The sequence below is a fragment of the Chiloscyllium punctatum genome, chromosome 22, assembly GCF_047496795.1.
Source record: "Chiloscyllium punctatum isolate Juve2018m chromosome 22, sChiPun1.3, whole genome shotgun sequence".
Classification (NCBI taxonomy): domain Eukaryota; kingdom Metazoa; phylum Chordata; class Chondrichthyes; order Orectolobiformes; family Hemiscylliidae; genus Chiloscyllium; species Chiloscyllium punctatum.
This window is the reverse complement of record NC_092760.1, coordinates 36272255-36416433: the sequence shown is the minus strand read 5'-3', so window position 1 is coordinate 36416433 and position 144179 is coordinate 36272255. Positions and strand designations below refer to the sequence as shown.

Below are 144179 nucleotides of genomic sequence, written 5' to 3'. Positions count from 1 at the left end.
ATCTAGAAGAATGAGGGGGCATCTCATAGAAACATACAAAATCCTGATGGCACTGTACAGGGTAGATGTGGAAAGAATGTTCCCAATGTTGGGGAAGTCCAGAATCTGGGTCATAGTGTTAGAATAAGGGGTAAACCATTCAAGACTGAGCTGAAGAAGAATTTCTTGACTCAGAGAGTTTTGAACCTGTGGAATTCTCTCCTACAGGAAACTGTTGGGGCCAGTTCATTAGATATATTCAAGAGGGAGCTGGACATGGCCCTTGTTGGTAAAGGAATCAAGGGATATGGAGAAAGGGTGGGAATGGGATACTGAGATTGCATGATCAGCCATGATCATATTGAATGGTGGGGTAGGCTCAAAGGGCTGAATGGCCTAATTCTGCACCTATTTTCTATGTTTCTATGAAAGGCCACCCAGTTTGTACTCCTCAGTAGCAGCAATGTGTACTGCCTACAATATGCACTGCCAAAAATTCACCAAAGGTCCTTATACAGCATTTCCCAAGTACAATAACTTGCATATGGAAGGACAAAGGCAGTAGGTAAATGGGAACACGGCCACTTGCAAGTTCCCCTCCAAGCCACTCAAAATACCGACTTGGAAATATATCATCATTCGTTCATGGTCACACACACACCCACACACCCGCACTCACAGCCACACATACTCACACACAGACACCCCCACTCTTTGTCTCACACTCACATGTATTCACACACAGTCACACACACCCACTCACACTCACACAATCACACACACTCTCACACGTGCACACTCTCACACTCACATATTCACTCTCACACAGTCACACACACATACATACTTTCACATACGCTTTCAAACACGCACTCTTACATACACTCTCTCAAACTGTCAGACGTCCATATACTGTTTTATGTATTCACATAAATAAATAATAAGCCTTGTAAATGTTACAAAGTGATAACATTTCATCCATTTCTCCAATGTACAAATATACTTCTATGTAAGCGTTCTCAAGCTTTCTGGGAATCCAAGATGCTTTATCCAAGAAGGCAATATTCCTTGATCTGGCCAAGTGGTATTTTGGGCTGGAACCATTGAGACTGATATTTATATCTAGCCCATTGGAAAGTAGATATTTCCCATACATTATAGTTCTCTGCACAAGAAATGGTCTGTACTTTCCACAGACTCTATTTTCTTCAATCATTTTATCAACTTGCTTTTTTATTAAAATAAAGCATGAAGAAGTTTCACACAAATAATATTGATTAACTACAGTGGAAATTAACCTTTTAAGATTGTTAAGGAAACTTATTATTTGAGAAGTGGTGACAAACTAAGGGAGAGAGAAGTCAGACAATACAGACAAATTGCATAACATAATGTCCTGCACAAGGGTCAAATGCTGGGCTATGACTTTTTGACCACATTAGGCATTGTGCAATTCTTCGATCCTCAAAAACTTTAAAAAAATCCTACGTTTGCTACTGAAAAGTATCACATCAAAACGAAAGCCGTGTCCTCTCTGGATAATTATCTGTGATAAATCTTTTTATAGATGGTCCAAACTGACAAATCAATAAAGATAAACATATTAGTCCTTGCCTCAATTTTGTACTGGCTGTTTGGGCAATAAATTGGGCAGCGCTGAGATGAATGCATTTTTAAAACTATCACAACCTGGTGTCAAAATGTCAACTTTAATAGGTTTAGTTCATAGACCTAGTGCAATATATTAAAAATAGACAATAGGACCCACTAAAAATAATTCAAATTTGTCAGATAAAGGGCCACAGTTCAAGTAGACAGACCACTTGCAAAACTCCTGTGACGTTTGCAGCTACACAATATTTCATCTGGTGGCATGCAAAACCTTTTCATTCTGTCTGAGTTAATGTGATCTCAATAATAGAGATTCCGTTTAAATATTAGCTTGATAATGAAACAGAATGCGTCAATGAGGCCATTAAAAGGGCAGCTTCCTTCCTATCTTCTGCTGTCAATTATCTAAAGAAAACATCAAGCTTTGAAATTACATCCTTTATGTTAATAACTGTTTGCACTGCACAAGTGCTCTTGTCTGATAGTGCCATGTTTAGCATTAGAACATTTTGCAAACTCTGCTTTTATGAGCTTTTATATCCACTTTGTGCAGAGACCTGTGTTATCGATGAAAAGTTTGTCCACATTGTTTTCTTATTAAGAATGTACATCACATTACAGAAAACGATTCAGTATGAAGAGATGGCACATTGATACAAAAACACAAAAGAGCCCAAAATAGCAACAGCAATGTTTTATGTGTATCCTGCTCATCATTATTGTTTTCTCTTTGTCACTGAAGATAGTCCTTACTTGCCTGTTGTGTATTCTGCCATGACGGTGGAGCCTAATTACACCACTGCATGGCATTCAACAATGTGGGCAAGGATGAATTGTCAAATTATTTTTGGGACTGTCTAGTCCTTCTACCTTGTCTGTAAATCTCTTTTGCTGCTTTTCTTTGTTGCTATTTCAAGGAAACAACCCCATCAGTGATTGCTACCCTTGTGTTTTTCTCCCAATCTGTAGTGGATACACCACATTTTCTAATGTTCTCGAATCTTAATTGTCATGCTAGTGTCTAAGCTGGAGTAAATTGTGCTAAGGATTTTGTCATCAGCCATATGCATTACAAGTCACTGCATCTGACTTAGTTCCTGATAATGGGTGATTCAATCCCAGATTTTTTTTTCCTCTTTGGAGGAGAGATATCAACTTTCCTTACTGTTATTGAGGATCTTTACTCAGTTCTGAGGAAGTGTCACTGGACCTGCGACATAAACTCTGATTTTACTGCACAGATGCTGCCAGACCTGCTGAGCTTTTCCAGCAACTTCTGTTTTTGTTTCTGATTTATAGCATCTGCAATCCTTTCATATTTTTAAACTGAGAACCCTTACATTTGATTAAAAGAAAGCTCCACGTGTAAAACATCTGAAAGACCAGAAAATACCCAACAGGTCTGGCATCAAGTGTGGAGAGAGAGAAAGAGAGAGTTAACCTTTTGAGTTATGTATGGTTCTTCCTCAGTACTGAAGAAAAGTAGAGATGTAATGGGTTTTATGCCAGTGAAAAGGAGGGAAGAACATAAAGGAAGATCTGGGCTGGAGTAGAAGGTAGGAAAGCTTAAGTGACAAAGATATTATGGAAGCATAGGTTCCACATGAAATACTGTTGCACGTTTCTGTTCCTGTAATTGCTTTGACAACATTGAAGCTGACAACTGTTTGTTGTAACAATGTGCCTATAATGTAAGACATGATACAGTAGACATATGACTGACCCAATGAGCATTCTGAACAGGCCATGGTTCGATATTGTTTGTCAGCTAAGACAGTGTAGTCCGCGAGTTGTTGAGAGTTCACAGATGCATTCACGGGGTATCTAGAACTACTACAACAATTTAGACTGTTGGAGAAGATTTTTTTTTAAATGAAAGGATCATTTTTGTACCAAAATACAGAAACAATGTGGACTTTGAGCATTGGCAGAATAGTAAAAGAACACTGCGGCTTATGGTAATTGAGGTGCTGATGTGAAAGGCATCATAAATGAATACCATGATATCAAATATTCATGGCTTGTGGTTGGGAATATAGTGTTGTCCCCAGTCCACCCTGCAATGCTGAGTCTGAGAGCCTAACTAATTAGCAGGGGTGGAGAGCAAACCACAATTGAACCTTAATGAAATGAGTAACTTTTCTCAATGACAAGATGTAGGCGATTGTATGAAAGCAACAGGCACAAGTTACAGTGAGTAGTTTGGCATAATTACAGAGAATAACAGGATCTTGTGCTCAATTCCCCCTTCTCCACCAAAAGATGGTGCAACATCCTCAGATTGGGTTTTGCTTAATACAGCTTCAACATTAACTATTTCAGATCTATTACCTTAAATAGCAAGGTTTATTGTCCACATGCACCCATCTTCCACAGGATTGTGGTCCAGAGGAGGAGGAGACAATGGGAGACTGCACTGTATGGGAAACATAGTTTTTCAGAAGCAAGTCACAGCAAAAACAGGAAGATGTTTCCAGAATTAATGACATCAGTTTAAAAGGCTTGTCATCTTTGTTCTATGCCAAATAGATGGACTCTAGCAATGATCTGTGAAAACTGCTATCGTTTTCTTTTACATTTCAGTGAGGAGAAAGGTAAAAGATAAATGCTCAGTAATAATTAGTGAAGCTTTAACAAGATGACACATGTAGGTTTGTTTTAAAACTTAAATCATGTATCTTCAAAGGACTTGGGAGCAGGGATACAGATTTGACTACAGGGTAAGAAATTAAAGAATAGTGATTAATATTTTTTGGGGCTATTGTAATGCAAACAGTATTGACCTCCAGAAATAAGCATTGGAACCATTTTCTCTCTCTCTCTTTCTCTCCACCACATCCCCTCTTTCTTTCTCTCTGTCATAGATATATTCCAAGACTCAAACTCTGGTCTAAAGATTCTTGCCTCTATACTTTGGATATCAATGGCTCACATCAAATTGGACACTGTTCTAGGAAATGTGGTACTCTTTGTTAAACAACATCACAATAATAGACTTACAATGACACTGGTTGCTTGGAGATCCTGCAAGTTAGGGTTCATCTCAATGCATCAATACATCTTCAAGTGGATCTTTAGAATTGTTTTTATTTATTCAAAGAAATGTGGGGGTCACTGTTTGATGAAGAGTGGAGGGAATGTATACAGAAGGTGGTGGATTTGGTGACAATCAAGGAGTACAGTCAGAGCTGCACTCATCCAGATTTCCGCCTTGCTACAGAATTCCTAGCCTCTGACCTGGTGTTTTGGACAGTGTGTGTGCATGTTTGGTCTGACTGGTATCTTTGATTTTGGGAACCTCAGGAGGAGAACAAAATCACTCATCCATTCAGCATTTCTGGCTGAAGATAGGTGCAACTACTTGAGCCGTATAATTTGCAATGAGGCCCTTTGCTTCCCCATTGATGAGGATGGGCAAATTTGTGGAGTCTTCACCTCCTGCTGGTTATCTAATTGCACCCCCCTCCACCATTCACAACTGGACATGACTGTACTGCAGAGGTTAAATCTGATCTGTTGGTTGTGGGACCGCTTAGTCCTGACTATTGGGCTGAGCTATCTTACAAGCAGCTTTGTAATGTGTCTCCATCAACAGCAGCAAAGCAAAGGAGCTGGTCATTGATTCCTGTCTGCACCAATGGTGCTGAGGTGGAGATGGTCGAAAGCATCAAGTACCTGGACCAACAATCTGTCCTGTTCCATCCAAGTTGATGCAGTAGTCAGGAAAACACAATGATTTCTCTACTTCCTCAGGAGGCTAGGACATTTGGTGTGCTCACAAGAACTCTTATCAGGTTTTAGAGATGCTCCATAGAAAGCATCCTGTCTGGATGCATCACATGATGTTTTTGGCAATTACTCTCCAAAGACCGCAAGAAATTACAGAGATTTGTGAACACAGCCCAATCCATCATGCAAACCTGCCTACCATTCACTGACTATCTACACTTCCTGCTGCCTCTGGAAAGCAACCTTCATAATCAAATACCTCTCCCAACCTGATTATACTCTTTTCCACCCTCTTCTGCCAGAAATAAAAGATTGAATACACGTACGAACAGGATCAAGAACAGCTTCTTTCCCACCGTTATCAGACTTTGGAACTGACCTCACAGAGTTAATCAACAGTGCAAGCTTTAACTGCAGAGATTGAAATCCACTGTTTCTCTTGTTAAACAATATTGAACTTTATCAGCCTTCAAATTTTATTCCACTCAATAAAAAAATTACTTTTTTAAATAGATTAATACATAATAAGCTATAGCCCATAGACTGAGCAAAACACCTTTAAATGAGAAAATATAAAAACTAAGCGAAAATTGAACTAAATTGTAATAAAGAAAAACCCACATGCCAGAATACTAAATCTACAGAAGTATGAAATCTAACAACCTAAGAGGGAGTGAATAATTTGTAGTGATGACTCAAATCGTAGTTCTGTTTAATATAGCAGCTATTGGAAAATTTACTATACAAGTAATATTTACATTTGAAAAAGTTTCTTCACTAGCTTTTACCACTATACCATATCAACTCTTGGTGAAGGTGGTGAATGGAAAGAGTTTCTGCATTTGGTACCAGTGTAACTGATGTTAACCATTAAAAATGGGTAATCAGTCTTTCAATTCTCTGGGAAAAGATTTGTCTTATGCCTGCTCAATAAAAACTCAATTCACCATTAAGGAAAACTCTGACAATTGGCATTCTAACAATTGTATCATATCAACGTGGATCTCTTTACATCTTCTGTGCATTTGTAACGTATGTTTACACTCTATTCTCCCGCCCTCATGCACTTTGGCCAGTATAGTACACAAAACAACACTTTTCACTGTGTCTCAGTACAAGTGACAAAAATAAAACATTCAATTAGGTTGGCAGGAGTGCATTTGCTGTTGTCATTCGCAATGCTTGGGTTGATGCCATGCAGTCCTTTGGGTTTCACCTACTTGTTAAAACTTTAAGCAGCTTGATACAACTGGATAGTTTGCTAGATCATTTCAGAAGATTAAGAGCAAACCACATTTCTATGGGTCTGGAGTCATGTGGAGGTCAGACAGGGTAAGTATGGCAGCTTTCCTTACCTAAAGGACGTTAGTGAACTATTTGGATTTTTATGATAATCAATAATAGTTATGTGGTTGGTATTAGGCTAGTTTTTAATTCTAGTTATTGAATTCTAATTTCATCATCAGCTTTGGTGGAATTCATGCCTATGCCCCCAGGACATTAGCCTGTGGGTCTGGATTACTGATCCAGTGACAGTACCACAACCTCCTACTGCATTGAATCGTAGAATCCCTACAGTGTGGAAGCAGGCCATTCTGAAGAGTATCTGACCTCCCAACCCCATTCCTGTAACCCTGCATTCCCATGGCTTAGCATGTTTTGAGAAGATTTGTAGCTCAGGTTGAGGTTCTGAATGTAGATTTGCTCACTGAGCTGGAAGGTTCATTGCCAGATATTTCGTCACCCTACTAGGTAACATCTTCAGTGGGCCTCCAGGCGAAGCACTTGCTTTCTATGTATATGTTTGGGTTTCTTTGGGTTGGTGATGTCATTTCCTGTGGTGATGTCATTTCCTGTTCTTTTTCTCAGGGGTTGATAGATGGAGTCTAACTTGATGTGTTTGTTGATAGAGTTCCATTAGAAATGCCATGTTACCTAGTAGGATAACGTCTGGAAATTCACCTTCCAGCTCAGCGAGCAAACCTACATCCATTCCCATGGCTCATCCACCCAGTCTACACATCCCTGGATACTATGGGGCAATTTAGTACGGCCAGTCCATCAAACCTGCGCATCTTTGGAGTGTGAGAGAAACCCACATACTCATGGGGAGAATGTGCAAAGTCCACACAGTCGCCCTATGGTGGAATCAAACCTGGGTCCCTGGCACTGTGAGTCAGCAGTGCTAACCACTGAGTCACCGTGCCCCCAACCCCCACCCCCTGGGCTTGCAACTACAAGTCCTTCACCAAGTCTTTCTTCATACCTCTTCCTTACTATTGCTGTGTCATATTTACTTTTGGTTTATTCAATTGCTATTTTTAATTATGTTTCCATCCTGACCAAATCTCCTCCCATCCCAAGGCCATGTTTGAACAAACTCTGGCACTTGTCTCAGGCTGTTATCCATAACTCTAATGCTAGAACAGAAGAGATATATTTATGGTCAAAGTAAAAGGCTCCTTTCCTCTGGCGCAGTGTTAAATCAATCTGCAGACTTGCTCATCCTAGCATGTCTGTGTCTTGAACTAATTTCCCATCCTGCCTCAAACCAGCAATGCAAATCTTCAGTCATCTCTTCTTCAATGTTCCAGTCTATCATCTTGATTTAAACTCTACACAGCAGACTTTAATACCACTAGTTTTTGTTCATTCTTATGAAAGAAATAAAAGAACAGTTAGATGATCAATCATCACTGGTACAATACAAAAGCAAATGATGCATTAGCTTATAATATATTATTTCCTTATAAAAAAGCAGACAATTAGTTACTGAGAATTGGGTCAGTTGGCATAATATTAAACTGTACAAAAAATAGAGTAAGTTTAAAAAATTCTATGAGCCTTGAAAAGTGTTTGACTGTTAGAAGAAATTTAATATAAAATGACACATTTAGTGTTGGAGAGGTGAATAATGGAAGGTTACAGGTTTGCAAGATGCTGATAATGTAGTTGGAGCAGTGAATCTTATAGATATTATAGATCATCATCAGCTGCCTGTAGACATTTCCAAAAGTAATTCTCATCTAATACAGACCAATACCTGCTTGCACACAACTTAATGAATGGATGAGTTGAGAAAAGATCTGGGACGGGCACTCACTGCTGACATCACATCTTTCTCCATCTCCTTTGCCCTCCAAAAAAGATTCAGCAAGAAAGAAGCACTGAAGAAATCTTTGTGCAATTTTAGTTTTAGCGATCAAAATTCAGACAATCACACTGGGGTTGGCCCTGAACACTTTTTAACTGGCTGAATATGTACCATGCAAAAAAAAGTCAGAAAACAGACAGCTCACTGTTGTTAAATTAATTATAGGAATAACTTTTCCAGTGAAAAGCATGTCAGAAGTAAGTAACAAATTGCACTTGTCCAGAGGGGAGGTGGTGAAATTAAATTTGTGCTTTTTGTCAATCTCCATAGTAATGTAACCAAATACACTATCAAAATATCTGCTCTACACTTCCCGAAAACACAACATAATTAATGCCCTCAAACAGCTGATCACGAGCAGCGTATTGCATTTCTGGTTTGTATTTCTTTATTTTGCATTTTTCTTGATGACCTGGATCAGAACAGTTTTGCCATAGAGCCAGCAGTTCCTTCTTACATCAGTGCAGAGTGTTTCAGTTCTTAAAGCAAATGGACAGAGGGTTAACAGCCATAAATTTTCTCTCTTTGCTTCTTCTTTTCATGTGCACAGATTTTCTTTCCACTTCTTACACTCTTCATTTACAGTGACAGCATCAGGAGACAAACTCAATTCCTGCAATTGCTTTTTAATATTTAACTGTTTGTCTTGCACCACTCTCAATCATGCAGTGCAGAACTGGAACCATTTAACCAGGTGTCAGCACGCAAAATCCATGGAGACATGTACTGCTGCAAGTGTGGGACAAAGTGAGTGCAGTTACAGTGCTTCCTGTGAACTCAATTTTTCAGTGACATTTATAAATTTAGCAGGTGATCTTCATCACCCAATTTAAGACTTGGTTACATTAATAAGCATTGATATTGCAGTCAAAACTCTCAAACATCAGGGAAGAGTTTCATTACTACGACGCATGTCCTTAACTACTCAAATAAGCACTCAGAATTGTTGACAGAAGATGTATAAAAAGCGTGGAAAATAGCAAGAGAATCACCAGTAAATTTCATTCTGTTACAATTCAGTGAGGAGGGTAAATCAGCTCCCTCTTTTCAACCTTTTCGATTGGCCTTATTATGTCCTTATAGCATAGGATAATATTACTCTGTGATAAGAAGTTACCCTCTTGTTTATTGCATCAACAAGGAACTAATTACAAGAATTGCAAGGTTTTCCTGAGTGAATGACAGTACTGTCTGAGAGCCATAAGAAAAAGTCAGAACAGCAAGCTCACAGAGAATTGCAAAGAATGATATAGGCCAATACAAAAAGAAAATAAAAATAATTTATAGTTTATAGCCCTTATAGACACTAAGGTTTCAATACAAGAGAACATCGGTTTAACTGATGTCTTGGAGCCCTCAGCACCATTGAGTATACCTGATCTCCTTGAGTTCTCAGGGTCTGGATGTTTCTCCCTAGATTGTGTTTACAATGTGTGTTTTGGCCTTTGAGAAACTGAGGGAGACAAAGCTTGTGCCAGTTTGTTCCATTCACAAAACCATCTCTCAGCTTCAGACAAGTATTAAAGGTGTAAGGTTAGAGTCTATCTGTATCCCAATCTTGAGTCAGACTGGTTCTATTTCCAAAGTAGGAATCTATAAAATGTTATATGGATTGACTGCCTGCAGGTTGTGTGCGTTTTGAGCAAAAATAAAATATATTTGCAAATACAATTCTGCCAATGCAAATTAACCCCATAGCCTTATATGTGTATGTGTGTATGCATCTAAGGGTGGGGGGAGCGGAAGAGCGAGAGAGAGAGAGAGAGAGAGAGAATAATAGTGTGTGCATGTGAGTGTGTGTGCGCATGAGAGACTGTGTGTTTGCATGTGTGCGTGCTTGGTAGAGTGTGTGTGTGAGTGCGACAGAGTATAAGCCTATGAGAGGGTGTGTGCGTGGGTGTGAATGTGAGGGATGTATGTGTGTGAGAGAGAGGGTCTGCAGCAACTCCCCAGCTTTCAGGACAACTCGGCTGCAACACCATACAACACTATCACGGCAACGACTGCAAGATGTGTCAGTGTCGACATGGATACCACCATTACGTGTGGGAACACTTCCCACCATATACACGGCAGGTACTCATTTGACTTGGCCAATGTTGTCTATCTCATACACTGCAGGCAAGAATGCCCTGGGGCATGGTATATTGGCGAGACCAATATACGCTACGCTACCAATATAAGCAGACACTACGGCAACGGACAAATGGACACCATGCAACAATCGACAGACACACTACAGGTGACCCCACTACACTATACACACACACACACACACACACAAACTCTTGCATACTCACACACTCACGCAGAATCTCTCTCATACACACTGTGGTGTTTTGCTATAAATTCTGTCTTATGATCCCGCCTCATTGATGAAGTGCTCTGAAAGCTAGTACTTCCAAATAAACCTGTTGGGCTATAAACTGGTGTTGTGTGATTTTTAACTTTGTCCACCTCAGTCCAACACCAGCACATTTACATCATTCACAAAGCTTGATTAACCTGTGTAGTCAGCTGATTCATACAACCACTTTAAGTCAGAGTTTATTTCCTTTTTCAAATTATTTTCATCCACAAGGGCTCCTGGTCTTAAAATCAGTGACAGAATTTGAAAATCAATTGTCCATTTTTAATACAGTTGTGACAGTTCCTATTCTAACCCTTTCCTCTATAGTTGTGCTAAACATAAAGGCCTAGAATATACCAGGTAGTCTGCAGGGCTTTTCCTAGCCATGTTTTCCACTACATCTATACATCTGTAATACCTATACATCTATAATAGCTGTACATCTGTAATACTTGCACATCTGTAATACCTATACATCTGTAATAGCTGTGCATCTGTAATACCTGCACATCTGTAATAGTTGTACATCTGTAATACCTGTACGTCTGTAACAGCTGTTTGTCTGCAATACCTGTACATCTGTAATACCTGTACATCTGTAATGCCTGTACATCTCCCTGACCACATTAGTCCTGGCCTCACCTTATTGCTCCAGAGTCAATGGACTGATTGTCCCCAGACAGCGGAGGTATAGACGTCCTGACCAAATAGATCCCAACTGGGTGCCTAATCCACTGTCAATTCCTTTGACCTTTCTCTCTGTGCCAGGACCCAGTGATTAATGAGTGCCTCCAAGGATGTCAATGAGGAGTACTCCCCTAAGACTTTGAAACATGGTAGCCTGCTTGGTGTACATGCAGTGCAGTGGCCACTAGAGCTGGTGTCACGTGGTCTAAAGGTGAGATTGGCTTAGCACATTGCCATTTCATAAGATGTGTGGCGCTTACTCTTGGGACTGCTGACCAGTGAGGTAGGCTGCCTGTTTTTGTTATTGTGCTAATTGACAATGCAAGGAAGAACAGGGATGGTGCAAACATGCAGGCAGGTACGAAGTGAACAAGTGTTTTGGAAACACATGAACATCCCTGAGATGCAGCTTGGTCCAATATCCAAGATGGATGCCTGCCTGTGTGCAAAATGTCCCTACTGCAGCCTTTCAATGCCAGTTACTTGTGTGCGTTGGGTTGCAAGTCCAAGCATCAAAAATGTCATGCTGGCAGGCCATTTAACAAGTGTGAGTCCCCATGAATTGGCATCTCATCACTAACTAGCAAGAGTTTTACCACACCGCTTCTGAAAAGCATATAGAATGGAACGAGATTATCTCAAAGTCGAGATGAACCTCACCAGACTTTGCATCCACGTCTGTTGCACATTTCACCACAATCCACATCGCTCAAACCCCTATAATATTTTACCCAAGGAATCCAAACAGCATATCACATTTTTCACATTGACTGCACTGTATTACAAAGCCTCTCAAATATTGCTCATGTTATGTCATGCCCCTCTTACTGCAGTACCTTTGTTTTTCCAGAGTTTTAAATGAAAGTTTATATTCAGAGACACCTTGAAAAAATATCAAAGGTTCACAATCAAGGAACATTATACTTTTTAATCAAAAATAAGCCCTAAATTAATCTTATTTTCCCTGTTGGGACTTATCGCTGTGTTCTGCAGAAACAGCAGAGTACATGTTGGATAGATTCATTAAAAGACAGAAGATTTTACAAAATGCAAATAAGAAACAAATACAACTCAGCGCAGTACAAATAATAGGATATTAATATGTGACATGCCTACACACTTGCAGACAATCGAAAAGAGTCAAAAATATTGACGGACAGCACAACACTTCAGTATTTTTTGTTGTTTGACATACAGATCCAAGACTGTAAAGAGATTCTTTATTGATTTTCTCCTGCAAGGAATTTGCTGCATTGCTTATTAGGCAATTAGCAGAGTTAAAGTAGAGGAATGAATCACTGAAGTTGTTTGAACTGATCATTTCTTTATCAATATAAAGCCCTTTTACATTCGTCTGAGCAAGTACAAGCTGAAACTTTCTTTTCTGTCTTTAAGCAAACTGAATTCTTTACACACTGAGGCCTTTAATGTCTTGGAAATTACATCCAGCTATTTTCTTGACTGAATTTTTTTTTACTCAGTGTACAGAGCAGTAAAGAGTGTTTAAGGGCTTCTACACAAAACAGCAGCTTCCGGACTTCAGTATGCTGGTGGCCATTTCCTTTGAATAAAGCATGACTGGCAGAATGAATAGAGGTCACACAGAGCAAGATAAGCTGCTGGATGAGGGAGAAGGAGGTGTAGGGATTTCAGCAGGATATCAAATTAGCCCAGGGCAATCAGGAAGCAAGTCTCTAATTGGAGACCCAGTGAAGACAGTTACATTAGAATTCTGTGCTTTGGCAATAACATCGTCAAAGATATTTTCATGGGCTGTATTAATCCCTAATTGCCCAGAGGGCAGTTAAGAATCAACCACATTACAGTGGATCAGGAGTCACATGTCAGCCAAACTAGGTAAAAATGGCAGTTATCATCTCTTATCCAGATGGTTTCTTACAACAAATGACAATGGGTACATGGTTGCGATCTTGTTCTGGATTTTTATTGAATTCAAATTTCATCATCTGGCATCATGGGATTCAATGCTATTAACCTGGGCCTCTGGATTACTAGTCCAGTGTCATTACAACTACATCACTGCCTCAGGGCAAGGGAAGAAGTCCTTTAGCCATAGTTGTTAAGGTGACCTCTATGAATTTGCATATGCCAGGAATTTTCTCGGCTGGAGCTAGAAAATAGTTGCGACATCTCACAAGTTGTTGTCAACTGTTAATTGAGAGTGGTGACTGAAACTCTGTATTGCAGAGGCAGTGAGCACACAACTTCACTAGGATTACAGTCTTCCCCATTGTGTAAGGTCTCATTGACTGAAACATTAGCTACTTTGTGGCTGTTGCAAGTCAACTCTGTCCAATACAGAAACATAGAAACTAGGAGCAGAAGTAAGTGCTCTGCCGTTCAATATGATCATGGCCGATCCTCTATCTCCACTCCATATTCCTGTTTTCTCTCCATACCCCTTGGTGCCTTTAATATATAATAAATCTATCATTCTCTTTCTTAAACATACTCAGCGAACTGGCCTCCACTTCTTTCTGAGATAGAGAGTTCCACAGGTTGACCATCCTCTGAGTGAAGAAATATTTCCTCATCTCAGTCCTAAGTGGATTAGTCCATATCTTGAGACTGTGATTCTGTAGGTCTAGACTCTCCACCCAAGGGGAACACCCTTGTTTCAATCAGACCTCCTTTCATTCTTCTGAACTCTCATAAATACAGGCCCGGTCAAACCTACATCTCCTTTTATCACTATCCTGCCATCTCCAGTCTAGTGAACCTTTGCAACTAAAAAGGACTCTGCTTCCTTCATTTCCAGTTTGTGTGTGACAGTAGGATGCAAATCATACAAATCAATGTCTGGTATTCAAGCAGTCAGCCTGATGCCTCAGCTCTGAAGAGGGGGTCACTGGGCCAGAAATATTGACTCTGCTTTCTCTCCACAGAAGTTGCCAGTCCTGCTGAGTTTTTCCAGCAATTTCTGTCTTTGCTGGCATGATGCCTCATTCTGTACCAGTCTACTTTGGCCACTGCCACCATGGCATCCAAAAAGTGCTACTGGGCACAATATCTATCTGCTGACAATAGAGTTGATGAAGCCAGTTTGCACTTAGCCCTCGAGTTGATAACATAGCTTTCATTGTATGCATGCTATCATGTGGAATGTGGTAGAGGAGAACATTTTGCACTGATGCTTCCACTGCCCAGACAGCTGGACTGCTCTGGAAGAACTGGTAGTGGAGGTGCCATGGTGGTCTGCTAAATGCCTCATGAGGGGCTAGCCCATGCAATTAGTCATACGGCAAGTAGCTGAAGAGCAGAAACATGTTGTGGTGGAAGTGGGGGTGAAAAAGGGAGGAAACCCCTTTCTGTTTGGACTGCTCAAGAAGAAATCATTTGACCACAGAACTGCAACACTCCTCCCTATTCATCAAGAGGCCTACTCCCGATCTTCCGCGGATCACTGGGCATACTGTGCTCACATGGGAACAGTGCAAAATATCAAACCACATTTACCATTGGAATCATTCCAAACTGCTATCAAATGTGAGCTAGCCACCTTTTACACTCTCTTAGTGACCAACTTCCCAACACAAATAAGTTGTAAGTCTCTTCTGAAGCATTCGTAAACATTAAATTGCCTCACATCTACACCGCTGGTTTGCTCCTGGTGCTGCTGTACCAAATGCTGTTGGAAAGTCAATGATTTTGTTCAGGGGAGGAGATTGCGGTTAGTCCTGGAAGACAATCGCAAACATGTCTGGACCCAGTTTCGGCTGCAATACCACAAACAAAAATAGACCCAGTACTGATCCCTGTGGAACACTGCTGGTCGCAGGCCTCCTAATGGAGAAAATAGTCTCCACCAACCACCTTCTGTCTGATATCTGTAGTCTCTTCAGTGATGTCTCCTCCAAGTTGCTTGGCAGCTCAACGGCTCGGAGATTCCACACGCGCTAATCAAATGCCGCCACAGTCACTTCCACTTTTCTCAGCTGCTGCCACTCACAGACCTTGGTGGTGATGGGGGTGGGGTTGGGGCTGTAGTGATGGGAGTGTCAGTGCAAGGCAGTGGCTGGAGAAATTAAAGGGAACATAGCTGCTCAGCAGCATTCCCTGTAATTTCTCACGAGGGTTGTGTGTGAATGTGACTCCGGGAATCAGAGGTCAACGGTCCGATGGGCATGCCAATGCCAATTACCATGCACAGAACATTAGAGATGGCTCTGCACTGCCACACTGCTTAGAGGGAACGCTGCCGCTGTTCAGGTGGGCAGGCAGTGGCAAATGGAATTCAACCCAGAAACATGTGAGGTTATCCACTTGGAAAGGGTTAACAAACTAAGGGATTACACAATGAATAACAGGATCCTGGGAAGTAGTGAAGATCAGAGGGACCTTGATGTACACATCTGAAGAAGCTAGGTAGGTAGGTAAGATGTTTAAAAAGCCATGTGGGATACTTGCCTCTATTAGCTGAAGCATAGAATTCAAGGGTGTTAGGCTGGAACTGTGTAAAATGTTGGTAAGGCCACAGCTAGAGTATTGCGTACAGTTCTGGTGCCCACATAGTAGGAAGGATGTGACTGCAATAGAGACGAGGCTGAAGAGAATAATCAACGTGCAGCCTGGGATTAATGTTCTGAGCTACAATCCAAGATGAGAAAGGCTGGAGTTGTTTTCTCTGGAGAAGCAAAGGTTGAGAGGGGACCTGATAAAGATGTATAAGATTATGAGAGACGTCGGTAGGGTAAATAGGAAGGCACCAACTTCCCAACACAAATAAGTTGTAAGTCTCTTCTGAAGCATTCGTAAACATTAAATTGCCTCACATCTACGCTGCTGGTTTGCTGGGTCCATTTTTGTTTGTGGTATTGCAGCCAAAACTGGGTCCAGAGAGGTTTGCGATTGTCTTCCAGGACCAACCGCAATCTCCTCTCCTGAACAAAATCATTGGCTTTCCAACAGCATTTGGTATAGCAGCACCCCATTAGTAGAGGGGTCAATAACCAGGGCCATAGCATTAGGTAAGAGGTAAAAGGTCAAGAGGGGACTTAAGGAGAATTATTTCATTTCAAAAATGGTGGGAGTCTAGAACTCACTACCTGAAAGGTTGGTTGAGTCAGAAGCTTAGGTAACATTTAAGCAGTATTTAGATATTCACTTGCAGGGGCTGCAGTCTCTTGGAATATGGGCCAAAAGCTGGAAAATGGGATTAACCCAGATCTTTTTGACCAACACAGCCACAATGGAACAAATGTTGTAAACATATATGAGTCAGTGTTAGTACCTGAGAGCTTGTGGCTACAAGATGTGAATGTTGAGATGTTTGCTTCTGTTGAACACTTGGACCCAGAGAACGTCCACAGCTGGGCAGAAATATGCTTCCCGATCACCTCCCATGACCTCCTCAGGCACCGACTATTGATGTGTACTCGGGACAAATGCCCTAAATGTACTTATAGATTAATCACAGGCATAGGACCCCATGGTAGGAAGTGATGTCAAGCAGATGCTCTTTGCAAAGGCATTTTTCTTCACTGTTTCCACTCAGGGGTAGTGCATAGTGACAGATCACCACTAAAATGTTCATCAACAAGAAATCCTCACCATCACTGGCCTGAGGTTGGCCCAGGGAAAATGTGGCCATTTGCCTCACAAGTAGAACATGGGAGGAACAACCCAATTTTGAATATAAACCTCTCAACTATGAGGTGTCTAAAGGCAGAGCTGGCCAAAGTGGAGTAGGAAGCCAGATTAAAATGTAGGTGATTAGAATTGCAGTGGCTGACATTTAAGGAGATCCTTTATAATGTAGCAAAGATACATCCAGTAAGAAAGAAAGGATCTTTGAGAAGCTTGCATCATCTGTGGCTATGTAAGAAATTTAAGGATGAGTTAAATTTACAGAAACACTGCACAGTTCTGCAAAGATTAGTGGTAGCTCAGGGGATTAGATGGATTTTAAGAACCAGCAAAGAATGACTAAAAAGGTAATGAAGAGGCAGAAAGCAGTGTAAGGGAAAGCTAGCTGGTAATATAGTTTTATAATTGTTGACTCCATCCTTTCTTGAATACAATAGGAAGAGGTGGTAAGAGTTTCTACATGTATTTGAATAGGAAAAGAGTAATAAAGCTAATGTTGGCCCTCTAGAGAATATGTCTGGGGAATTGATACTGGATAACAAAGAATGGCAGAGGATTTGAACAAATATTTTGGGTCTGACTTCATAGTAGAAGAATTAGAATGCTTCCAAAGATATTTGAGAATAAAAAGTAAAATGGAGAGATGAATCTAAAACAATCACCATCAGCATGGAAAAGTTGCAAGAAAAACTAATGAACCTAAGAGCTGACAAGTCTCCAGGACCAAATGATATGTATCCTAGGGTCTTAAAAGAAGTGACAATACAGATAGTAGATGTAAAAATAATGACTGCATATGCTGGAAACCAGATTCTGGATTAGTGGTGCTGGAAGAGCACAGCAGTTCAGGCAGCATCCAAGGAGCTTTGAAATCGACGTTTTGGGCAAAAGCCTGATGAAGGGCTTTTGCCCAAAACATCGATTTCGAAGCTCCTTGGATGCTGCCTGAACTGCTGTGCTCTTCCAGCACCATTAATCCAGAAGATAGTAGATGTGTTGGTTACAATCATAGAGAAGTCCTACGAATCTCCTTCCTTGGAAAGGTTACAGCAGTTTAGAAATTAGCAATGTAACTATTTTATTCAAGAAAGGATGGAGACAACAATTATAAAACTACAGTATAAGTCAGGTAGCCTAACATCTGTTGCGGGGAAGTATTAGGATGCGTTATAAAGGAGGTCTTAGCAGAATTCTTAGAAAATCACAAGTGATCAGGCATTGCTAATATAGCTTTGTAAAATTATAATTAACCTAACATCTTTTATTAATATATTTGCTTTCTTTAAAATGTTTTTATGTAATGTGAGCTAGTAGCATATTAACATGTGTAACAATGGGTAACTTAATGGTTAAACCAAAGGAAGCAAGTTAAAGGAGCTAAGAGGCTTGATTTAGTTAGCCTGATAGAGGTCTCACCCATTCATTAGAGTGCCAGCAGAGAGCATCCACCCAATCTATTCTGTGGTGATGGCCCGATAGGTATGCAATTCCTGTCAGGCACTTGAATGGTCATTGTTGGGCAGTTCTCAGAATTGAAGAGTCTGCTTATGCAAGTCCCACCTGCCAGTCAACACATCTCCATTGCTCCACCACTGCCACCAAAAACAATGGCAGCTGCTAGCAATGCAGTTGCCAAAGGCTCAGGATCACCTAGAGATCCCAAAACAATGGTAAGTGCAAGAGAGTGGGATGGGAGTGAGAATGGAGAGGGTGCTGCAGGAGAAGGGAGCAGAGGAGTGTTGGAGTTCAGGAGAGGGCTGTCATTCAGCAATACCACTCCTCCAAATGCTGGGGCCCTTGACTGAACACCAAGTGACTGATAGTGGGAGCTTCCCTTTGGAGGTTGCTGACAACCTAACAGGGTGACTTCCTGAATACTCCAGAAAGATATACAGCTTCCACTTAATCCCTGAGCCACCAGGACTTGCAGGAGGCTCAGGGATAGTAGATGTAAATTGGCTCATTAATAAGCCTTATTAACATTCCAGCACTATCGACTGGGAATTCTTCATTAGTCCTTTCCATCCTCTAACTTGACTGGGGCTGCATTGCTCCAATAGAGTTAAATAGGGCCTCTTCCAGGGTTAAGTAGCCCCAACACTATGGTACATCATGTTGCATAAAATTGCACCCAAAACATTACAGGATTCAATGTGATGTTCTACAATGTGGCTGTGGTGAGCTTTGTGATGGAACTAATGCACCCACATGCTATTCAGACTTATTTTAATGAGTTCTCTGCATTTCAGGACATTTTTAATGGCATGTTCTTGTAATGATGTTTAACTTTGTTATGGAACAATCATTGTTCTCATTCATTTCTGGTATCTGTCTCGTAACCATCCCTTGAAAAGCCTTCAACACATTCATATCCTTCCTTGCATAAGGAGACTAAAACTGGATATAGCATTTGAATAAAGCCCAATATAACTGAAGCATAATATCCTTACTTTTATGTTCAATTTCTTTCATAATAAAGGATAGTATCCAGTAGGTTCCATGATTACTTGCTGTACTCCCTAGAAACCTTTCATGCATCTGAATATCTAAATGTTCTGCACCATAGAATTCTACACTCGTTCTGTGTTTAAGTAATACTCTGCTTTTTAATTCTTCCTCAAAGTGAAAAACTCCATGCTTTCCATCTTATATTACATCTGTCTTTTTTTGCCTACTATATCAATCTGCAACTTCAATAGAAACTGAAGTTTGAATTTTCCACAAAGTTCAAATACCTAGAAATGACCTTTAAGACCAAATTTAAAAAGTTGTTTTGTGTGTTAACAGATGAGTAAATAAAGTGGTAATTTGCATTATTTTTTTAAAAATTGTTCCAGCAATTATCTTTAAAAGTCCATCACTATCAACAGGTTGTGTGTTCCTGGCACCGTCCACAGTCGTTGCAAGTACCAACATGTTCTCTTCAACAAGATGATGTTAGCTTTTGTCCTGTGCTGTTTACTCATGAGGAAAAGATAAAACTCGTAAACTTGAGGCTGCAAAACAAAAGGAAAGTTACTCGAAGTGACTGACTCATGAAGCACAGTACAATTGTTAAAGTTAAACTGCTTAACTGGGAAACAATTGTCATCTTTACTTGTCAATACTGGGAAGTGGAAATATTTGACAGCTGGCACATTTATGACTCATGCTAAGAAAAAGATTAGGTAGACAGCTTTGATATGTAGAAAATAAGCCACAGGCAAGAATATCGAATGTATTTAAAAACACACTCACTGTCAGGCTTCTCAACTGTGTAGGTTATTATATGTTAATATAAGAATTGATACCTTCATTCCTTCTTGACTGAAATGACTCTCGTGTTGATTACTACATTGATATGGGTGATGCCTTCCAGACCCACTTCAACCTCACAAGCAATCTGAGGATGTCTCTCCATTCATTCTAGCTCCCCAGGCTAACCAGAATGATATTAGGACAGGTCAGGATTTCAGCAATCGCTGAGCCACTTGTGACGGATTCTGATATACCATTTTTTTGCTGCAAAAGCCATCTGAGACACCTGCTGCTGATATTGATCTGTCAACAAAATTTTCTAGATATGCTAGCTCATGCTTTACCCGGAACAATGCGGCATCTTGTTTTGCTTGCTCCTGTAATAAGACAGTGAAACTTTATACAGAGCCTGCCATATTCCATCTTCATAGTGCAAGTGAAAGAATGTAGCTGTTGTGAACACATGCTATCTAGCGCCAGTTGGTATGACAACATGTCGTTGATATGCACCAGTGACAGGCAAGGCAACTTGACAAACTATACACTTCCACAGTTGGGCACAATATTATTTTTAATTGGAGGATCTACTTGAGGATTTTTTACTTTTAGGGGTTGCTATTAAGGGCTCATTTTCATTCTCATTAACTCTTTTTAGTTGATGCATAAATGTAATAACATTACCTTCTGCATTTGTATTGACTTAAGGATGTTTAGATTCACATAGAAGCAGAATTAGGGGTATTCATCAACATCCTCAAAAATTATCAAGTCTTTTGAACTTAAAGTCACAATACATGAGGAAAGCATTCATTTTCTATTAAAGTTGGCATAGGGCAACAGACCATAAGTTTGCAAATTATTTTTCAAAATAAATAGCATAAATTTCTGCACATAAAAAGCCATCACCTTGAACATACAATTTTCAGACTGGTAACATGGCAAACATGTTATCATTGCATATTTATAATATTTTAACTAGGCAGGTATTACCCTTTTTACCATACCTCAGACACATTGTTGTCATAATAGAATTCACTAAATTTGCCCCATAGAGTAGTTCCTGAACAAGTGCAACCTTAAACTAAAATATCACATTCATTTACAAGTAATTCATTAAATCGGTGAGTTTAATATTTCCTGACTCACAGTTATGCCTGTATTTCCTTCTCAGTTTTCTCATCCTCGTCCAACCCCAATTTGCCTTCCTCATTATTCCACCCCATTGATTATCCTTATGGCCTCCCTGTCACCATCCCTTGTGGTCTCCCTCTCTCCTCCCAGCAGCCTTCTGACCTTACTAGTAAGCCTGATAAGACAATTGGAGGAACAACTCCTCAGCCTTTCCTTCTGTTCTATTTGCAGGGGTCAGTTTTCTTTGATTGGCCACCCCATTGAATAGATTTTCCTTGGCGATATGAAGCAGATTTGCCAACCACTCCTGTGTATATTGTGTTGCTCCTCAGATTCATAACACCTAATGGAGAACTCAATGTAACAAAAATATGGAACTTTTTCTCCCAGGAGGGCTGAGTGGCTCAGTGTTTAGAACTACTGTCTCACAGTGCTAAGGACCTGGGTTTGACTCCATCCTCGGGCGACTGTCTGTGTGGAGTATGTACATTTTCCCAATGTTGCATGGATTTCCTCCAGTTTCCTCCCACAGTCCAAAGGTGTGCAGGTTGGTGGCTTGGCTATGCTAAATTGCTCATAATATCCTGGGATGTGCAGGCTGGGAGGATTAGCCACAGGAAATGCAGGGTTACAGGGATAGGGCAGGGTGGTGGGTCTGGATGGGTTGCTCTTCAGAGAGGTAGTGTGGACTTGATGGGTCAAATGGCTTGCTTCCACACTGTCGGGACTCTTTACCCTTGAAGTAGAGCCAGTTAAAAATCTCAAAATAGAGAGTGAAAGACTTTTGTTGGTTATGTTTCTTAAAGATTATAAGCCAAGACAGGTAGTTGGAATTAAGATAACAATCAACCAAGATTGCATAACAGACCTGAAGGACTGAAGGGACTATTTCTGTTGCTATACAATTTGTATTGAAAACAAAGTACACGTGTTGCCCAAGCTCTTGCAAGTTGTATATTTTATGTAAGAGGTCTCCTTGTGACAATATATGTTCTACATCATGTGAATACATAGTAATTGTACACAGTAGCCATGTAGTGCATGTGACATGTTGTATATACAGTGTACATTGTGGAAGCTGTGTGTTTTAAGAGTCACGTGTACACAGTCGAGCTAATGTACACACTTGGGGCCCTCTGTATACAGACACACATTGTGAGGCCTACTTTTGCAAAGGGGATCATGGACTGTGATGTCTGTAGTTACTGTAAATGTGAATGCAGATGAAAACAGTTTGATGTTTTTCAACTGTACCTTAGTGTTCTAGCCCCATCCTTGGAGGAGTCTTTACTACATAATTGAAATTATTTGCATTTCCAATCCAAGCGATAGATATGAATGAAATCCCTGATTTATCAACACACAAACTTCCAAAGGAAGTTGTGCATGTGGGTACAATTACAATGTTTAAAAGCCATTTGGATAGGTACATGAATAGGAAGGGTTTGGAGGGACATCGGCTACAAGCAAGAAGGTGGGACTAGTTTTGGGATTATATTCGGCATGGACTCGTTGGACCGAAGGGTCTATTGCCATGTTGTATAACTCGATGACTGTGCAGTCTTGTCCTACTTGCCGCTTGCTCACCAGTAGACGATGCTTGAACTAAATTCATGTCGGACAAAGGAAACATATCGGCTGGCCAAGGCTGAAATTGTGGTTCCAGGGAAGTGACTTTATTGAAAAAAGATTTAAATTCAAATAATTGTTTAATAAAAGTGAACTCGGGGTATGACCACATTAAACTTTCATTTAAAAGCAATAAAATCAAAGGGAAAGCAGTTCTTCAAGTGAAGCCAAGCAAATATTCAGGAATTAAAAACTATAGGAGAACAAAACAGCTAATTAGACAATTTAAATAAATCTCAGTTCAACAGGGACAATAGATCTTTGAATGTGATTGTAGGGCAATAATCTCATAAAGGAGCTGTGATCATCTTGTCAACTGAGCATGGTTTATAACTGTCATCTAAACCCTGAAATAAGAATGAGCCTGGATACTAGTGCCACACATCTGTTTATTTTCCTGATATCTGGAGTCTATGGGACAGTTTCATTCAATTATTTAATAAATTGGCTCTGAACCCATCCCACCAAGTCAAAAGCAGTGGTTATGAACCTTATTTCAGTCTGGAGTGGAGTCTGCCAGTCAATACTGTGCTGAGGGGATGCTGTCAGAGGGGGAAAAGATGCTAAACTGAAGTTCCTACCTGTTTGTTCAAATGGATGGTAAGACCTCATTAAACTATTCCAAGAGATATGGTGACTTTTTTTTTCTCTGGTGTCTGGCCAATAATTGACACTCAAAAAAAGATAGCCTATCATCTTTTGTCTCAACGTTGTGTGTAAATTCTTGATTATGGGTGAATTGGCTGCTGTTCCTGTATTTGTTTACATTACATTGAAAACTGGACTGCAGAAGCAATCCACCAGATACAAAATACTTTGGGCAATACTAAAACTGGTGATAAGGTTGCTACATGAATGCAAGCTCTTTCTGATATATTGGCAAAAAACATTTTCCTACCTTTAAATGGGAATTTGGAACACTTATGACTCCATTCCATGTGCAAATGCGCCATCTTGGAAAGATGAGAATTAGCTTCATAAGCATATTTAATTCAGCTGCAAGCCATTGCATTGGAAATGAATGAGCTGCCCGCAGAAGTTGTTAACAATAACAACATTTCGAAGGCCATTTGGATAAATACATAGATAAGAAATGTTTAGAAGGATTTGGGCCAAGTGCAGAGAAATGGGGTTAGTGTAGATGGACATTTTGGTCAGCATTGACCAGTTTGGGCCAAAGGGCCTGTTTCTGCGCTGTAGGACTTTATGACTAGGCCTAATTTAAACTTACCTCTGCCGAATAGGTTTCCCAGGAATAAGGGAACCTGGCATGAAAATTCCTCGATTTACTTGCCTTTAAGTTGACACAAAGTATGGACCAGAATTCTGTACTTAACAAGAATTACTATTCATTGCGAATTAATAGATTTTAGATGCAGTTAAATAACTATGGATTGCTGATATACAACAACTTGTTAAAACTCTAAACCCCTTCTAAAACATTGCCTAACACCCACATTCAGACACAAAACAAAACATATGGGTTTTATGGGTGGGAGGAAAGACTAGAAAGGTGGTTCAATGATCACTGTTCACAAGATTCACTGAAATGATACTTCTTGGTTTTTCAGGACTGCTTCTCTTTAACCTTTCTTCCCCAAATACTTACATATTTTTCCAAAGTCGAGAGTTTCAGGCATAAGCCCTTCACCAGGAATCTAAGAGCTTGAGGGCAGAGGAGATGACCTGCAGTGTGAGAGAGAGACTCACTGGAGGTTAAAGAGCTTATGTCCAAAACTTCGAGTCTTCTGCTCCTTGGATGCTGCATGACCTGCTGTGCTTTTCCAGCACCACACAACTCTGATCGCCAGCAGCTGCAGTCCTCACTTCCTCCATATTTTTCAAGAGGCATGATGCAATTAGTTCAAATTGATAAACACTGACTTATTACTTAGAAATCACAGCTTACAGAACTGATGAGGGAAAAGAAAGTGCTCGAGTTCTTTTCACTGCAGTAGAAAGTCAACTCCTTCTTTTTCAGAGGTCCGATGGCTTCGGATTAAACATTCCTAACCACAAGCTGCAAATCAATCACAAAAGTTGGCAGGTAGAAGGCCTTTGTTATTGATGACTAGTCATCACTCCACAGACCAACTAGCTACTTGTTGCCAGCTGAATCTACCTTCTAATGTCTCCTAACTCAAGCTTGTCTGTTGGAAACTCCCCTACAGCTTGAACAGCAGTGTAAGACTGCACTTTCAATGAATGACGGGTAACTTGCTTTTAAAAAGCAAAGTAATTCCTTTCATGATCCTTGGATTTTAAAACAGTCCTTCTTGCATTTCAGCCCACAATCAAAAATACAGAAAAATAAAAAGGATATAGCCTTTACCATTTCTAAAACAATTCATGGAATGTGATTTGCAAAAGGCAAGATTTGCATGTGCAAATGAAAGTTTTTTAAAATTATTTTGATATCCAGATGTATACACTTTATCTCAGTGATGTATGGATTGATACTTACAATAATTTATGGGATGTGCATGTTATTATCAATCCTGAGTGGCCTTGAGAACGTGCTGAGGAGCTGCCTCTTTGAAACACCCCACTCTGTGTTGTTGAGGTACATCTCCAGTGCTGTCATTAAGTCGTAGTCAGCAATAGATGGGCTTAGATTCAAAATGAGAATGTGGTGGAGGCTGATACAATTACATCATTGAAGTGGCATCTGAATGGGTAGATGAGTAGGAAGGGTTGAGAGGGATATGGGCCAAATGCTGGCAAATGGGACCAGAATAATTTTGGATACCTGGTCAGCAAGGATGAGTTGGGCCAAAGGATCAGTTTCCGTGCTGTACATCTCTATGATTCTATGACACTGATTACTATTTTTAAGCTCTTTCCTGGTCAATTTTGCTTACAATGGATTTTTGAAGCAGGAGGTCCACCTTTCATTGTTTTTGCTTGGAGACTTTTACTTTTGCAGTCTGCTTTGTTTAATCAGTAAATGCATTACATCGTCCTGACTCATGCTGTGACATGAGCCCTGGCAAATCACATAACCATAGCTTTGAACTAAATAATGGGGAATTGATTGAGTGGTATGGAAAGCTATTGAAAAGGTTAAAGAGGGGGAAGGTCAGCAGAGGTATTAAAATTTCCAGAACAAGAAACAGGACAGAGAGTATGGAAAGGATCAGGAATCTAACTCCAGGCACAGTGGATAATGAGACAACTATGAAAAGGGGAACACTCATCTGAGGGTGTTGGACTTAAATGCATACAGTCTATGAAACAAGGTAAATCAGCCTGTTGCACAGATTGAAATTGGCAGGTATGATGTTTTGGGTATATCAGAGACATGGCTGCAAGGGGATCCAAGTGGGGAAATCAAATATTCAGGGATACCTGGCCCATTGAAAGGACAGGTGGGGGATGGGTTGCCTTGCAGTAAGAAATGACATTAAATCAATAGCAAGTAGTGATACAGCATGGAAGGCATAGAATCTGTTTGGATAGAGATGAGGAACCACAAAGGGGAAAAGGCAAAAGTTGTGTACAGGCCTCCTAGCAGTAGTCAGGATGTGGGGAAGAAAATATATCAGGAGATGGAAAAGACATTTCGGATAGGAATTATTACAATAAGCATGGGGGTCTTCAACATGCAGGTGGACTGGGAAAATCAGTTTGGTAGCGGATCTCAGGGAGGCTGAGAGGTGACCTGATAGATGTTTATAAAATCATGAGGGACATGCAGAGGGTAGACAGACAAGGTCTTTTCCCCCGGGGTGGGGGAGTCCAGAACTAGAGGGTTAGTGTGAGGGGGGAAAGATTTAAAAGGAACCTATGGGTCAGCTTTTTCACGCAGAAGTTGGTGCGTGTATGGAATGAGCTGCCAGAGGAAGTGGTGGAGGCTGGTACAATTACAATAGTTAAAAGACATATGAATATAAGGGTGTACAGGGATCTGAGCCAACTGCTGGCAACTGGGACGAGATTAATTTAGGATATCTGTTCAGCATGGATGCGGTGGACGGAGTTGTACATATCTATCACTATGACTCTAAAAGGAATGTCTACACGATGTTTTGTTTTGGAGCAGCTTGTGGTAGAGCACACTAGGAAACAAGCAATTCTGGATTTGGTGATGTCTAACAAGGGAAGCTTCATTAGGGGGCTTAATGTGAAGGAATTCCCAGGGGACAGTAACCCATAACATTATACTATTCACCCTGCAGTTTCAGAAGGAAATGCTGGATATTACAGGAAAGATTCCTGAAGAAGGGCTGATACCCAAAATGTCGATTCTCCTGTTCCTTGAATGCTGCCTGACCTGCTGCGCTTTTCCAGCAACACATTTTCAGCTCTGATCTCCAGCATCTGCAATCCTCACTTTCTCCTCGAACAGGAAGACAGGATTGGGAAGCCATTAAAAACCAGAGGACACTTAAAATATCAATAAGGAGGGAGAAAATGCAATATAAGAGTAAGCTAGCTAGTAATATAAAAGAAGATTGGAAGAGTTTTTTTAGATATCTAAAAGTTAAGATAGGGGCGAGTGGACCACTGGAAAGAGTGGACATCAGACCACTGGAAAAGGAGGTTCACAAAGAAACCATGGGGAACAAAAGAAATGGCGGAGGATCTGAATTGGTATTTTGCATCAGTTTTCACAATGGAAGACTCCAGCAGCATACCAGAGAGTCAGGGGGTAGTGGTAGTGTAGTGGCCATCACTAGGGAAAAGGTGCTATTGAAGGTGAAAGGTCTGAAGGTAGATAAATAACCTGGATTAGATTAATTCATCACAGAGTTCTGAAGGAGATAGTTGAAGAGATTGTGGAGGCATTGGTGGTGATCTTTCAGGAATCACTGGAGTCAGGAAAGGTCCCAGAAGTCTGGAAAATGGCTAATGTAACACTCCTGTTTCATAACGGGGAAGCTTTGATTGTTACATCCTCAATGAAATTTGTCAAACAGGGCAGATAAAGGAGATCGAGTGTATATAATTTAATAAGGTAAGAGCTGATGGTATTGGGAATAGTATATTAGCATGGATAGAGGATTGGCTAAGTAATAGAATTTAGAGGATTAAGATAAAGGGAGCATTTCAGGATTGCAACCTTTATCTAATGGAGTAACACAGGGATCAGTGCTGGGATTACAATTATTTACAATGTATGTTAATGATTTGGATGATGGAAGTGAATGTACTACCAGCATATATGGATTACAAGAAATGAAAGTATCCAAGTTCAGGTATTTGGGAAGGAAAATAGGTTGATGGCTTTTGTTTCAAAGAGAATGGAAGATAGAGAAGTTTTGTTAAAACCATATAAGGCAGTAGTTAGACAACACCTAGAATAGTTTTGGTCCCCTCTTCCAAGAACAGATAAATTAACATTGGTGGCAGTCCACAGAAGGTTCCCTATATTGATCTCAGCTCTTATCGAAGCTCCTTGGATGCTGCCTGAACTGCTGTGCTCTTCCAGCACCACTAATCCAGAATCTGGTTTCCAGCATCTGCAGTCATTGTTTTTACCTCTTTCTAAAATATGTCCACCATCTACAAGGCACAGGTCAGGAGTGAGATGAGATGATTCCCTGGATGGCTGTAGCTGCAACAACAGTCAAGAAGCTCAACACCATCCAAGTCAAAGCAGCCAACAACCCTCAACATTCACTCGCTTCACTACAGGTGCACAATACAGTATGCATTGAGTAGGAGATGCAATGCAACAACTCACCTCGGTCCTGTCAACTGCAGCTTCAGCACTTTATTATGATCTGCTTCAGTATTTTGTACACTGTAAATTACTTTTACATTTCCGATATGTATAAGTATGTATTTCAGTCTGACTTACTTAATATTTTGTGGGTTTAGTGAGTCATAATTAACTTTACCTGTAATTGTTAGTAAGTTGAGTGGTCAAGAATGGCATCTCAAATCAAGTTGCATGCTTCTTTAAAATGGTGCTAATTCTGAAGATGTATGATCATGCTGATGATTCACTATGCTTTGAATTCCTGTCCTCTGGTACAGCTTGTTAAAGTGGCAAAAGCCAGTAGGAGGTTAGTTGTTTCTTCATAAGACTGGTCTGTCATGCAAGACTTACAAAGCTGTGTTGTTAGAGGCACAGGAGTGGGTTGGCTACCTGCTGGCTCGATGGTGCATAGCATGAAAGAAGTGCAGTTAAATCTATAAAAGGAAAGGCACAAAAATATAATGTCAAGTTAATTAGAAATAACCTTCAGGCAGATACACGTGACCATGCAGTGCTCTGCTCTCAAATGGCTGTGTTTCCTGAGGATGGTTTGGCTGTGCATTGCAATCAACAAATGGCCCAGGAAGGTCTTGTTTTCATCTCACAGCCTGTGCAATAGGTTTTCAGCCCCTTATTAATTTAACAAGTGTTTCCATTGGTCTGTGCAGTGAGGACATTAAATAAGGATATGATTAAACTTGGACTCTAATAGCGTGCTGAAGCTCACCTCAAATTCACACAGGAAGTATGACCAATTGGCAGAGATTTTGTGGAGGGGGCTGTGCAAAAGAAGTGGAAGATTGAAGTATATAGCACTTTTCGCAACATCAGGATTCACAGAGCACTTTACCGCTAATGAAGTACTTTCAAAGTTATGATCCTAATGGAGACCAAAAATTTACTCAAATAACAGCAAGAAAAAAAACAGGCTAAATTTCACTTTTATAACTGTTACTTTAACAATCAAACCAAAATCAATGTAAATTAAACCCCTGAATTAAAGGCAAATTGGATTCAATATAAACAATGTACCAAACATAAAACAGCAGGTAACAAAGATAGATTGCTCTGACTTACTGGACATTTCACTCATTTCAGCCACAAGGTCCCTCCAAACTTTGCACTTTGGCAGCTTTAATTCCAGCCCCTTATCTTTCAGGATTTAGTCACTAATTCTCCATCTTTCCATAGACACGATCTTGATTGAAGTGGGTATTTCTTCAGAATCTCCTCACTTCTGCACAAAACAGTCTTGAGGGATGTAGATCTACCAGAAACACCTTGATTCAAACCTTCAATCATAGCCTATTGTGCAGCCAGTTTTGGATAAATAACTGAAACAGCAGCAGTAACATTTTTTCTACATCCCCACTCCCAAATTCAGCCGTGGTGTCCCACTTTTTTTTTGATTAAACTACGTCACTACTTCACTTAAACCGCGTGATGTGGGTCAGCTTTTGTGCATGACCTGGTCTGTGTGAACTCAGCTCATACTACACTTTGGTTACAGGATTGCTTTAAGCTCCATTGCCTCACTGCTGGATCTGAACACTCAATCCCTCAAGTATGCAGGCCTTGATGGGAAATTATTCCCAACTACTGCCCAGGAAGTTTCCCTCAATCCCTGGAATAGGGACTGGAACATGTGGCCATTGTTTCTGCCCCTGGTGGAATTCCAGTCTTCTTCACTGCCTGTAAAAATACCTACTCTACACACACACAATGGCACTGGACATGACCACACTTACTCACATGAAAAAAGATGGTTTACTATTGCGAAATATTCTTTATAATATTTTTGAAATGCTGTAAGCTCTTAATGTAAACATTTTAACAAATAGCTTATTATGTACTGTACAGATAATATTTCATTCTCTTCCACAATTATAAATATCATATTTACAAAATCATATGGACTTAACCAAGAACAAAACCAAATGTATATTACAATGATAATTGAGGTGCTAACTTTGAAAGAGTTCTTGGAGTTTCAACTTTCCTGTAACCCAGAATTTGTTTTACTGCTGGGACACATTCAGTTTTCTTATGTCATCTTCTGGTTCAAATTGCAAGAACTGTAGAATTCTTTTTGCAACTGCTTTGCAATTTTCCTCAAGCCTGGTCACACGGGTTTGTTCTCATATCACACCCATGGGTCACATGGCCCTGCTTTTGCACAACACCCTGGAGCAGAGGATAGCTCCTGGCCTGTGCAATGATGTCACACTATTGGAGTCTGATTTTGTGATCTTGCCCACCTCCGACTCCCAAAATACATTGGAAGCCAAATGAGAAGTGGTGCCTGGCAAGTCCCTGCCAGAACTGGGCGCTAAATCACCATTGTTGCTCTCACCAAGCCCTAATTCCTTTCTCCTCCCTTCCCCACCAATGAGCCCTTGCCACCTTCTAGCCAATCAACTGACCCTGATTCCACACACAGTGGTGCCAGATGCTGTCACAAAAGCTTACAGTTTTGATTTGGGAAACATGGCAGCCAATTTATGCCCACTTATGCCTCTCACAAACAACCGTGTGATAAGGACCAAGCAGATAACGGCTGAGTGATTACATTCCGAGACACAGGGTGAGGGGGAATCTTCCTTGTTCTACTTCAAAGGAGCAACCTGGCATCTGTTAAAATGAGGGGTACAAATAAGGTGAATAGCAGGTGTCTTTTCCCTCGGATGGTGGATCTCAAGGCTAGGGAGCATATTTTTAAGGCGAGAGGAGAGAGAGATTTAAGAAGAACATGACAGGAAAGGTTTTTTTTATACAGAGAGTGGTTCTGTGTGGAATGAACTTCCAGAGGATGTGGTGGTTGCAGGTACAGTTACAATATTTAACAGTAAGTACATGAATGAGAAATGTATGGAAGGACATGGGCCGAGTGCCAGCAGGTGGGACTAGTTTAGTTCGGGATTATGGTCGGCATGGACTGGTAAGAGTGAAGGGTTTGTTTCCGTGCTGCGTGACTCTGACTTTATGAGAGGAAAGATGAGACCTCAGTTTAATGTCTCATTTGAGAGTTGACATCTCTGACAAATAGCACTTAGACTCGTCAGCCATAACTTTTTGTGCTCAAGCCTCCGTAAAATGAGCTTCAAGTCCACATTACGACCAGAGAAGAACCAGTTTCTGTGGCTCCATGCCCCAATAGGGTACAACAATTCCAACAAAGCCAGCGACAAAACTGGAAAAGAAGAGCAGAGGCCAAGTCAGACACTTGCACACATCTCATTACATACAGCAGATCCCTTGTCCATCATTTATAGGCAGATAATCAGATAAGTTCTGCCATCCCTTCTCAGAAACAAAGATAAATAAAATTGGTTGTCTGCAGAGCCAGTGAGCTCTTTAAAGTGAAAATGTCAGAGTTTCATTCTGATGTTCATCACTGATTGGACTGTAATTATCACAAGCACTTCCACTTGCCCTGAAGGCAAACCACATAGACAACAGCAGATGCAGCACATGGTGCTGTAATGACTGATTAATCGAATAACAGGCAAACCAATTTAAAGGCCTTAAATCTCACGACTAAGACCAATGCATTTAGCTGAAGCAGCTTAGAATATGTATCTTTTGATTATACTCTGATCTTGTTCAGGAGGAACTACATTGGGAGAAGAAAGTTCAAGAATAATGTGAATTGCTTTTTCTTATCTCCGAACCTTTTTGCTATTATATTGGTTAAAGAGCGAAACAAGTACTAAGTGGGTAATATGACATGCCTGTTTTCATCCATGAATTTTCCAGGGTTTGGGCTAATCGATGATTATCATGGCTCGAACGTGATTGCAGGCACGAAAACCATAACCTCAGGTCACGATACAACCTAAGTTAGTTGTTTGTTTGTGTGTGCATTTAAACTGTGCAATGAGTCGCACTTGGGCAATGATCAGATGCGATTTACGTGGAGTTGTACATGGAGTCTGCGCTCACCCTACTTCCAACGGAATTGTGAAAAGTCAATACAGAAAACATCTCAGGGACATAGCAGGGAGAGGGGGGCTCAGGTTATGGAAAGGCAGTAGAGATTTTTGTAGGGAGGAGGGTGGTATCGTTTACCGGCATGGTAAAATAGGGGCAGCTAACGCAATTCAAGAGGAAATTGCCTGGACACGACACACCGCTCCAGAAATTTAATAATGTGGTATGAATGATTCTAAATTCATTTATATGCCACTTATGCAGCATCCATACTGTAGACTCATTGCACGGTTTATATGCACACACAAACAAACAACTAACTTCGGTTGTATCGTGACTCCTGTTTCTTTACAGATACACAATGTTCTTAATCCTTAAACTCCAAGATCTATCCCATTCCCATTGATGCAAATGTTAAGGACAGATTGAAAGTATTTGGCTGAAGAAATGAGGGTGATATGAGTAAAAATAGTTTCATGCAGTGATTGGTCAGGAGCTGGAATGAGTGGCCTGAGAGTAGGGCAGAGTGCATTCAATTCAAGCATTCAAGAGGAAATGGGATTGCTCTCTGAAGGGACAGTAAGTGAAAGGCTACATGGCAAAGGCTTGGCATGGCAGGGGGTGAATAGCTCCCCAAAACAGACACATCAGACTAAGTAGCTGCCTCCTGTGCTCTAACCATTGTGTGATTCAGTGATAAGTTATATAACTAGTCTTAGTGGAAATAAAATGATTTATTTCACACTGTTTCTTCATCATTGGCTACACTCTTCACAAATACTATGACATTTGACTTCTCTCTTTTTCTTTGAAAATGCAACATCTATTCTGAAGCACTTTGCAACAGCCTGCACTACTATAGCGAGGAAAATGTTCCATATTTCTATGCTACATGATTAGTCATAATACATTAAATCTAGAGAGAAATGGCAGTGAGCAGCTATTGCAAGAATTTCTCTTTTGTGCTCAGAATTATCATGTAATTTGTTTAAAATATTGTAGTTGCCCAAAGCATGTTCACTCCAGTAGTTGGAGAACTGCAGCATAACAGAATCAAAGAGATTACTGTTCCTGCTAGAGCAGAATAACTTTGTAGAGGTACATGACAACACAGTGTAATTGCTGCAAACCTATGATTTTGTTTCCAGAATTCACTTAGAACAATTCTCCAACAAAGCTACCTACTACCCATTAATGTTTGCATGTGGCTCATTCTGTTTATCAAAATTGTACATTTCTAGTGAAATTTACTGCTTTCTTCCTGTCAACAACAAATTAACCATTGTTAAGAGTCTAAATAGCATTCTTTGTAGTACTTACTTTTGAAATGTTAGTTACAGATTATTTAGCAAATAACAAGTGGAGGATGGGCTTTTTAAATCTTAGCAACATATGATTGGCCATTTTAAGTGTCTTTCTTGCATTCAGTGGAATTGATTAAACCAAAATAAAATATAAATTGTCTATTATTTTAATCAGAAAATGTTGATAATTGGACCAGTCCAAAAGTGAATTGAACCTACCTCTACTAATTTCCTCTTGAATTCAACATACCTCTGCCATACTCTCAGGCAGCTAATTCCAGCTCCCAACCACTTGCTGCACTAAACACTGCTGTCTCACAGCGCCAGAGACATGGGTTCAATTCCCACCTTGGGCGACTGTCTGTGTGGAGTTTGCACATTCTCCCCGTGTCTGCGTGGGTTTCCTCCGAGTGCTCTGGTTTCCTCCCACGTTAGGTGAGTTGGCTATGCTAAATTTCCCATAGTGTTAGGTGAAGGGGAATGGGTCTGGGTGGGTTGCTCTGCGGAGGGTCGGTGTGGACTTGTTGGGCCAAAGAGCCTGTTTCCACACTGTAAGTAATCTAATCTAATCTATATCCATATAAACCATTTTGTTCATGTCACAGTTATTTCTTTAGCCAATTACTTTAGCTCTGTCGATAACCTTTCAACCAATGGGAACAGGGTAGTTTTTTGGGCATTAAGGATCAAGATCATTTGTGCATCTGTAAAGAACTGGGAATGGATATACAAATTATATGGAAAATAATAGGAAAGAAGATTCATCAATCAAAAGACTAGTATTTGTAAGTCTGCATGCTTGAGGATCAAACTGAAACAGATAAGTACATTGTTTTGAGGCTTTGAGAAAGAATGAATTAGAGTAACAACTTTAAGCAGAGAGCACAACACAGAAGAGGCTGGTCCTGGTTTAATGTGTTAGAAATTTTGTTGATTCACAATTGTCAATGTTAGATGGACACGTTTTTAGGAAGTGTCTTCAATTTAAATTACTTCAGCTCACAATTTGAACCTTGAATATAGTTTGGTGGTAATTAACATACCTGGGCTCTCGAGATGTTTCTAGACAGAATTTGAAATGGTTGTCATCCCACTGAGATACAACTAGGGAGCAGAGTGGTGACTAGTTGAGGAAAGTAAGGAAAGGTAGAATGTCCAAAGTAATCTAACATCAGCAGTAAGATTGAAGAACTTACTTTCTTTGAAGTGTATGAAGTTTTGGGAATGAACATCAAAAGGATTACACAGACATCAGAATACAGGAGATATTCTTAAAGGGGTAAGGATAAGTCTGCAAATCAGTTTGACAGAATCGGGGAAAGTATCGGGAGGCTGGGGACATGTGGAAAATTATTGATAAAATACAGAAGTCGGGAATTAATTTGATCCTCACTGCACAAAGGAAAAAAAGACTGATAAGTAACGAATCCAGCTCATCAGCTGAAGTTTGATTCTAATTACTTCTCTTTGTATGGAGTTGTACTTGGTACAATCAGTTGAATCAGAAATGTTTACAAGGCCACATAGTCAGGGTGGGAGCATTTGGATTTATAGGGTTTGAATTTGCCAATATAATGAGCATTGAACTAGAGCATGCTTGTGTTCCTAATCATCAAATTATTATTTTTTCAAGAGTATTTTTAAGTACATATTTTGCATGTATTGTGTGTTTCATTCATCTGTGTTCACTCGATCTCTTTATATCATAAAATTTATTGATTTTTAGGAACAGAATATGTAACCATAAGTAAAATTTATCCGTCTACCTGGGTTAAGTACCATTTGCAGAAGTTTGGTCTATTCCCTTAGAGACTTCCCATTCATTTGCAGAGACTTGAGTTTTTCTGCTTCTGTGGCACACTGAGTTCTTGGCCCATGTAAAGGCTGCTGGGACACTGTCAATCCTTCTCTATCTCCACAAACTACCTGTCATACAGCTCATCTGAACTTAACTGCTTTAATGGAGCAAATGGGATTCTATTCTTTAGTGTACAGCATTTGACTACAGTTAATTTAGAGGCTTATTTATCTGACCCCTTGGATGTAAGTGGTCAGCACTGGCAAAACTGAAGTGGCAGCAGTAAAACTGTCCAATTGACAACGTGTACTGTAATACTGGGTAATACATGCACAATATCTTATAAATGTGCCTCTCTGCTCTCCTTTCTGCTGCAGCTCTTCTTTGATAATTACAGCAGTACCTTATTTGTCTGTCTTCCCTGTGCCCGGTCATATGTCTCCCTTATATTACATTCCTCCCTATTGAAATTGCCTCCAGGTCAAGGGTCACCAGATCGTATGAACCAGTATTTCTTCTTACTCAAGAAGGTTGCAATTGATTCTTTTACAATTGATACAAACTCTTGTCAGTCAATTTTAAACATTTTAAATTATTACAGATTTCAATTTTAATGAAATTATAAACGTTCTTTATTGCTTTGGTTCTGGGTCAAATGTCATCACAATCCTGTAATTATTTTTCCATATGACAACTCACAGAATAAAGAAATGTTCTCAAATATCCACCTTTGGGCTTTTTCTAGACTACTGAAGCAATTCTGTATCACATGAATTATCTCTTCCCTATATTCCAATTTAACTCACTCACTGAAGGATTTGTGATTTTAAATTTTCTTGGAGGAATGATATATTTCTGCATTGTTGTATTTAACTGTTGTTGTTTCTTTTATTTAAATTATTTACTTAAAGCTTTCACAGGATTATTTGTATTATTTTGTAGATGTAGCTGATTTCTTTGATCGGTGTTTTAAATTGTGCAATCACTTCAATTGTGTTAAATATTGTGTTCTTCAGCATGTTATTTTAAATGTTGCAATTATTTTCTTTAATTACTGGATACTGAATTAGAAATAATGCTTTATTATTAATAAGCTTTGCTAAGCAAGAATATTTAACTTCTATCTTCATACTTGCCTTTTCAATGATTTTCTTTAATACTATAAATTAATGCTTCAGTGTTTCAGAACAATCTCCTATTTTTGTAGAAATAAATATTTCAAACATTTAAAGATCGTTGAAATGCTTTAAAATTGCTGCATTTTTATTTTCTTCCAAGCTTTTCTCCTGAAAAATATTAGCATCACATTATTGATTAGTTTTGCCTCACTAAGTTTCCTTTTCACTCATCCATCGAGTAGAGACTTGATACCAAGAATTCCTAACAAGAAAGTCAGGGCAGTTGCCCAATGGCTCCTGTCCATTATTTGCTCCTCCAAGCCTCTATCTTGAAACCCCAGTGCCAACATCTTAGGATGAGCGCCATGGACAGTGACACCAGTCATCAAATGGAACCAAGTTGTTGACCAAGAGGCCACAGTCAGTCCTAAGAGTGAGCAGAATGGAGGTCAAGGTTGTTATCAGAGGACACTGCTGTATAGGGAAGTGGGGGCATTCAGTGCTGTATATTGGAGACAGCAACCTGAGATGCAGTGGAGACAAAGATGGTGAAGGGGAAAATTTGACATTTGAATTGAAGGGAAGACGATAGGACCTGGCAGGATATTGGATACTATAGGAGCAAGCGTGCATCGTGATGATGGACAGGCCAAAACTGTAAGGACAGGCTAAGGAGATAAGAATATGAGTTGCAGTTGCAATTCAAAATGGTGTATGGGGAACATGTGGAGGATCAGTTGTGATGTGCTGTCCATGGAGTGACCGATAGAAGGAAAGATGGGGCTTACGGTTAGCCTTGATGACCAGGCTGGGCCAGTGGCTCATTGTACCAAGTGGAACTTCTGTTTCCTGCTATGCTCACACAATTCCTCAATGCAAACTGCAAATTGCAAATGGCAAATGGCTTGTGCTTAGAAGAATAAGTGATGAATGGGAGTCCCTGAGCAACTGGTCTGACTTTCATGTTAGAAATTCTTGGTTTCTAGTCTCTATCTCTATCCAGTGGATGGGCAGAATCAGTTTCTTTTCTGTCCCAACGCTACAGGTTCTACTTCTGAGTGATGGGAGACTCTTCAAGGGGCAATTGCATCAATAATACATTTGCATAGTATAGATTAATGTCATTTGCATTTATAGCATTATGCATGTGAAATACAAGCAGTGTCCAATTGCATGGGCTGCAAATCCTGGCCATGAGCAATCTTGGTCATATTATTGGTCTTTAGGCCTTCATCACAATCTTCTCTGTAAAGAGGTAACCACAGATGATATTGAAAGTGGCACTTGAGGATCACAATTCACAAAGATAATGCAAATTTTCTTAGGCTGAACAGGACCACGGAATTGACTTCTATCACAGTGAACTATAAGTGTTCTACAACATGCTGTTATTTGCATCAATGTTTTTCTTGGGTAATTTGAGGCTGGAAGACCAAAATCTCAGGACTCATGAAGACTTCCAATTGCCTGCTGTCTCTTTGTCACATAACTTGGCATTGCCTTCATTCATCAGAATAATGTCCAACCTCATGTATTGGCATACCACAGCTCTGCTGCTGGAGGGCTCACGAGATGGAGGAAAATGTTAACCCATCATTTTTGAGTGAACTGAATGCTGACTGCTCACAATAAAAAAGGACATACTCAGCTTATTCTGCTCCCACCCAGGTTCAGTGCAAGCATGGCTGATAGATCCTGAAAAAGGGTGGGTTATGGAAGTATTATTGTGACACAACAAAAGCACAGAGAAATGGTGGAGGAACAGATGTACCGGCAAGCCGAGGAATATTAGCAACATCCAGCAGTTGCTGAGCCACCTGTTAATGATCCTTACAGAAAGTGTGAGATATACAGGAAGACTAGAGTCTTTCATCTTTACTCCAGAAAGCACAGTGCCAGCACAAGCTAAAGACATGCTGGGACACTGTCACAGTACCAGGTCAACTGCTGGACTGGAACCTGCGACATGATGGAGTGACTGTTAAGGTGACAGCTACGTTAAACTTTCAGGCAATTCGAGAGCTGTGTGGGATCTACCCACAAATGTATCAAGGCCGTTACTGATGCTATTTGTGCCCGATCACGCCATTTTATCTCATTTCCCCCTGAGGTCAGTGCTGCAATCTGGGCAGTGGGTTTTAGCAACAGAGCTGTCTTCCCCAGATGCAGGGCAGGTTTGGATTTTACACAGGATGTGCTGAAAATATCCTATTATAATGCAGCAGAGTTCATTGACAGGAAGGGATCCAGTCCAACAGTGTGAAGGTCACAGATGATCATCAGTAACACACCTCAGAAGGTACCTGGGAGTTGCCTAAATCATTGAAAATGCTCATCTTCCTACTGCAATTGAGGAGACAGATGTCTCACATGGGTGGTTCTTGGGAGACATTAACTCAGCAAAAGCAGCTGATGATGCCATTGCATAACCACCACATGAGGCCAAACGAGAAATAAATGCAACCATGCTTCGGCCAGCACCATGTTGGATCAGAGGGTAGGCCTGAAGATGAGTGCCTGAAGCTTGGTTCAGCCTTGGAGTTGGCCGGGGTGGGGGTGGGGGTGGGTGAGGGGTTTACAGTACAGACTGTATGGCAGAAATTGCCATACAATTCTTGTATTCTGTGCCCTGAACAACTGGAGGAGACAAAGAGGGGAATATGTGGTGGAGGCAGGTAAAATCACAAAATTTAAAAGGCACTTGGATGGTAATATGCATAGGAAGGGTTTACAGGGATCTGGGCCTACTGATGGCAAATGGGACTAAGTCAGATTGAGATGTCTGATCAAGGTGGGTGAGCCGGACCAAAAGGTCTGTTTCAGTGCTGTACGACTCTATGATGGAGGCTGATGATTTGGGAGAGCAGGAGCAGTCTCCTGAGGAGGGAGATGAAGACATCAAGCAGGAGAAACGTCATCTTCTGCAGGAATAGTATGCATACCAAATGCCCTCTTCACTATCCTATCTATCTGAGACTTCCAAGGAACAATGAACCGGTGCTGCGAAGTTTCTTTGTTCAGCAACACTCCCCAGGACCTTACTATTAAGTGTATAAGTCCTGTCCTGATTTGCCTTTCCAAAATGCAGTAACTCACATTTATCTAAATTAAACTCCATCTACCACTCCTCAGTCCATTGGCCCATTTCATCAAGGTCCCATTGTACTCTGGGGTAACCTCCTTCATTGTCCACTACACTTTCAATTTTAGTATCATCTGCAAACTTACTAACCATATCTCCCATATCTCCCAAGAGTAGGTCAAGTTTTGCTCCTTCTCTAGTAGATATATCCACAAACTGAATCAGAAAATTTTCTTATACACACTTAACGAATTATTTTCCAACCAAGCCCTTAACAACATGACAGTCCCAGTCTATGTTTGCAAAGTCAACATCCCCTACCATTACCACCCCATTACTCTTACACATAATTGAGATCTCCTTACAAATTTGTTTCTCAATTTCCCACTGATTATTGGGGAGGTCAATAGTATAATCCTAATCAGGTAATCATCTCTTTGTTATTTCTCAGTTCCACCCAAATAACTTCCCTGGACATATTCCCAGGAATATCCTCCCTAAGTACAGCCATCAGGTTATCCCGAATCAAAAACACCTCTCCCATCCTCTCTTGCTCCCCTTTCAATCCTTCTATAGCATCTAGTGGGAACATTAAGCTGCCCGATCTGTCCATCCCTGAGTCACTTCTCTGTAATTGCGCTGATCTCCCAGTCCCATGCTCCCAACCATGCCCTGAGTTCATCTGCCTTACCTGTTAGGCCTCTTGCACTGAAATGAATGCAGTTTAATTTATCAGTCCTACCTTGTATAAGAGGAACAAGAGAGAAGAGAGAAACTAGCTGCAAATATAAGAGGGAATCCATGCTAATCTTCTCTGTGTCATTCAAATTTTAGTTTATGTGCTGTCGAAGTGAGCACATACACTAAACTTGGAACAATAAAGAACAGAACAGCATGGTCCCTGTGCAAAGATGACAGGCAAGTTTTTGAAACATTCCTTTTTTATATCACTTCTCGATCTTTTGGCTCACAACATGGTAGTTGTCAGTTTAATATCGGATATGTCCCTTATCTGGGTTCCATATATTAAATTCACTTTTGGGGCAGGAAGATGGACCACTCTATGCATTGACCTGGTATTGCAGTGTCTCAGGGAACAGTGTATTCAATGTTCGCAAAGTTAAAAACAGCTATAAAAGGAAACTAAAAGTCTTCTATAGACATATAAATAGTGAAAAGGTGATTAAGTGAGGGGTGGGGCTTATTAGGGACCAAAAGAGTGATGTACTCATAGAGTTAAGGGGTAAGACTGAGGTATTAAATATATATTTTATATCTGCATTTACCAAGGGAAACAAATAAACTATCTGCTATGTGTCTGTTAATTCCACCAACCTATCCATATTCCGATGCTTCCTATGTTGTGGTGAAAGAGAAGATAGTTCAACATTTATAGAATTGTAGAATTTTACAGTACAGAAGGAGGCCATAGCAGCTAACCTGGTAGTCCCATTCTCCAGCCCTTTCCAGCTTTGTCTTGAAGCCTTCTGTGCAATCCACCTTCACCATTCTCCCTGGCATGCATTCCAAATCCAAACAGCTCTCTGAGTAAAGAAGTTTCTCCTCAGCTCACTCTAGCTCTTGGAGTTTAAAACAGATAAGGAGGAGGTTTGGAATAGGCTGTTTTTACTTAAAGTTGATACAGCACCAAAATCAGAAGGCTTGTATCCAAGAATACTGAAGCAAGTGAGATTAGAAAATGTGGAGACGACGGTCATAATTCTCTAATCTTCGGTACACTTGAATGGCGGCAAAGAAATGGGGAATTGAAAATGTTACACTTCTGTTCAAAACGAAAATGTAAAGAGAAGCCCAGCAACACAGGTCAGTCAGTTTAAGCTCAGTGGTAGGGTAGCATCCCGAAATGATAATTTGAAACAAAATTGTCACTTGGACAAGTATGGGTTAATTAAGGAAGGTTAGCACAAAATTGTTAATGGCAAATTATGTTTAACTGACTCACTTTAGTTATTTTAATGCATTAACAGATATAATGTATTTATTTTCTCTGAAAGTTTTGAGCATCCTTGGAACTTTGTTACTGAAAAGGTGGAGGAAGCAGAGATATTGAATATTTTAATGTAGAAGTGAACAGATTCTTGATAAGCATGGTGACAAAAGGTCTTCAAGGATAGGTAGAAATGTGAATTTGAAATTAACATTAAATCATCTCAAATATCAGAGCAGTTCAAGTGTTTGAATGGTCTACTCCAGCTCCTTTTATGTATGTTCATATGTTAACAGAATAATGAGTTTAACATGATATACATGGATTCCTAGAATGCATTTGATACAGTACACACTTGCACACAAAACATGGAATAAAAGAGACAGTAGCAAACTTAAGATGAAACTGGCTGAGTGACATGAAACTGAGAGCAATGGTTTCTGGTTGTTTTCAGACTGGATGAAAGTTTGTAATTGCATGGGTGGCACAATCCTCAGGCATTGGTGAGGGACCGTTGGCCTTTCTGATATGTATTGATGACTTAGACGTTGGTGTACCAGATATAACCCCAAAACTTTTGGATGAAGTGAAACTTGGAAATGGTGTGCAGTAAGTAGTGTAGAACTTCAAAAGAACATACTCGAGTTGGTGACGTTGCAAGTAATTGCACTGGAGCAGATAGTGAGGAGCTGCTGCTTGAACTGTTGAGTTCATAAGGTGTGAACATACTCATAGTGCTGCTAGGAAGCAGGTTCAAGAGTGAAGCAAACATCTCGTTCCAAGCAAGGACAATCTGTCACTTGAAGGGTAACTTCCAGATGGTGGTGTTCATAAGCATCTGCTGCTCTTCTCCTTCTAGATGGTCACAGGTTTAGAACGTACTGTTGGAGGGGGAATTACTGCAATGTATCTTGTACATTTTACTGCAGCAGCTGCTGCGTGTTAATGGTGAAGAAAGTAAATATTAAATCTAATGGATAGGGTGTCAAATAAGTGAGCTAGTTTGTTCCAGATGGATTTAAGCTTCATGAATATTGTTGGAGTTGCTCTCATCTGGACAAGGTGGACAGCATTCCATCATATTCCTGAACTGCATTTTGGAAGGCACTGGGGAGTCAGAATACAAGATATGCAACACAGGATTCCGAGCCTATGACCTGCTGTCTTTGCTCTAGTATTTATGCGATTGTTCCACTCCATTGCTGCTTAATGGTAAACCTTAGGATGTTGATAGTGGGAGGTTCAGCGATGTTAATGACATTGAACCTCAAGGAGCGATGGTTAGATTCTCTCTTGGTAGAGATGGTCTTTGTCTGACAATGTGTGGCATAAAGTATACTTTGCTGCATTAAAAGCTAAAGTCTGGAGATCATTCAGGATATCATTACAGCATTCGAACAGGGGCTACTTCTGTACCTGTAGCGCTGAACTTTATGCAACATTCATTGAACAGCCCAACTTTTGACGTTCCGATGTTGGGAATAACATTCATGATGCAGCTGAAAATGGTTAGTTTGAGGACATTACCCTGAGGACCTCCTGTGGAAATTACCTGGAGTTGAGATGGCTGACCTCCAACAGGCATAATCATGTTCTTTTGTAGCAGAAACGACACTAACCAGTGAAGAGTTTTTCCCCTGATTCCTGTTCATTCCAGATTTACTCAGGCTCCTTGATACTCCACTAAATACAGTTTTTATGTCAAAGACATCACCTCACTTACCGTGTACAGTTCTTTTGTAAATATTTGGATAATGTGGCCCTGAGAGAACCTGATGAGATACCAACTCAGCATCAGTCAGAAGGTTATTCCTTGGCAAGTATAGCACTAACAATGACCTCATCCACCACCATACTGACTATTGAGAATGCACTGAGAAAGTGGTAATTGACCCAGGTTGAATTTGTCTTGCCCAGGACATGTTGTTCACACTGTCAGGTAGATGTCAGCCTCATAGTGGATCTGAACAGCTGTCTGAGGACATGGCTAGTTTTGGAGCACAAATCTTCAGACTTCTTGCCAAAATGTCATAAGGTCCATCGACTTTGTGGAATCCTGTGCCTGTAAGTATTTCTTGCTGTCACTGAGTGAATCAATGTGGTTGAAAACTGGCATCTGAAATGCTGGGGACCACAGGAGGAGGCCAAAATGGATTATCCAAGCATTTCAGCCTTATGGTTTGTACTAATATGCTAGCTGTCTCATCATCGAGGCTGGTGACATCTGTGGAGCCTTCTTTTCTGTTAGTTGTTTAACTGTTCAGCACCGTTCATGACTGGATGTGGCAGAAGTTTTATTTATTCTTTCACTATTATGAGTATCACTGCATGGGCCAGCATTTATTGCTTGTCTCAGATTGCCTGCAAGAAGATGCTGCACTCCAATTGGTATAGGTTTTGATCTGATTTGTTAGTTGTTGGATTATCCCAGGATTGAGAAATTTCAGTTACCTTGATAAGTTGTTGATGTTGGAGCAGGTTTCTTCATAGAAGAGGAAATTTGAGAAATTTGAAAGAGTTTTTTAACATCATGAGAGATCCAGACAAAGTAGAAAGAGAAAAAAATCATCCCACTGGTGAAATGATCAAGTACATAAAGTACAGATTTAAGGTAATTAAGAAAACAAACTGTGGCAACATGAGGAAAAATCTATTTACACAGTCAGTAGGTAGGATTGGAATGTATACCTGAAAGTACAATGGCATTATGTTCAATCAAGACAGTCCAGAGTGAATTGGGTTGTAATCTGAAAAGAAAGAATATGCAGGGTTACAGATAGAGATCAGGGGAATGACACAGCTTGAATTGTCCTTATTGGTGATAGTGCAAACATTACAGACTGAATGGCCTCCATCAGTGCTGTAATCATTTTATGATCTTGAGGTCATGGGGGTACTTGAATATGACAACTAGAATTTGAACCCACAGTTGGAAATGGGAAGCCACTGTGGATCATTGAGAACACAGGTGATGAGTGAATGGGTGAGTAAGGATACAGAGCTTTGGACGATCTCAGATTCATGAGAGATAGAAGGTGGAGTTCATTTAACCAATCAGGTTAAGAGATAACAAAGTCATAAGTGAGGGTTTCAGGAGCAAATGAACTGAAACATGGGTGGTGATGTTGCAGAGGTTGCAATAGGTTGCCTTCAGTGAACAGGAAAAAAAATCTGGCAGATGGCATTTAATATGAGGAAATATGAAATTGTTCACTTTAGCAGAAAAGGCAGAGACTTGGTTAAATGGTGAATGACTGCAGAATTCCAAGGTGCACGTGATCTAGGTATCCCTATGATATGCCTATTCTTACGTATAAAGGTACATTGAATAATTAAGAAGGCTGATTGCATTCAATCCTTTATTACAAAAGGAATTGATCACAAAAATAAGAATGTTCTGTTTCCTTTATACAGAACATTAGTGAGAGCATATCTTAAATATGTAGTTTTGGGCTCCTTATTTAAGGATGGAGGTAAATTAATTAGAGACAGTTATTAGATTTGTACCTGGAATGAAGAAATTACTTCTGAGGCTGGACAGGCTGGAGCTGTTCCTTCTGGTGTTAGAATGACTGAAGAACCCTAAAGTAATTGTAGACATCTTTCATTTTTAATCCCTAAGTATGTTTTTTTTTAATATAAATAGGGACAGCTACAGAGAGGAAAAAAATTACGGCGAATGTAATATTGCACCTGTGAAGTATCAGGGAAACTTAAGGGTGAGACTTAAGAACAAGGTTAATGAGAGATTTGACTACCTCATTCTCAGCAGAAAGCAACCACTTGCAAACAGCAGTTGTGCCTTATGACATCGTCAAATGATATCCAAAGAATTCCAAGATTGGGATGCAGATTCAGTGTGGCTTTGAAAACAAAGTGCAGGTGTGATTGGGGGATGGGCAATAACAGTTAAATCCGCATTTAACCTGTAGCTAGATTCAACATGCAATCACTATTGCAGCTCAAAGCGTTGAAACAATTAAAGTGGGCAGTTTCCAAACCTTGACATTGTGCCCTGCACATTTACATCTAAGTCATCAAGACACATAGTTCCAACACCACATCAGCTAATACTCTCCAGGTCTTGCAAAGAGATCTGTCCGAAGACAGACTATAAACTGATTTTCATGTGTAACCTGAAGAAACGTCATTTTCCTCCAACAACGTACTTTTCTGTTACTAAAACCCAGGTCTTGTTAAAGTACAAATAAGGAATCAATTTGAAATCTTGCTCATCAAGAGAAACTAGAGGGTTTCCTGCCCATCGCGAACTAAAATCACAATCTGCTGCCTTTTGCAGTGGAGCAAAAAAAGTGTCTTTGTATAATTTACACTAAAACAATAAGCTCTGCTGTTAAATGCTGCTAAAGCTAACCAACTTGCATTGGTCACAATTGGGGCTTGCATGTCAATAACAATTGCCTAGTTGGCTGGACAGCTGGATTACAATGCAGAATGGTGCCAACTGCGTGGGTTCTAATCTTGAACTGGCTGGCATTACTACTCTCCTCAACCTCTCCACTAGCCTAAGACCCTCAGGTTAAACCACCATCAGTCGTCTCTCTCTCTCTCTCGTCAGAGAGCAGCCTCCACGGTCCCGAAGGACGGTTCTGTAAAGCTTAATGGTTCTCGATAAAAGACGGATTTGTCTCTTCTCGGGTATTATGCCCAATTCTAGGAACACAGAATATGCAGCTCTCTCTCTCTCTCTCTCCAAGAAGGAGGTGAAGTTGAAAGTTGGTTCAGGAGGAATTCAACGTTGACAATCTTTCAAGTGGAAAAGGGGTGATGTGTAGCCTGATTGCCTACGTTTTACTTCGTCTATTTCACCAAATTGGCTATAAATATAGAAGCCCCATTAGTGTGTGTGTGTGCGAGAGAAAGCACATCATTGCGTTTCTATCGAGATTTTGATGTACAATTACGACCATCGCTAGAAGGTCTGTCAAAATACAGCTGTTGCCTCTTTGATCTGAAGCTCAGAGTGAATGAGTAATCGCTCCAAATCGTACCTTATTGCTGTACTATACATGTAATTTGTCAAAACTGACAAATTGCTGAGGGTGCTTAGGGGCGATCTGTGTGCAAATACTTGTTATCTTTTTGTGCATGGACACTCTGACTCATGCAGGGTGGTCGGTTCCTCCACAGTCTGAACGCCCTTTTGTCTCCCATTTTCCTTCATTAATAGTGCTGTTAAACACTACTGTTTCAAAACGGTTCTTTATGGAGAGAAAATTACACTTAAGTAGGGCTGAATCGATGCGGACAGGAAGAGTTCCTGCCGGCTTTGTTCGCTGTCTGTAGGTCGGCGCTGACACAGCCTGGTGTGTGTGCTGCTCCCGGTATATTGGGGCTCATTGATTGGAATGTTCTTAACTGTTCTCTGTAAACAGGCAATTCTTGCTGCGAGGAGTTTGTATTGAGACTTCACGTTCCTCACTCCACTATTCAAAGCCTGTTGTTTCAGTAAACTTCGGTAAAGGAACTCTATGTCTTAACAGTTTGACCAAATGTTCAAGGTTGCTGATAAAACGGACAATACATTACACACCAGTACATTATCGTTTAACAGTTGGCTTAATCAAACTTCTAAATGTAGAAAGCGATATAAGCGAGTGGGTAATATTTTCTACACATTATGTTAAAGAAACGTGAAACGATTAGTGAAGTGATTCTGTTAAAACAATCTATAATTACGACATTTATCCCTACTGACATCAGTATGAAATATGTGTAGAAGTCTTGGACTTGACACTGAAATATTACCGTCACAGTCAATGCAATAGATCGGCGAGGGTATTTGATATTGAACAGTTAGAAAGTTAACCTCTTATTTATGGCTTAGCTGTCAATGCTTTTTCCCCCCTGTTTTGATCGTAATTTCACGGCCCCGAATTGGCCCGGTTTGTGGTCACGTTAGTGTGTGAGTGAGTGAGAGAGAGAGAGACATCAAAAGTAAAGGGTTGAGAGTCTATCTCGGGTGCTCCCGTCAGAACTGAAAGTGCTGTTCGCCTCGGGAGCCAGAGGTAAAAACAATGACTGCAGATGCTGGAAACCAGATTCTGGATTAGTGGTGCTGGAAGAGCACAGCAGTTCAGGCAGCATCCGAGGAGCTTCCAAATCGACGGTTCGGGCAAAAGCCCTTCATCAGAATGAGACTTTCTCGGAGCTGTCGTCGTTCGGCTAGCTCCAGTAGACCACCCCGTCAGAAAACGTTTCCAAAACCAGGAGAGGCAGAACGGACCACGTGTAACCTGAGAGTTCTGTGCGTACAATAAAGATGGAGAGACCAGGTGGAGCCCAGTCTTAGAGACACTGATTGCAAGTCGCTGTTTCTGATGAGGAATACGAAATCTTACAAAACCATTGAAGAAGAATTAGAAACAAAATTGCTGGAAAAGCTCAACAGGTCTGGCAGCGTTCCGTGGAGAGAAATCAGAGCGACCTGCTGAGTTTTTCCAGCAATTTCTGACTTGCAGCATCTTGCGGTTTGTATGGAGAATAATTCGCCACTGTTGAATTGTAGCGAGGAGCACTTCGAACTCAGCAAGGTCCCACAGAGAGCCAGCAGGAGAATTCGTTGAGGGAGAAATATTGAGCAGGACCCCGGGTGAAATCACACCTTCTCATGAGGAGACCTCGGTTTAACCTCTCATCTGAAAGATGGCACTCGACTTTCTGACAGTGCTGCACCCCACCGGCACTGCACTGCGGTGTCCCCACTCAAATCGCTGGAGTGGGATTTGAACCCGGCCGGACCCGGCTCTCTCAAAAGCGACATCAGGGAACCGCAGCTCCAAAGAGCGTGCCAAGCCCTGTCAGGGAACCAGCATTTCAGTTATTTACGAAAACAGAAAGTGCTGGAGAAACTCAGCAGGTCTGTCAGCTAGACCCCTTGTCTCCTTATTTCAGATCGGTAGCGTCCCCGCTCTTGGGGGCGGGGGGGGGGGGGGGGAGTGTGGGGGGTAGAGTGGTCTCTTGCATGTTTGTGGTACAGCTGAGTGGTTCAGCTGATCAGGGGAGAAGGTGAGGACTGCAGATGCTGGAGATCAGAGTCAAAAAGTGTGGCGCAGGAAAAGCGCAGCAAGTCAGGCAGCATCCCAGGAGCAAGAAAATCGACGTTTCGAGCAAAATCTCTTGCTGTATATTTGATTTGGCTGATCAGAAGAACCCAGGGAGCGCCAGTGTCTGCTGTGAGTGGGGGATGGAGAGCAGCAGTTTAATTCATTGAGGTATAATTGCCTGTTATTAAAACGTGTCTCTGGCTCTTTGTGATGCAGTCTTTTTTAAGGGGCGGCAAGTATACAGTAACAGAGCAAACTCGGCTTGTCTGCAGACTGTGACACTGTAATTATTAACGCTGAAATCAAGCAATTACATTCGTTGTTTCGGAATCAGAGGGAAAATTAGGTACAGCACTACTTTTTCTGCTCAAACCTTCAACGAGGGCCAGCAGTTTATCGTCCGCCAATTTCTGTCACTGTATGTAATGTGTTATAAACCCGAGGTAAAGATTCATATGTGGCCGAGGAGTACACGCGAGTAACAGTCATAGTTCAACTTCGAGAGGTTTATGTAACGCATCATTGGCAGACCGGCTTCAATTACTACAGATTACATTGTCGATTTATCAATGGAGCAATCACTTAACGGTAATAACTCTGGTTCCTTCCTGTATATTTGGTTCACAGATTAATTTTCCAAGCGCTCACGTTGGGATCCATAGTTTGTTTAGCACACTGCAAGTTGTGTACACAGCAAAGGTTTCCGGACGCCTCATCGCTTTTAACCTGCCTCTGTGCTTTCTAAACTTTAATGAAACTGAACCCATGTAAAAAAAAAGCTTGCATTCGATTGGCATCTTTCATGGCATCGAGGCATCTAAAGTTCTTCAGAAGAGAGTTAAAAATCACACAACACCAAGTTATAGTCCAACAGGTTTATAGGGAGATACAAGCTTCCAGAGCGAGCTAGCTACCTGATGAAGGAGCGGCGCTCGGAAAGCTAGTGCTTCTAAGTAAACCTCAATGCAACACCAGCACCTCCACTTCAGAATAGAGATAGAGTGCTTGTGGCTGGTGTAAAGAAAACAATTTCTCTCTCAATGTCAGAAGAATGAAAGAGCTGGTCAGTGGTTTCTGGAAGTAAGGTGGAGGGCACAGTCTTATCGACATCAATGGTGCTGAGGTGGAGGTGGTCAACTGAGTCAAGTTCCCAGGAATAATCATCAGCAACAATCTGCCATGGTTCACTCACGTTGATGTGACAGTCAAGAAACAATGCCTCTACTTCCTCAGCCGAAGGAAATTCGGCATGGCCGTAAAGACTCTTTTATAGATGCACCAGAGAAACCTTTCAATCTTGATGCACCATGGCTTGGTATGGCAACTACTCTGGCAAGACCGTAAGAAACTACAGAGAGTTGTGAACGCAGTCCAGTCCATCAGGCCAGCCAACCTTCTATCCATTGACATCAACAACGACAACAACAAAATCAGCAATTGCTGAAAAAGCTCAGCAGGTCTGGCAGCATCTGTGGAGAGAGATCAGAGTTAACATTTTGGGTTGGTGATCCTTCCTCAGAACTTCCATCCATTGACTCTGTCTATACATCCCGTTGCCTTGGGAAAGCAGCCAACATAATCAAAGACCTCTCCCACCCCCGCTTCCAACCTCTTCCATCCGGCACAAGATACAAAAGCTTAAACACACATACCAACAGATTCAAGAACAGCTTCTTCCCAGCTGTTATTAGACTTCTGAATGGACCTATCAAATTTCAAATTTAATGTTGACCTCACTGTCTGTGCACCTTCTTTGCAGCCGTAACATTATAATCCTCATTCTGTTCTATTATTCTTTTGCACTTTGTATGGTATGATCTGCCTGTACTGCACACAAAACAAAATTTTTCACTATACCTAGGTACATGTGACAATAATAAATCAAATCACATCACAATCAATGAATTATTTGTGAAGTGTATCCACTACTATAAAGTAGGTAATGCATGCAGCCCCATAGCATTGAGAGAATGACCAATTGGTCTTTGCTGTTGCTGATTGCAGAATAAATATTGGCTGAACCCTCAAAGAGCTCACTCATTGAAATAATATTGTGAAGTGTTTGGGTGATCAGCAATGATAATTATGAGTCTATTTTAATGTCGTATCAGAAAGATGGCATATGCAACATTGCAGCAGTCCCTCAGCACATGCTGTCAGAAAGGATCAAATTCTGGAAACTCCAGATTGGTACTGAAATCACAATCTTCTGACTCAGAGAGCAATGTCCTACCAGACAACTGAGAACTGACATCTTGAACAAGTCTGTATTTTGAGGCACAGTTTAACTTCTTATGTTAAAAAAATCTAAATACCACTCATGTAGCACAGTAGAATTTTAAAATTCACCATTTATTATGCATCATTTTATAATTAAACTGCTGACATTTGTGACATTAATAATCTTGGTGTGCTCTTTCTTTATTTGCCTCATTTCTTTAAACCACACTGTAATTTATGTGCCATTTACATTCTCACAGAATTTTGTTTTTGGACAGGTGGATTTTGTGGACAAATGTTTTCCTCCTCCATGGTTTTCTTAGCAATTTTTATAGATGCAACATAGAAAGCATCCAATCCAGATGCATCAGAGCTTAGTGTGTTCAACCCAAGATTGCAAGAAATAACAGAGTTGTGAATACAGCCCAGTCCGAGACACAAATCAGCTTTCCATCCATTGACTCTGTCTAGACGCCCCACCACCTCATGAAAGCAGCCAACATAATCAAAGACACCTCCCATCCCGTTATACTCTTTTCCACCCTCTGCCAGTGGGCAGAAGGGACAAAATTTTGAAACCACCGACCAACTCATTCAAGAATAGCTTCTTTCAACTGTTACCAAAACTTTGAACAGACCTCTCTTACATTAAAGTTGATCTTTCTCTGCACCTTCTCTGTAACTGTAACACTACATTCCACATTTTGTTTTGTTATCCTGATGTACTTATGTATGGTATGATTTGCCTGGCTCGTATGCAAAACAATACTTTTTACTGTATCGCAATACATACGACAATAATAAATCTAATCAAATCACAAATTACCGAAGTTTTACAATGCACACAATGTTCTTTTAAACCCAATTACCCATTAACGCAGTGCAGCAAGTTAAGGCTAGTACTTTAGAGTTTAAGGATCTTTTGAGTGATGAAATTTATGTCTGCACACAGTTAATTAATCCCTCCTTCCCAGAAAGGAACCTAGTAAAACTGCAGAATCTCATTTCTGCATGTAGCATTTTGCTCTTACAGACTTTTAAAATTAATACTTTGCATCTTTTTCTTGCTCTTTTTCCATTTCTTAATCCAATTTCCCCTCCCTCTGTTTTCTTTATCTTGGTTTGTCTCAAATTAACCCTATTCCCTTTTGTTATTCCTCTATTTCTCAACCTTTAAATCAAATTGGTTAAAGACATAGACTCTTAATACTCTGATAGGCCAAGATCCCTTCCGTGCTGTTTCTCTTGGTGTTTCATTACTAGTTTTTAATTACAGCAATCTACAGGTCGGGATATTTCAAACCGAAGGGTTCCAGGAAAGTTATAAATCATAAGGCATGCTACTGCAAACTCTACACAAATAGTATAATGATACGACATGGCTATGATATCTTTGAGATCTGAGTGAAGCTGACTGCCAAGATATGGGAATATGACTGAGGTTATAGAACAATTTATCAGTGCGCATTAAATTAACTACCAAGTAAATGGCCAAATGGCCTGTTTCCACGCTGTAGGGATTCTGTCATCTAATCAATTGGGCAGAAGAACCTAATTAGAATTTGTAAGTACAATCATTTACTAGTTTTGGGCTGAAATTACCTCACAGGTTCTTTAGGGTCTGATCAAAATTAATACAAGAAGACACATGCACATTCGTATGAAGCAAATTTATTAGCTTAATCTACTTAATATGTATTAGAGACATATGCAAACTAATGAGCGAGTCTATTAGCTTAAACTACACTGTAACCTTCACAACAGGCTGAGAAACAAGTCCAGGTGGGCCCATGTGACAACACAACCTGACAGTTCTCACTTACAATTCAGTTTCATGTGGTTACCTCACAGTCAAAACAGACTGCTTTTGCATTTGGCCCTTTTTTCATTCACTTTTCCACTTTATTCCAATTGTTCATTGTCATGGCATGGTTTGAAGATATCACTTTAAGTCCAACACTATAAACCACCTTCAAAGCAGATGATCAAAACATTATGCAAGCCCATACATGTTGTTCAATAGCTACAATTGGTTATACATGTAATACAGTTTACAGGCCATCACACAGAAGAAACAGGAATTAATAATAACACAACAAATGGAGGCCATAAGAGCAAGGGTACTGTAGAAGCTTTAGGTCACCACCCTTTATATTTGTCCTACCAATCATGCACAGTAAGAGTTCCTAAATTGTCTGCTATGTAGATCAGAGTGTGGTGCTGGAAAAGCACTGCTGGTCAAGCAGCATCTGAGGACCTTATGCTCAAAACGTCAATTCTCCTGCTCCTTGGATGCTGCCTGACCGGCTGTGCTTTTCCAGCACTACACTTTTTGACTCTGATCTCCAGCATCTGCAGTCCTCACTTTCATCTGCTACATAGATCAACTGGTCACGGTTGTTCTGTTGCAAATGAGATAACTGTGCAAGAAAGGCCCACAATTTCTTAAATGTCACATGTGGAAGAACCCTACTCAATCAATTGCTTTTGCAAGATGTGATTGTTGCCTCTATTCTTTAATCAGATAGTGTTTATGTCTAACTGCATCATAGAAAACAATAATCTTGTCCCTTCATAAGTTGATGGGTGGTTCCTCTCTCTTGTCATTAAGATAGACAGTATGAGTGCAGGTCATACACACGTGGTCACGGCCAATTTCATGAATGATTATATCATTGAGTGGTAACCTCTTCCTTACGCAAGTACCCCTATTGTGCTGCAGTGTACATGGTTCAAAGATAGGGTTATGGAAGGGGCATACTAGGCCTTCTGGCCATTGTTCACAATCATCTTCCTGGTGGATTTGGTTGTTATCATCCAGTATTTGCCATAAAACATAGGTGTCCAGATAACATTAAAGCGGTTACTTCATGCCATTCTATCAAACCATATACCTCTAACAAAGTACAATGTGTTTGAATAACTTTGGCACAATGAATCATCTGGGTGTAATACATTTTCTCGATAGTGCTTTTAGCAAATTTCCAAACCATGCTGGTCAGGAACCAATTTGCTAAATCGCTATGTGTTAATGCTTTGGTCCAAACAGTAGATAATTTAATAGCTTCCCTAATTTAGTTGCTCAGTCTTAACAATCACATTTTATAGTGTCTTAATATCCATAAAATTTAATGCACCTTTTCCTGTTTTCAATAAGGCAGTAAACATTTCAATTTGTGTACCTCCTGCTTACGCTTCTCATCTTTTCCCACAGAGATCCCTCACTCCACTGTCCAACACCATCTGAGTCTTAGTTTGGCCTTCTTTCACATACACTAACTGTTCTAACACATTCCAATTTCACCTATAAGTTTGAGTCCATGCACCACACAACTGCTGGAGATAGGGTAACTCTGTATCATCTGAAGGACTCATCCACTCATTCCACCATAACTCCCTCCAGACTCCAATTCCCCTTGTCTCCGTAACGTTTTGACATGATAGCCAATCACCTTTCCAATTTTAATTTTACTTCCTTTTCAATCATACCACTTTCATTGTTTTCAAGTCAGTTTCTCTATGATTATGTGTCAGTGCCTTATAATTTAAACTACCTTTTTTGTGCTTTCCAAGGCACATAACAATTTTGCTAAATAGGTGTGCATGCCTGGGACCTGTTCTTCCATGCATTTTCACCATGTGTTATTTTCCTCAAGTTTGTTACTTCAGATGTAACAATTGCTTTTGCACAGTAACAGCGGTATCCCAAGATCACACTATGCATTCTTGACTATCAGCCGATCTTTCGAAAGATCAAAACTTGATGGAGGGTGCCTGCCTATCCTTCTTGCCTGGCCCTAATGTTCCATGCAGTGGTCAAATCAGCTACTCCAGCTCCCTTTACAAAAAAACTCACAGGTGAGGGCACACAAATCCGCAAGAGAAAACTATTAATTATCTAATTCTATCTGTAATTTGATTTCATTGGACATATTCCATTTAACTACACCCCAGTGAGTCTTCCCTATTTCCATCTGTTGCTATGTCCCTTTTTCCCTGTCACTATTCTTTTATTCTAAGTGTGACCCCCAGTAATTTACCATTAAAACTGATTCAGGAGAAAACCTTGCTGTCCAGAGCAAACAACAAAAAGAAGCATGTTTTTGGAATAGCTTGAAAAGAGACAAACAATTTTTTTTTATTGTGTTGTTTCAAGCATTGCCATATTTAGCTTGTTTGGTCATTCTTACCAAGCAGAGTTAAAAATCACACAACACCAGGGTATAGTCCAACAGGATTTCAACCAGGTGTTGTGTGATTTTTAACTTTAGAGTGGTGCTGGAAAAGCACAGCAGGTCAGGCAGCATCCGAGGAGCATGAAAATTGACATATCGGGTAAAAGCCCTTGGTCAGGATGAAGGGCTTTTGCCTGAAATGTCAATTCTCTGCTCCTCAGATGCTGCCTGACCTGCTGTGCTTTCCCAGCATCACTCTAACCTTGACTTTGATCTCCAGCATCTGCAGTACTCACTTTCACCTATTGATTTCTAACTTTGTCCACCACAGTCCAGCATGGCACCTCTGCATCATGCTTCCCAAACAGTGCATACAATATTCTCAAATGTAACTCAAAGGATTATACTGGTCTTTCCTTCCTTCAAGATTATTTCAAATTCAACAACAAACACAAGTTTCTTCTGTGGACAGCCTCAGCAATGTTTGTTGGCTGATAGCTTTCATCAGTGGTCAGTTAGTGTCTACTCAAACAATATTCTGATTTTGTTTTCACAAATTAAAACCACCTAGACTGTTTCCATTGGCTCTTGTTTTAAATTTTAAATTGAAGATTTAAACTTATTTACCCTTCAAATTCCATTGAATTTCCCAATGTGAGTTTAAACTAGCAATTTATATCAAATATAATTGTATCAATTCCAATTTGAGAAACAATTACATCCAGGCATTTTTTTTAAACAGTGCTGATTTTTTGGAGATTCCAGAGATTGTAGTGAGTTCAGGTTCCTCTGATTTCTAAGACTTTGTCTTCACAAGACTTACAGCTCCCTTGCTGTTTTCTTGAAACCTGTTCAAAAAACAAATGAACAAAATGTATTGTGGGTCTGAAAGAAGCCTAGTGGGTTAATAATATCCACACAACCCAACTCACCACATAGAAGTTGTGTGAGATTTAAAGTTGTCAGCAGAAGCATTAACTCTGATAAGGGAAAGAGCCCAAATCACCAGGTGACATCACATACATAGTTAAAAAATGTCAAGACAAAAATCTTTTGAGAATTTCAAACTGGCATTTTAAATTTCCATTGTTTCAAAGAAAACATTATCTAAATCTTTCTTTTAAGACCAGCTTCAAAAACAAACAATATAAGTATGCAGAAAAAAATTATTATTCCAAGTTCTGAGTTCAAATTGGTGTCTTCCAAAAAGGTTTATCTAGTTAAACTACTCTTGACTAGTTAAACCACATTTTTTACAAGACCTTTTCTATTGCACATTGAAAGAGAACATTTTTATACTTTTCAATGAAATGAAACTTGAAAGTTTGAATCTATAATGTTCTCAGATTACTTCTTGTTTTAACACTCATTTCACTTGAATGTCAAGAATGTTTCTATTGTATGGGAATTCATAGAGCTGTACAGCATGGAAACAGATCCTTCGGTCCAGCTTGTCCATGCTGACCATATAACTTAAATTAATCTTGTCCCATTTGCTAGCTTGTGGTCCATGTCCCTATAAATCCTTCCTTTTCATGTATCCATCCAGATGCCTTTTATATGTTGTAATTATACCCATGCCCATTGGTTTCTCTGGTATCTCATTCCATAGATGCACCACCCTCTGCTTGAAGAAGATGCACTTTAGGTCCCTTTTAAATCTTTCCTCCTCACCTTGAAACCTATGCTCTCTAGTGTTGCACTTCCCTACCCTGGGAAAAAGTCCATCTGCATGCTGCGCTTGATTGTGTGAACCTCTATAAGGTCACCCTTCAGCCTTCGATGTTCCAGGGAAAATAATCCCAGCCTATTCAGCCTCTCCAACCCCAGCATTATTTTTGTAAATATTTCCTGCACTCTCTGTAAATTCAAGTCAATTTTCACAGAGGACTTCTTTAACTTCACTGAGAGAGAAGGGATTATTTGATCTTTTCCTTAACTGTGCTGAAGAGTCTTACTCCTTTGCTCATCCTTTCCAGATTGTGGGTTTCATACTTATCACTTTTGCCTACTTCTCAGAGCTGGAACAGTTGGGGAAAGCCAATTTCCTCCATTCTCAAGCTTAGCTTTCTTGTCTTACAAGATAACAGCCCCAGCTGCTGTCTGTTCTTGACGCGTTTTGTTATGTCAAGGGAGAAGTCCATCTCGTCATCAGCATCAAGCCTGTAGAGCAGCAATTCTAGAAATGTGCAGACAAATTCAGAAATTTGAAGCTGTTGGGATAAAACCCTTCTGTATCTGCCATTATCTGAAAAAAAAAACAAAGCAGCATCTATCCATCCTACTTGAAGCAGCGTAGGTTAACTAGTCCAAAGTTCTCTGTTTGAAAAATGATATATATTGAATATATAAATTCTCTGAGCTGATGCAGAAAGTTCACGGCTAATCCAAAAATATAAGGCGAAGGCTCATGGATGTAATTACATCGACACTCCCTCTCTTCCAACTAGTCAGAGAGAAGGACTATATTATATTCCCTTTCTGAACAAAGGAAAAATCTATCTTGTTTATTAGATTTTATCATCATCAAACTCTTTGACATTGTTTTTCTCAGATTTCAGCAGAGGGAATTACCTTTCCAAAATTACTATTCTTCCCTTTTTTTTCAGACCACTAATTCACACCAACAAACATTTAAGATGAGCAAATCTTATAATCTGGAATTAAAGTTTCGCTCATATATTAAAATAATATTAGGAAGTTCATTCTGGCCAGAAAATGAAATTCCAAACACAATAGTTCAATCATAAAGGTTTTGTAATTCACTAGTTACCCAGCACTCTTTCCTTAAACTAAGTGCAACAGAAATAGTGCATTATTTTAAGGAAAGAGAAAATAGGTTATGCCATTTTCTTTTATTCAATTGGTTTCATAAGACTACAAGAGGTGAATTTTTAACAAGTCCTTAAGAAACTAATTCCACACTAACACTCCTTAGAAGATCATGTTTAATCAAACACTGATAGTTCTTCAAAGGGTCATCAACTTAAAGCCTCCCCATATCTTGAGCTCCAGGGAGGAAAACACACAAATGACACAAGGCAGCATTTGGCAGCTCACAAATAAAAACACAAATGGACCAGATCACAAAGGATTAACCGTTAGTTCAGACACTGTTGGCAATCAAGGAAATCAAGGAAAAGATGTATTACCTCAATCTATCACAAAGCTGGTCTCTCTCTCTTTCTCTCTCTCTCCTACAACTTGTAAGCATTTTCTTCCTTTACTCATAGTGAAATATATAAGTAGTTTTACGTCCAATGATTTATTTTCCAGAATCAGCAGATTTAATACACCATCATGCCATTGTTTTGGTTGTTTTGTTGTCTTTATGATTACTTCAGTTCAACTATCAGTCACATAAGCTTAGGTTTGTGGTCAAATCTGCCCATAGGTGGCCACTCCCAGAGGTCCACCTCTCAGGACTTGTAGCTGCTGCACTGAGCTAATTTTCAACCATCCAAGAGGTGATGTCTACATTCTATAGATTCACACAACTAAATCACAATCTAATACCCTTCAAACAGCATGAACCAGTGGAATGACTAAATGAAATCACTCAACACCAGATTCTAATTGTAGTATCAAAGGGTTCATTGTAGATACCCCTGTCTCTCTCAATCAGCTGAAGCTAAAAAAGGAGCACACCTTTATCAGGTTCACCTTCCAAATTTTGCACAGTCATTGGGCCGGTTGGTGGTCAACTTGAGCTCTAGCTGCCAGCACAAACTTCTATTGTTCTTCTTCAGTACAGCAGTCAATTCATCTCCTTTAATTATTGCCATTCCTGAGACAAATGACAGAGCCTGGTCAGCAGAATCTACCCTGCGAGTGACACCCTTGGTTTGTTTGGAAATCCTACTTCCTCCAGACCTCCACTTGGCATTAAATAGCCCCTTGGAATTTTGCGACAAATCCTCCCAAAACCCAGTATGGCCAGGCAGTTGGCCATTGCATCCGACCCCATCATTAGAGGATCATTCTGCAACATGGAATGCTTCCCCAGCCACAGTATCCTTTGTCTTTAATAATTTGCTCAAATCCAGCTTGCAGTGCCAAATGCATTGCGAGGCTAAATGTACAAAATGGATTCTTTAAGTTCTGATCAAAACCAATACAAGAAGATACATGCACTTTGATATGAAGCAAATTTATTGGCTTAACCTACTTAATATATATTAGAGACATATGCAAACTAATGAGTGAGTCTATTAGCTTTAGCTACACAAAGTAAACATATGAACAAATGAGCCTCACAATACCTTCTATCCATTAGGAATATTGGTGATGGTGGCACTTGGAATTCTATCTCAGATTCCATGGCACAGGACTCATGAACCCCAGCCCGAAGGTGAAAAGTCCCATGAGTGGGACAAATATTAATACAGTTGTGAATTGAAGATTATGTGCTGAATCTCCAATTCTGAAATGATTTTCCAACCTTCAAAACAGACTGAGAAACAAATCCAGGTAGCCATATATCAGCACAACAAGGTAGTTATCACAGGAGAATTCAGTGTCACCTGGCTGTCTCCCAGTCAAAACAGGTTGTTCTCGCATTTGGCCTGTTCTCATATAATTTTCCACTTAATTTCAATTGCTCATTGTCTTGTCCAATTAAAGATTAATCATTGACGGTCTGGTTTGAACCCAACACAACACCTAATGAATAACTTCCACACAGGAAGGAGTGAGAAACACCCATCATTAGGAATGCAAGGAAAGTAAGGTAATTGTTATTCTCTGAACTTTACAGCAGTAGACTCTCAGTTGGACAGTAGCAATGTTTTAGAAATGTCCTCAAATTATCCTTGAAGTCATGAAGGGGAAGTCAAAGTTTTGGAGAATTCGCACAAATCCCCAATACCCCATCAGTTCATATCTTCAAACAACACCGATGCCATATCTGGAGATGATGTATTTCATACATCACACATCTCAAGAATCATCTTTGATCATGAGGGAGTGCCTAAAAGAAAAAGACCACTACCATCCAAAGGATTGTCTTCTGCAAAGTTTCCCTCCAATCCTGACTTGGAAATATTTTGCTGTTCCTTTAGTGTTGCTGGATCAAAACTCTGAAATTCTCTCTCTAACTGCATTGTGAATCTACCTACATCAGTTACACTGCATTAGTTCAAGAAAGCATCTCAGCAAGACCTTCTCAAGGGTGACTAAGGATAGGCAATAAATGCTGGCCTCATCCATTAATGCCTGTGTCCCATGAATGAATAGAAAAAATTCTAATGGGGAGAGAATGTTAGAGCCTAATTATTCCCAAATTCTGCCTTGCATACCCAATGCTATTGTAAGGATTGTTGCAATTGTTCGCAATAAATGGAAGACATGGCATAGGAATGGCAAGTATGCAACATCCAATATACAATTGCACACATTGTAGGAACAACAGAGGCAATTTGAATCAAATTTCCCCATCGTGGAAACTGTTTGATTTCAAACCTCATTGACTCTCTTGACTAATCTCAATCTCACCTATCCACACAACCTGAAATAATTAATTCACATCCACCTATCCTGTTATGTACAATGGCTGGGTTAAAAAGAATATTTGCCAACCAACTCAATCTCAAACTCACTTTCACCTTTTTTCTTTACTCATTGTGGTCGATCCCAATTTGTGCATCAACTATATACCAGTGATCCTAAAACCCAAACTCTGTCATCTATACTAACTGATCTCACACCCACTCTTCTACATGGATTGACATAAAATCGGAACTACCTTCATTATGTTTACAGATTGATCCACCTATACTTTTGATCACAAATTTTGCCTCTCCTTATTGTTTAATAACTGAACTTAAAACTTGTTACCTAATGCCTGTGCCAAATCAAACTTCTTCCATTGCTTATGCTGATTGTTTTCAACCCCATATTTCCCTATTCTCACACTAATTAATCTCATCTTTACTTCTTCACCTACTGTACTGATTAATCTGAAATCCATCTTTGTCCATAGCTGTGCTGTGATGTATCTTATACCCATTGCTCTCACAGCTTGATCTCAAATCCACCTTTCCCCACCATTATACTGATTGATTTCAAATCTCCTTTCTATATCATCTACATAGTTTAATGGCAAACCCTAACTATCCTCAATTTTTTCTGTTGACTGATCTCAAATCTCACCTTCCACAAACTGCATCACTTTACATTTTCACCAACCCATTTTCCTGCCTTGTTTTCCTGGCCTTTGAATCATTCCTTTCTTTATCATCAGTACCTGTTTCCAATGATTTACATCATAGCTGTCACCCTTCATATGATATTCTGGCTGGATTTTCTGCACTGAAATTTTAGAGTCCCTCAAGGACTATATGTAACATTTAAGGTTAATATTTAGAATTAAGAAATTAATATAGCTGCATGGGAACCACTTATTGCAATTCACAAATTCATGACTCTTGATATTTGTATAATTTTACTTGCATTTGTTTGAAAAACTGAAAACAAATTGTTGAAAATAATTAGAAACTGATATAACACTGAGTACTGCTATTTTCATCTTAATTTTCCTTATTTAAAAAAAAATCTTTCTTCAATGATTAATCCTCGTGGAGGTTTGAGTCTAGCACATGGATTAAGTGTAAGCTTTTATATCTTTCCCATCTCTGACCCAGAAATGGTGATTTTTGGTGATTCTTGAAAGACTAACCTAAGACCAGAGGAAATAGGAACAGGATCAGGCCATTCAGCCCCTTCAGGCAATGGCATCTTTCAATAGGACTGATGAAGGGCTTTTGCCCGAAACGTCGATTTTGCTGCTCGTTGGATGCTGCCTGAACTGCTGTGCTCTTCCAGCACCACTAATCCAGTATTTGCTTTCCAGCATCTGCAGTTATTGTTTTTACCATCTTTCAATAGGATCATAGCTGATCCAACATTCTTCATGCTCCACTTTTTTCCTTATCCCTGCCAAGCCTGATTCGCCTATATACACTCAAACTCTCTCTACTAAGGAGTTCCAAAGACTCACAACCTTCTGAGAAGAAATCCCTCTTTATCTCAGCTTTAATTTGGGGCCCCATTATTCTGAGACTATGCCCTCTGATTTTAGACTCTCCCACCAGAGGGAAAAAAAATCCTCTCAGCCTTTACCCTGATAAGGCCCTTAACAATCCCATAAAGTTTCAATGAGATCAACTCTCCTCCTGCTAAATTCCAGTGAGTTGAGACCCCAGGCTGTTCAACCTTTGCTCATAAGTCGACACCTTTTTGCTGGTGACAATCCTTCTCTGAACTGCCTCCAATGAAATAAATGTAGGGACCAAAACCTCTCACAGTACTCCAGCACCAGCACCTTCTTCAGTTGGAGTAAGATTTCACTATTCTTATACCCGAACCCTCTTGACCTTCCTGACTACCTGTACGCTAGCTTTCTGTGCTTCATGTCCAAATACATCCAAGTCCCTTTGTCTTGCAGTTTTCTCTGTATTTCAATAATACAGATGTGGCACATGTTACTGATCAATGTATGTCGGTTTTTGCCAGCATTCGGATCCCCTTCAGGATAACAGTTGGTGTAATGCGGTCGAAAGTCCAAAATTCCTCGCATTTAATAAAACTTCCCTTTTGATAATCCGAATAACTTCAGTTAGCAGCCGATGCGCTCGATCGACTTGATGGAAGTGATCCACTCAAGGTGGAAACGGGAATAATTTGATCACTTTTTTGATTGTTGCGATTTATGAAGAGAGTGAGTCTGGGTGGGGGGGAAGCAACGACTTAATCCAATTTGCCAATCTGTTTTGTGTTACTGCTCCAAAAAAGGCGTTAAATGACATGTAAAAATGAAGTAGTTAACATAGAACATTACAGCGCAGTACAGGCCCTTCGGCCCTCGATGTTGTGCCGACCTGTGAGACCAATCTGAAGCCCATCTAATCTACACGATTCTATTATCATCCATATATTTATCCAATGACCATTTAAAAAGACATTAATCTTACTTTAACTGGAGTGTTATTAAACAGTAAATCATTCTGTTGGCCATTAATTACCTCATTACCAGTTGGAGTGTTCGGTAACCCTTCTCACGCCATATAGGAGAATTCTTTGAAAGGTTCTATTGAGCTTATTTCGCTTCAACTTAGTTCCTGAGTCGGCTGAGGGTGTAGATTTCCCCGTGTTGCAAATTTCTGTGATACTCACTTCTATAGTGGTATTATCAACCCCCTGGTGTAGTCTGTGAACAAAAAGGCAGCTTCAGGGGTTAGAAACAAAAACAGAAATCGCTGAAAATGCTCAGCAGGTCTGGCAGCATTACTATGGAGAGAAATCAGAGTTAACGTTGAGGGTCCAGCAGCCCTTCCTCAGGCTTTTTTGAAACTCAGGGGTTAGAAGCGGATTTTCCTGGGCCTGTTAGTAATGGAACCTGCTGTCGGATGCCGAGTAATTGGGGGGGGGGGGGGGGGGGGGGGAAGTGTCATCCGAAGAATCATCCTTTTGTTCCTCTCCTCCGCACTCACTCGGTTAAGGATCGTGACTTTGTTTTGTTTCCTGAATTGGAAGGTTACTTGTGTTCAGCAGATGTTCTCCAGAAAATCCTTGGGAGTTGTTGGGTGGCCGCTCAGGTTGAAGTGCAACGTTCCTTGGCCGTGATTCCACCACCCTCCCCCGCCCCCCCGCCTCCCTCCGTGTGAGGAACGGGTGATGTCCAGGAGCGAAACTGTATGAGAGAGAGCAGCGTTTCAACGCTCCCATCATTGCCGGGCGGCTCGCATTTCAAGCTTCAACTCCATCGCTTCGGTCTGCTCCCCTTTTCCAAGATCGGGGGGACCTGTCTGTCTGCCGGGAAAGGCTCAATTCCAAAGTGCTGCTCCGGTTTGCTCCCTCATTTGGGACCCCCACCATCATATACGGGACTGGGCAGTCTGTAGGAGTCTCCTCAAAACATAGCCCGCTTGCCATAACTGCGATAACATTCAGACAGAATGTTGGCAAAAAAAAGAGAGGAAAAAAACAAATGCCAGCAATCAGTAAAACAATTCTGGCCGCTGGGGGTTATGAGATAACTGCTGGAGCATCTCAGCAAGTCTGGGGAGAGAGAAACCAAGTTAGCGCTTTTGAGTCTGCATGCACTGAACAGTTAACTCTGCTGCTCACTCTCTCTCCCTCCGCAGAGCTGCCGAGTTTCTCCAGCCCCTTTATCAGAATCACGAATTGTCACAGCGATGAATGAGGCAATTCAGTATCTAGGTGGTGGAAAGCGTCGGCAAGGGAATGGGGTGTGTTGATCTGGACCGCACTGATGAAAGCAGACCGGGCAATACATATGTTGCAGAGGACTATATTAAAGGATGGATGGGGTCAGTATAGAGTGGGTATTCGCTGTAAGGGAAGGGGGAATGTCCCACCAAAGGAACCAACATAAGCAATAGTAGAAAGTGCTGAGGACACTCAGCAGCATTTGTGGGGGAAAGTTTGTAGCCCATGTTCAGAACTCCAGCGCTGATTTATCTGGGTAATGTGAAGATTTTCAAGGCTGGAGGGGTTTAAGGATGTGCTGACAGAAGGGGAGAGCGGACGGTCCTGAGCAGCAGCGTTTTAAGAGCTCACTGACTGACTTGGACTCTCCCTGGGCTGGGAGAATTCACGTGGACGGCATTAGTGTTAACACAACTCGTAACTGGCTTTCTGCTGGGAGGGGGGCGGACGAAGTGTTTGCCCAACATTCAGGATAATCCAGGGACCGGAGGCGGGAGGGGAGTCAGATCAGGAAATGCAGGCGCTTGACGTAAAGAGGGTGGGTCCAGCTCCCTGTGATAAATAGCGGGCGGTGGGTAGGATTGGTGAGCTAACAGCTAGCGTTCCCAGCAATGAGTTCCTCTTCGGCCAAGGGGTTCCGCAGGGCTGTATCCGAGCTGGATTCCAAACAGGCTGAGACGGTGACGGTGAGACTCCCCTCTTCAATTTTGCCTTTTTGTTGGTACGAATCTTGGATGCACTCCCTTCTCCTCTTGAGCTAAGCCCGGGTCTCCAAGTTAAAGATATTCTCTGTCAAGTCTCGCTGTGCCCAACTCAAACCCAACCAGCCCCTTTCCCCAGAATTCGGCATCTTACTGATGCCTTTCTAAAGTAAGGATCATTAGTTTCTTTTTCTTTTTTTTTAAAAAAAGGGTTGTCCACGAGTATTTGTAGAGGTGCAATTGGAATGAAAGGGCATCTCTGCACAGTCTTACCTTGAGCGATTGAGGCAATGCTTCCCGTTTGTAATGGGGATAGTATGTCGACCGGGTAAAAGTCATCACCCCACAGTCAGGGGCTAGAGATTTTTGGTTTTGTTTTCAGCACGGTTTGCTGTCGAAAACAGCAGCGCTCTCCTCAGGATCGACCAGGGTGCGGGAGCAACCCCTCAGAGGCGTTAGTTTCTGTGTCAGCTTGTACAGCCTGACGATAATAGAGACACTCTTTCTGACCTATTCTGGACAGCTCCACGGGAGAAGGTAACATTTGGAGGGAAACTGGCCAGATGTCGGAATGACTAAACTCACCTAATCTAAAATCATCGACCCGAGGCATAAACGTTGACTCTTCTCTCTCTCTCCACAGAGGCAGCCCGACCTGTTGAGTACTTCCACCGTTTTCCAAGTAGTCGTTTGGTGATGCAGAAGTTCTCGCTCACTGACCAAAAAAAAAGATGCACGCTTCAGGACCATTCCATTGTGACTTCCTCTCATTTTGCGAATTGTCCTGATCACTGCAAGACAAAAGTGTCTCACTTGCAAAAGATATTCATTTTCTGCTTTATTAGTTGACAGGCATAATGACTGTCTCGCAGTAATGCTGAGCTGACGGTGAAAATTAGACCTTATAGAATCGAACTGTAAAGAAAAGTTGGGGGTGGGGAGGGGGGTGTGGAGAGAGTTTGTTTTAACTTGCAAGTATAAGGAGGCAATGATATTTATGTTGGCGGCGGAACGCTAGTGATTAGACCAGTGATCTGGACTAGTAGGTACCCGACCTCTGCTTCTTCATAAGAAATGGAATTGTCTATGCTGTAGAACGAGTCTGTACTTCTCCCCTCCTCCCCACCCACCGCAATAAAAGCTAGAGCGACAGGGTTGGATAGGATATCATTTCATGTTGCCTCAGTCATTGGCTGGGGAGAACTCCCGCTGCCGAGTGACCGAAAGGTCCCCTTGAAGTCAGCCCCTTAGAACAGATGATGTGATTGTAAAACAATAGATAAAGTGGGCAGCTTTTCAGTTAGAAAAACCAACCATTTTGGAGAACTCAGAAAGAAATATAAAAATCAACCAAAATTACAGGTGTTTCTTCAAATACAACCCTAAACAGCATCAACACTCCGCCAGTTGTGCTGTTGTTATCCACAGGCAATTGATCAGCTAGGGCCCACTGCAATGTGCAGTTGGTCGGGATGAACATCAGGAGATGGCCTGTAGCTACTTAGTGCTATTCCTATATCCCATATTCCAAAACAGAGTGTAACCCCCAAGGAAAACCTTATTGGATTTTGAACAGAAGTAATCTCCTGAATTTATTTTCAGTTACAAATGTAAACAGAGAAAGCAAATTTCATCCACCTGCCCATCTGTCAATAGATCACCAGTGATTTACAATAAACATTTTGGAGGAGTCAAAACGACTTGTCTTGAACTCCAAACATTTCCTTCCCTGGTTATTCTTTGTAAGTAGGACAAGACTGTCAATCTGAAATCAAAACATTGGAAAAATTCAACAGGTCAGGCAGCAGGCATGGAGAGAGGAGCAATTGATGATTCAACTTGGTAAGTCTATGTAATTCACCCTGGTGTCTGGTCACTTAGTCCCTCATCTCAGTCTTTCTCTTTGTTGTCTCTCACAACAACCCTTTTCGGTCTTTCACAAATTCCCTGACTGCCTTTGCTTGTGCTAACTGTGTAATGTCTGTATCTCATGGGGTGCTTTCCTCACTTATCACTTGCTTACTTTGAAAGTTCTCGCCTCAGTCTGTGTGTCTTTAACATCTTTCTTAATCACTCTCTGATTCCTCTTCCTATAGTTTCTCTCTCATTTTCTTTAATTATTCTCTCTTCCTTTCTGCCTGGTGTCTTTTTGATTTCTGTCTTTTGACTCCACTTTTTAATTCCTCTCTCTTGGATTCTTCTTCCTCTCTCTGATCTCAAATATTATTTTTCCCTTTATGCCAGTCTACTGTGTTCATATCTCTTTCTGATCCTTTCATTTTCTAATGCTCTGTCTTTCATTCTGTTTTTAAATTACTCTTATTCTCTGGTTGGTACAATGTTCTTGTTCTTTCTCCTGTTCTGTTCATCACTCTAACTCTTTCAGATGTTAATCGTGAATACTCCTAATATTCTCTCTCACCTCTGAGGTGGAAGGTTGTAGGCTCAAGCCTTAGTCCAGGGCAAAAGGACACTTCAGAGGTGTATAGAGAGTGTTGCCTTGAGAGAAATGCCATGTTCTTAATGAGATGTGAACCTTGGGGAGTAGGATCCAATATTAGTGGGAGAGCAGTGAATGTATCATAGCTGCAATAAATCCCAACCTGGCTGCTGTATGTCCATTACTATACTCCAAAAGGCATTTACTGATGTGGAGGACATTAGATAGCTCTGAGGATATGTGAAATGCCATTGAGATGCAAGTTTTTCCATCTCTGATAAACTCTGTTCCCTCTTTCTATTCCCTTATCTTTTGGGGTTTATTTCTGTATGTTCTTTGATGCCTCTGCTCGTTCCTTTTGTTTTTTTCTCTGTTAACTCTATCTCAAATCCTCCTTCTATCACTCTGATCTTCCATCAGAAATTTTAGTCTTTCCTTCAAAGATTTTTCTTGATTTAAACTTTGGAATTTCTGATAAACAAATTTTTAATAATTGATCATTTATCTTCTTGTTGTGATTCGTTACAACTTATCTTACATTCTGTGTAATACCACACTTTCTATCACTTTTTCAACCATCAACTTTGTCTTCCTTTTGTTCAAATGTACTTAACTTTCCATTCTACAACTGTCTGTTTTTGGTTTCCTTCCTTCTCTATGTAGTTCTTTCCTGTCATTTTTCTTTATTTCTAATTTTCATAACCATTGATCCCTCGCAATCTAATGCTAATGGTGCTCTCTGGTTTTTATTCTTGCCAATCCCTTCTGATCAATTCTAGCTCCCCAACACATTCCAACCTTCATTTTCTTGCTCTGCATGATGATCGTCTCTCTGAAGCTCCTTTACTTTTTGTTTCAAGGCCAGTCTCTCTTCCCGTTCGTTCATTCATGCTGGTTACCAATCTATTCCCTGCCCCCCAACTCTCTCTCTGATCCTGTTTATATTTCTGCTGCTCTGTGATCCATGTGCCCTCTCTCTTTTTGCTGATTACTCATGAGCATTTTTGTCACATTATTTCCATCCCTGGCACTAGTATCTCATTTTTACTCCTTCAGTCCTCTTCTTCAAGATTTATTTTTCCTGATTATTCTCTCTCCCTTTTCCCATTTATCGGAATCTCATTTAAGCTTCCAATTTCCCTTTCTCTGATCGTTCTGACATTCAGACCCCTTTCTCTGGTCATTCTTTCTGTGATCCCTTTCGTGAATGTCTTTTTCTTTCCTGCTCTCTCTCTCTCCCTCACTCTCTCACTGATCTTCTGGAGCTGTCCATCAATCCTCTCCTGTTACACTTCATGGTTTTGATCCATTTTGTCTAGTTCCTCATTGATTTGTGCCATTATTTAATCTGTTCTTTCCCATCAAATCCTTTATTGATTTCACTATTCCTTCTCCTTCTCTGATTCATGCCCAGAATTTTTCACTCTCTGTTTAATTCCACACCGTCCCCCAACTGATCTTCTTTCTGAAATGTCCGAGGTGTCGATGAAAGTCTTTGACAACAGTCAAAAGGTGAATGATTTCCAGCGGCTGACAATTGGTGACAGGAATGCATTATTTTAAAACCATTGTTAAAAGAGAAAAGCAGAACTGACCCCAACCCAACCTAACCCCAACACTAACACATCTTTCTTATATTCCCCTTCCATTATTTCAATTTCTAATTATCATCTTAGCTTCACTTTCACTTTTTCATTTTTGATTCCTTTTCTTGCTGTTCGTTTATCAACCATCACTTCTCTTTGTCTCTGCTCTGCATTAATCTTCCTACTGCTTCTTTCTTATACTGATGCCCTCTTCAGGAATTTACCACCTTTCTCTGATTGCCCTCTCCCTAATCCCTCTATCCCTGTTCCTCCTCTCTGTGATTCCCTCCCCTTCTCATCCCTCCCCTCTCTGGTTTCCCTCTCTTTACTTATTCTTCGTTTGATTCTCGCTCACTGATTTTTCCATGTGTCTGGATTACCTCTCTCTCTGATTTTCCCTACCCCTTTCTGATTTCTCCCTCTCTCTGGATCCCCCTCTCTCTGGATTCCCCATGTGTGTGGATTTCCCCTCTCTCTGCCCTTCACCCTCTCTGGATTTCCATTCTCTCTGGATCTGATTCCCCCCCCCCCCCATCTGGATATCCCCCCCTCTCTGGATTTCCCCCTCTCTTTGGAGTTTTGCTCCCCTCTCTATGATTTACCCCATACTCTGATATTCACCCTCTCTGATATCCCCCCTCTTTGGATTTCTCCCCCGATTTCTCCCCTCTGATTCCCCTCTTCTCTAATTTCTCATCCCTCTCTGATATCCCGCCTCCCTGATTTTCCCTCCTCTGATTCCCCAATCCCAATTCCCCTCTGATTTCCCCCTGATTCCCACCCCTTGATTCCCCCCCGATCTCTCTTCCCCCCCCCCCCACTGGATTTCCCCTCTCTGATTCCCCCTTATCCCCCCTCACCCCCTGATTATCACCCCTCCTCTGGATTCCCCCCCCCCTCTGGATTTGCCCCAATCTCTGGATTCTTCTCCTCTGATTTACCACTCCCTCTGGAGTTTTCTCTCCCCACTGATTAACCCTCTCTTTGGATTTCACCTCACCTTTGGAGTTCCCCCCTCTCTGGATTTTCCTCTCTCTGGATTTCTCCTCTTTCTGATATCCCCCCCCCCCCTCCCCTGATTATCCCCTCTCTCTACATTTCACTCTCTGGATTTTCTTCCCTCTCTGATTCCCCCCCCCCCCTTCCCAGATTCCCCTCCACCCAGAATCCCCCCTTCTGGAGTCCCCCACCATCTCATCTCCCCCCCCTTTGGATTTCCCCCCTCTCTTGATTTCCCCCCTCTCTGATCTCCAACTGCCCATTTTTCCCCTCTCTGGATTTTCTCCCTCTCTGATTATCATCTCTCTCTAGATTTCCCATGTTCTCTGGAGTCCACCCCTGTTTCCCCTCTCTCTGATCTCGCAGCTGCATTCCACCTCCCCCCCCCCCCCCTCCCCCAGTGATTATCCCCTTTCTCTGGATTATCACCTTTCTTTGAATTTCACCCCCCCCCCTCTGGATTTCCTCCCTCTTGAATCCCCCCCCCCACCTCTCTGATTTCCCCCCTGTCTGGATTGCTTCCCTCTCTGATTTCCCCCTCTTCTCTGATTTCCCCCTCTCTCTGACTTTCCCCTCTCTCTGGTCCCCATCTCCCTCTTTGATCCCCCTCACTCACTCTCATTCTCCTCTCTCTGACCCCTTGTCTATTTTGCATCTTTTGCTGAGATTAGTCCAAAATTATCTGTCTGATTTTAGCATTGTTAATCTCCTTGACCCCATTCTGCACCCAATTCCCCTCATTCTGTTGCAGATATTTTGCTTAGCGATCCCAACAAATTGTTCTTCTGATTCTCCCATGGCTCTCACCTTCACTGCAAAACCTTCTCTTTTGTTTTTGCATTTTTCTCTTTCTATGTGTCTTTCTTCTCTCTCTCTCTCTCTTGCTTGCTTCCAGTTTATCCTCTCGATTGGGTTCATGCTTTTTCTGACTGCACTCTTTGCCTCAGTTCCCTTTGTTGATGTGACCCCTCTATCAGTGATTCTTCTTGTTCCACTCTTGATTCCTTCCAAATCTCATCCTGGAGTTGGGGTTTCCTTGCTCTGGTTGTTTGGATTTGCTGCTGAGCTCCGTTTTGACCCTGCATCTACAAACAGGGACTTGGCTGGCTTCACTCTGACCCTGCTTCTTGTTTTGTTTGCTGGTGACAGTCTCCTCATTTCATTGGGCGCCGACAGTCTCTGATCGAAGATGCTCGCAAAGAGCGAGAAGCGGCCGCTGCCGCCTCCGAGTCGGCAGATCCTGGGGAGCAGCTGGTGTTCGAGGAGGAAGGAGGCAGGGCCATGGTGAATTTATTCTTCACAATCCGCTCTGCCAAGAGCTCTTCATTCTCCCGGACCCTCAAAGTGTTCGAGGTAATTGTGTGCAATGAATCAGACAGCTGCAAAGGGTGTAAGGTACACCGAATGTCTTTCAAACTTTTACTTGGGAAGGTTGGATGGAGAGCTGTCGTTGGATGACAGTGACTGTCTTACACATCTCTCTGGTTATTATCTCCAAAGCTCCGCAGTGCTACCAACCTCAGGGTAAGGCAGTCAACTCGGTTGAAGATTTGCTCAACCCGGCAAAAGTGAGGACTGCAGATGCTGGAGATTAGAGTCGAGAGTGTGGTGCTGGAAAAGCACAGCAGGTCAGGCAGCATCCAAGGAGCAGGAGAATCGACGTTTCGGGCAAAAGCCATTCCTGATAGAGGGCTTTTGCCCGAAATGTCAGTTGTTCCTGCTCCTGTGATGCTGCCTGACCTGCTGTGCTTTTCCAGCAGCACATTCTTGACTTGCTCAATCCATCGGGTCCTGGAATGGGATTTGACCCTGAACTGTCCATTTCAGAGGTGATTTTCTACTCACGGGCTAATGAAGCTTCGGGCTATTGACTGCGCTGATGTCAGTATGGAAGCTGTGACAGTGTGACCAGGGCTGAGTAAAGCTGGAATAATCAGAGCATTATGAATGAGGGAGTTTGAAGGTTCTGCATTAAAATCACAAGAGGTAGGCACAGAAGTAGGCCATTTGGCCCTTTGAGTCTTCTTCCCCATTCAATAGGGTCATGGCTGATCTGATTATCCTCAATGCCACTTTCCTGCCTTTTCTCCATTACCCTGATACCCTCATTGATCAAAATTCTGTCCATCTCAGCCGTAAATATACTTAATGATCTTTCATTGACTGCCCTCTACAGTTAAAAAATTCCATAGATTCCTTGCCCTCCAAAAGAAAACAATCCTCCTTATCTCTGTCTTATATGAGAAGCCCCCGATCTTATCACCTCTGGTCCTAGACTCTCCCAGAAGGGAAAACAATCTCTCCTGTTATGCCCACCTCAGAATTCTGTATGTTTCAATAAGGTCTCATCTCATTCTTCTAAACTCCAATGAGTACAGGCCCCACCTGCTCAACTTCTTCTCATAAAACAGATCCTGTACCCTCTGGGTACAGGAAATGAAACGAAACTCTCTAACTGACCAATATATATTCGCCAATACATAATGGACATTCACTTTCTGCTATTTGAAAGTAACAGCAAACAAAATGAGTGCAAACAGCCACCCCAAAGAGACACCGTAACAAACATTAAATCACCAAGGAAACTTATTAACTTAAAATGCCGTTTTGTAGGAAGATACCTTGCTCATGGGTGACTTGAAGCATACTTGTCATTCCAAGGACATAAGGGTGCAGGCATAACCAGCATGACAGCAGGCAGTAGGGAGCAATTGTTTTCCATAAATACATTGAAAAATCAGTATTCAAAGCTTTCCAAAGATACCTCAATCAGGAAATTCTAAAACAGCAAGTTTGAACCTGGTGCTAACTCAGACTGGCTGAGGAATTAGTCTTCCACAGATGGTTCAGTCAGGTTTTGCCCCTGCTAGTTCTGAACACCTTCTGAAAAAGAGACATATCAGACTCAAACAATTCATTCTGTTTCTGTCTTCATAGATGCTGTCAGATATGGTGAGTTTAAGCATCACTTTCTGGTTTCAATTCGGAACCTGCTCCTGTTTTTGAGTTGTTATGAACTATATAATACACATGCCCCATCACCTCCCCCCCACCCCCCCATCTGTTATTGGAATGGACTGCTAGGAAGTTCAGTTGTGAGCCTACTTGAATGGGATAAAGTCGGTGCAAGTTGATTAACTTTGTTGGGTAAACAATAGCAATAAACCCAGACAATGATTCAGTTCCTGCATGAAGCCTGGTCAGGTAACTCAAGGATGACTCATCTTGCAGCTTTTAATATTCAGGCACTTAGAGTCATGGAATCACAGAGTCATACAGCACAGAAACAAACCCCTCAATCCAACTCGTCTGCATTGAGCAAATTTCCTAAACTGATCTCGCCCCACTTTCCAGTATTGGGCCCATATCCCTCTAAACACTTCTTATTCATATATCTATCCAGATGCCTTTTAAATATTGTAATTGTACCAGCCTCCACCACTTCCTCTGGCAGCTCATTCCATATACACAACAGCCCCTGCATAAATAGATTGCCCCTTGGGTCCCTTTTAAACTATTCAGTTTTGGATTCACCCACCCTGGGGAAAAGACCTTGCCTCTTCACCCTATCCATGCCCCTCATCATTTCATAAACCTCTATAAGGTCACCCCTCAGCCTCTAACACTCCAGGGATTAAAACCCCAGCCTATTCAGCCTCTCCCTATAGCTCAAACATTCAAATCCTGGCAACATCATTGGAAATCTTTTATGAACCCTTTCAAATTTTGCAATGTTTCCTGTAGGTGGGAGCCCAGATGTGAATACAATACTTTAAAAGTGGCCGAACCAATGTTCTGTATAGCCACAACATGACCTCCCAACTCCTATAATGGATGCACTGACCAATAAAGGCAACTGTGCCAAATGCCTTCTTCACTATCTTTGACTCCACTTTCAAGGAGCTATGCACCTGCACCTCTTTTTCCCTGTTCCTCTCTCACTCCCTTTCCATCTTCTCTTGTTTGTTGTCTTATTTTCTAGAGTTCACCACCATGTTAATCTGATCTGGAGATTCTCTTTTGTCCTGACTCTTATCAAATTAATTCCTCTCTCAGTCCATTTCTCTGCAGCCTCTGTACTTGAGCACAATTTCCTTGCCTAATTGAGAGTTCTTTCATGTGCACCTCACCCTAAAGCTTTCGATATCCAACTTTCATTCCACTGTCTCTGATTCCAGAGTCTTTTTGTTTCGATGGACCTAGATATTCAAATCCTTTGTTTTTGAATGCACAAAGGATTCCCACCGACAGCCCCAGGTACTTGGCTTTTTGCTGCAAGTATCTTCACTTTTAAATAAAACTTGATTTATTTTTTCCAGACTGTCTTAGCATCTTTTTCACATCATACCCCATTCCTGCGTTTTCTGACTTTACTAAACTCACAAGTTCAGAATAAAGTTGTTGGTTTCTAACAGTAATGTTACATTTTAACAAATTGTACTTCGGGGAGCACTAAAGCATGCAAACTTAAAGTGCTGCACACACCTGCAGGATAGCCCTATACTTCCACTCTCCAACTTAAGAATCAGATCACAGTGTGATTGCAGAGTGCAACAATATTAAGCTACATCCAGGAGCACTTCTCATTTGAACTTGGCACCCGGTGCAGTCTAATTCCAGCACAGCATGAAGTTAACTTTAGAAAGTGGTCAGGTAGATAGGATAGTGAAGAAGGCGTTTGGTATGCTTTCCTTTATTAATCAGAGTATTGAGTACAGGAGTTGGGAGGTCATGTTGCGGCTGTACAGGACATTGGTTCGGCCACTGTTGGAATATTGCGTGCATTTCTGGTCTCCTTCCTATTGGAAGGATCTTGTGAAACTTGAAAAGATTTACAAGGATGTTGCCAGGGTTGGAGGATTTGAGCTATAGGGAGCGGCTGAACAGGCTGGGGCTGCTTTCCCTGTAGCGTCGGAGGCCGAGAGGTGACCTTACAGAGGTTTACAAAATCGTGAGGGGCATGGATAGGGTAAATAGACAAGGGCTTTTCCCTGGTGGGGGTGGGGGGTGGGGGGGGGGGATGTCCAGAACTAGAGGGCATAGGTTTAGGATGAGAGGGGAAAGATATAAAGAAATTTAAGTGGCAACTTTTTCACAAAGAGGGTGGTGCATGTGTGGAATGAGCTGCCAGAGGAAGTGGTGGAGGCCCGTTCAACTGCAACATTTTAAAAGGTATCTGGATGGGTATATGAATAGGAAGGGTTTGGAGGGATATGGGCCAGGTGCTGGCAGGTAGTACTAGATTGAGTTGGGATAGCTGGTCAACATGGACGAGTTGGACCAAAGGGCCCATTTCCGTGCTGTACATCTCTATGACTCTATGACTAAGTCTGAAATTTTTACTTTTAGTGGTGTGAGAATACACCTGTGTGGATTCCCACCAATGCTTTCGGGAAATTCCAACTTTGCTTGCTGGGCATTAAATGTCAAGTTCTCTCTTGACTTTTCCAGAGAGTTTGTTAGCTGAAGATAGCCTGTTAGATAAACTAGGGCTTGCTAAATCCAAATTGGATTTTGTAGCCCAGGAGCCTGCATTTTCCGATGGCCAGCCAGATGTTGTCCCAGTGCTGGTGGCAGTTGAGTGTAGGGTCCATGTGGGATCCACATTGTATCTGACACAAAATGAATTGCCTCAGGAACTGAAGGCTTCTGCAGTATAATTTCTCTGTCTGGTACTCTCCAAAAGTATCCATTTAGATTAGAGAATTTGGAGGGCCCCAATGAAATTAAATTGTTACTCAGGAGAAGTTTCCCTAATAACTGCATTCCCTAACTCTCTATTGGATTGCCCCATTACTTTCCACACAGACCTCCAACTACACCTCCCCTGTTCCCTTACACCTCTCATCCAGACTGTGAACCATTACCTCCCAGAGACCCACCCCCATTCTCCCAATGCCAGACTCGAACTTGTCAGAGCTCGCCCAACCCCTCAACACCACTTCTCCTCCACTGGCCAGACTGAATCCTATATGAAAGCGAAAGTGAGGACTGCAGATGCTGAAGATCAGAATCAAGATTAGAGTGGTGCTGGAAAAGCACAGCAGGTCAGGCAGCATCCGAGTAGCAGAAAAATTGATATTTTGGGCAAAATCCATTCCACCACCGCCTCTGCCGCATCTGCTCCCAGGAGGACCAGTTCCACCACAGATCACACCAGATGGCCTCCTTCTTTAAAGACTACAATTTCCCCTCCGACATGGTTGATGATGCCCTTCAGCACATCTCATCCACGTCCCGCACCTCTGCCCTCGAACTCCACCCCTCCAACTGCAACAAGGACAGAACCTCCTGGCACTCACCTTCCACACCACCAACCTTCGTATACATCACATCATCCTCCACCACTTCCACCACCTACAAACGGACTCCACCACCCTCCCTATTCACTTTCTGTAAAGACAGTTCCCTCAGTGACTACCTGGTCAGGTTCACGTACCCCACCAATCCACCCTGCCCTCCTAACACCTTCCCCTGTCATGGCAGGAATTGCAAAACCTTCGCCCATACCTCCCCCCCCCTCACCTCCGTCCAAGGCCCCAAAGTAGCCTTCCACATCCATCAGAGTTTCACCTGCATCTCCACACATGTCATTTATTGTATCGATTGCTCCTGATGTGGTCTCCTCTACATTGGGGAGACTGGATACCTTCTCGCAGAGAGCTTTAGAGAACATCTCTGCAACACCCGCACCAATCAAACCCTCCATCCCGTGGCTGAACATTTCACTCCCCCTCCCACTCTGCCAAGGGCATGCAGATCCTGGGCCTCTTCCACCGCCACTCCCTCACCACCCGACGTCTGGAGGAAGAATGCCTCATTTTCCACCTTAGGACCCTTCAACCCCAGGGCATCAATGTGGACTTCACCAGTTTCCTCATTTCCGCTCCCCCCACCTTGCCCCAGTTCCAACCTTCCAGCTCAGCACCATCCTCATGACTTGTCCTACCTATCCATCTTCCTTCCCACCTATCTGCTCCACCCTCCTCTCTGACCTATCTCCTTCACCCCCACCTCCATCCACCTATTGCGCTTTAAGCTACCTTCCCCCCCAGCCCCACCCCCCTCCCATTTATCTCTCCATCTCCCAGGCTCCCTGCCTCATTCCTGACGAAGGGCTTTTGCACAAAACAATGACTTTCCTGCTCCTCAGATGCTGCCTGATCTGCTGTGCACCACTCTAATCTTGACTCTGATCTTCAGCATCTGCAGTATTCATTTTCACCATAAACTGCCAGACCTCGCCCCCAACTTTCCTTTCCCCTGTTGGAAACGATTGTATCCTATCTCCTACCTAACTGGCATCCTATCTATCTAAGCATCCTACCTCTTACTGATCTGACACGCTGCCCAACTGGTACTCAGACCACACCCTACCCTATGTATCTGGCACCTACACTCTACCTACCTAGCTCTCTCAGCACCCTTACCCACCTGGCATCCTACACCGAGCACCCTACCCTCTCAGCGCTCTAACATCACACTTACCTTCAGTATTTATGGATTGACAGCATTGTCAAAGTGCTTGTCAGGGGCATTAAATGTCAAAGTACAATAGCTGAGTGATGTGAAAAAGGGGGAATAGTTTGATTTCTTCTGACACTTCAGCATGATGGAAGAGTTGTCAGAATGGACATACAGCTCAGCATTTCTGAAGGGGCCCTGAATAGAAAATCCTCTCAGAAATGCAGAGTAACCACCTTTCATTTAAAAAAGAAAGAGGTTGAAGTGGCAGTCTGTGTGAGGTTTTCATTCCTCAGGAAATCCAGCCTATGCCCAGGAGATATCAGGTTCAACTCAGCACAGCTAAAGTAGATGATGATTCCTTACTCATGTTGATTGCATCCTTCCATGTGATAAATGGTTGCTGGGCTGTTATCATCAGTGTTGGAGATGAGGAGTTGGGTAGGGGGGTTTTGATTCCAATGTGTGGACGTTTCCGACCTTGATTTTCAGACCAAGATCCTGTACTGAAAGAGACCAGTCAGAGTAGCATTGAGTGTGAGCTAAAAACAGACCCAGCTTAATTTCTTCCTTTGATCTTTTCAAATGTTTGCTAACAATTTGAGTTTCAAAGGTTTTCATATCTCATGGGCCTGAAAACGGTCTAGGTTTATGGAGTTTTCTGCCAGACAGATTAGCAGGAGGTCAATTTGGGACCCCTACAAGCCTTTTCACAAACTTGCAGCAGTATTTGATATTACACCATTGACTACAGAAATATAATGCATCAGGCAGTGAAGAGGAAGTTAGTGAGAGACTTTGCTTGGCATTCTGCTTCACAATCCCATTCAATATTGGCCACGGATGCATCTGAAGATGAGACCTATTTGTACTTCAACATCTCACTTCCTAAGAGATCATCTGCTACCTCTTCTTCCTCAGTTGTTACGTGTGACTAGCGGTAGGATAGGGGAGGGACAGTCAACTCGGATGGATTTCTGTCTTTTGCTACTCTCATGAACCAAGTGACAGCCTCCAGGAGCAGTGCTGCACTCTCTTAGTGAAGGGAATAGGTTTTCTTGCAGCTTCATCTCCCTCCAGTTCAGTTACAATTGATCCTTACAGGAAGGAGACAGGGTGTGAATCATCTATCACCCTGAGGAGAGAATATCCTTTCTTTTGTATTGATACCAAAATATAAACTTTCCCCTCAAGATATATTCTATTTTGTGACTATTAATCATTTGGGAGCACCATCTTAAGATCACTAGGTCTTGGATGCAGTAAGATCCTGACTAACTTAGATCCTTATTAAAACGCTAGCATTTACCCTGACTTCAGGACCAAGATTCAAGTTGCCATGTGGAAGTCATGAGAATATTAATCCACTACACAGCAGAAGAGAGCAACAGTTCCTGATTTTCCTTGTCTTTACTCAGATAGCCAGCTTCAGTTGGCACTTTTTTAATGGGTACTGTTACATTCGGAAATTCAGGAACTGAGAAGGGGAATGTCATCCACTGTTTCATGCTCTTGCACCCTATGCAGTGACTCCTGCCCGGAAAAGCACATATCTGAGCACCAGACGAGTTTGTACAGAGGTGCCCTGTTAACAGAAAAACTCATTATTCCTCACCTTTTAGGATCTAATATGACAAGTGTCCACTTGTCATATGTGAGGTGTGCGCTGAGTAATGATGGAAGTATACCTCAGCAATTGATATTGGAAGAATTTTAACTTTGGACAATAGTGTTAAGCAAACAGTTCAAAGTTTGTGAGAAGATTTGTAGCTCGGGTGCTCGTTGTTGTGGTTCTGCTCACCGAGCTGGGAATTTGTGTTGCAGACGTTTCATCCCCTGTCTAGGTGACATCCTCAGTGCTTGGGAGCCTCCTGTGAAGAGCTTCTGTGATCTTTCCTCTGGCATTTATAGTGGTTTGAATCTGCCGCTTCCGGTTGTCAGTTCCAGCTGTCCGTTGCAGTGGCCGTTATATTGGGTCCAGGTCAATGTGCTTATTGATTGAATCTGTGGATGAGTGCCATGCCTCTAGGAATTCCCTGGCTGTTGTCTGTTTGGCTTGTCCTATAATAGTAGTGTTGTCCCAGTCGAATTCATGTTGCTTGTCATCTGTGTGTGTGGCTACTAAGGATAGCTGGTCGTGTTGTTTCATGGCTAGTTGGTGTTCGTGTATACGGATCGTTAGCTGTCTTCCTGTTTGTCCTATGTAATGTTTTGTACAGTCCTTGCAGGGGATTTTGTACACTACATTGGTTTTGCTTATGCTGGGTATCGATACCCATAGAGGCATGGCACTCATCCACAGATTCAGTCAATAAGCACATCGATCTGGACCCAATATACCGACCACTGCAACGGACAGCTGGAACTGACAACCGGAAGCGGCAGAGACAAACCACTACAAATGCCGGAGGAAAGATCACAGAAGCGCTTCACAGGAGGCTTCCAAGCACTGAGGATGTCACCTAGATAGGGGACAAAACATCTGCAACACAAATTCCCAGCTCGGTGAGCAGAACCACAACCTTAAGCAAACAGTAGCAAGGCCAAGCAATTCCACAACTAGTAAATCAGATCAGGACTCTGACTAACTGGCTTCACAAACATCCCCATTCTTAATGATGGGAGAACCCAGCATATCATTGCAAACAACAAGCATTTCCCAGTTTTCTGTGCAAGGTCACTTTTAAATCTTTCCCTTCTCACCTTTAAAGTTATGGCCTTGAGGTTTGGACTCCCCAGTCTGGGGGAAAAGACCTTGTCTGTTTACCCTATCCCTGCCCCTCATGATTTTAAAATCTTTTATAAGATAACGCCTCAGCCTCCCAAGTTCCAAGGAAAATAGCCCCAGCCTGTTCAGCCTCTCCCTGGTGTTCAAATGCTCCAACCCTGGCAACATCCTTGTTAATCTTTTATGAACCCTTTCATGTTCCACAGCATGATTTGCAGCCAGTTACCACTGTGGCATTGAGAACTCCGTGCATTATACAGCCGGAATTGTAAAAACTGGAACGGAATCAAGAAGCCAAACCAGGTTTTTAAGGGATTATAGGGAGATGGGTAGATAGAGGGTCCACAAAGCAAGTCTTATATGTGAGAGGCTTTGATGCAGAATTAATTGGCGCACTCTGGACTCATTCTAGTGAGTCTTCACTTGCATCATGAGGATGCAGGGAGGAAGAAAAGTGTACATTTCGAGGAAAATGAAGTTGATAAAAAGTCAGGCCTATGTGCTGTGATGTATGACAGTGAAATGCTGTTTCCAATTGGAGTAATTAGCTTAGGAGATCTGCAAACCCATGTGAGTGATATGTGTAATAGCAGCATTTGTTTCAAGGTCCCTTCTGGCAAAACAAATAACTTGTTGAAACAGATTCAGGTATAATAGTGTTTGTATGCTAACGTACAGCCTCTGGGGCTGCAACCAGAAACCAGCCCTACATTATTGTGGTCACACAGAAGGATAATTTAATATTCGATGTCAGGCTTTTTTCTTTCCCCATCTAAATTGATTGAACAAGTGGCTTTAACAAAGAAGGGAGGCTGAATGCCACACGTTCAGAAATTGAAATGAGATATGACCTGACATTTTGTTGATTTATGTCAATCATGTGAATTTACAATGTTTATTTTCTTGATTTGGGAGTTGAATTAAGGGAATTCAAGGAATTGAAGTCACTTGCTCTAATATATTTTTCCATGAGCTGTCAGAGCTCAGTTTGCTGATTTCCTTGAAGGTGACTGTCAGTGGGGCAGTATCACAACAAGATTCTGGGTTAGGGGAAACATAGTCATGACTTGTATTCACTTGTGACTCAATGTCAACTGCTATTGAGGACAAGTATGGGTCTCGCTTAGTTGCCATCACATGGATAAATAACCTACTGGCACTCGGGTCAGTGGTATCTGCTCCCCCTTTGATTGCGATGCAATTCTGATGGGACTAAACTCAGCATGAGGGTAAGGCTTTGACCCCCACCTGAGGTTTTGGTCCTTAAAACTATTCGCATCAGTGAGATGGGCTCTTAGCAATAGGAAACTGGGCGGAGAATTGTTATTGGGACTTTTTTTCTAACAGATGTATTATTTATTCACAACCTGCTAGTAAGTCCAGTATCTGTTACCCATCCCTAACTGCCTTAGAGTGCAATAAAGAGGTGCACACATTGTTGTGGATCTGGAGTCACATGCAAGCCAGACCACATAAGGACAGTTGATTCTGTTCCTTAAAGGGTATGAGTGGGCTTTTCCATAGTGGGGGAGTCCAGAACTACAGGGCATAGGTTAAGAGTGAGAGAGGAAGCATTGAAAAGGGACTTAAGGGGTAACCTTTTCACGCAGAGGGTGGTACATGTATGGAATGAGCTGCAGAGGAGGTGATGGAGGTTGGTACAATTACAGCATTTAAAAGGCATCTGGATGGAATAGGAAGGGTTTAGAGGGATATGGGCCAAGTGCTGGCAAATGGGACTAGATTAGTTTAGGATATCTGATTTGGCATGGACGAGTTGGACCGAAGTTGTTTCTGTGCCGTACATCTCCATGACTCTAGTGAACTCATAAGTAACAATTCATGAGAATTTCATGGTCACTGTTACTGAGACAACTCTCAATTCCAGATTTTTTTAAAAAATTGAATTTAAATTTCATCAGTTGCCATGGCAGGATTGAAGCCAGAGCTCAGGTGCCTGACATTTTAGCCCAGCAGCGTTACCACTATACCCCATTAACACTTAGAATAGGAACAGTGAGTCTCAGAGTGGGGCTAGAGGGCTTTTCAGAATGGTGGTTACATTCACTTTCACAATAATCTGCTGCTTCGTTTTTGATCAGTGAACTGCAGCACATTGAGATTGCCTCCCCTAAAGTGTTCTTCAGGCACCTCTGCTAAACTCAGAATGTTGGACCCGGATCATTACGTTAACATTTGGGCTTTGTGATTCCGCTGCTGGCCAACGGAACACTGGGAGGGGTGGAAGTTGGTGTTGGTGTGTGGCTGTGCACAGAAGCAACCACCCATCAGAGTCTGTACCTCAACAAATGTCCGCCCATCCTGGACTCCAATCTACCAAAAAGACCAAAGATGCTGTAAAATCTACAACTCATTATACAGGGCTGGACAAAGAGAATGGCTGCTTGGGCAAGATTCCAGAATATTGTCAGTGCTCATTGACCCTTATCCTCAGGGCGTTTTAGGGATTAGGGGAGAGATCTTGCAAAAGAATGGAGGGAATGTTATACATGGCAAACTGTTCAAAACTAGCCAAGTTACACTCTGTCCTGGACTTGATAGATTAATCTTTCAAACTTTATGAAGAAGCTGCCAAATCATCTTTACAACTGCAATAGAAATGTGATTGTTGAGAGAAAAAAAATCATCAAGCAGATTTGGCAGCATCTGGGGAAGCAGGGTGGCTCAGTGGTTAGGATTGCTGCCTCACAGTGTCAGGGACCCAGGTTTGATTCCACTCTTGAGTCTGTGTGGAGTTTGCACATTCTCCTCACATCTACATGGGTTTCCTTCGGGTACTCCAGGTTCCTCTCACAGTCCAAAGATGTTCAAGTCACATGAATTGGCCATGCTAAATTGCCCATAGTGTCTAGGTGGTTTAGACATAGGAAATGCTGGAGCATTGGTAGGGGGTGGTTCTGGGTGGGATGCTCTTTGGAGGGTCAGTGTGGACTTGATGGACTGAATAGTCTGCTTCCATACTGTAGGGATTCTATGATCTGGAATAGTGCACATTAAAATACTCTTCAGTATGTATCTTTAACATTGTTGTACAATCCTAAGAGTAAAATATAAAAACCTTAGATTAACATTTCAGTCAAAGCATACAGTGACATTTATAACTACGTTATTCTCACACACCAGTCTAGCATCAATTCAGCCCCAGTGTCAATAGCAGCAGAATTTTTAAAATTGAATTTTATAGGTTTCTGCTTAATTTCAGTCATGCTTTAAATGGTTAAAATAAAATGGCAATTCCTTCAGGTCAATGAGTTAGGAGTGAATATAGTATATTTGTTCCTTCAGAAAGCATTCAGTAAGTTTGCACTAGAGCTTTTTTAAATACAAAATCAGGATTCTTGGGTTTGGAGCAATTTAGTGGCATAAATTGAGGATTTGATAATAGGAATTACTAACTGAATGATGCAAGGATCCAGGTCTGGTCTTCAGCCATTCACAGTTTGTAGCAGTGCCGTTGTTTAGGGAATTAAAACACATATCTGGTAAATGGGCGATGCTGGGGCACTGGTGGCACAGTGATAGTGTCTGAATGAAGATCTTGGGTTCAAGTTCCACCTGCTCTGGACATGTGTAATAACATCTCTGAAAAGGTTAATTAGAAAATATCTAGATGAGGTGAATGAGTGGCTCTTGTGGTGCAGTGATAATGTCTCTACCTCTGAGCCAGAAGGTCTAGTTCAAGTCCCACCTGTTCAGAGGTGTGTAATAACGTTTCAGAGCAGGATGATTAGAAAAAAGCATTTGCACCTTTACTTTATAGTGCACTCAGTGACAACAATCCCCAAATATTAGGAGTTTTATTGCTGCATTGGTGATGTCCCTTTGTCTGGGCCAGGAGGCTTGGATTCAAGTCCTACCTGCTACAGAAGTGTGTCTGAAGAAGTTGATTAAAAATTTCTAGATAGGCGAATGAGTGAAAAAAGCTGGTGACATAAAGTTCGGTGAGAAAGTGAACTCTGAGGAACAGACTGACAATGAAAATCGGAGTCAAGAATGTGGCGCTAGAAAAGCACAGCAGGTCAGGTAGTACCCGAGGAGCAGGCAAGTTGATGTTTTGGGCAAAGGCCCTTCATCAGGAACGGCTTTTGATGAAGGGCTTTTGCCTGAAACGTCGATTCTGTTGCTCCTCGGATGTTGCCTGACCTGCTGTGCTTTTCCAGCACCACACACTCGACTCTAATCTCCAGCATCTGCAGTCCTCACTTTCGCATGAAAATGGAGTGAGGCAAGCCAAGTGATAAGCTAAACACTTGAATAAGTAAGGTTCAAGTTATTTGAGGTTTAAAAAAAACGATCTCACTGAAACTTAAACAATTCTTAGAGCCCTCAGGACTGAAGATGCTCAGAGGTTATTTACCCTGTCCAGAACTAGGGGTCATAAACTCAGAAGAAGATGTTTCCAATTATCACTGAGATGAGAAAGAGGTTTTTCACTCAAACTTATGAATATTTTGGAGGTTTCAGAGAGTGGTGAATGCTCAGTCACTGTGTTGTTTAAGATCAATAGGTCATTGGACACTAAGCAAACTAAGGGGCATGGGCATCAGGTCTGAGAGTGGAATTATGCAGAAATTCAGCCACAATCTTAATGAATGATAGAGCAGGCTCAATGAGCCATGAGACCTCTGCTCCTATTTCTTAGGTTATTAGTGTAAAAATTGGAACATGAGAGAAGTGCCCATAAAGCTGATTGGTGAAGTGTTGAAGCAGCATTGCTTTTCCAAGATAGTTTAACAGGCAAATGTGCATTTCCGCAAAATATAGAGTGGCCAACGACAGGTGTCTTCAAGTCCGATAAGAAGCTGTCATGTAATTCAGTGATTGAGAAGGTTTTGCTTTTTAAACACATCACATAATACAACAGCGGCCAGAAAGCTTCATAATGCTTGCTGCATTGGCTAATTTCATCCAGGACAACAATTAGCATGTCACAACTGGCCTCAGCAACCCTAGGGGGAGATTAGATTAGATTAGATTTCCTACAGTATGGAAACAGGCCCTTCGGCCCAACAAGTCCACACCAACTCTCTGAAGAGTAACCGAGCCAGGCCCATTCCCCTACCAATATTTAGCCCTGACTATTGCACGTAACACTGGGCAATTTAGCATGGCCAATTCACCTGACCTGCACACCTTTGGATTATGGGAGGAAACCCACACAGACACAGGGAGAATGTGCAAACTCCACACAGACAGTCACCTGAGGATGGAATCGAGCCTGGGTCCCTGGCGCTGTGAGGCAGCAGTGCCAACCACCGTGCCACCCCAATAGAAAAGATCCAAGTCTTGATCATGATTGAATGATTCGCACTGGAGGTGTACCTGGGTGGATGAGGACAGATGAGATCAGTCAGTGCGTCCTGGGATTAAGTGGTAAATGCACAAAAAATCAAACACGTTGGTAAGACATGGCAGCTGGCCAGCATTTGCACTCCCTCAGTTTTTTTTTGATAGTGAAAAGAGAACCTTTTGTTGACTACCCAATATTTTGTGGAGAATGCACATATACCTAATAAACTATCTTGGCAAAAACATAAGCATGAGCGAGGTGAAAAAGGTCATTGTGGCATTCAGGTTACCATGGCAACAATACTGGTTAACGGTCAGTGATAGTGCCTGTCAAGGAAATCAATATTGAATCAAATCCATAGTAGACTCACCCCTCCAACCTTAGAACCGTGTACATATTGTGAAGAGAAAATATATATATATTGCAGAGTGATATGAAAACTACAGTTGTATTTCAGGGGATTCAGACACTGACTATAAACTTCTAAATCTTCACTGCAGTGCTTTCAGATGTCTTCCAGAAATTTCTCAGAATCTTGGCTTGTGTCTCTTATACTTTATAATTCAGTATATAGCATTCACCATCATGCTATGTTAGATCAGAGAGGCCTTTTCTTCTTATAAAATAAAATTTTAAAGAATCTCAAAAGGCATATTTAGAGTCCATCCATTCATCCATCAAAACATTTCACCAAATTCATATTTTGTCTGTCATATCATACTTACAGAGCTGCAACTATGATAAAATGTCACAAGTTACAGCTGTCAGCTGTGACTCAAATGTAGCATTTATGCATCTGACTCGGAGATTTGTGGGTTTAAGAGCCATTTATGCATGAGATGTAGGCTAATGTCTGAATGACATGTAAAGCCAAGACTTCAGCCTTTTTTAGGAAAGTGTAAAAGATTCAATGAATCTATTCAAAAAAGAGTAGAGCAATTTCCATGCTGTTTCAACCAATATATGTCCTTCATATCAATGTCACTACAAGGAATATTATCCAGTTTTCATCTTGTCGTTGTTTCTGGCACCTTGCAGGGTGCTTCAAAGTATTTGTTCTACCCACACAAACCCAACCATGTACAACATCCTGAGGAAGAAATACTTAGCTATTTATAGTATACTACTGAAATTTTACTTAAGCTTGGCGTTTCCTTGACATCTAGTGTATTTTTTTTCCCATTATAATTTAAAAAATTTACAAATGAAAAATGTTGCCAGTAAAGGAATAAAAACAAACTCAGGAACAGAAGCTGCAGAGGTACAATTCCAACAGATCCTCTTTAACATGCAAAGGCAGGGTTCCAGCCTGTGTAGGAATTAACCATTGAATAAAATCACTCCTTGTTTACTTAACTGCAATCTATTTTGTTGTCTAAGAGATATGCTGACCCATGCTAGTAGATGAATAGTACAGTATATTGCCCTTTCATAGGGTATGCATGTCATTTACAAGTCCAATCCTGACTGCACCCGCATGAATTGGTGCCTTGCTAGGCTACCTAAAAGCCTGAAAAGGTAAAAACAATGACTGCAGGTGCTGAAAACCAAATACTGGATTAGTGGTGCTGGAAGAGCACAGCAGTTCAGGCAGCATCCAACGAGCAGCGAAATCGACGTTTCGGGCAAAAGCCCTTCATCAGGAATAAAGGTAGGCTCACTGCCTTTATTCCTGATGAAGGGCTTTTGCCCGAAACGTCGATTTCGCTGCTCGTTGGATGCTGCCTGAACTGCTGTGCTCTTCCAGCACCACTAATCCAGTACCTAAAAGTCTGGCATGTTGCCGTGGGTTAGAAGTGACATATAGGCAAGACTTGGTTAAGATAGCAAATTTCCTTTCTTAAAAGATATAAGTGAGCCAGATAGGCTTTTACAAGTGCTATCACTTCACCCTGATGAGAAGATTAATTGTGCATGACTGCAAATATTTCTAAAATAACACACAGCAGACCCTGGGTTGGAAATGGGTTCCTTTGCAGAATCCGTTTGCAAGTCAATTTGTATGTAAGTCAGAAAACGCAATGCAGGGCAATACAAAACAGATGTTTGTGAGTGCAGGAAATGTTCTCATAAAGGGTCTATAAAATTAACACCCCAGTATGGGATTGTGTTCATAAGTATGAGTGTTTGTTAATTCATAAATCAAAGACCACCTCTAGTATTTGATCATAAGCAGCATCATAGGAGACTCACTGATTTAAAACATAAATTGGATTGTGTGAGGTAATCTGCAATTATATAAAGTGACAAACCATCAGAACAATTTTTAAAAATGCTATCAGTGTGACAAAAGGGAAAGAGTTTGCATATTTCCATAATTATATTTCTTCACAAGTCTTTGAGTATTCTGTTAATTTTTGACTCTGTCAATGCTAAGGAGTTATGGAGTATTCTGTGAAGTATTCCTGCCACCCTCCCTTCAGAAAAGTACAGATCATCAATAAGTTTGAGGATAATGATGTTTTTCAGACAAATTTACAAAGAAAAAAATTCAGCAACTAGGGAAAAAGACTATGAGCACATGATACAGATGTTCAGTAAAATAAAGACTGTCAAAATCAGGAGAGAACATCTTATCCATGACTCGAAGACATCAGTACAAAAGTCAGAAACTTAAAACAAGGTTAGATGTTGAAAAATAGTCTTTTATTCTGTATATGTGGAAATAACTCTGAGAAAGTGTAGTTGGAACAGATCAATTTGGTATACATTTAAAAGGCAACTAGAGTGATGAATGCAGATTGGTTACAAAGAAATCAATATTACTTAATTTCAGAGACTTATAAACGCCAGAAGATCAATGAGTAATAGGAAGTGTGTTATGAAATAGAATAATCTTATGTTGGATTTGGATTGGTTGGACTCAATATTGCTCAGGGATTTCTTATTTAAATTCTGGATTTTCGGTTGTAATTACAGAGTATTGTTTGGTTTAGTTACATATAATATCCCCTCCATCCCCCACCCTGTTCTTTTACACAGACCTTTGAAGCTAAAATACACCACATTGAAACAAGGCCATCCAAGAAACCAAAAGATAAAGAGATATTGGAATTCTTCATCCGTTGTGAAACAAACGTTTCGGATATCAGCACCTTGGTCAGTTCCCTGAAAAGAGTTGCAGATGATGTAAAAACAACAAAAGAAGAGAAATGTAAGAATGATGACTTTTCTCCCTCACTGACTATTGTATGTTTTCTCTTCAGCAGTGCGACTAACAGATTTTAGTCTTCAGTGAATATAACTGTTACCCAGTCATGCTCCATAATATTTTAAGATTTTTACTCAATTTTCCCAGATCCTCTCCAATGTTCTCCTTCGCTGAAGGAATTATTTCATGCATTTGCTCCAGAAGTGTGTCAGGCCATCTCTGAATTGGTTGATTAAGGAAGATATCTACTACAGGGTTGGATGCGTCAACTGAATAGTAACCTTGAGCAGGAACCAGACATCGTTCTGTTTAACCTTTCAACTCTGAAAGGAGCTGTGCAGCTTGACTGCTGTCCTAATGGAGATCAGGAAATTCAAGAAGAGACCAGCGATTGAACCTATTTCTTAGAAACTCCATGATTCAATAGTAATGGCAAACTGCATTTATATAGAACAGTGAAAAAAGATGTTCCAATTCCCTCACACAGGAGAATTAACCAATAAAATTTCTTTCTGATCTACATAAGGAGATATGACTTGGTTCCTGAAGTGTGCTGTGAGGAATGTCCTAAAGGAGGACTTAGAGGTTTAGGAGAGGCATTTCCAGAGCTCAGGGCCCTAGTCAGCTAAAACCATAACTGCCAACGGGATAGCAATAGAATTGGGGAAGCTCAAGAGGCCAGAATTGAAGGGCCTCAGATACCTTGGAGGGTTGCATAGCTGGAGGGCTGGAGATAGACAGCAATTAATAATCAAGGAGAAGACTCAACGTACTGATGATCTGGGAGCCAGTGTGGCTCACTGAAGACTGATTAAACAGGACTTGGTGTGAGATAAGATACAGGTGGCAGATTCAGTTTTATTAAAGGTGGAAAATAGCATGCTGGTCTGAAGTGCATTGGAGAAGTTAAATTTAGATGCATCAAAGACACGACTGAAGGTTTCAATGACAGATGAGCTGAAACAACAGCAGAGATTGGTGCTTTACAGACAGTGATGAGGGTGGGTTTAATTTGATTCTTCATGGAATGTAGACATTGCTGGCCAGGCCAACATTTTTTGTCTAATTATTGATTCAATGCCCTGGAGAAGCCAGCACTGAGTTGCCTTCTTGAGCTGCTGCTGTCCCTGAAGTGGGAGGACACCTACAGTACTATTTGAAAAGGAGTTTCAAGACTTTGGCCCAGTGACAATGAAGGAATGGTGATGTAGTTCTAAGTCAGGATGTTGTGTGGTTTAGAGGGAAACTTGATGGGGCTGTGTCCAAACACCTGGTCTTCCCAGACGGTAGTGGTTGGAAGTTTGGAAGGTCCTGTCAAAGTAGCCTCGGTGACTTGCTGCAGTGCAACTTTAACACTGCCTTGACTGTGCATCTGTGGAAAAGAGTGAATTTTGAAAGTGGGTTGGATGGAGTACCATTCAAGCTGCTGATCGAACTGATGGAAATGTGGTCAGAAGCTTATGTCATTGTTAAAGAAAATGCCAGATTTGAACCAAATGAGGTGCTTTATTTTCCTAGCGCAAACCATTGGTATAAACTCTCATAATTGTTTAAAAACTTCCATGGACCTACATCCAGTTTGAATTACCACCTTCATCCAGATGAAGGGTGAAATGAGCAAATCTGGAAAGAAATTGGAAAGTTTAAGAAAAAAGTCTCAGGCATTAGAATTGCTACGTCTTTTGAATATGATGCATAAATTATATATTAGATCATCATTGAGTGAGATTCAGGCAACAAGTGAATGTTAAACAACTGTGGGCAAGCTCGGAAACTGGGACTTTTTTTCTACAGTAATGCACTGCTTAGTACAACTCTCAAGAATGTTAGTGTGTTTCACATACAATGGATTATAATTAATGTTCTGATCAATGAACAGCACCCATCAATGTCTTACAAGTAGCAACTAGATGAATGTTATGCAGGTGAGTTGAGGAGACCCTCATTCTTCCTTGAATTACCGTGGTTCTTTATGTTAATCTGAAACAAACAGATCAACACTGACAGTGCAACACTCCCTCAGCACTCACACTGAAATATTGGCCCTACTTATGTGTCCAAATCCTGAACTCTGACTTTATCACATAACCTTCTCTCCATACATCAGAGATGAGAATGTTATCAACCTAGATAAGCTGATACACTGCGAGATATTTGTTATGCACTATCATGTAATAATTTAGCTTTTAAGTAGCATAGATCCAGTGTCTACATGATTTCTTTCAATTATATTATTTAAAATACATTATCTACATTATAATATATAATATACAGACAGCAGTCAATATACGTATTCCAATAGATGCTTCAAACTCTCACTGCCTGATATAATGTAATGGAAAACTAAGAGGCTGAAAAGCATTAGGCAGTAATTCTTCCCAGCTATCTTTATGCCCTAGAGCAGAATTTATGTTTAGCATGAATTCTACAATTGGACCAGGACAAAGATCAAATCTTATTAAATGACTGTTGTTCCTCTGATGTTGCTGATAATTAAATTCATTCAATGACTCATTGAGTTAGAATCAGCCACAACCCTGATTGGACGTATAGGTTTGCCGCAGGTACATGCTGGTGATACGTGACATTATCCTACTCTTGTTCAGTTCCTCTGTTTATCAGGCTGATCATTTAAAAACACTGCAGAATTATTCTCTCCATTGCTAGCTCTGCATTAAGTGGTTACCTTCCAATAATACATGCATCACAGGTGCTTTTTGATGCTTTGAAACATTCCAATTAGTTAATTTGTGCTTCCATTTTATCTCCTTTCTTTCACTTCTAGTTCACTGGTTTCCAAAAAAGCTATCAGATTTGGATAGATGTCATCAATTAGTTACAAAATATGAGCCGGAATTGGATCTGGATCATCCGGTAAGCTTTCAAGTTTATGTGAAGGAATCTTTGCTGAGGAGATGTCACCAATCAAAAACTTTCAATTCCAAAGGAGTAGAGTTTGAGAAAACAGTTTAGAAGGAAGCCCATATGGAACAGGTACATTAGCAAAGACTGGTCAGGGCAAACGGTCCATTTCTGGGCTGTAGAACTTCTGTAAAACTCTTGCCATTTCTGCCATAATTAAAACAACAATTCTGGTCACCCTGTTATAGGAAGGATATTATTAAGCTGGAGAGGGTTCAGAAGAGTTTTACCGGGATGTTGCTGGAAATGGAGGGTTGGAGTTATTTTTTAAAAAGTCTGGAGAGGCTGGGACTTTTCTCGCTTGAGCATAGGAGGTTGAGGGGTGACCTTGTAGAGGTTTGTAAAATCGTGAGGGGCATAGATAAATGGCACTTGAAACCTCTCGGGTGGGGGATTTCGAGAGTGGGGGCATATTTTAAAAGTGAAAGGAGAATGATTTAAACAAGAATTGGGGAGCTTTTTTTTACACAGAGTGGTTCATATGTGGAATGAAATCCCAGAGCAAGCGGTGGATGTGGGTATAATTACCATTTTTGGATAAATACATGAACAAGAAATATTTGGAGGGATCAGGGCCAAGCACAGGCAGGTGGGGCTAGTTTAGTTTGGGATTATGGTCGGCATGGACTGGTTGTATCAAAGGGTCTATGTCTGTGCTGCATGACTCTATGACTGACCAAACAATTACAATATACTATAAAAAGAGATAAGTGTGTCTTACTCGATACCATTCACTTTGTGTTCATGCTGTGTGCTTTAGCATTGCTGCTTCCAGATAGGATTATATAATCTGTGCAACATTTTTCTCAGCATAATACAGCTCATTGCTGCTCAACTATGAATAACAAGTGCTGTCTGTTGCTCACTATCTTCAATCTTAGCATCTCTGGAGCAAGTACTTTGGAAGTGCTTCATATCAAAAGGAAGATTTAACACATGTGATAAAAAAGTAGCCGAACTATAAGGTGGTGCTGTCCCTGGTAGAAACTTGTAAACGTATATATCACATTCAAGATCTTTGTTGGAAAAGTCAGTTCTAGAGCAAAAGTTTTGTTTTGTTGCTGTTCTTGTAGTTCTGGACATGTAGCCTGCCATTAGAATTGATGTTCAAGAATTAGTCAGTGACTCCTACCGCCCTACATTCCTCTGTGTCAATACATCTTCAAGCACCGGACCAGATGATGAATTGAATTGAATTGAATTTATTGTCACATGTACCAAGGCACAGTGAAATACTTTGTCTTGTGAGTAATACAGGTCACAGAGTTAAGTAACATTGATAAGTAAATAATGGGTAAACAATGGGGAAAAAAAACACAGGTGCAGGTGAATGTTAAGAGTTTGTGAGTCCATTCAGTATTCTGACAATAGTAAGGTAGAAACTGTTATGAAACCGGCAGGTGCATGTGTTCAGGCTTCTGTACCTTCTCCCCAGTGGTAGAGGTTGTAGAGAAGTATTGCCAGGATGGGATGGATCTTTAAGAGTGCTGGCGGCCTTTCCTTGACATCGGACCTGGTAGATAGATTGTATAGATGGGAGGTTGGCCTTTGTGATTGTCTGGGCCAAGTTCACCACTCTCTGTAACCATCTCCGATCTTCAAAGCAACCATGCAGGTACAGCAGGCAGTGAAGAAAGCTAATAGCATGCTGGCCTTCATAACAAGAGGAATTGAGTATAGAAGCAAAGAGGTTCTTCTGCAGCTGTACAGGTCCCTGGTGAGACCGCACCTGGAATATTGTGTGCAGTTTTGGTCTCCAAATTTGAAGAAAGACATTCTGGCTATTGAGGGAGTGCAGCGTTGGTTCACAAGGTCAATTCCTGGTATGGAGGGACTATCGTACGTTGAAAGATTGGAGCGACTGGGCTTGTGTACCCTTGAATTTAGAAGGCTGAGAGGGGATCTGATTGAGATGTATAAGATTATTAAAGGACTGGACACTCTGGAGGCAGGAAACATGTTTCCGCTGATGAGTGCATCCCGAATCAGAGGACACAGTTTAAAAATAAGGGGTAGGCCATTTAGAACAGAGTTGAGGAGAAACTTCTTCACCCAGAGAGTGGTGGCTGTATGGAATGCTCTGCCCCAGAAGGCTGTGGAGGCCAAGTCTCTGGATACTTTCAAGAAAGAGTTGGATAGAGCTCTTAAGGATAGTGGAATCAAGGGTTACAGGGATAAGGCAGGAACAGGATACTGATTGAGGAGGATCAGCCATGATCATAATGAATGGTGGTGCTGGCTTGAAGGGCAAAATGACCCACTCCTGCACCTATTTCTATTGTACAGCTGCCATACCAAATGGCAAATCCAGTTGGAATACTCTCGATGATGCACCTATAAAAGTTGGCAAGGGTGTTCGCCGTCATGCCTAATTTCCTCAGCTGCCTGAGGACAAAGAGATATTGTTGGTCCTTTATAACCAGTGCATCCACATGAAGAGTCCAAGAAAGCTTGTTGTGGATGACCAGTCCCAGGAACTTGACACTCTCTCTACTCATTCCACCTCTGTGCCGTTAATGTGTAGGGGGGCATGATTAACATTCCGTCAAAAGTCAATAATGAGTTCCTTGGTGTCGCTGGCATTGAGAGCTAGATTGTTCTCAGTGCACTACTTTTCTAGGTTTTCCACCTCCCATGTGTAGTCTGTTTTGTCCCCATCTGAGATTCAACCGACTATGGTGGTGTCATCAGCGAAATGAAATTCGAGTTATTGTAAGTGTAACACTTTGGTGAGGCAGTAGGAGGAGGCATAGTAGTGGGCAGCGGAGGAGTCTGGATAGTCACATGGATGTGAACAGCAAACAACTATTAGGAAGTATAGCACCAGAGTGACATTTATAGGCACGTCTTGCATTGTTGATGATCAATGCAGATGGATATAAATTATGCAGCAAATTACTGTCATTACACTCATGACAGATGTACCCTGAGCTATCTGGAAAGAAAAAGAATGTAGCGGACAACTTGCATTTATATAGCATCCCTCATGTGCTCACAAAGTCCCAAACCTCTTCACACTCAACGAATACTCCCATGATGGGGCTCACTGTTGTAAAGTAAGAAATGTGACAGCCTATTAAAGCAAAACAAGCTCTGTCAAACTGCAATGTGATAATACCCTGTTTTCATGTTGGTTGAGGGATATTTGCTTCCAGGGTGGTCTCCTATGGTTGAGTGGTTTAGGGTGGCCCAGTGGCACAGTGGTTTGCACTACTGCCTCATAGCACTAGCGTCCCAGGTTCAATTCCAACCTCAGGCAACTGTCTGTGTGGAGTTTGCACATTCTTCTTGTGTCTGTGTGGGTTTCCTCCCACAATCCAAAGATGTGCAGGTCAGGTGAATTGGCCATGTTAGGTGCATTAGTCAGAGAGGAAAATGGGTCTGGGTGGGTTACTCTTTGGAGGGTCGGTGTAGACTGGTTTGGCTGAAGGTCCTGTTTCCACATTGTAAGAAATCTAAATCCCCTGCTCTTTATAAAAGTAGCGGTAAGGGATTATTTACATCCATCTGACAGGACAGCGAGCTATGGCTTAATGTTTCCTTTGAAAGGCAGAATCTTGAATTGTGAATCACATATTTAGTCCTGCACTAAGAGTATTGGCCTCAATGTGTGCAAAAGAAGCAATGAAAAGCAAGTAGTTAGGGTATGAAATATATTGTCTGAAAATACTATTTGATTGCATTTGATTTCATTCGATTTGATTTATCATTGTCACATGTACCAAGAGACAGTGAGAAGTATTGTATTGCGTGCTAACCAAATAAATCATACTTTATATAAGTACATTAGGGTAATAGAACAGAATGCTGAATATAGTGTTGCAGCTACAGAGAAGGTGCAGAGAAAGATCAACTTTAGTATATAAGATGTCTACTCATAAGTCTGATAAGCTGGTTCTTAAATCTGTTGATTCGTATTTTCAAACTCTTGTGTATTCAGCCTAATGTAAGAGAGTATAACCGAGGTGAAAGGGATCTTTGATTATGTTGGCTGCTTTCCTGAGGCAGCCGGAAGAGTAGATGGCGTCAATGTATGGAAGGCTGGTTTTCGTTGGGGAGATAGTATCAATTTGGATCCATTACAATTCTGTGATTTCTTGTTCAAAACAACGCAGTGTTACTTGAGCCCATAAACCTTGGACTCTGTAGCGGGAGTTCAAAAGGAGAGACCGAGACTGTTCACAGTCATGACCATTTTCACAGTTGTATTGGTGTCTGCAGAAAGGATACCAGCAGATGTCAGTGTTGCCCTGGAAAAGTGCACCCTACAAAATGTGAAGAATGTCTTTGGACATTACCAGAATCTGTGCCCACAGCTGCAAGGCTAAGTCTGGCTACATGCATTCTATTTCTCATGCAGCCTCATATCCATGAACTGTACACCTCAAAAGTGAAGAATTATGAGTACACAATTCAGTATTAGGAATTGCAATTTCAGCAGTAAAGTATGAATGTTGGAAAGCTGATGTAATAGAAAATGCTGGAAATATTCAGCAGGTCAGGCAATACCTGTAGAGAAACTGAATGGATGCCTCACGTTAATAGCCTCTGATTAGAATTCATACAGCAGGATATAGCTTTGAATGTTTACTTCCTGCCTGCTCGATATTGCTCAATTAATGTGGATACGCTGAAATCATATAAGTACATTTTGTGTTAGAACAGTTTAAGACTATCTAAAGGGTAAGCCCTTAAGTCAACCAGTTGCAGTTGCAGCTGGAAAAATCATTTTCCAGTCAATGCTCTACCCCTCATACATATATTCCTTTCTGCTGGAATGTTTGTCTTCTGCCCTCCTTTATCACTGAATACTGGATTGTATCCCAGAAATATCCTCAGCAAAAATGTCAAAAAACTGTACTAATATATGATGATAACGACATATTATAAAAAAAATTATAAACTTTGAAGGTTTGTCGTATTTGTCACCCTATATTCTTCAGTCATTTCATTACTTTGTCAACAGAGGGCGGCATAGGACATACTGTGAGATCAGGCACATTACCAGGTGTTAGCCAGAGCGATAATGCCTTTAAAAGCTATTGCTTTGATTTTAATTATTCGTTCATGGGATGTGGATATCACTAAATTTCTCATCCCTTGTTGCCTTTGGGAAGGAGATGATGAACTGTCTCGTTAAATTACCTTATGATGCATCTCCATCCACAGTGCTTTTAGGAAAGAATTTCCAGGATTTTGACCCAGTGACAGTGGGCAATATTGTTCCATGTAAGGAGGTTGAGTGGTTTGCAGAGAAACCTGGTAGGTGGAGGTGTACTGACTCTGCGTCACCTGCTTATCGTACGATGGATGAAGACATTAACAACTCAGTTGGCTGTAACACACGAAACAAAAACTGTGATAACGTACACATTGATGCTTAGTTTAGGCTCCAGCAGGGACACTCAGTCTCTGACCTCACTTCAACCTTGGTCCAAATGTTCTGCTGTCCTGTGCTAGCTGGTAGGAATTGGTGGGTTTGGAAGGCTTTATGGAAAGAATCAGGCTGATTTGCTGCATTGCATTTTGAAGACTGTACACACTGCTGTCACTAGGCATTGGGTGGTGAAGAGAGTGAAATGCTGACATTGATAGACGGGGCACCAATGAGGTAGGCTATTTAGGCCTGGATGGTGTCAAGCTTTTAGAATGTTGTTACATCTGGGCTCATCCAGGCAAGAGGAAAATATTCTATCACATTCTTGACTTGTGCATTATAGGTAATGTTACCGGTGAGTCAGGAGTTACTCACTCCAGAATTCCTAGCCTCCATCTGCTGTTGTAGTGTCTTTTCTTTACACAGCTGGTCCAGTTCAATTTAGCATCAATGGTGACCCCAGGATGTCAACAACAGGATTTCAACAAGGAACATGCCATTGAACATCAAGGGGAGATAGCTAGCTTCTGTCTTTTTGAAGATGGTCATTGGCTGACATTTGTGTGGTATGACTACTATTTGTCACTTAGCAGATCAGAAGGAGTAGTGAATGATACTCAATGTTGTGCAGTCATCGGCGAACATCCCCACTTCTGACCTTACGATGGAGGAAATGTCATTGTTGAAGCAGGGGAAAATGGTGGGGCAAAGGACCCTAACCTGAGAAACTCCTGCAGAGCTCTGCTGAAGCAGCAGTGATAGATTTCCAGCAATCTAGAACCATTTTTGTTTGTACTAAGTATGATAGCAACCAAAAGAGACTTTTCCCCTGATTCTCATTGACTCCAGGTTTGCTAGGGCTCCTTGATATTGTACTCAGTCAAATGAAGGCTTGATACCAAGGGAAGCTGTCCTTCTAATTTTCTCCTCATGGTCCATGGACTTCTGAATTCTGCAGGCTCGGGGTCTTGGAGCATCTAAGCAACTGTGAGTGAACACTGGGTAAAGGTCATCCCTCTCACCTCACCTGCCATTCAGCTCTTTTGTCCACATTTGGACCAAGTGAGGTCAGGGGCTGAGTGTGCCTGATGGAACCCAAACTGAGCATCAATGTGCATGTTATTACTGTTGTTGATTAATCTGTTACAGCCAAGTGAGTTGTTAACATCTTCATCCATCGTACGATAAGCAGGTGATGCAGAGTCGGTCAGAAGACCTTGTGGAACATTGAGATGATGCAAATTAGACTGTACAATTGTTAATCAATAATCAAAATGGCAAACATTTTCCAAGAAGATAAAGCCCCTTTGCCATTTGATGGCTCCTTCACCAGCTCTATGTGAGCGCTGAAATTAACATCATAACATACGATAATAAGGTGATTGATTTGAATTAATCCGACCTGCCTCCATTAATCCCATACCCAATGTTCACGTTTATTCAAGCTACTTGCCATTCAAAGCCAAAAACCAGACTCATTAAACTGAGTGGAATAATGTAGAGGCCTAAAGGCTTGTGATAAGGGATCTCAATACTTAGGAAGCCCCTCAGTAAACTGAAAACTGAAGGACTGCATACAATTTCAGTATTAGCTCCATTTAAGTACAGTATATTGCAATATGATTGTTCCTACAGTCATAGAGATGCACAGCATGGAAACAGACCCTGTTGTCCAACTCTCCTTGTTGGCCACTTATCCTAAATTAATCTAGTCCCATTTGTTATCCCAGCAAACCCTTCCTTTTCATGTACCCATCCAGATGCCTATTAAATGTTGTCATTGTATCCATCTCCTCCACTTCTCCTGGCAGGTCATTCCATACATGCACCACCCTCTGCATGAAAGTGTTGTCATTTTGAAATCTTTGCCCTCCAGTTTTGGACTCCTCAATGCTGAGAATAAGACCTTGGCTATTCACCCTCTCCATGTACCTCATGATTTTATAAACCTCCCAGCCTCAAATGCTCTGGGTAAAATCACACCAAACTACCCTGCCTCTCCTTATAACTCAAGCCCTCCGTTCCCAGCAACATCCTGGTAAATCCCTTCTGTACCTTCTCCAGCTTAAAATATCCTGCCTGTAGCAGGGTGACCAAAACTGGGCAAAATACTCCAGAAGAGGCCTCACCAACATCCTGTACAACTTTAACATATTGGGCTGGTGGGTGGCACGGTGGTTAGCACTGCTGCCTCACAGCACCAGAGACCCAGGTTCAATTCCCACCTCAGGCAACTGTCTGTGTGGAGTTTGCACATTCTCCCTGTGTCTGCGTGGGTTTCCTCCAGGTGCTCCAGTTTCCTCCCACAGTCCAAAAAATGTGCAGGTTAGGTGAATTGGCCATGCTAAATTGCAAGGTGAAGGGGTAAATGTAGGGGAATGGGTCTGGGTGGGATGCTCTTCTGAGGGTCAGTGTGGACTTGTTGGGCCGAAGGACCTGTTTCCACACTGTAAGTAATCTAATCTAATAACGTCCCAACTCTTATACTCAAAGATCTGCGCAATAACCACAAGCATGCTAAATGGTTTCTTAACCACCCTGTCTACCTGTGATGCAAACATCAAACAATTATGTAACTGAACCCTGAGGTCTCTCTGGTCCTCAACACTGCCAAAGGCCCTACTTTTAATTGTATAAGTTTTTATTTGTTTTACCAAAATGCAATATCTCGCATTTGCCAAAACTAAAATTAGTGAAAAAAAACAATGCCTTGTACTTTTGGCTGATAAATCAACATTTGAAGCCGAATTGTCTGAATCCATTGGGTTTCTGCTGGCCTCATGGAAGATGAAGTGTAAATGGAATTTGCCAGTAGAGAATCTTTGGAACCTCCATTGTAGCAGAGTCCAAAGGGATAGCCTGGGACATTGAAGGTTCCACTACGTCCTTAACCCTTCCAAAGTTTTCACTTAAATCAGAGATTCAGAGGGTTCCAATGAACTTAAGCAAGATATTTACTCAGAAAGGGTTAGACTATACAATACATTGTCCAGTTCCTGAGTAACTATTAAACTGATCCCATACTTGACTCTCAAAGCTCCTCTGTTAGAGCCCTTACCATCTCTAGAGCCTGATCTGACATCTTCTGAGAGATGACACCCCCTTTCCCTGCTCCACACTTGACTGCACTGCTATCACTCCCCACACCTCCTCCAAGGTTATGCCCACCTTCCACATTCCCTGTTGGATTCCAACTCTCCCATCCACCCAAGCTACCTAATGACTGCATCACTTATCTGGGTACTTGGGTCCCTTGCCACCTTGCACCCTGCCCTCTTCGCAATTGGCATCCTACGTGATTGGTACTACCACTTCCTACCCAAATGCACATTACCCCTGTACCCTGCTCTCCCGGCATCCTACTAACCTGGCATCTAATTCACAGGCTCTACAAAGAACTGTCAGAATGGAAGTAGAGCTCAACAGTTCTAAAGGAGACTCCTTTTGTGAAGAAAAGGGAGTGAAGTGACAACCTGCAAGTGCTCAGGAAATCTAGCCCAATATTTCCAAGCAATGGACACTGCAAGAATCTATCCACCCTTTCAGTTCTGTTACATTGGTCACAGGAGATATGACAAGAGGACTGGGATTGATCATTCCCTCCAATATCCAACTCCGTTCAGGTGGAAGAATTCTACTTTGCACCTGTTTCTAGCCTTTGTTTCTGCCACCTGTATCTGATATCAAGCAACCCTTGTCTTATTATGATCCCAGACTAGTCTCCAAATTTTAAATTCTGATCTGTGTAGGAACCAGTGAACCTTTTTATGGAGCTGACCATGTGTGAGATCTCAGTAAGAGAAGAAAGCAACACGATTTTAAGGATTTGAACCAACAACAAAGTGTTTAATCATACAAATTGAGAAGAGCGATATAACCCACAATACGTATACTCAACTTATCTCTAACAGCCAGAACTAACCTCAGCATATATGGATGACAGACTAACTATGGTTGAACATCCATAATGCGGTCAAGGCAGATGCCATGGATTTTTTCATAAACCCACAATGTTGGTGCAACTGTGGTGCATCAAACCTGATTAAACTTTATAAGTCATTCTAAGATTTTGGAGCTCTTACAAAAACAAACTGCTTTTACAAATTCTGGTAGTTCATTCCCCTGGGTTCTGGAAATTGCACTCAGGCACCTGCTCACAGGCACAACTTCAGCTTTTCACAGATAGCTAGCTTTGCCAAGCTGACACCGCCTCTATTATTTCAAGCTTAGGTCTACCTTAGCTCCACAAGGCAAATACTGTGTGGGCTTTCTTCATCCCTGCTGTCAGCGACACTGAACTGTTAATGGCATATGGCCTTTTCCAAGCACCTACAGCTCCCAGAGCTTTTCCTGAGCCCGAACCCCAACATTTAGCTGCACATCCTGCTTCTTTGAACTTCACTGCCCTAGCAGCTTTAAGCTTGATGTGGAGGTGTTGGACTGGGTTGGAAAATGTGAAAAATCACATGACACCAGGTGAACAAAGGGCAATGCTCCAAAAGCTTGTGATTTCAAATAAACCTGTTGAACTATAACCTGGTGTCACCTGACTTCTGAACTTTAAGCATGCTACTCCTACACTTTTTGAAGATAGTACCTCTCCTTTCTGCTCCTATGTACTGGATTGACTAAGAGAACCCAAGGTTAGCAACTTTGTCCTCTGCCTCCACCAATTCCCCGGAATTGACTGTTCATTAATCCTTGATCTGATCTGTATGACTGATTGAAGGATTGCAACAATTCCCACCCATATTGCGAGACAGTATTGAATGGGACTACTTCTTTGAAACCATTAAATGGAACATTTCCTTGAAACTGTCTCTTCCTTGAATTTACAATATTCACAGACTGTTGGCTTGGGCATTACAAAATGGAAACAAAAGAGGATTTCATTACACCATGGGTATTTGATGAAAGCAGAGTATAATGTCTAATATTTTAAGCCTTTTTTAAACAACTACATGGTTCAATGCTATATATATATCACTCAGTTTAAATGGTGGTTTATTTAAAATAAACCATCTTTTGACATTGAGTCGCTACTTAACCCAGTCACCTTTTTAGGATGGAGGATTATGTGGTCCACCATCATTCAGTAGTTTATTTTGTTTTGGTCACTGCCTGGTCCCTGTTGTGTATCCTGAAAGCAAGAGCCTGCCAAAAAGATCAGCGTAACTTTTTATGATTTGTTTTAGCTGAATTACAAAACAGGGTCTAAAATCCTATAAACTGTCAACTTCAACCCTACAGAACTCAGGAAGTTTATGGGACTCTACCCAGACTCAACATTCTACTGAGGTACATCGTGTTCTTTACATCTATTTCTGTGCACTCAGTTTATGCTAGTTGCAGCCAATGTCTCTCTCTCTCCCTCTCTCTCTCCACATATATTGTAAGTGCATGCATTTGTTTGTGGTTTGGACTGGGCTGATTTTATAGTCACATCTGTGTTGCCCAGAAAGTCCTAAAATGTAAATCAGACCCTGTAGAGGCTGGTTTTTAAAGGGGTCTGAGCCTGGAGCACATCCCAGCAAATTGCAAATTTTCAAGATTGAGGAACTGCAGTCAGTGTATTTATATAGAATTTCAGGCAGCATTTGATGTGCTGTAAGGGACTAATAGGTAGTAGAGTGAAACGTAGAATTAAGAAGGAAGATGGTTGTATGGATGACAGTTAAAAGAACTGGACTGATGAGATGAACAATGAACACAGAATTCATCTGTGTGGGGTCCCTTTGATTTGCACAACTGACCTTCAGAACTGAGGGAACAACATTGAAACTTGCTGACGACTCTAGTTTGGGAGCACACATGTTCAGGGCTAAAGGACAAATGAGAAAGATTGCCTGATACAATTCAATATAGAAAACCATGGTCATACATTTTAAAATAGCTAAAGAAACCAGACCTTAGATAATAACATATGAAGAGATCGAGGGGAAAGAACATTTGGTGTGTAAGTACAGCAGTCACGAAAGATAACAGCATAGATAGGTAAACCAGCAAAAGGAAAGGACGGTTGAATTGCTTGGTTTTGTCCTGGATCCTTAGAAAGCAAAAAACAGAAATGTTTGACTTTTGAAAGATCATAGTTAACTTGTATTTCTGTTTATGTGCAAATTGACCATCCCATTGTAGGGTGGATGTAAAAGCAATGTAAGGGTGGTAAGGTGAGGACTAACAGTAATGAAGCAAGGAATGGAAAACTCAGTTATTCTGCTACAAAGTTTGCAAGATTAGGAGGTAGCTTCACAAAAATCTTGAAGATTATGAAGGCTTCTGAAAAAGTGAATAGCAATGATTAGATTCCCAACAAGTCCACACTGACCATCCAGAGAGTGACCCATCCAGATCCATTTCTATCTGACTAGTGCACCTAACACTATGGGCAATTTAGCATGGCCAATTCACCTGACCTTCACACCTTTGGATTGTGGGAGGAAACCAGAGCAACCCACACAGACACAGGAAGAATGTGCAAACTCCACACAGACAGTCACCCGAGGGTGGAATCGAACCTGGGACTATGGTGTTGTGAGGCAACAGTGCTAACCACTGAGCCACCGTGCTGCAAATGATTTGAAATCTGCCTTAAAGTTCATGAAAAAACTAATGAAAGGGTTAAAGAAACCAATATTTCTACAGGCAATGGTTAGAGTTTGTCATTCTTTATCCTGCATACCGCTGCTAATTTTCATTTTCTGAAATAAATAACTCCGGGGAAAAAAGCAATATTGATGTTTATGGGGAGTCAGCAGTAAGATGGGATTGGTGTTTGCAACTCGTGGAGAAAAACACTGTCGATCAAATTGCCAACTCTCAAGTAGTAACGTTTTATCATTCTGCTTAATAATTTTCTTCTCAGATGAGGCGAACTGTTTATACAATCTAGTTGTTTTACCTACAGGTACAAGTGTACTGTGGATAATTAAGAGATTATCACAAATGCTCAGCATATTCTCCCAAGATTCCCGTGAAGGTACAAGTCTATTTAAAATGAATGAGTAGCACCTGCACTGGAATGTTGTATGCGTTAAAAGCATAACAACGTGTATATAATTTGTCTGCCAATTGCTGGTATTTGTTTTGAGACTTTAATCTCTTCATTTTTTTGTGTTATTTGAAAAGAATTCTGCCATTGTTTGCTCAAATATAACCTTACTGTATTTCAGTAAGACAAAAAGTTGACATCAACTCCAATTATTAAACGTCCTCACCCAGGATATAGCCTCAATACACAAGAAAGTTAGAGCTCCAGCGCAAAAGCCACATTCTTCAAAGTTACTGTCTTGCCATGTCAGTGTCTATCTTGGGTTAGACTTAGGGTTAGACTCATGTCATCCTATACACCTTGCATGAACAAGAAGTGTGGTCCACTTATTTAGCTTTTACACTCCGGTTCAATCATATCAGACAATGATAACGGAGATATTCACAAATCAATAAAATTAACCTTCGTCAATTAAATCAGCAGGTTGGTCTGATGTTATATTCCGGATGTGGGAGAAAATGCAGCTAAACTTTGGCACCTTACGGATTGTGCAATGTAACTTTTCCATATTGTCATCTTTTCATTTTGATTTTTGTGTTGCTTTACTGCAGGGCTACTCTGATATTCAGTACAGGGACCGGCGGAGGCAGATTGCAGAAATTGCGATAAATTATCGATAGTAAGTACATGGTGACTTCAAAGGGATTTAATGGAGTATAGGGATTCCCCCACCCCCTGACGAAAGGCCTTGCCTGAACCCTGAGCAAAGCAGGAAGGTGATATCACCATTGCCAAGCTAGAAACCTCAGTAAAAGAGAAAGGGAGGTGAGGCATTAGGATGGACAGGCCAGACAGAAAGGGCTACCTGGGGGAATGTTACTGCCTTCCAGCAGCTTGGTGAGAGGGGTCAATTAATGAGCTTACTACCCTATTACTCACCTCCAGCCTGCCAACAAAATAAGATTCCCAGGGCGTTTTAGCACTGTCCCCACTGCATCTCCAGCATACCCATGATTAGTGAACTGTAAAATCCAGCCCCAAGTCCTACTGCCCATATTATGAGAATTCATACAGTCTGTTTTATTGACTTACTTTGCTTACTCCGAGGATGTCAACCCGTGAGTACTAACTGATGCTTGTCTCCACAGTGGCGACCCAATTCCCAGAGTAGAATACACACCTGAGGAAATTGCAACGTGGTCAGTCAACTTCTTCATTTTTTTTGTATGTTAAAGTTCCTTGGAAAAAAATTCTTCCTGTTAACAAAAAGAAATTGGTCTTAACACAGAACGGAATAATCTTAAGAAACATCGTAGTCAATAAAAAAAATCATTTGGCCTAATGAAGTTCATCCCTCAAATATTTCACCTCTATATTTAACCTGGTTCCCCTGTACTCCCCTTCTTACTGATTGTTCCATATTAATATGATTAACTGATCTAGAGGAGGAATTTCACTTCCTTTGAACTTGATATTGTCTATGTATGAGACTTGGAAGGAATTGCTTGTTCATAATTCTCAAATTATCCATGTTGTTTAAACTGTACTTTCAAAAATTGTGATTTGTCCATCAAGGTGAGGGATATTTGCCTGGAGGCATCACATGACTCCCCACTTCAGATAACCAGTTTTAAATATAGCAAAGTCAACTGGTGTTCAACTAACTGCAATGTAAAGACTCCTCAACTACAACTGAAAGGGTGGTCTTTCAATCTCAAGACATTATACATTGAAGGTTTCCATTAGTTTTCCTTGAGTCGTCCTTGCTTGAAGTTCCCAATTTTGTGTTAATTGGGGCCATTCTGGTTTTAAGAGAGTACAGCATCTTTGCACAAGTCATCAGATTATGATAATTCACTGCTTGAGTAAACCAGTTGGTTTATCCGGGACTTGTGGTGTCAGCCTTGGGTAAGTCTTGTCATTGAGTTAGAAGAACATGCTTTCAAATTCCAGTCCAGGGACTTCAATATGTAATCCTGGCAGGCACACTATTGGAGTACAGGGGATAGCTGCACTGTCTTTCAGATGAAGTGTTAAATTGATGATTTATGTGCACTCACAAGTGGACTTAAAATATAACACTTGAAGAAAATTTGGTAGTTGTCCTGGTGATGTGACCAATATTTATGCCTCAATTGATATCACTCAAATATATCTGTTCATTTTTTTTGTGGCATCTTGCTGTGTTGGCTTCTCTGTAGAACAGCGTGATCAACGTGTGCTCTAACACTTTTCAACCAGAGATGAAAAACTGCAGCAAGGCAACACTGCTGATGAGTCACTGGTCAGATATATCTCCTGATTAAGAAGGGCCAAGTTTGGGTTAGCCGATCTCAGCCAATGTAGTGTTGCATATACAGAACTGCCCTCCATTCAAATATGGGCAAAAAGACTTTATCTTCTACCGCATGAAACCTCCTACCAAGAATGCTACTATTTAGTGTACACTGACCTCCAAAGGCCCAATGGTGTTGGAGACCCACACTTGTCCATCAAGCTGAGGGATATTAGCCTGGAGGCATCACATGACTTCCCACTCCAGATAGCCAGTTTTAAATATAGCAAAGTCAACTGGTGTTCAACTAACTGCAAAGTAAAGACTCCTCAACTACAACTGAAAGGGTGGTCTTTCAATCTCAAGACATTATACATTATACATTATACACTGAAGGTGCATGTCAGCTGCATGTCAGTCTTGAACATTGAGTTTTTTTTTAAAATGAAAAATGATTATGTACATCTCACAGGTGAGTGAGGCACTCTGGTGTCACATACCTCCCATCTCCATTAGGGCACATGTTATGTATATATTATTCATAGGATCAAGGTATCACTGGCTGGGCCAGCATTATTGCCCAGAGCGTAGTTAAGATTTAACCACTTTCTGTGAGCCTGGAATCACATGTTGGCCATACCAGGTAAGGATATCAGTTTCTTTCCCCAGAAGATATTAGTGAACCGAATGAGCTTTTCCCCAACAGATGCATAATTCCAGATTCTTTCGTTGAATTCAAATTCCACCATCTGCCATAACAGTATTTATACCTGGATTCCCAAAAATATTACCTAGTGCTTCTGGATCAATGGTACAGTGATAATCCCACTCGGCCATCATCTCCCCTATATGTAACCTTATTTTTATTGCATCAGTTGTCCAGCCAGGAGGATGAGAGTAAATCTGTTAGGCAGGCAGCATAATGAAAAGGCATTGGAACACCATATGCTTGCTGAGTTACCTGTGTGCATTATTCTTTTTGGCATATTGTTACCCAGGAGAGAAGTGTTTGTGAACCTGAAGACTTTGTATCCAACACATGCATGTGCCGAACACCTGGATGCCTTCAGAGTGCTGGAGAAACAGTGTAATTACAACAAAGACAACATCCCTCAACTTGAAGATGTCTCCTGCTTTTTGAAAGGTTTGCCTTAAGTTTTAATATTTGATAAAGAGATTTGATGTTTTCAACAATTTGTGCATCAACTTTAAAAGTAGTAAAACATCCTGAGGTGCTTTGCAGGTGTATTATCAAATTATAAAGTCATATTTAAGCCATAGAAGGAAATATCATGACAGATGACACTCATCAAAGAAGTCTGCTTGAAATTTAGTCTTTAAGGATGTAGAAACCTAAAGATGAACTTTAGCTTAGTGTGTAGATAATTGAAGACCTGGTGGTCTGAAGGAATTTGGGATTATGATTCATAAATGCGACAACTTGTCAATTGAAATTCACTGCTCAAATTAAAAGCATCCAGACTTGGGGACAATTGAAATAATGAGAGATATTAGTTCATCCCCAGTCTTTTAAAGAGTAAACAAGCAATTTTGCAAGAATGTGGATTTCAATTCTGCCACTGAGCCAGATTGCAGATACATAGTGTTAGAGTTTACGAATCCAATGGGGTGAGTAGTGGAATGAGAAGTGTGGGGTGCACTCACTCCCAACATCTCTAATCATCCCCCCCCACCACCCCCTCCCATCTTAACACAGTAAATTAAGCATCAATCAGACAACTGAGAACCAAATTAGGAAGTTTGGGGGCCAAAAGGCCTTCCACACTCAATCAGGCATCAACAGTGAGACATCAGGTGGGGAAAAGAAGTAAGCCGTGAACCAGAGGTCAGTCCTGACCACCAGTGTGAAGAATCCTGAATGTCGTGATGGAGCTTTGATGAGTATTTGGTTGCAATCTGTTGCACCTTGATGGAAGGGAGGGAGGAACGCAGTAAAGAAGAAACTGTAAGATAGTTAGCCTAATTTTATTTAATGGGGTAAGTGTTAGAATCAAAGAGATTATAGGTTTGCATTTAGAAAACCTCAAGTTAATTGGGACGAGTCAGCACAATTTTGTCACAGGGAAATCATATTTAACCAATTTAATAGAGTTATTGTCAGTAGTAATTCATGCTGTAGGTAAGAGAGCCTGTAGACCCACTATTCTTGAATTTCTATAGGGCATTTGATATGTTGTCACATCAAAAGTTATTGCAGAAAGGTTCATGGTGTAGTGGGGTAACGTTAACCTCCGTAGAGAGTGTACATAAATGGGTCGTTGTTTGATTGGCAGGATATGATGAGTAGGGTCCTGAAGGATCTGTGCTGGGGCCTCAAAGTTTTACAATTTACATTGATGGCTTAGACCTTGGGAGTAAAGGCATTGTGACTAAATTCACCGATGAAATGAAGGCAAAAAGGTATGGTGTGAAAAAGACATGAGAAAATTGCTGTCAGATTTGATCAGTTGAGTGAGTGGCCAAGTGTCAGCCGCATGGAGTATAGTGTGGGAAATCTGAAGGAAGACATTTTTTTTAAAGGGTAGGTTGGACAGGCTGAGCTTATTTCCACTGGAGGTTAGAAAATGAGGGGCAACTTGATTGAAGTGCATAAGATCCTGAATGGTTTTGACAAGGTGGATATGGATAGGACGCTTCCCCTCATGGGCCTGTCAAGAACTAAGGGTATTGCATTAAAATTGGGGTCACCCTTTCTGGACAGGGGTGAGGAGAACATTTATTTTTTAAGGGTTACCCGACTTTGGAGCTCCCTGCCTCCGAAGGTGCAGGAGCTGGGATCATTGACTGACTGTTGTTTTTAAGACAGAGGTGGCTAGATTGTTCTTCTACAAGGGAATCAAAGGGTTATTGGGAGTTGGATGGATATTTGAAACAAAAACAGATCAACCAGGTTCTTATTAAATGGTGGAGCAGGCTTAAGGAATGGAATGGGCTACTTCTGCTCTTACTTCGTATGATGGGGAATCTAACATTTCATGCAAAGTCTTTGCCTCTTGGCCTGACTTATAGTGGTCATAGAGCTGAACATCATAGAAACAGTCCAACTCATCCATGTTGACCAGATATCCTAAACTAATCTAGTCCCGTTTGCCAGTATTTGGCCCATATCCCTCTAAACCCTCCCTATTCATATACCCAGCCAGATGCCCTTTAAATGTTGTACCAGCCTCCACCACTTCCTCTGACCTGTGAATGAAGTGAAGTCATTTGTTAATCTAAGTGTTACATTTGCCCCTATTATCATACAGTGGTGAACTGAAGCATGTGATTATGTCTAGAATGACGCTAAAGTAGAAGTTTAAGACCACTGACACAGAGAGAGCAATAGACATAAAATGTTCACTTGTGCAATTTGGACTGATCTCCCTAACAAATATTCCACTTGCCTGGTTGGGTACAGCTCCAGCAATGCTTAAGAAGCTTAAGACCATCCAGGCCATAGCAACCCAATTGATTGACACAACAGGCACAAATATTCTCTCCCTCCACAAATGATGGTCAGTCGTAGGACTGTGTACCAACTAAAAGATGTGCTAAAGGAATTTACCAAAGCACCCTCCAAACTGGGCATGGGCAATAAATCCTGGTCCAACCAGTGATACCCATATCCCATGAATGGATAACTAAAAGGTAATCAGCTACACAGAGTGATCCAATCAGTGAAGACAGTAGCTTTCTGAATTCAATTTTAGTGTCTAAACCTTTTGCGCAGGATAGCATTGTATCCTACCACAGACTGGCTGCTGTTGGTGCTTGTCTTGTCCTGGCCTCCAAGTAAAGCAGCAGGTCAATAATCTGCCTGATTTCCAGGCATGCCTGTCCCTGGTCAGCTGGTCTCCCCTGCCTCCTGTCCTCATTCCCCATGGGAACAGGAGGAGTCTGGTTCCTCTGATTGACTCCTCATACTCTTGGACATTTCTGCCCATCAGCCTCCTTTTTTCTCCCACTCTTTCCTTGTTTGATAGGGCCCTGTAAAACCAGTAAGTAACATTCTTCAACAGCAAAATCTGATGGCACCTTTAGCCCTGGGTCCAGTCTTTGGGCCACCTAATCCACTCTTGTTCCACTTGGTATAAATATCTCCCAATGATTTTCGCCCATTGACCACTGAAAACCAGAGTGGGAAACCTAACATTGCAGCCAACTGTCTCTTTAACAAGTTCAATAACTCATTCACTGTTTCCCTCAAAATGGAGCCCACTTGCCTTCAGTAAAAGGCTAATTTTGTGCACACACAGGGATTAGAGTTTGGTTGCAGCTCGGAGATTTGAGGCCATAAAACCAACCTGTATAGTTATTGGTCTCAGGCGAGAAACAAAATTAGTTCCATGCCATATAATGTAGAATTGTCAGACTGGATTCATACCATTCATTGCACCTTACTGCAGGTTGCTTTGATGATAGCAACTGCTACAGACCAGGCCAGACCCCTCAAAATATTTTGAGAAGGTACCCCAGACCCTAACTTTTTCTTATTTTAAAGGTAGATGTGAGGTGGATGTTCCAGGTGTGATGCAGCTGGTCAAACCACTCGGCTTTAAGCAAAACAGAATTTATTTAGACACTACAGTTGAAACATGAGCAAAGGAAAATGGAATTTAGAATAACTTAACAATTGGAAAACTTGACTGACGCAATACAGCAACTTAACTAAGGAGCTGTTCCAATCCAGTGACATCCCATAAACACACCCCTTGGTAAAAAATGTACATTGAAGTACAGATTCTTACAGGCAGGAGGGAGCAACATCTGAAGAGATTTCAGAGACAAGTCAGTCAGGAATCATTTATTGAAGTTTGCAAACTTTCTGGACACCAGCATCTTATGATTGCCACAGTGAAACCAAACTAGAAAAGACTTGAACTGGGACAACTGGCCACTCCCCTGGGTCTAGGCTTTTCTTGGACACCCCAGCACCTCTGTCTTTATGACCTCTCTTAAAAAAAACCAACAACAAAATAACCTTGTTATCATCACACAACACAGGACTTTTGAACATAGGTGCTTGGACATAAGTCCAGATCTCCATCCCTGACCATATAGTGTTGGAAACCAGAAACTATATGTTAGAAAACAGTATTGTAAGTTTATCAAATTACAAAGAAACCAAGAAAATAAGGTTTTAGAAGTTCCTGGAAATTGTGCTTCACATGCCAGTAGAATGAACTTTTAAAAGATCTCAATCATCATAATGTTATGCCTCCAATTGTCAATCCTGGACTTGGTAGGGAAAGGTTTACAGAATTTTCCCATTCCTTATTAAGGATAAAATACAAGGAGCCAAGAACTGAGAGCTGTTTAGCCCCTCAAGACTGTTCTGCTATCCAGTGGGATCGTTGGCTAGTTGGATGTCTCAATTGTACTTGCCTGTCCATTCCAGCTGTCGGTTGATTCCTTGAGACATCAAACATTTATTTATCTCAAACTTGAATATAGTAGATGATGAAGAATCACAACCTGTCAAGGCAGAGAATCCCAAAGATTCACAAGAGACTTGTGACCACAAGGATCAGTGCTGTGTCCACTGCTTTTCATTTATATAAATGATTTGGATGTGAACATTGGAGGGTATGGTTAATAAGTTTGCAGATGACAAAAAAATTGGAGGTGCAATGGACAGTGAAGAAGGTTACCTCAGTGTACAACAGGATCTTGATGAGATGGGCAAATGAGCCGAGGAATGGCAGACGGAGTTTAATTTAGATAAATGTGAGGTGCTGCATTCTGGAAAGGCAAATCAGGGCAGGACCTATACCCTTAATGATAATGTCCTCGGGAGTGTTGCTGAACAAAGAGACCTTAGAGTGCATTTTGAAAATAGAGTTCCTTGAAAGTAGATTTGCAGGTAGATAGGAAGTGAAGGAGGTGTTTGGTATGCTTTCATTTATTGGTCAGAGTATTGAGCAAAGGAGTTGGGGGGTCATGTTGTGGCTATACAGGACATTGGTTAGGCCAGTATTGGTATCGGATTCTGGTCTCCCTCCGATAGAAAAGATGTTGTGAAACTTGAAAGAGTTCAGAAAAGATTTACAACGATGTTGCCAGGGTTGGAGGGTTTGAGCTATAGGCAGAAGCTGAATAGACAGGGGTTATTTTCCCTGGACTGTCAGAGGCTGTCTTCCCTGGACTGTCGGAGGCAGAGGGGTGACCTTATAGAGGTTTATAAAATCATGAGGGGCATGGATAGTGTAAATAGACAAGGTATTTTCTCTGGCATGGGGGAGTCCAGAACTAGAGGGGTATAGGTTTAAGGTGAGAGGGGAAAGATTTAAAAGGAATGTAAGGGATAACTTTTTCATGCAGAGGGTGGGGCATGTACGGAATGAGCTGCCAGAGGAAATGATGGAGGCTGGTACAATTACGACATTTAAAAAGCTTTTGGATGGATATATGAATAGGAAGGGTTTACAGGCATATGGGCTAGGTGCTGGCAAATGGGACTAGATTTAATTAGGATATCTAGTCGGCATGGACAAGTTGGAGCAAAGGGTCTGTTTCTGTGCTGTACACCTCTATGACTCTGTAACCCTCTGGGTGAAGGATGGTCTCCTCCTCTCGATCTGAAACGACATACTCCATTATCTTGAGGCTACGTCCCTTCCTTTAGCTTCCCCAGCCAAAGGACAAAACCTCTTAGTTTTCAGCCCTGTTAAACCCTTTCAGGGCATGTTTCATTTTTCAGTGTTTACTTGTCTCGTTTTTTCCAAACTCTGGAGAGAATAAGCCCATTTTACTTCATTGCTCATCCTAGGTGCTAATTTAGTGACCAACTGCCTCTGTGATAGGGTTAGGGCTGGATTGAAAAATCAGGATGAGGTCCAGACAATGGCTCCATTTTAAATTTCCTAGAAGGAAAGCAAAACCAACGATTACACATCGTTGAAGTAGGTGGGACTTGAATAGATGGCTTTCAGTTTCAGGTAGGGATGATACCACTACGAGAGCCCCTAGTATTTAGTTTTTTTATTTTCGCTTTATAGCCGGAAGTATCATCACACACAATGGAATGGCTTTCCCATCACCAAATTGCAGTAACTGTTTTCCTTCCTAGACACGAACCACCACCACCAGTAAAATACCCATGTAAGATCTCAGCTCTTTATTACAAAAGCCCAAAGAACCATCTCAATCAGCTCTGGAACTGATCTATTTGAGCCTTAAAAGGAATCTGCATTTCTGACAGGAAAACTGGCAGTGAGTAATCAGGAGGGAAGCAGTGCTGGTGGTCAAGGCCATGATTGATCTGGTGGAGGTCAAATTGTGGCCATTAGCAGCCTGCATTGAAAGGCCCTCATGCTCGTCCCAATTCCAGGTTACATTAAATATTCCTAAAAAAATATATGTTTTCTTTGCGTGTACAAAGTTGATAACACTTATTTAAGTTGAGGGCTCTGTTCCCCTTTTTTCTCTATATCATAATCAGCATTCATTCCTTCTTAGCCATTATCAGAGTCTCAGGCGATGATTGCATGCCTGTGAAATGGGCACGTGCCATCGAATTTCCAAGTCTCCATATGCCTTACATCAATGTTTATCTATAAAGTCATAAACTCAAAAGTTTAATGTTTGTATAATAAAAACGAAAAACTGCTGCTAATTTTATTACACGTTGTGATTTAATGTAACAGATGTTCTATGTTTATCTGTGCCAGAACACTCAGGGTTTCAGCTGTGGCCTGTTGCTGGGTTACTTTCAGCCCGGGACTTCTTGGCGAGTCTCGCTTTCCGAGTTTTCCAGTGTACGCAGTATGTAAGACATGCTTCCTCGCCAATGCATACTCCTGAGCCGTAAGTAGATGTTGTAAAATAAATGCAAGTAGCAAGATTTGGAAATAAATTGATGAAAATTTGCAACGAAATGGCAAAGTGCTGGAAATGCACAGCAGGTCTGTCAACGCTTCATGATTTAGCTGGAAACCCTCTCCGTTTTCTTGATAAATGTTGATAGATCTTCTGCGGATTCCAGCTTTTTAACATTCTTGTTTCTAGTTTGGAATGTCAGTGCCATCTCCTGTTTTGCAGAAATTGAATGAGCCATGATTGTTTCTTCACATACACCATCCAGCACTTATAAATAATACCTCTAAAATATCAGGTGTTGTTGATATTTCTTAAAACTTCACTTCACTTTTTGGACACACACACACACAACACACACACTCTCTCTCTCTCTCTCTCTCTGTCTGTCTGTCTCTCTCTGTCTCTCTCTGTCTCTGTCTCTCTCTCTCTCTCTCTCTAAGATTGCAAATGGCTTCAGTGTCCAAAAGCTAGGGAGTGGAAAAATTAGCCTGGTCATGATGTCTATCCAGTGACCTTCACAAACAAATATCTGAGTATTTCATGGGGGAGGATGCCAATACGGCTTGTTGGACATATTTTCTATGGCAGACCTGGGGTACTTTTGGCTTTGAGTAATAATAGAAAACACATGATACTGGATTGATGTCAATGCAAACAAACATCGGTAAGGCTGTTTGACAGGCAGCTAAGACAATAGCGTTCAGTTCTCAAAAACCTAAATGATGCCCTCCTCAAGGACTGTCATTTCAATGAAGTGCCAGAGAAGAATTGGCTCCCTTGGGGACCCACCTTGCCCCCAGCATCATGCTCCTTCAAAAGGGATGAGGAAAATAAAAGTGGGCCAAAAGTGTCATTACCCAAGAAGAAATAACAACCACTTTAACCAAATAAACAACTGTGGACCTGGGAAATCTGAATCAAGAACAGAAATTGCTGGCGAACCACAACAGGCCTGGTAGCATCAATGGAGAGAAAACAGGGTTAACGTTTCGAGACCTGTGACCCTTCTTCAGAAAATCTACTTGTTGGCAGCTATTTAAATTCTTGCTTCGGGAACTTGGAGGTGGTTGGAATGTTTAAGTCAAGGGAAGGTGTGTATTTTTATGGCAAATTTAAATTTGCAATTCAAGCTTATTATTTCATATGTTACGTTACTGCAGTTAGCTAAATTCTGTGGGTCAGGTTTGGCTGAAGATAGTCTTTTTTGACTGACCCCGTTTGCTTTTCCATCTGGCAGTGTCCATCTTGCTGCCACTCAAAGAAGATGCAGGTCTTCTTTGAGTGGCAGGTCAGACATCACTCTGTCATGAAATCCGGGATGTGATCCTGAACAATCCTGTGCAGCATATCTTCATTCACATCTGGTGTTAACACTTCAAGTGATGTCCAGAATCTTACTGAGGCACCATTAGTAGATCACATCCAATTGATGTGACCGCTTCGCTATTCTCTTCCACGTCTCACTGGTTTAAATCGAAGATAGATAATAGAATGAGTATGTAGAGTCATGGATTTATGGGTGTATTGATGGTGTTCAAGTTGTAGACTGTGTGCAGCTGCAGACTATTGTGGGGCTGGTTGAAGATCTTTCAAAATATTCCGCCTACCTTGCCTTCTGTTCCTTACCTGCTAATAGCATCCTGCCTATTCTTGCGGTGGATTGGTTCAGTGAATTTGCTTCTTAGACCAAATATGTTCCTATATGACCCTGTAGAGGAACTTGGAGTCATTCTTATTTGCTGCTGCTTGTGCCTCTCTGTCTTTTAATGCTATCCATCCTCATCTGCCTGTTCTCCAGCTCTTCATCATAGCTTTATCTAATGTTCTGTACCTTTCCCCATCTTTTCATCTTTTCTCCATATTCTTCACCTGGTCCCTCTTGCTCTTTGCCAGCTTCACTTTCTCAGCCAATTTCCACACTGGGTCAGTGAACCATTGTTCTTTCTGCAGTCACTTTCATCCCCTTTTTAAAGAATTCTCACTGTTCCCCAATGTTTCTCAACCTCAGTGGTAAATAGACGGTGGAGAGTGCCAGCAGAGGTTGTATGATCTGCCATGTTCTTCAAGTTCCTCCATCAATGTCATGTTGTTGCCTTCTTCAACTTTAGGTGAATCTTGCCCAGCACAAAGTGCTGGCCTTACCCCATATCAGCTGCTCAATAATTTTGGATGTCTGTAAGCCTCTCTGCTACTGACGCAGAAAATACAGGAAGAGCTGTAGTTGTGGGCAACCGGTACCCGAGCTACAAATGTTTATGCAAATCTTGAGCACAGGAAGAGCTTTCGACGTCACAGATTCTGCTGTAAAGTTTGGGGTTGTCAGGGATGAGACATTTCTTTTGACTTTCTTTCAATACAGCCAATTTGGCTGCTTCCTGCTGTTCCTATAGTTTTTTTTTTACAGAGTGTGGATGCTAGCCTCAAGCCTAACCCACCTCTTTTCCAAACACAACTGAGATTGGTGTGTTCTGCAGACTGTGCTCCTCCAGGTAATGCTCCTGAAAGATTGTTCTGTCAATGCTGCTTCAGTTCAAGATGCAGGACCTGCCGAGACATTGGCAGCAACTTTTTCAGAGACCTGAGGTCTGAGAAGATCTGTGGTAGATATAATATTAAAACAAACTGAAGTGAGAACAAATAAGAAAACTTTGATAGCTTCTCTCAGTATCAAAATAAAAGAGTCAGTGTGTTTAATGTCTGGAATGACACACCAATGAACAGCATTGGCACGAAGGGGATGAAAATTGTTGTCTGCTTGGAACTGGGATTGGGAGTTGAATGCAGCTTAGTTATACCAAAAGGCATGGTGATATTTTCTACTTAACTTGTTCAAAGATGTTATTACACACATGTGGAGCAGGTGGAATCTGAACTTGGACCTCCAGGCTCAGAGATAAGGATACTACCATTGGACAAGAACAGATTCCCCCCCACCCTAAAAGCATGCAAGAAAGAGTGCACCCAGCTGGACCGGTAAGGCTAGTGAACTGGGATTGAGAGAAATAAAATAGATTGTTTTTGCAACATCGATTTGACAAACTGAACAAGGAAATCGGAGAAGCTGAGGGGCACGGAGTGATTTACTCCACAGAGATCTTTTTTGTTTGTCAGCATTGATAAGGAGACATTTCCCTCACTCGGAAAGGCAATAAGTCCTGAAGTACATCACAGTCCAAGGATTTAAGTATTCTGTATTTGTTTGGCATTTTTTAAATGTTATCATGCTTGTCCTTTTAAAAATCAGCAGTGTGGAAGAGCCTAAAGGCACAGTGAATAGGCAAGACAGGGCTAACTATTATTAACATTATATGATCTGCAACAGGTATTTGAAAGTCATCATACCTGCCCATTACTGTTGATTAAACTTGACACTCTTTGCACTCCATGAGTCCTTTGATAGGGCTTCATGCAGACACTCAATCAATTGGATCACTGTTAGTTTCGCAGCTTCTTAAGCTTTCTTCAATATTCTGTTATGTCTTTGTTTTCTTTAGCTTCAGTTGTAGAACATATAAGATGGTCTAATATAGCATTATTATACTTAACTGGATAACCAGAACCAGAATCGGAGCATTATCAGGTGATGGAGGATGCAGTAGTACAATTAGGAAAATGAACTGTCTTTTGCACAGCACTGGAATTGCCTTTCATAGCAACAATGAGGATTCTGGCATTATAATTTGCATTATAGACATATGGTTCCCTAGGGAACAAAAAAGAGTCAAACTCTGGCAGTTTTTGGATAAGGAAAAATGGTACAAACTTATAGAATTTATCTTATACCCCAGAAGACCCTCCCTTAAAGTAATGAACTTGCTTATTCCAGTTCCAAGCTGAGATCAACACTTTCAGGTAAATCCATATTGTTAACTGACCACTTGATGACCCATGTTGCAACAATCACACTTCATACACATGCATTACTTTTGATTTGCTTTGACAAAATATTCTATAGTAGTTTAGATGTGTCTTAGGATATTACAACACAGATGCCAGTGTTTATAGTAATATAACATAACTGAAGGAATTTATAAGGCTTATTAATTGCAAAGAAAATGTACAAATCTGAAATGGGAGACACACAAAAGAAATTTCAGTTTCTGACACCCTCCTACCCACCTCTCCCATATCACTGATACCTTACTAAAAGTAGTCGCGATTCTCCAGTAACTCATCCAAGTGTCCATTATTCATTTGCAAGTCTGATACTGTAACAGTAATCGTCTTTACTGCAGCGGGTCTCACAGTTAGCCTTTGTCCTTGTTTGCCATCATGGAGTACTTTCAACAGGATGACTTCTCTAACACAAGGTTAATGAGATCCCTTGTGGCACTTCAGTTGCTATCCTAGCTGGGAACAGCTCACAATGCAGGATAGCAAATGAACCAGTGATCTTCTATTGCACATGGTTAATACTATAATGGACAGACTCCCTCAATAAACCATCAGGGGACAGGTACAGATAGTGCGCATTCACTGTGATTGAAACACAATCTACAGTCACAATTAGATTCTACCTCCTGTTCAATTAATAAAGTAAGTGAAAGAACTCCATTATGGCTCATTGGATAATTTATTATCTAACAGTGAAATACAGACCAAAAAAAGTGTCAGTTTTGATTGTTAGGCATGCTGCATAAGTGAGATTAGTTACTAGGCCAGCACAGTTTTCATATTGACTCTGTGTAAAATAGATGATTCAGATGATTCCTTCCACTAAGTGTTATTCTGTGATGACTAATGCAATGTATTTTAGGTGTGCACGAGTTGGTACCGCCTATGAAAGCCTAAAGGACAGTTACCTATCAGCATTCAGGCCCTGAGATCCTAGGGAACTAACGTGCCTACACAAGCATAACAGAGCAATACCTTCAGCAAACCAACCCTAGTACCACTGCACCCTTACTCCCACCCTAACAGCTTCCTCATCACCAGCTGCCTCTCATCCCAGTGGTTGTGGTCATGATCCCAAATTGCAGAGATTAGGTCATTTGTACTGTCATGATTGGTAGATCCTGACTTCTGCAATCCCAGCTAGGGATACCACTGATGTAATGGACATCACTATGCAAGAAGAAACTGTGAAGAGTTAACAAGATTCACCTGCTCCCCTGGAGAACTAGCAGGTCTTATGCAGGAGATAATCTCCTCTGGTATCTATCACCCTTCCTATTCTTGACTTCAGACCCAAGGCCTTCAATCTGACTCAAGCCACCTCCCAGCTGGAATTTCACATGTAGTTAGGGACTCTCTCCAACACCACCCCTTGACTTAATGGGGAGAGTCAAAAAACTCTATCCAATTAACCTCCTGTTGAAATAGAAAAGGGGAAAGCAAGTGGATTCCTGGGTTTCACTTCAAATCCCTGTTTCCCAGGTTGGAAATGAGCCATTGTGCCTTCTTACATCTCAGAGATTTTAGCGATTTACTTTCTAGCCTCACATTTGCTTATTGGATCATGGACTGAAGCGTATGTAATGCCAGTGGCATTATCTGTCCCATAATCCTGGTGCGGGCAAGAGAAATTTAGACAGAAAGATAAAAGTAACAATATGTAGAAATGTTCACTGTGGAATGTATTGATTAAAATCGAGATGTACCGTTGGATGGTGTTCATTTTCTTGCTTTTTATATTTAGGGATTGTTGCCATGAACTGCTGGGACATGTCCCCATGCTGGCTGACAAGACATTTGCTCAATTTTCTCAGGTAGTTCCATCTTCCTTTGTAATGAATATTTACCCTGTACAACAACAATCACTGAGCATGTAAGTTCTCTTTAGATCAGTGATCTTTGAGGGTTGTTCAAAATAATGAAGGGCTTTGACAGAGGAAGAAAGAAGAAACTGTTGTCACTGGTAGAAACCATAAGATAGAATATGCAAAGGAACCAAAGGCAGCATAAACACAATTTGTTTTTACTGAGCGAGTTTTTAATTTTAGAACTGTTAAGAGCAGTGGAAGCAGATGATATTTAAAAGGGAATTAGATAAATACTTCAAAAGGAAATATGCGCAAGGTTATAGGGAAAGGGGGAAATTCAGACTAATTATATGATGATCTTTGTGATTTTGATCTTAAATTATGCAACTGTTGTGTGGGTCATAATATTCAATTGCCTTGTTACACAATGGTGTCTATACTGCAAAATAAATGGGATAGATACCATAGCACTGGTAACCCCATCACTTTTCTGAGTTTCTCACTGGTAGAAGCAGTTTGCCCCTAAAAGCAGTCAAGACACATTTTGATCTCTGTATTGTGATACATGTTTTTTTTCAAATTTCAAAGATATACTTTATTCTTAAAAATATCTTTATTATCATAGTCACGAAAACAATTTGGTTCTCTACAATCACACATGAAGAAACAAACAAACACTGGAGTTTGACTCTATATCCAGCAAACAAACCCAAGGCATTTCTTTCTTGTACAAGATTATATTTTACATACATTTGAGACATCGGGGGATCCGATGACTGAATGGGCCCCGGCCTAACTTCAGCAGAAAGACCTTAGATGGTGGTCTTTCCCCACTGCGCCTTGACAGCAGCTACCCAAACTTTAGTGCATCCCTCAGTACATAGCCTTGGAATGTGCCAGTCTGCAACACTTGATTGAGGTGAGCTCCTTGCTCTGGAAGACCATGTGCAGTCAATGTCTGTACATGTATTCCATTCACTTGGCATGCCAATGTGTTTGTAATTGCAGAGTTAAAATTTCCATGATACCCAGTTTATAATCCAATTGGTTTATTTAAAAGTACAAGCTTTTGGAGCACTGCTAGCTATCTGATAAAGGGGCAACGCTCCAAAAGCTCGTACTTTCAAATAAACCTGTAGGACCACAAACTGGTGTCATGTGAATTTTAACTTTGTCCACTCCAGTCCTACACCAGCTCCTCCACATTATGGCTATTGCAGAGAGCACTATAGAGTTCAGAGCTGGCACTGAAGTCATTCTTTATAGGGATGTTTGCTGTTATCTAACCCAAAGGTCTTTCTGGGACTACTTTATGATTCAGTCTCTTTTCTCTGCCCTTTTCTTTAACATCTTTAAATAGTGTGAGGAGCTCACTGCTTGTCATACGCTTGGTAATCAGCTTCTCCCTTCCCCATGATATATAAGACAAGAGAATAATGAGACCATTGATCAAGTAATGGATGCCGTTTGCGTACATCTATGTAAAACTGCATATTGTGCACAACATAGATTCAGCATAGATCTAAGGCAAGGGATAAAAATGCATTCATTATGACCAGAGACCCAAGGAACTGAGACTATTCCCTTTGTGTTACAGAAGGCTAATGTAAGATTAAATGCAAGCATTTTTATAATTATGAAGCATTCAAGTAGGTTTAATTAAAAAAAATTCTCTTTTCTGTGATTGGAATACTGATGATGAAGAGTCATTAAAATGAACTGAAGGTGCAAATGTTATTACAGCATGGATTGCTCTGTCATAAGAGGTGTTGATGAAGGGACTGCAGCACTTTTAAGGGAAAATTATATAAAAGAGACTGAGATGTGTTAAAAATTGCATGGAAGTTTTAAATTTTTCTTAAGCATTCTCGGTCATTAGCCCAGAAATAGTGAGAGAATGACAAAATCTGCCCAAGAAAAATGAAGGAACTGGAAGGGTATGGTGCACTCATAAACTTGCTGCCTTTATCATTGGAGCTCATTAGTTTTGTATTTTAGCAAGTTTAAATATGGGAGAAAAATAATCTCAAAGTGGTAAAGAAGGAAAGGATGAGTTGATGATCAGCGCCTGTACTGCCAGCTCACTTAGTTTGTCTTTGATTACTGTAACATCTAAAGTCCTTCTGTCATCTCAGAATATTGGTCTTGCCTCCCTCGGAGCAACTGAAGAGGAAATTGAAAAGCTTTCTACTGTGAGTATTACCACATTCATGTGGAAATCACAGCAGGTCAGGCAGCATCCATGAGAGAGAGAGAGAGCAAGCTAGATGACTCTCCATCAGAGCTGATGTGAAGTGTGGAGGGGGTAACATTTGTGCAGTAGGGTGGGGTGGAATACTGGGGAGAAATAGTGTTGGTTGTTCAGATTAAGTGATCGGAATGTGAGAATAGTAGAGCGATAATGTGTCTAACAGCCACACTGGAAAGAACAGACAGTCCCACTGGAGTGGGTGGAGGGGAGGGATGACACTGTGACAGAGAATGTAACAAGTAAACTCGATTACCTGAATACCAATTATCTGAAAATCAGATTATCAGAAAGAGATTTCAAGGTCCCGATGGAAACATTACATCAAAGACGTGCTTCCAACAGTGATCACGTTTTTCGTTTACAGTGATTAAACTGGCATAATCTTCAAATGACTGTCTGCTCGCCCTTTCTCTCTCTCCACACATTCCCTGGAGTTCTACACAGGGATGTACCCTAAACCCTCCTTCCCCTGATAATCTCTCCAACATTGTCCTGTACAGGGCAAAGGTGGAACCTGTCAAAAAGTGTGTGTATGTGTGCGTGCGCATGCACGCACTATTTGGAGACTTACCCCACAAAGGCAACTGCAGCAGTCTTGTTGGTGTCCAGTCCAGCTGCTCCAGAGAGGGGGCAGGTGTGTATGGAGCTAGGGGCCAGCCGGGGGGGGCGGTGTTGCACAGGGTTGCAGGCAGGGGGCAGTGTTGGATGGTTTTGGGGGCTGGAGGCAGTGTTGGATGGTATTGGGGCCAGGGACGGTGTTGGACAGGGTTGGGGGTGGGAGGTGGTGTTGGACAGTGTTGGGTGTTGGGGTTGAATGGGGTTGAAGACGAGGAGGCAGTGTTGGATGGTGTTGGGGGCGGGGGTGCGGAGATGCACAGGGTTGGGTGCAGCAGGGCGGTATTGCACAGGGTTGGGGATGGGAGGGTGGGGTTGCACGGGGTTGGAGGCGGGGGCAGCAGGGCGGTGTTGCACAGGGTTGGGTGCAGGGGGCGATGTTGCACGGGGTTGGGGGCGGGGGTCGCGGTCTTGCGCGCTGTATGCTGCTGCAGTCTGCTGAATGGGGAGCAGACTCTAAAAACTCTGAGCCCCAGAGGAAAGGCATTTAATCAATTGATTGAATAATCCATTATCCGAGCGAAATAATGCCCGCCCATCTCGTTCGGATAATCGAGCTTCCCCTTGTAAAGCTACAAGAAAGGGAAGGAATGGAAGTGGGTTCACAATCTGAAGGTGCTGAACTCAATATTAAATCCAGCAAGTGCCTGGTCTGAAGATGAGATATTGTTCCTTCAGTTTGTGCTGTGATTCGCTGGAGCACTGTAGCATGCTGAAGACAGACAAATGGGTGTGCGAGCAGAACACTGTGTTAAAATGATCAGCTACAGGAAGATCAGGGTCATGCTTGCACATGGACTGAAGGTGTTCATAGAATCCCTACAGAATCATAGAATGATAGAATTCCCACAGTATGGAAACTGGCCCTTCGGTCCAACAAGTCCACACTGACCCTCTGAAGAGTATCCCACCCAAACCCATTCCCCATTACTCTACATTTACCCCTGACTATTGCACCTCTCCTGTGTATCCCTGAACACTATGGCAATTTAGCATGGCCAATACACCTAATCTGCACATCTTCGGATTGTGGTCTGTGTTTACATTCTTCAATGTAGAGTAGATTCAGATTGTTCATTAAATTAATTTCTCAAGTAAGCTGTTTGAAGTGAACATCACTCAAACTATCTCATTGCTTCCTCACACTGCATTGAGTAGTTATTCTTCATAACCTGTCTGTTGCAGCTTTACTGGTTTACTGTGGAGTTTGGACTGTGCAAGCAAAATGGAAAAATTAAAGCATATGGAGCTGGTCTGCTGTCATCCTACGGTGAGCTAATTGTAAGTGGTGCTGTATTCACTGGGTTTCATGCAAAACAACATTCATTTTTACTCACGTCTTACTGTTTTTTTTTTCAAATTATCGGCTTCAACAGGTTTTTCGGAGTGGAATTGTTGTATTCTTGTTCTCTCTCATTTTTTTCTTTAACTCACACGAGGAGTTTCCATGACTTTGTGTTTGACTAATGGACATTCCATAAGACCATAAGACATAGGAGTGGAAATAAGGCCATTCGACCCATCGAGTCCACTCCACCATTCAATTATGGCTGATGGGCATTTCAACTCCACTTACCTGCATTCTACCGGTAGCGCTTAATTCTTTGTGACATCAAGAATTTATCAATCTCTGCCTTGAAGACATTTAGCGTCCCGGCCTCCACTGCACTCTGCGGCAATGAATTCCACAGGCCCACCACTCTCTGGCTGAAGAAATGTCTCCGCATTTCTGTTCTGAATTTACCCCCTCTAATTCTAAGGCTGTGTCCACGGGTCCTAGTCTCCTCGCCTAATGGAAACAATTTCCTATCATCCACCCTTTCCAAGCCATGTATTATCTTGTAAGATAATGTAGAACTTTGTGGCATTTTGCAAATCATTGCATCTTATTTGCTTGATGGAATTGATCAGGCAGCACCTTCCCTTTCAAGATCTATGTTAACTGCTGGAAACTTGATCAATACAGTGTAGATTATTAAATTTACGCTTAATAATATAACTGATTTATAATCTCCTGGGCTTTTTTGTGGATTAGATTAGACTACGTACAGTGTGGAAACAGGCCCTTCGGCCCAACAAGTCCACACCGCCCCGCCGAAGCTCAACCTACCCATACCCCTACATCTACCCCTTACCTAACACTACAGGCAATTTAGCATGGCCAATTCACCTGACCTGCACATCTTTGGACTGTGGGAGGAAACCGGAGCACCCAGTGGAAATCCACACAGACACGGGGAGAACGTGCAAACTCCACACAGTCAATCGCCTGAGACAGGAATTGAACCTGGGTCTCTGGCGCTGTGAGGCAGCAGTGCTAACCACTGTGCCACCGTGCCGCCCACTGGGCTCTCCAGAGTCCAGTGATAGTTCTAGAATGATTGTTGATACATTACCATTGACATGGTTTTTCTCAGCAGTGTGGGCAAAATATTGTAGAATCTTGGGTGAGATGAGATCAAAGTCTTTGGTTATCTCTTTAGTAGAGATCATGATATTCATCTCATCCTTGTAAGTTTAGTAGTCATTCAGAATGCTTCTGTGTTGATCCTCCATTTCAAAGCCATGTTTAAATTTTAATACTCCCACCTCATCTCAGATTGCCAACTTACTAAGACAACCTTCCATCCTGGCTTTGCCTCATTGTATTTAGCTCCTTATGCATCAGGTAAAGACAGAATTGGTCTTTGATCCAACATCCTGATATTCAACTAGTCTGTCAGTATGGGCTCATACATGTAGATAGTAAATGACTGTTTGCACTCATGACCTGTAATCCATCAAGATCGACTTACCGAGTCAGCATCTTATAAAAGGTGAGGACTGTAGATGCTGGAGATCAGAGTTGAACAGTGTGGTGCTGGAAAAGCACAGCAGGTCAGGCAGCATCCAAGGAACAGGAAAGAAGAGGTTGCATTCATAGGCTCTTCCTGATGAAGAGCTTATGCTCAAAACGTTGACTTTTCTGCTTCTCTGATGCTGCCTGACCGGTTGTGCTTTTACAGCACCACATTCTTCCACTCAGCACCTTGTAAAGACATGTTGGCATTTTGTTTGATTTACTGAGGAAGAATAAGGTATTGCTTTGTTTATATTACAGACAATGTTCTGTGCAGCTTTAGAAATAAATAAAATGTTTTAAAAATCTGTGTGTTCCTTAATATATAAAAGCCGATGTCAAACCTATGCTACCACTTAACCTGAAAGTTTGGTTTGAGTGATTTTTCACCTGAAACTGAATCTGACGTTTTATGCACAGCACTCCCTGTCTGATGAACCCGAGTTACGGGAGTTTGACTCTGACGCTGCTGCTATACAGCCCTATCAGGATCAGACATACCAACCAGTGTATTTTGTATCTGAAAGTTTCAATGATGCTAAAGACAAACTGAGGTAAGTGGCTTTGTCAAAATGTAACAGTTGAATGCATGTACAGTGAGCTAAAGATAAACATTTGCATTGATCATTCAGCTAATTTACTAAAGATATCTCTTCTAATCACAACCTTCTCTTTTCTGGAAGAAATTTGGGACTGGATTAGTAAACTAATAATCTGGATTAACGAACCAGAGAAGTGATTTAAATCCTGTTTGAGCATTTAATAAGAATCTGAAAGTAAGACAAAAAAGCTTCAGATCAAAATGGTCAGGAAAATGTTAGATTGGGTTAAAAATCCAACTGGTTCACTGACGTACTTTGAGGAAGAAAAACTGCCCTTTACCTGATCTGGCCTCAATGTGAAGGCTTTCCCATACCAAGGTGGTTGAGTCATAGCTGCATCTCTAACAAAGCTATAACACAAGGACTGCAGCAGTTCCTGTCTGGCTTACCGACACCTTTCAAGGGCAATTAGAGATGGACAATAAAAATTCATTTAGCCAGCAATCCCTACACCTCATGAATGAATTTATAAAAGTGCTCTCAAAGCATAATCCCTTTAGTAGTGTTGAAGGATGTAGTAATATTTTATAATGGGGAGAAGATTAAATCAACTAACTATAACTCAGTTTGTTCTTAATTGAGGATTGGCTGTTATATTTCAAACTCAATGCTAAATTTGTGGCAGTTTGGGAGAATCACATTCAATCATCCCATGGATTTGTTAACGGCAGGTCATGAGTGACAAATTTAATATGATTATTTTGACAAGGTATGTCTTGATATATATTCATACCCATAGTATTTTAGAAGATTCAGTAAGGTATTTGGCTGGAAGCTTGCTATATAAATTCAAGTGTATTGTATTCAAGGAAACATTACAATATAATTTGACATTGGTTCACCAGCAGAACACAGAGGATTAAGGCAAATATTTATTGCACAATTGGAAAGTGTTGATGTATGCATCAGGGCTCATATTTTGCTCTGAATATATGGAGAAAGCAGCACTTTCTTTTAAATTCAACTGGTCACTTTCTCAATAATCTGAAATTTGCCAACCACGACTTGCTCCTTAACTTTTTCTTGAACATTGTATAGTTCAAACCTTGTGGATGTTATGCTTATTCAGGAGAACCATTCTGGAAAACAAAAGATTATGGTATAAAAGTTGAAACCAGCATTTAATAATCTGAATCAAGCAGTTGTTTTCACTGAACATTATTTCTGATAAAAGTTTGGCTTTTGCACTTACAGAAAGTATGCAGCCAACATCAAGCGGCCGTTTTCAGTGAAATACGATCCATTTTCCAAAACCATGGAAGTATTGGACAATCCTCAGAAAATCAAGACTTCTTTGGATAATCTGAAGGATGAGTTGCAATTGCTGACTGATGCACTGAATGTTTTATCCTAACATTTGGCTCTGCATGCAATCATAGAATGTACTTCATCTCTATTATTATTGCATTGTAAGCTTCATTATTTGTGAGTCAGACTTTTTAGTTTTCATTCTAATGTAGCCATGTGTGGGTACAGGCAGGAACATAAAGTTGAAGAAAGTAGGGATTTTGCTTCACTGCCTCTGCCAGGTAACCTTTATTTCTTTTGCCTCCTGGAGTGTTAGAGGAGGTGTAGGCAGGTAAAATTGGTCTTTACCACTGTAGAAAAAGGGCCCATGATGAATGGGCAGCTTGCTTTACATGGGCAAAGAAAATGATAAGCCATGCTGAGTTGATTATTGCAACACACCCCACTTGATTACAAATTGTGCAAGTGGATAAGCTTGCTTGAATGAATGGGGGACTAACTTCTATGTTGTGGCTGCAATCCCCTTCCCTCATCATGTTCTTAAGTGTTGAAAGGACCCACCTAGCCTTGCACCTCTCTCAAAATTGGCTCTCTGGATATTTTCTGCCGAAGTGAATAACTTCATAACTACCGTGTTAAATCGAGTCTGCAAAGTGTTTGTCTGTTTCTATCCACATTCTCCTGAAGTTTACTGCTGTTCTACTCAGTAGTTTCCCAGCTGCCAAGCTTCTATCATCCATAATATTGAAAATTGTACTCCTTTCATCGAAGTTCACATCACTTTTATATATATGTAACAAGAAAAACAGTGGTTCTAACTTGCGTCCCTGCGGAGTGCCAGAGCATATTTCTCTGCAGTCTGAAAGACATCCTGTTGCCATTACCCTCTTTTGTCTTATTCTTTCAGCTATTATGCACTCATTGTCTCTGTCCATTTAGCACCACTAATTTATGAATATGTTTGTTGTAAAGTCATAGTCATAGAGATGTACAGATGGAAACAGATCCTTCAGTCCAACTCGTCCATGCCGACCAGATATCCTAACTAATCTAGTCCTATTTTCCAGCACTTGGTCTATATCCTTCTAAATCCTTCCTATTCATATATCAATCCAGATGCCTTTTAAATGCTGTAAATGTACCAGCCTCCACCACTTTCTCTGGCAGCTCATTCCATACGATTACCACCCTCTGTGTGAAAATGTTGCCCCTTAGGTCCCTTTTAAATTTTTCCCTAAACCTCTCCCCTCTAGTTCTGGACTCCCCCACCCCAGGGAAAAGGCCTTGGTTATTCATCCTATTCAGTTCCCTCATGATTTTATAAACCTCAATAGGTCACCCCCGCAACCTCCGACACTCCAGGGAAAACAGCCTCGCCTATTCAGCCTCTCCCTGTTGCTCAAATCCTCCAACCCTGGCAACATCCTTGTAAATCTTTTCTGAAATCTTTCGAGTTTCACAACGTTCTTCCGATAGGAAGTGTGGAACTCTAATCCATGACATTTGAAAGCTCACATACGCAAAATGTACTGTGGTACCTTTATCAACTTCCTGCTCCTTCATCAAATAATTCAATCGAGTTACTTTGATGTGAGTTACCTTAAACATGTGGGTTGCCTGTCCCTTACTAAGATTTAATCTTGCCCTGTAAAATGGCATGGTGTCTTTATCAATAATGTCATGATGTTCTGCTTTAAAAGCTGTTAGTATTGAGCTTTGGGAAGTTGATCTGCTTGAGCCAACCCAGGCCAATGGCCAACCCTCATTCAGAGTGTGCATTCTCACTGACAAGCCTGTTACTGTCATGTTGACTCCAGTTGTTCTTCGCCATGTATTGTGTGGCAGCGGTCAAGTCTAATGTCTGTCGCAGGAATCTTACACATTCGGGCTGGAATGTTGGCTTTGCTCTGTTAATGTAATAAACATTGTCTTGGTTGGAAAGAAAAATCATTCTGTGATTTTGTATTGAATTACCTCTCCAAAGACTTGTTGCGGTGACCATATGAGAAAGCATTTACAAGCCAATATCCAAAGCACATGTAAACCTGCAATAAAAGAATAAACTGAAAAAGATGAAAACGTTAAGCAAGTAAGTTAGAATCCAAAAAAGGAAAATATCTGAACACTTCTTTCATCACAGCAGACAGTCAACATAGCAAACCTCCTTTCAAAGCACTGATATCTACAAATGCAGAAACAAAATAGGCAGTGGGAAACAGAAAGAGAGCAAAATGCAAGCAGTTATTAACCTTCCTGACTTGTCCCAGAGTCACCAAGAATTGATGGTCAGACTTCCAACTGTTTCTGGGAGCAAGTCAGGTGAAACAGAGGATCACGGTTTGTGTTTCAGGCCGTCATGTGTCATCTCTGTGGTTTACACATCAGGGACTTCTGACAAGACAGTCGCTTGTTCAGTTAATGCATTGTCCATGTCTCCCAACTCACTTGGAACTTGTGAAAAGTTGTGGTTAGGAATTATCACCATGGAAATAGCATTTGATTCATGCCCGGGATGAAGGGCTTATCTTATGAAGTAAGATTGAACAGCTTAGGTCTTTGTTCAGTGGAGTTGAAAAATGAGGAGTGACCATATTGAAGCAATAGGAATACTTGATACATGGAAGATATTTCATCTCATGGGAGAGTTAAGAACTAGGCTACACTGTTTAAAAATAATAGGTCACCCTTTAAAGATGGCAATAAAGAGTTCTTTTTAAATCTCATAGAGACCTTAATCCTAAGTATTCCCTTCCTCGGAAAGCAGTAATGACAAATCCTAATCACCTTGTCAACTGTATTATGGACCAGACCAGACCCACCTTAAAACACTTTAAGAGGGTAGCTCAGACCCTAACCTTTTCTTATTTTTAAGGCAGATGTGAAGTGGGTATTCCAGGAGTGATGCAGCTGGTCAAACAACTCAACTTTAAGCAAAAAAGAATTTATTTACACACTATGGTTGAAACACAAACAAAAGAAAACAGAGTTTAGAATAACAACAATTTGAAATGCAACCGACTCGAAATCACAACTTAATGAAGGAGCTGTTCCAATACCAACAACACCCCCAAAACATACTCCTTGGCAGGAGAGGTTTAAGGCAGAAGAGTCAGCAAGAAACATCTGTTGAAGCAGGGAAGCTTCTTTTTTTACACATATCAGCTTCTCTGCTACCAGTAGTTTCTGACTGCCTGCTAAAGTAAACTAAATTAGAAAAAATCTTGAACTGGGAGAACTGGCCACTCTCCAGACATTGCTTAAAGTAGCCATATCCGGACAGATCAGCAACTCTGCCTTTATGACCCCTCTTGGGGAAACAAAAGGTCAAAATAACCTGATTTACTAGATTATTTCAGAGGTGCTTCAGATTTAACCATAAAGCTCTGGTCTGAAGTCATATATAGGATAAAAGATTTTCTTCTCTAACAAACATTAAGTGAACCAGATTTTTCAGTGCAATACGATGCAATTATCATTCTAGTTTATCGTTCTAGCTTTATTTAATTAGAGTTTGTGTATGCCATGCCAAAGATGGCCAACAAGGATAGAAGCTGGAGCTTACACATGGTCAGATGGTCTCCACAACATAAGTCAGCCATGACTGTATGCCCGTCATCCAATGTGCATCTATGCATGTGTTAGCACCTGTGCATGCATTTTGACCAGCTCTCAAAATAGCATGAAGTTGAACTTGCCCAAACCACCTTTCCATTTCTGTTTTGCATTGAAAATCAAAGCTTTTAAAAAGATAATTTGCTGAATTTTTAAAAGGAAAGTCCAGTATTAAGCTTGTACATTTGTATCAGTTATTTCTCGCTTCCAACATAATGCAGCAATTTATTCAAACTTTTGATTTTTATGGCAAACATAAACTTGAAAACAAAATTGCCTAATGATCATTTCCCTATGTGAAGGGCATCTCATGAATTTGAATTTATGGTGCCGGCTGAAAGTGTGGGAATAATTGACTGATCTTGGTTGCCCTGTCCTGTGAACATTTGGCCAACACCATCTTTAAGACAGGCAGCTGTTGTTCTGTCAGTGGCATTGAAATGCTTTGTATCTCCAGCTTGATGCACCACCCAGTGGGGGTATTGATGAGAAATGCAGCATGACTCAATTTAGATAAATGCAAAGTGCTGTATTTTGGAAAGGCAAATCAGGGCAGGACTTATACACTTAATGGTAAGGTCCTGTGGAGTCTTACTGAATAAAGAGACCTGGAATGCAAGTTCATAGTGGAGCTTCAGGTAGATAGGATAGTGAAGAAGGGATTTGGTATGCTTTCCTTTATTGGTCAAAGCATTGATAACTGGGTTTGGCAGGTCATGTTGTAGGTGTACAGGGCATTGGTTAGGTCACTTTTGAAATGCTGCGTTGAATTCTGGTCTCCCTCCGATAGGAAGGCCATAATGAAACTTGAAAGGGTTCAGGAAAGATTTACAAGGATGGTTGGAGAGTTTCAGCACTAGGGAGAGACTGGATAGGCCAGGGCTATTTTCTCTGGAGTGTCAGAGGCTGAGGGGTGACATTTTAGAGGTTTATAAAATCATGAGGGGCATGGACAGGGTGAATAGACAAGGTCTTTTCTCCGGCATGAGGGAGTCCAGAACCAGAGGGCATGGATTTAGGTGAGGAGGAAAAATGTAAAAGGTGCAACTTTTTCACACGGGGGGAGGATGTATATGGAATGAGCAGCCAGATAAAGTGGTGGAGGCTGGTACAATTACAACATTTAAAACTCATCTGGATGGGTGTATGAGTAGGAAGGGTTTAGTGGGATATGGGCCAAGTGCTGGCAAACGAGACTAGATTAGCTTAGGATATGGCTGTGTGGAATGCTCTGCCCCAGAGGGCAGTGGAGGCCCAGTCTCTGGATTCATTTAAGAAAGAGCTGGATAGAGCACTCAAAGATAGTGGAATCAAGGGTTATGGAGATAAGGCAGGAAGAGGATACTGATTAGGAATGATCAGCCATGATCATATTGAATGGCTCGAAGGGCTGAATGGCCTACTCCTGCACCTATTGTCTATTGTCTATTGATATCTGGTTGGCTTAGATGAGTTGGACCGAAGAGTCTGTTTCCGTTCTGTACATCTCTGTGACTCTATGATTGTAATTGAATTGAAATTTCCTGGCTTTTGTGGTGGGATCTGCACTCATCTCTCTTTCATACTCATTCAGTAACATAACTACTGTGATTGGAAAATAAGCCAAAGAACTGTAGATATTGGAAATCAGAAAAAAAAAATCAGAAATTGCTGGAAAAGCTCAGCAGGTCAGGCAACATATCTGGTGAAAAAACAGAGTTGATGTTTCAGGTCTCGTGACCCTTCTTCAGACGATAAAGGGTTCCGAAGAAGGGTCATTGCATCTGAAATGTTAACTCCAATTTCTCTTCACAGATGCTGCCAGGCCTGCTGAGCTTTCCCAGCAACTCTGGGTGGCACAATATCTCAGTGGTTAACACTGCTGCCTCTCAGTGTCAGGGACCTGGGTTTGATTCCAACTTCGGATGGCTGCCTGTGTGGAGCTTGCACATTCTCCCCGTGTCTGCGTGGGTTTCCTTTGGGTGCTCCAGTTTCCTCCCAGAGTCCAGACATGTGCAGGTTAGATGGATTGGCCATGGGAAATTATTCATAGTGTTCAGGGATATGTATGTTAGCTGCATTAGCCACAGGAAATGTAGGGTTACAGGGATAGGGTAGGGGGATGGGTCTGGGTGGGATGCTTTTTGGAGGGTCAGTGTGGACTTGTTGGGCTGAATGGTACCTGCTTGCCTTGAGGTCAGTGAGCAGTTCGAAATTCAGAAATACCGAATTGTTACAATACAGAAGGAAGACATCCAGCCATTGTGTTGGTACTCACAGTCGGAAGGAGCTATTTATTTCATGCTATTCTCTTACCTATTTCCTCATAATCCCACATATTCTTCCTTTACAGGCAAAATTCTGATTTCCTTCTGAATGCGTTTACTGAACCTACACTCTCAGGCAGTATTTGAGGGTTGAAACCACTCACCGCGTGGAGTTTGTCCTCATCTTGCTTTTGCTTTTCTCACTAGTTATTTTACATCTGTGCATCCCCCTTTATGGTTCTTTCACAAGTGGGGAAACAATGTCTTCTTATTCAAGATGCACAAGACCAGACAGCATCTGGAGCATGATGTTAGTGGGGAGCTGTGATCCCTAATTGATGCACTGATCACTGTACTTAACAAATGGGGAACAATGCGCAACTGCTCAACCAATGGCATAAGAGTAGCCATCATTTGTATTTGTGACAATGAGAGTGATGAGAAGAGAAGCTAATTCACATGGACAGCAGATATTGGTCAAGGAAGGTCTTGTAACCAAATGGCCGAACATTCAAAGAGTTGAAATGGGTGTGGGTTTCCTTAGAATTGGAGAGAGCTTGTGGAGGGGCTTCAGCAGAAAACTCCTGTGCAGAAAGACTAGAGGACATCAAATTTTTAAGTTTTCATCAGAGATCAACCACAGACCACTCCATTTCTCAAGATCATTACCTCATAACAGCACGATATAGTCACGGTTGCAAGATTTTATAGGATTGGGGGGAATACATCCATTTGGGGACATATGTGCATTTGTAGGCACAAAGGCCGTTGGGATTTGCCATCATCATTGGATACCCACAGACCCAATGGATCACCTATTGCACCCAAAAAGGCATCAACCAACCAGTCATCCAGATCCTTCAACATAAAGGGTTCCCACTCAATGAATATCCAGTTGGTCTGTGACCACAGCAAGTGTGTCATGTGGGTCTGCTCATCATTCAGTTCCTGGACAGTTGACACGATACCTTTATCCTTCAAAAGTCCCAGATTCCACACCTGTTCAGGCCAGCATCCAGTCTCCATGAGTGTTTGCTGGACAATATAGGTTATTATTTGGATGTAGGTTTGCTCGCTGAGCTGCAAGGTTCATTTCCAGACGTTTGGTTACCCTTCTAGGTAACATCTTCAGTGGGCCTCAGGGGAAGCAATGCTGAAAATTCCTGCTTTCTATTTATATGTTTAGGTTTCTTTGGATTGCTGATGTCATTGCCAGTGGTGATCTTAATTCATGTGATGAAGCCACTTCGGGTTCCTTTCTCAGGGGGTGGTAGATGGGGTCTAACTCAATGTTATTATCTCAGGAGTTGGCTCCTGATGCCCAGTTGATTCCAGACATGGATGGAGAGAGGTATTACAACATTAATATACACATAAATAAAAACATAAATACAAAATTGTATTAAACAGACCATTTTTTAAAATTTACCAGATGTGGGCATCACTGGCCAGGTCAGCATTTATTGCACATCCCTAATTACCCAGAGGACAGCTCAGAGAAAATTGATAAATCTCCTGGCCCCGATGGGATACATCCTAGATTTCTGAGAGAAGTGGCTGAGGAAATAGCGGAGGCATTGGTTGAGATCTTTCAAGAGTCACTGGAGTCAGGGAAAGTCCCGGATGATTGGAAGATCACTGTTGTAACCCCCTTGTTCAAGAAAGGATCAAGACAAAAGATGGAAAATTATAGGCCAATTAGCCTAACCTCAGTTGTTGGTAAAATTCTAGAATTCATCATTAAGGATGAGGTTTCTAAATTCTTAGAAGAGCAGAGTCTGATTAGAACAAGTTAACATGGATTTAGTAAGGGGAGGTCATGCCTGACAAACCTGTTGGAATTCTTTGAAGAGGTGACAAGTAGGTTAGACCAGGGAAACCCAGTGGATGTGGTCTATCTAGACTTCCAAAAGGCCTTTGATAAGGTGCCACACGGGAGGCTGCTGAGTAAAGTGAGGGCCCATGGTGTTCAAGGTGAGCCACTGGTATGGATTGAGGATTGGCTGTCTGACAGAAGGCAGAGAGTTGGGATTAAAGGTTCTTTTTCGGAATGGCAGCCGGTGACGATCGGTGTCCCGCAGGGTTCAGTGTTGGGGCCACAGCTATTCGCATTATATATTAATGATCTGGATGAAGGGACTGGGGACATTCTAGCGAAGTTTGCAGATGATACAAAGTTAGGTGGACAGGCAGGTAGTACTGAGGAAGTGGGGAGGCTACAGAAGGATCTAGACAGTTTGGGAGAGTGGTCCAGGAAATGGCTGATGCGAGGTCCTGCACTTTGGCAAAAAGAATAAAAGCATAGACTACTTTCTAAACGGTGAGAAAATTCGTAAAGCCAAAGTACAAAGGGATCTGGGAGTGCTAGCCGAGGATTCTCTAAAGGTCAACATGCAGGTTGAGTCCGTGATTAAGAAAGCGAATGCAATGTTGGCACTTATCTCAAGAGGGTTGGAATATAAAAGCACCGTTGTGCTACTGAGACTTTATAAAGCTCTGGTTAGGCTCCATTTGGAGTACTGTGTCCAGTTTTGGCCCCCACACCTCAGGAAGGACATTCTGGCACTGGAACGTGTCCAGTGGAGTTTCACACGGATGATCCCTGGAATGGTTGGTCTAACATATGAGGAATGGCTGAGGATCCTGGGATTGTATTCATTGGAGTTTAGAAGATTAAGGGGAGATTTAATAGAGACGTACAAGATAATACATGGCTTGGAAAGGGTGGACGCTAGGAAATTTTTTCCGTTAGGTGAGGAGACTAGGACCCATGGACACAGCTTTAAAATTAGAGGGGGTAAATTCAGAACAGAAATGCGGAGACATTTCTTCAGCCAGAGAGTGGTGGGCCTGTGGAATTCATTGCCGCAGAGTGCAGTGGAGGCCGGGACGCTAAATGTCTTCAAGGCAGAGATTGATAGATTCTTGTTGTCTCGATGAATTAAGGGCTACGGGGAGAATGCGGGTAAATGGAGTTGAAATGCCCATCAGCCATGATTGAATGGCGGAGTGGACTCGATGGGCCGAATGGCCTTACTTCCACTCCTATGTCTTATGGCCTTATGATCTTATAGAGTCAGCCACAGCTCTGAGTCTGGAGTCACATGTATGTTGGTTAAGGATGACAGTCAGTCAGGGAGCAGAGCTGGGGTGGAGGGAGGTGAGGACGGAGGTGTGTGTTGATTTGGGGATATGCATGGGATACATGGGATGTACTGGAATATCAGTTAGATGCCTGGGCAGCTCAGTAGGAGAAACCGGCTTCAATCAAAAGGTTGTGCCAGAGAAGCTGGGAGGAAAGGAAGTGAGATGGGGCTGGGTGGCTATCACGTGCAGGAAACCTGAGGACCTATGTGTGGGGACATGAGGCTGCAGACAACAGTGAAGGAGGCTGTATTTGTAAGGAAGAACACAGTAAAGTAAGGATGGGAGTAGGGTAATGGGGAGTAGGGGTTCATCAATAGTCAGGAACAGCCTGGCTTCAAGAGGGAGACATTGTATGACCACACGTGGCCCAGTCAGCTCATATGCCTAAGGCTGGTGGGAAACATGGGCAAGTGAAGGCTCATGTGGACTGGTTGGGTGAGGATCTGCGAAGGTGCGATACCTGTGGAGTTCACAGGAAGGGCTTTCAAGTAGAGAATATGGGGCTCACCAGTATTTAGAGGCAGAGGCTGGAGACCACTATCTGAAGAGTGTTTGCTGTTGCACTCCATCACGCTGGCAATCAAAACTATACACTAAGAAAGAAAATGGCTGTGACCCACCTGGACTGGGAAGGCTAGGTATCCCGACCAATGAGGGAGGGGCTGCAAGACCCACTGATGTGTGTCTGTTAAATGCAGCAACGGCCAATGGGCTAGAGGCCCGAGCGGAACGGCGACGGCCAATGGGCTGGAGGCCCGAGTAGAGAGGGGACGGCCAATAGGATGGAGGCCCAAGCAGAATGGTGACAGCCAATGGGCTGGAGGCCCGAGTAGAGAGGGGACGGCCAATAGGCTGGAGGCCCAAGCAGAATGGTGACAGCCAATGGGATGGAGGCCCGAGTGGAGAGGGGACAGTTGTTGGATTGGGGACGAGTGTGGGTGATCAGACCATGTGTGGAAGCCTGCTGCACTAATCTACTGCAGGTCCTTTATAGCAAGACTGTAATGCTTATCATTTTAACTTTAATGCTTATTTTTCTAACTTATACTGCAAATAACTGGCAGTAATGTGACTTCTTTTCCTTAGTTTCCATTATTTCTCTACTTTAATCTAAGATTTATACCGAGGTACTTTGTACATAAGATGGTGCCATGTGGGGTGGCATTGTAAACGTTTTACTGTACTCCTGTACACGTGACAATAAAGGTCATTTATATTCTCTTCTATTCTCGATGGCAAGAACATTGCTCACAGACCCATGCATGATGGATACAGGCTGGTGGAGTACCTAATCCCTGTTCGAACTGTAGGCCCAACTGAAGTGAATGTATCTGACTTACCTTTCCCTCCCCATCATACTGCCCCCCACTCCTCATCTCAGCATCAAGGTGGGGGGCAGCAACAAATGGGCTTTTGCCCCTCCAGTATCTGCTGTGAGTTCTCTACTCTTCAGGATAATATAGATGCAGCCCACTCACCCTCATTCCAGCACAGCATTCACATGGGTTTTTGATCTCAGTGGCGGCTCATTGTTCAGTTTATAGAATCATAGACTCCCTATACTGTGGAAGCAGACTATTTGGCCCATTGAGTCCACACCAACCCTGTGAAGAGCATCCCGCCCATGGCCACACCCCCTACCTTATAATCCCGCATTTCCCATGGCTAATCCACCTAGCCCTGCGCATTCCTGGATATTTGGGCAATTTAGCATGGCCAATCCACCTAACCTGCACATCTTTGGACTTGTGGGAGGAGACCAGAGCACCCAGAGGAAACTCACACAGCCATGGGGAGAACGTTGCCACGTCCACACAGTCACCTGAGGCTGGTGGTAAACCCGTGTCCCTGGCACTGTGAGGCAGAATGCTAACCATTGAGCCACTGTGTGCTCCACATGTGAGGATGGTTGACCTCTCAGTGATTCAGCTGGTTACTTGCTCAGCCATTCTAAGGGAGAATCTTGGGCACTGAGAATGCTCAGGTTATGTGCATATTACAGTGTACAGTATTACAGAGCTATAGATCTGTCACAGAGATGGCACATTCACTGGATCACATTCTGCTGATCATGCCTCTACTTTGGACCCTGTGCCAACCTCCATCCAGGCTCTATTGATGAACTGGGTGGTTTATTTTACCAGGTGGCAAGAATAATGTCTCTCACCCCTCAGTGACTGCTTTGGTTAACACCTCAAGAGAGACATCAGGGAATGGTGGTCACCCATGAACACCTGACTAAGGCAAGACTGACCCTCTGAGAGCCCTATTGCACCATCCTCTCAGTAAATGACACTCAACTTTGAAAAGGCTTTTGTTTCCAATGTCCCATCACCAGGCTGCTAATAGCCATAAATATTTCCCCTCTAACGAGGCCAAGTTTCCACTTCAAGATTGCATTGGGTCACTGATATTGGCATTATTAGTGGGGTTGAGACACAGAAATATTGCAGAGATCAGGTATTCACTCCCATAGTGAAGCTGCCTGAACCACTGAGCATTTCAAGCACTTTCTGTTTCTTTCACCATCATGTCCCACTTAAAACACTTCACCAAACTAACAAGCTAGTTAGAAGACATTTATTTTGCAAAATGAGCTTTATTTGAAGATGATATGACACAATTCTCTTATCTATAGCTGTAACAATTTCAACATGTACAAACATTGATCAAAGTGCTTTCAGAGTTGTGTTTTCAGCACACTGGAGTTCATAAAACAAGTCTTCCAAACTGAAGAAAATAACAAGAACATTTTCAGAAGGTGCAAGCCTAAAATATGGATTAAAAAAAATGAAAGACCTGACAGTTCACTTAGACACAAAACAATTCCGCCAAAAAAAGCACACTGCTAAGCTGTAGCAAAGACATTCAAATAAAAGGGGCACAAATTTAATAAGACAATTTTAATATCAAATGTAAATGCTAATTTCAAGTGATTCAATATTACCTGACCAAAATCCACAGGTGGCTATAAGCGACTGTTGTCTTTTCCAATGCCATCTTCTCTCTTTTCTCAAGCATATCCAACACAGTGCTTCCAGAAGTAAATTGTTAGTTACTGACAATGCCAATTTAAAGTCATAAGTTCTCTTAGTGAGACTATCGACTTATCTCAACATAATTGTTTGTAACAAAAGTATGACTTTTGCAAAGTACACAATAAGCTTAATATTACCATAAGAAATGTGATTTTTTAAAACTTTGGATGATCTAGTTTTGTTAAAACTGTCACTTCAAACAATTTTGATTGTTACTTTTGTCTTTTAAGATTAAAGTGTTATGTTTGAGCATGAAAGAAATCTGACATCCCTCCATCTGGTACAGTTCTCCACTGCCAGACTAACTTATAGTATACCACACTCTCCGAGCAACATATAATCCAGGGAAGCAATATTGATTCTGCATTTGGTACAGTCTGCAATTTATAGAACACCATCTGTTATAGCACTAGCCCTCTACCTGATAAAGAACATCACAACAAGCGGGCATACTGTTAATGCCCTTCCAGTGAAGTACTGCACTACTTTGAATTCTGACAGAACTATATGGCAGTGTGCTAGTGGTGTAAAGTAACACACAATATACTAGCAGTTGGGAAATATACCACATTGAGTACAGTCCTTCTCGACACTCAGAGATAAGGCTTTCATTGGAGAAGACGCAATTTAACAAACAAAATTCTTTGATGTGATAGATTTACTAGAATATATAATCTAATCTTTAAAATGATCATACTGCTTGTAATAATATTGAGATATTGTACATCACAGATTCATTGAAGAAGATTGTATCATAGTTATGAACATCAGAACCTCTCCTGTAGGTTACTGCAGGAGCACCGTACACTTCAATACAGTAGCTTTCATATTTCATTCGGAGCAGTTGGTAGAGTACGCCAGTACCAGCACTATAGCTGCATAGTGCATGATGCCAACCTGATAGAGAACAATACTGCCAAATTGTAACTGCTACAGAACACCACTGTTGGCACATCACTGGAAGATCCAAGAACAGCCGATCTGCTTGTCCTGAGCAGAGAACAAACAGGCAAATGCAGGTCCATACTCAGTCAGTTATATGCAGACAGTACTGCCCCATACACAGCAATCAGACCAGTGCCTATGGTGCGCATGTATACCAGAACCCTAAGATACCCATTTTCAGTCCCCATTAGCAACTGTTGACTCTCCCAGGCTGACCATCATCAGTTCTGTTGTCTGCCCAATTGCTGTTCTCTCTCTCTGGGCACCATTCCACCTGTCATTTACTCCCCTCCACACCCAACCTCCCACCTCTTCTTCAGCATATCAGCCTTTTCCTAGCTGCAATTGGTTCTGAAGAAGGATCGCTACATCTGACATGTTAACGATGCCTTCTCTCCATAGATACTGCCAGACCTCCTGAGTTTCTCCAGCAATTTCTGTTTTTGTTTCAGATTTCAAGCAACCACAGTTCTTTGGCTTTTTTCCCCTAAAGGTATCAGGACAGGTGGATAAATTCATGAAGAAGGCAGGGAGATGTTTGCTTCTATTAGCTGAAGCATAGTGCTTAAGAACGGGGAGAAAATGCTAGGACGGTATAAAAGATTGGTTAGGCCACAGCTAAAGTATTGTGTGTAGTTATGGAATCCTATGGAATCCTATGGAATGTATATGAGAGAACTGGAGAGGGTACAGGAAGATGTACGAGGATTTTGCCTGGACTAGAGCTTTTATGTCTTGAAGAGAGATTGAATAGACTATGGTCATTTTCCTTAGAGGATATTGAGAGGGACATAGATAGGAGAGACAGGAAGAAACCTTCTCAATTGATGGAGGTATCATTAATTGGGGAATATAGATTAAAGATAAGAGACAAGATGTTTCGAGGAGACAGAGTCATAGAGTCACACAGCACTGAAACAGAAAGTTTTGTCCAACGTGTTTGTGCTGACTAGACATCCAAATCTAGTCCCATTTGCCAGCATTTTCCCCATTTCCCTCTCAACACTTCCTATTCATATACCACTCCAGGTGCCTTTTAAATGGTTTAATTGTACTAGCCTCCAACAACTTCCCCTGGCAGCTCATTCCATACTTGTGCCACCTTCTGCATGAAAAAATGACATCGTAGGTCATTTTTAACTCTTTCCCCTCTCATCTTAAACCTGTACACTCTCATTTTGGACTCCCCCACCCAAGGAAAAAGACTTTGGCTATTCACCCTACCCATAGACCGCTACATGTGAGCAATACTCTTTAGACAATAGACAATAGACAATAGATGCAGGAGTAGGCCATTCTGCCCTTCGAGCCTGCACCGCCATTCAATATGATCACGGCTGATCATTCCTAATCAGTATCCTGTTCCAGCCTTATCTCCATACCCCTTGACTCCACTATCTTTAAGAGCTCTATCCAATTCTTTCTTAAATGAATCCAGAGACTGGGCCTCCACTGCCCTCTGGGGCAGAGCATTCCACACAGCCACCACTCTCTGGGTGAAGTAGTTTCTCCTCATCTCTGTCCTAAATGGTCTACCCCGTGTCCTCTGGTTCGGCACTCCCCCATCAGCGGAAATATGTTTCCTCCTGCCAGAGTGTCCAATCCTTTCATAATCCTATACGTTTCAATCAGATCCCCTCTCAGTCTTCTAAACTCAAGGGTATACAAGCCCAGTCGCTTCAGTCTTTCCGTGTAAGGCAATCCTGCCATTCCAGGAATTGACCTCGTGAACCTACGCTGCACTCCCTCAATAGCCAGAATGTCTTTCCTCAAATTTGGAGACCAGAACTGTACACAGTACTCCAGGTGTGGTCTCACCAGGGCCCTGTACAGCTGCAGAAGCACCTCTTTGCTTCTATACTCAATCCCTCTTGTTATGAAGGCCAGCATGCTATTAGCCTTCTTCACGACCTGCTGTACCTGCATGCTTGCCTTCATTGACTGGTGGACAAGAACACCCAGATCTCTCTGAACAGCTCCTTTACCTAATTTGATACCATTGAGGTAGTAATCTGCCTTCCTGTTCTTGCCACCAAAGTGGATAACCAGACATTTATCCACATTAAACTGCATCTGCCATGCATCTGCCCACTCACCTAACTTGTCCAGGTCACCCTGTAATCCCCTAACATCCTCATCACATTTCACCCTACCACCTAGCTTTGTGTCATCAGCAAATTTGCTAATGTTATTGCTGATACCATCTTCTATATCATTTACATGTATTGTAAAAAGCTGCGGTCCCAGCACGGATCCCTGCGGTACCCCACTGGTCACTGCCTGCCATTTCGAAATGGAGCTGTTAATCACTACCCTTTGTTTCCTATTAGCCAACCAATTCTCTATCCAATCTAGTACTTTGCCCCCAATCCCGTGCGCCCTAATTTTACTCACTAACCTCTTGTGTGGGACTTTATCAAAAGCTTTCTGAAAGTCCAGGTACACTACATCCACTGGATCTCCCTCGTCCATCTTCCGAGTTACATCCTCAAAAAATTCAAGAAAATTAGTCAAGCATGATTTCCCCTTCATAAATCCATGCTGACTCTGTCCTATCCTGTTACTATTATCCAGATGTGCCGTAATTTCATCCTTTATAATAGACTCCAGCATCTTTCCCACCACTGAGGTCAGACTAACTGGTCTATAATTTCCTGCTTTCTCCCGCCCACCCTTCTTAAAAAGTGGCACAACATTAGCCGCCCTCCAATCCTCAGGAACCGACCCCGATTCTATTGAACTCTGGAAAATAATCACCAGCGCATCCACGATTTCCCGAGCCACCTCCTTCAGTACCCTGGGATGCAGGCCATCAGATCCCGGAGACTTATCAACCTTCAGACCTAACAGTCTCTCCAACACCAAATCCTGGCAAATAGAAATTCCCTTAAGTTCAGGTCCTTCAGCCACTGTTACCTCAGGGAGATTGCTTATGTCTTCCCCAGTGAACACAGATCTGAAGTACCCATTTAATTCCTCTACCATTTCTTCGTTCCCAGTAATATATTCCCCTGTTTCTGTCTTCAAGGGCCCAATTTTTGTCCTAACCATTTTTTTGCCTTAGACATACCTAAAAAAGCTTTTACTATCCTCCTTTATATTCTTGGCCAGTTTACCTTCGTACCTCATTTTTTCTCTGCGTATTTCCTTCTTACTAATCCTCTGTTGTTCTTTAAAAGCTTCCCAGTCCTCCGTTTTCCCGCTTATCTTCGCTAAGTTATACTTTTTCTCTTTTAACCTTATATGTTTCTTTACTTCCCTCGTCAGCCACGGCCGCCCATGTCTCCTCCTGGGATCTTTCTTCCTTTTAGGAATGAACTGATCCTGCATCTTCTGCATTATACACAGAAATATCCGCCATTGTTCCTCCACGGTCTTCCCTGTTAAGGTATTGAACCATTGAACTTTGGCCAGTTGCTCCCTCATAGCTCCATATTTCCCTTTATTCAACTGAAATATTGTCACTTTAGATTGTACCCA

General features: G+C 41.5%; 1 protein-coding gene, 1 non-coding gene and 1 pseudogene across 2 annotated transcripts; all 3 read left to right on the top strand.

Annotated features, from left to right (window-relative positions):
• The first annotated feature begins 40889 nt into the window (after positions 1 to 40889).
• Positions 40890 to 40996, top strand: LOC140493899 (U6 spliceosomal RNA). Its single transcript, XR_011963784.1, has one exon. It is a non-coding gene; the product is annotated as a U6 spliceosomal RNA (small nuclear RNA).
• On the top strand, positions 40997 to 41160 carry LOC140493893 (U2 spliceosomal RNA; annotated as a pseudogene).
• A 24109-nt stretch (positions 41161 to 65269) lies between these two features.
• Positions 65270 to 129670, top strand: th (tyrosine hydroxylase). The gene is made up of 13 exons (XM_072592015.1): positions 65270 to 65374; positions 71564 to 71767; positions 88900 to 89071; positions 91854 to 91942; positions 104970 to 105037; positions 105507 to 105557; positions 107632 to 107777; positions 114307 to 114442; positions 120093 to 120162; positions 122292 to 122348; positions 124208 to 124303; positions 126282 to 126415; positions 127658 to 129670. Exons 1-13 carry the CDS (start codon positions 65300 to 65302, stop codon positions 127815 to 127817), a joined length of 1458 nt encoding a protein of 485 aa, XP_072448116.1. The 5' UTR covers positions 65270 to 65299; the 3' UTR covers positions 127818 to 129670.
• Positions 129671 to 144179: the final 14509 nt, after the last annotated feature.

What these genes read in the sequence shown, in the direction of transcription:
- th (XM_072592015.1), top strand. Translation starts at nt 65,300, where the DNA reads ATGAGTTCCTCTTCGGCCAAGGGGTTCCGCAGGGCTGTATCCGAGCTG. An exon ending in CCTGAGGAAATTGCAACGTG is followed by an intron (nt 105,558 to 107,631) that starts GTCAGTCAACTT and finishes ATTGTTACCCAG; the next exon opens with GAGAGAAGTGTTTGTGAACC. An exon ending in CATTTGCTCAATTTTCTCAG is followed by an intron (nt 120,163 to 122,291) that starts GTAGTTCCATCT and finishes CTGTCATCTCAG; the next exon opens with AATATTGGTCTTGCCTCCCT.